The 142,500-nt window shown below is 37.9% G+C and overlaps 2 protein-coding genes across 4 annotated transcripts; both read left to right on the top strand.

Moving 5' to 3' along the window:
- Positions 1 to 2,986: 2,986 nt before the first annotated feature.
- Positions 2,987 to 11,379, top strand: FOXB2 (forkhead box B2). The gene has a single exon (XM_039388845.1). The coding sequence runs from the start codon at positions 3,594 to 3,596 to the stop codon at positions 4,617 to 4,619; it is 1,026 nt and encodes a 341-aa protein (XP_039244779.1). The 5' UTR covers positions 2,987 to 3,593; the 3' UTR covers positions 4,620 to 11,379.
- Positions 11,380 to 49,217: 37,838 nt separating this feature from the next.
- VPS13A (vacuolar protein sorting 13 homolog A) lies at positions 49,218 to 142,480 on the top strand. 3 transcript variants are annotated; one of them, XM_039388795.1, is made up of 69 exons: positions 49,218 to 49,389; positions 59,575 to 59,618; positions 60,130 to 60,172; positions 61,105 to 61,200; positions 61,488 to 61,589; positions 62,244 to 62,353; positions 62,624 to 62,683; positions 63,688 to 63,747; positions 63,965 to 64,045; positions 64,468 to 64,525; positions 65,985 to 66,112; positions 66,326 to 66,432; positions 67,093 to 67,264; positions 67,622 to 67,684; positions 71,423 to 71,558; positions 72,226 to 72,320; positions 73,138 to 73,280; positions 74,536 to 74,737; positions 74,823 to 74,937; positions 77,616 to 77,752; positions 81,509 to 81,641; positions 82,421 to 82,538; positions 86,723 to 86,861; positions 91,157 to 91,241; positions 92,936 to 93,111; positions 93,762 to 93,918; positions 94,258 to 94,337; positions 94,598 to 94,657; positions 94,736 to 94,886; positions 95,336 to 95,452; positions 95,535 to 95,638; positions 96,098 to 96,265; positions 96,570 to 96,868; positions 97,664 to 97,811; positions 98,628 to 98,778; positions 101,197 to 101,321; positions 102,165 to 102,334; positions 102,923 to 103,143; positions 104,315 to 104,547; positions 107,088 to 107,180; positions 107,673 to 108,029; positions 108,771 to 108,872; positions 110,206 to 110,364; positions 110,483 to 110,744; positions 112,232 to 112,392; positions 113,483 to 113,586; positions 114,882 to 115,176; positions 116,342 to 116,737; positions 117,528 to 117,632; positions 117,730 to 117,876; positions 121,115 to 121,150; positions 122,153 to 122,281; positions 128,412 to 128,545; positions 130,003 to 130,132; positions 130,479 to 130,714; positions 132,721 to 132,874; positions 133,617 to 133,763; positions 134,340 to 134,421; positions 135,812 to 135,881; positions 136,439 to 136,544; positions 136,911 to 137,024; positions 138,286 to 138,431; positions 138,547 to 138,628; positions 139,574 to 139,687; positions 140,124 to 140,199; positions 140,301 to 140,464; positions 140,833 to 140,878; positions 141,138 to 141,261; positions 142,208 to 142,480. In XM_039388795.1, exons 1-69 carry the CDS (start codon positions 49,290 to 49,292, stop codon positions 142,335 to 142,337), a joined length of 9,288 nt encoding a protein of 3,095 aa, XP_039244729.1. In that variant the 5' UTR covers positions 49,218 to 49,289; the 3' UTR covers positions 142,338 to 142,480. The 3 variants fall into 3 exon arrangements, with proteins under 3 accessions (XP_039244729.1, XP_039244728.1, XP_039244730.1); XM_039388794.1 differs by having other exon boundaries at positions 121,112 to 121,150; XM_039388796.1 differs by lacking the exon at positions 121,115 to 121,150.
- Positions 142,481 to 142,500: the final 20 nt, after the last annotated feature.

The following is a 142,500-nucleotide window of genomic DNA, read 5'->3' as shown; positions in this document are numbered from 1 at the left end:
TGTCTCAATGCAAGAGCAGAGCCAATCCTCCAATGAAACCCGTGGACCTTGAGCTAAAGGCTTGAAGGAGGAGGCTGGAGGTGAAGGCATTTTCCCTGCCCGAAGATACCTCTCCCGTCAAGGAGAGAGCATAGCTTGACTCTTACCAAACGCTGTTTTGAAGCTGGCCGTCCACCAAATGCAGCTCGACTAATTTTTCCTCAGTGGTGCAGCCCTTGACAAATGAAGCTTTTTTTTACCCTATGTCAACAAAACCCTCTTTAACTTAACCTTACTAAGGCAGGGAGACTGCGGCAAAACTAGAAGTCAGGTATGCCTAATGTAGCGCCAGACATGCGAAGCAAGACAGATAAAGGTGATAGTCACTCCACCAACGTCACGGCCATCTTCCAAGGGTAGAGCTTTGCCCGTGAATTGAAGGCGTCTGAGGAGTGGGAAGAGAAGTAACTTCCCGAGAGCAAAACTTTATAGTGACTTCCTGATTGGAAAAAAAAAAAAAAAAAAAAAAAAAAGCCCGAGAAACCATGTTTCCACGTCGGGAGGGTTGTAGAGATAACTGGAGTAACCCAGGGTGACTACCAGCAGTGTATCATTTGTACAACGTTACCCCCTTGAAATCTGAACTGGCCTGGTTGATGTCAGACCGAATACCCTGAGGTGTTTTCTTTTGATGAATTGTCTCAGAGGCTTCAAGAAATAGGTCTCGCTTTCGCAAATAGCTGGGTGGACCGCAGCCCCGCAGTGTCGTTGCCCCATAAAAGCGCATACTAACTGACCAGCAACTAGCCCGTGCATGAAAGCACTTTTCTGATAGCTTGGGAAGGGCTCCCGTTAATCGCGGGCTTGCCTCGACATCCTCTTGCTTAGCAGAAGTCCCACCTTGGAGGCTGACGGGAGCGCAGAGCTGGAGGCACGCAGCCTCGGGTTTCCCGCAGCGGTGCCCGCCGGAGGATGGTGCCCAGGTAGCTCCGGGCGACACTGGTCCTTCCTTCCCAGCCTCCACTATACCTTCCCGGCGAAAGAGAGAGTCACCACTGCCCCTGAGAGCGGCCGCGTTTGGGAAGGGTTGGGAGAAGAAAAAATGTAAACAGTGCATTTCGGGTCTCACCGGTCTTCTGGTCTAGGTCGGTTCTCCCGTGAAAAATAAAATCCGGGTGCACAGCGATGTTAATGTGCGAAAGGACCAGGCTAAACCCTCACACTTGCCGTACGGGGGTAAAACGCCGGATTACTAACTGGTGAGGTGAGGCAGACAATGACTTTAAGATCCAGGACTTAGACTCTGAGGATAGAAGCAGGGGTTTTAATCAGTTAGGATAGGATTAATCGGTAAAACACGAGTAAAACATTTTTGGGGAAATGTACAGATGCATCAGGTAAGATGTCGGAATGTCGGCTCTCGCCGTTCTGGCAATACGGGAGACGCATCCCAAGGTGCTAGAGGTAAATGTTGCTGCCAGCGTGTCTCCTAGTTTCTCAGAGGGACAGTGAATGCTTTGAACAATAATCTGAAACGTTTTTTTAAGCACTTGCTTTCAGGCAAAACTTGGTTTTCAAAATCGCGGCTACTTATTCTGATCCTTTACCTTTGATTACGCTCTTCATTTGACTGACCTTGATCAGGTATAATACTGCTAAATACACATTATTTGAAGGAGGGTTTTAAATTAATGTTTTCCTTCGACCCCCTAGCAGAGAGTATAAGCAGACATTCAAACGCGTTTTCTTTTTGGTTTCTCTCACTCTTCCTCTTCGCTACCTGCAACGCCTCACTCGGAGACAGACAACCAAGTCTGATGCTCAAACCAACTCCCCCGACGGCGAGAGCGGAGCGCAGGCGGCACGACCGGCTGGGTTCTGCCCCAGCGCTGCTGCAGCCGCCTCTACCTGCGCGGGACAGACACCCGTGGAGTCTGACCCGCTGCACCAGTCTGGAAGGGTGGGCTCAAAAAAGCTCTTACATATATATACATACATACATATATACATATATACATACACACACACACACACACACATATAGGTTGAAAGAGCCTTCAACCTATTTGTTTATTTAGCCAATAAAAGTGGGACTAATAATTTAAACGCAGGTAACTCTTCCAGCATCTCGCTAATTGAGCTCTGGTAGGTGCTTACGTTGAGCAGGGTCTCTTTCAACTCTAGCAGCAGCTAAGAGAGTAGGCTTTCCTATTTCTCTCTCAAATCTACAGCCTACCTCTATAATGCAGTACGTTTGTTGCACTGTCGTTGATTCCTACTAATGAGCCGATCTGGCGCTAAGTAGCCCGTCTCGAAGCATGCAGATGATGCTTCGGCTGGTTCTTTCCACGTTTTCTATGAGCCGCGTCGCGGCGAGTAGCAGGAGTTGACCTTAACGACTCGGAGAGGACAGAGTAGGATTTTTTTGCATTTCTCTTGTTTATCTGCAAGTCTCTGAGTAACTTCTTAAACATAATGACAGGAATGATAAAAGATTACTCCAAGGGGCCTGTATTTCCCGCTTGCTGTCACGCGGGGCTAGCTCGAGGGCCGCTTCCCTGGGGTGCTTGGCACGCTAGCCCCAGGGAGGAGGAAAGACCTCTTACCGTTTTCCACCTCCTGGTGGTGCGGTGCTCTTGAAGGCCCTTCACGCCTACTGCTGGAAGCCGGGCTGTGCGGGAGCGAGGGGCCAAAAGGAGGAAAGTGGATAATAGGGGGGCTGCGAAAGGGGCAGTAGTGGGGAAGCTGAGGTGGCAGAGGGGGGAGGAGGAATCTTCCCTGCCTGGGCCGCTGTTCCCTGCCCTGTGTTTTGAAAGCAGATCTCGGTCTCACATGGAGTTTTTCTCTTCCCCTGGGCTCCACCTCGCCCTGCTGAGAAGGTGTGAGTGAAGGGGGAGCCGGGAGCCTCTTCTCGCTCCTCTTCCATGAGACGCCAAGTCCCCGTGCGTCTGTCATGTGATAGCAAGAGAGCAGGAGCTGCGAGGGTCTCCCGTCTCGGGCACCATTACAAAACTGCGCTGGAGCGCGCAAGCCCCGCCACAGCCACGGCCGCCGCCTCGCTCGCCTCCTCTCCCTGACGGCTCCTGGCGCTGGCCTCCGCCGCAAACTTTTCACCGGACTGAGCGGTGAGAGGGACATTTATATTTCCTTCCTCCGCATCTCTGTAGAGGTCCGGGGTAATTTCATGCTCATGTCTGAGGAGCACCAACTCCAGTAGAGTGTGTCAGGCAGCAGTGGGGAAGTCCAGGAGGCTCAGTGGCCTCCAGGAGGAAAGCGGGGACGCCAGCGGGGGCAGGGACCGGGCTCGGCCCCGTAGCCCCTGAGACTCCGCGGCCTGGGCAGCAGCTGTGTCTCCCGCAGGCAGCGGCGCGGCGAGGCAAGCGCATCCCGCGGGGTGAGGCTGCTGGAAGGAGCCGTGTGCGAGCCCGCCGGCCGGCTGCGAGGCGGTCACGATCGCCTGTGGCCCGTGGAGGTGGCGCCCAGGATGTAGAAACGGTGACTGGGCAGAGCAGCGCCGTTCCCCGCATCCCGAGTCCGCCGTGCACGACACTTAGTGGTACCCGCCTTGGCGCGGTGGGATCGTGCGGCCGCGGGAGGACTGTGGCGGGGCGGCGATGCCCAGGCCGGGGAAGAGTTCGTACAGCGACCAAAAGCCGCCTTACTCTTACATCTCCCTGACGGCCATGGCCATCCAGCACTCGGCCGAGAAGATGCTGCCCCTGAGCGACATCTACAAGTTCATAATGGAGCGATTCCCCTACTACCGGGAGCATACCCAGCGCTGGCAGAACTCCCTCCGTCACAACCTCTCCTTCAACGACTGCTTCATCAAGATCCCGCGGCGACCCGACCAGCCGGGCAAGGGCAGCTTCTGGGCGCTGCATCCGGACTGTGGGGACATGTTTGAGAACGGCAGCTTCCTCCGCCGCCGCAAGCGCTTCAAGGTCCTGCGCCCCGAGCACCACCTGCCTGGCGGCGGCGGCAGCGGGACGGGCAGCGGCGGTCCCGGCAAGCCCCCGGCGCCCACCCCGCACATGGTGCACTACTTCCATCCGCACCCGCCGCCACCGCCGCCTCCCTCGGGCAAGGTACCGGGGCTGGCAAGCTCCGAGGCGGCCGTGGCCGCAGCCGCGGCAGCTGCAGCGGTGGGGAGGCTACCGCAGTTTTCGCCCTACGGGAGCAGCCAGCCCTCGGGCTTCAAGCATCCCTTCGCCATCGAGAATATCATCGGCAGAGATTACAAGGGTGTACTGCAGGCCGGTGGGCTGCCGCTGGCCTCGGTGATGCACCACCTGGGCTACCCGGTGCCCAGCCAGCTCAGCGGCGTGGTGAGCTCCGTGTGGCCACACGTGGGGGTGATGGACTCCGTGACCAGTGTACCCGTGTCCCCTGACTACGGACCCTTCGGCGTGCCCATGAAGGCGCTCTGCCACCCGCCGGCACAGACCATGCCGGCTGTCCCGGTGCCCATCAAGCCGGCGCCGGCAATGTCCACTGCCTCGGCCATCCCTGCTCTGACGGTCTCTGCCTCGCAGATCTGCCCTGCTGCTTCCCCGGCCGCTGCTTCGTTGTTGGAACAGGCCGCGAGCAACAACCCCGAGGGCAAGGGCTCCCTCCACTCCGTCCTGGTGCACTCCTAAAGAGCAGGGGGTCGAGGGGGAGAGAGGTCCCCAGGCTCCCAGAGGAAAGGACGCGGGGCTTCAGAGCATGCATGCGGCACGGAAACCCGATCGATCTTATGACTATACCCCTGCTGGTGTCTGTATTTTTACCGTGTACAATCAGATTATTTGAGAGCTAGATCGCAGGTAAGAGCTTTTATCGTCAATCGCTAAATGTCATTAGTAGCGGAGAGGTGGCGTGAAAAATCATAGCTGGGGTCAAAGGGGCTGGCTTCGAGGAAAGGACAGAGAGGGAAGGTCTCCTCGACACCCCATCAGCCTGAAGCCATGCAGCCTGGGCTACCCGCTGAGCCCCTCTCCCGGGGCGGCCATCCCGGAAGTCCCACAAAAGCCGTGCTCGGGGGGAGAGGGGCTGCAATCTGCCGGCGGCTGGGGGGAGCAGAAGGATAAAGCCCCTGCTGAAATCTGCTTCTCCCTCTTCCACGACGGACGGGAAAACTCTGCCCCGCCGTCCCGTAGATCTTGCTCCGAAAGAGGTGGGCAAAGCCTTGGACCCTGGAGAGCTGCAGGGTCCCAGGTCATGTAATGCTCGCTGTTTAAAGAATAAGCTTTAAATAGCTCGACTAAGAAGCGAGAATTTAAGTGACAATGGCACTGACGGCGAAGAGTTCCTTTAACTAACGACCACCTACCCTTCCCCTTCACACTGTCATAGTCTGTTCTATAGTACCTTAGGAGGGACTGAAGCGTGACCCGGCCTCTCAAGCCGTGTGTGAGTGTCCGAGTTCCCTAGTTTCTCATTAAAATAAAACCAGCCCGGCGATTCGTAGATTGTGCTTTTCAGATCACCTTTCACCTCTCACGGACACCACTATTTTATATGTGTTGCTTGACGTTTCTTCCTCGTGAATCTGAACACAAAAACCTGCGGGTGGAGGTGGGGGCGGAGAGTGAAAGAGGTGGGGGAAAGTGGAGGAAGACAATGGAAAAATGGTTAAAAATTATTTGGGCAAAGCAGTTTAATGAAAGCAACCTTCCAACACACGAGAGGTCTGTGTAAGCAGAGGCATCAGAAGTCAGAGAGGGATGCGCTAGCTGATGAGTCCCGACTGATTTGTGAGTGATTGCTGCCGTACCCTGTCTGCCCTGCTGTACACCAATGCTCATTAAAGCCAATTGCTGGTACTGTTATTTTAAATGCTGGCCTTTCACATTGGTTAAGTATGTGCTGTGTTCGTAGCACAAGTCTGCGCTCCGTCACCACAAACTAACAGAAGCACCCACAAGTTTTCTCCGCGGCAAGGCAAGGGGAGGAAAGGGAAAGAAAACTTTTACAGGTAAATCACCTGCTACAGAGGCACTTTGACTCGCCGCTGCCCGCAGCTCACAGGCAAAGCACCGGCGCTCGGGATGAGGACAGGGCACCGGCTCGGATCTCGATAGCAGGATCGGGAAGGCAGGTTAGTTTTGTCACTGGTTTCAGTGGGTGCTGGATCCGACCTGCTTTCTCGGTATTATCCCCTCATGCCTCGCACCTACTGTGGTCCGAGACTCCAGGTCGCTGTCCTCACCCTTGGGAAAAGGTATCACGTGACAGATCGGCCGTTCTTAGTGGACCTCTAGACAGAGAAACTTGCTATGAAAAGCAAACCTGTTTGGCCTCAAGTACCGGCTGTCAAAGGTTTCCCCCACGCACATTCGTGGGGTCTGTTTGACCACTTGAAATTCAACAACTATTGAATTTCCAGTTGTGCTCTCTGCTCTGGCAGGGGTATGGAGGGGTGAGGGGACGTCTTTTCACCTGAATTTCAAAAATTATAGAATTCCTAGCGCTGAAAAAATATTACTAATGAGACACGGATCGGTATCACGATTTGTGAATCTGTCTGGAAGGTGAATTGCCTCCAAAGTATTGCAACCAGATATATTAAGCCAAAACAAATTATTAAAAAAATAAGACAAAGGAAAAAGAAAAGGTACTTCACATTTTCTTTCTGTCTTTCATCTTAGGCAGGAATCCAAGTAGATATTTCTGCTGCTAAAAGCAAGTTGCTTATAGAGAAAGCAACCCTCCAAAAAATCGTGAATAACACTACTACATTAGTTCTATATGTATTTAAGCATATTCCACTGCTTTTGATGTGACTGTTGTGTAGTGCTCCAAGGAAGGAATCTGCATTTTCCCCTCACATTGGTCTAATGGGCAAAATTGATGAGGAACCCGAAGCAGAAGAAGTAATCTTCCTGGGAATTAGTCAGAGGATTCTGGTTAGTTTTAAGGTTCTGAATCGTCTAAATTTCATCGCGGCAAAACTTTTTTTGGCGTGAGGAGGCCAGTCCGGGTATCTGGGTACCGCGGCGGGCGGTAAGCAGGAGGTCCCCGCCGCTTTTTGGCCCCGGTTAGGGGCGGGCGGCGGCAGGGCAATAGGGGCAGGTGTCACGATAACAACCCCTGGCGCAGGGGCTATCGCAACGGGAGAAGGTCTCTGGTTGGAGGCGAGACGGGGTTGAGGGTCGAGCCCTCGCCCATCGCCCGGAGGGACGCACGGGGACGGTGAAGTACCCAGCGATTTTGTGAGATTCCCAGCGATTTGCCTACACGGGCTCTGTGTGCAGCAGGTTTTCCTCACCATAAGGTCTTTGGGGAATGGGAGTTTAGGCCACAGGTGACTCGCCCAGAGGGTTTAGTGTGACTCCCGAGTTAGTGGCCTACACTCCGCATGACCGAAAGACGGTGCTATTTTCTGCAGCTAGTACGATGAAGATTACAGAGGGTTAGAACCTGCTAATTTGAGACTGTCAGAGGGGAAGGGAAACTTAACTATTTGACTAGAATTTTCTAACTTGTTTATATGCCTATTTTTCTTTATTCTTACGTATTTCATCTCTAAACATAGCCTTTGCAATGCTACACAAATTTTGCACCAGTAACCAAAAATCCCAATATACAAACAAAGCCAATCCCAATGCTGTTTAAAACCAGATGATGGTACAGGATGTAGAGAAATTAAATAGTACTCTTTCCTCCAATTTGAAAAGCAGGTGTAAACCGGTGAAGGGTAACATTTTTCACTTGTCAAATGAAACAGGGCAACATTCTTGTGATAACTATTAGATTTTGTCTATCTGCTGTACTGAAACACCTCATGCAGAAACAGGTTGCCTTCAGATTAAACTGCTCATGTGTTCTGCACAGAAAACACAGCTCAGTCTTTCCTGAGGGGGTGCAGTCAGGGTGATTGTAAACAGAAGAAATGGATGGAAGTTTACTCTTCATATCATCACACTACCAAAGATAGTGAAGCAAAAGTTAGTGTTAGAGGAATGGAGGCTTAGAAAAGGCATAGATCTCCCCCTCGTATGCTTCTGGTTTATTTTGACTAGGTAATATAGTGATTGTTATTTCTACTTATGGGAAACCATCCCTAAACAAGGCATTGCTTTGTGTATTTTAAGCTTATGGAGTGTGCAACTCAAGATAGAAAAGCAAATGCTGTAAGGATCTTAAGATTAGTGTGGTTTATGGTCTAAATGTGACAGCAATGTTTCAGTGGCTATGTTCTGATCTCAGTGGTACCTGCTATAATATAACAACCAGTCTCATAACTGAAAATCTGGACTCCATTGATCCAATCCTGAAGTCTCTCTGGATAGAAATTCATACGGTAAATCTGCTTGGAATTTTGCTGCTGCTCTCGTGGGATCAGATTTTCCTCTTTATTTTAAGATTTTATTTTAAAATATCCCTGCAAGTGCTTGAAATCTATAATAGTTTTGGTTTTGGAAAGCAAAGTTTCACTTTGGCTTCTGGAGTTTTGTGGGACATATGATTAGATTAACCAGCTTTAGTTAGATAAACCAGGTTTAATTTTAGACATTTCACACTAAAGACAAAACAATTACTGACTACAGGCCCCTATCCTGGACATATTTAAGTATGTAACTCTTTTGTTTAAAGAATTGGTGCTTATATGATGTTGTCACTGGCACTAGCCATGGAGGAAAGTACTCTTCTCAGAACCTCTGAAGGAAACCTAAGTTCAAGATCACTTCAGCTCAAAAGGATTCAAAGTCACCAAAATGGGTCAACTGCAAAATGGCACATGGAGTAAGTTATGCTTTTTGGTTCTATAGAAAGCTATGTAGCAACAGCAAATGCAGGGTTTATGAAGTGTCAAATAAGCCACAGGCTTTGTTTTTCTACAAAGGCAGAGTCCAAGAGTCATTGGAGAAAACACATCATGAATGGAGAGAGGGAAGGAAGGATAGGAATAAATGGCAAATTTTCACACCAGAGAGCCATATGGACAGTTGTTGGGTGTCCCAGAAATTCATAATTGTGGTGTGCAAATGGTGAGTTACAGTCGTGAAAATGACAAATGTTTGCTAATATTAAGTTGTTCATACTAACAAAAAAGAATAGCCAACAAATTGGGAATTTCTGAAAGATATCCACACTGAGCTACAGGATAATAAAATGGAAACTGAAATCCACTGTTGATGTATGCAAACTGATATGCATGGGGAAAACATTTCTTGTTTTATATCATAACAATGGGTCCTGAACTTTGGATGCTTATTAAATTATGGCAAATATCTCTAAGAAAATGTTGGCTTATTAGTCATTATCTGTGGAAAAAAAAAAAAGAAAAGAACTGTGGGGAAAAAAAGAACATAACAGAAAATACTATGTCCCTATTTAAACCCAAAGGAATCTGGAATGCATCAGGAAGACCTGCAAGTTCTTCACACCTGAAAGGAGATATATTAAAACTGTCAGAATACAGAGAGTATTATGTGGGATGATCAAGCGTACATCTTCTGTACAAGTAGCAATTCAATAGTCTGAGACTCCTCAGCATGGAAAGCAAGTATATAGAGAGATGTATGACACAAATTTACAAAACTGGGAGAATTCTGGAGAAGGAGGTTAAGGCACACTTGCTCATTCTTTTTCTTAATACCGAAACTGGCAGTCATCAAAAACATTCAAAGGAAAAAGGGGATACTTCACACAACATGTAATTAAATACTGAATTCGTTGTTTCAGGATGTTGAGGGTGTTAAAATTTTACACGCGTTTTAAGAACAAGTGGAAAATTCATGTAAGATAAATCCACTCATGCTTGTTCCATAAAAAGGTGCTATCTCTTGCTCAGATTTGCTATGCTAGTAATATATTTCTGAAAGTATCATGACATATTTTTCCTGTCCTACTCTTTCTAGAGCATCCATTGTTTGCTTACTGGGCTAGGAGACATATGACAGTTGTTCATGATTAGGGTTTGTGACTTTCATTTGTAGCCAATTGTCCTGAATGAAAGCAATTCTTTAATGTTATTTCAGTGTACAATATATGAAGTAGACATCATGGATGTTTGTAGGGATGCAGTTGAAAAGAATAAAGACTCCAAAGGCTAACTGCATATGTTTTATATGAAAAATACTTTAAATGGTCCAGGAATGAACCAGTTCCTCATTTCAAAGACAGTGCCACGTTGATTGGAATAACTTGCTTATTTTCTGATGAAATCAATTTTAACAGTTAGAAAGTTTATGCATGAGAGACTAGCCCCTTTTTTATATTATGACTGCATAACTGATGAAGTTAACTGAATATGGGTACAGATTTGAATTCTCTCTAGTATGGACAAGGAACTCAGACTTCTGTGTCTTGGTACTATAATACTGGGCAAGTCTGTGCCATGCATATCTGAAGCATCCATGATGTTCTAGGCACTGGCAGAGGTGTCAATGTATTACTGTTGTCTATACCTCCTTCTCTGGTTGCAGGACCAGTGAAAAGAAACTGCTTTTTGAAGGAGAAAATAAACAAGTTCTGACACATGGAAAAAAACAGCTCTAGTGCTGAGGTTCACAGAGCTTTGGAAGATAAATTCTACTGCATTTGACATCCAGAATGTAACACAGTATCTTATATTTCCCTAGATTTCACACGGATGCTTAGTCTACAGCGGGAGAGGTAGTCATTCAAATTTGTTTTTAAGGCAAAAGACCTGGGAGAAACCTATAAATTCACACTGCATGAACTGCTTTATTATGCATTACTCATTAAAGTAATCATTGAACAATAGAAAGTAACAGCCCTTAGAACAACCATAGAGACCAATGATGCCCCAGATTTTTAAGCCCGAGAGTTATCTTAAAGCAGGCATTTGAAAAATTAAAACCAACTTGATATTCCTTATCAACTAATCATGCCTATTGTTAAAAGGTAGGTTTTGGGCTGAATATCATATTACCCAGTGAATAGATCAATAGGCAAAGAGTTCTTACACTGGTAAGGGCTGCTAATTTTTACTATCTTCAATTTAACAAAATATAGGCTTTTAATTCTGTGAACTGTACAACAAACTCCCGGCGTGGATCAGGTCTTCCTTTCATGATGGTCTGAATAACCTGAAGTTCAATCAATGATTAATACTGGATAGAATTGCATAGAGAAAGAATGAAAATGCATTTTCATGTACTGCTCACACCATAGAACTGCTACTGAAAAATGATCATTTGCTGAACAAGTGTAAAAGAAACTTCGTAACATGATTGTAGAAGATATTCGTGTTTTATTAAGCTGTTATTTTATGTGGTACGTGTGATTTGGATTTATCCTCTCTTAAGTCTTGAAATTAGGTTTTTCTTAATCCCTCTGTGATCTTTTGACTGTGGTTGGTATGAATTTGTACCATAACAGATTAGTAAATATGCAAATTACTGTGATACTTCATATGCTTAATAAAATATATGGTTGTCACTGGTAGGTGCCTACATCTTGTTTAACTGATTATTACTGACTGCTTATGAAATGCTTTCCTGCTACACAAGACTTTGGAAGAAAATGCAACGTAACATCCTACATTGCTAGTTGATTATTACAATATACAATTTTTAAAGCGGAGTGGGACTGTTGGGATGAGACTAGAAAGAGAATCAATTAATTTCTTCTTCAACTATTTGCAGCAGAGATAAAGAAAAAAACATAAAAGGATGAATATGATACATCTTAAAAATGAAATGGCACCAGTTACACCAGTGAAACAGATAAAAAGTGAATTGAGATCCTTACTGAGCCTCTGTATCTTTACATTGTATCTGTTTATAAGATTTCTTAAAAATGGGAAATGCCTTAATTTATTTAACAACATTCAACTTTGTTGAAAACAAACAAACAAACATGGTGAAAACATGGGTTTAAATTTGACAGATACAAGAAGCTCAGAAGATTCCCTTTACTAATAAATTGTAAGACCGCAGGTTTGAGCTACAAGCTCATTGAAAGGGTTTTACTTAAAAAAATATACAAGGCTCCAAAAATCCACCCATCAGATTATTAAAAGAGTCTTCAGTTTTTTATATACTTTCGTAGGACGCAAGGGAGAAGACATGATGCACATTTCTCAGGAGATCAAATAACACACTTTTATTCACAAACTAGAAAATAAGTGAACTTGGCAAAAGTTTAAAGGGCGATATTCAACCGAAATAAAGCATTTCACAAAGCATTGACTCAGCACGTACTAACCTATACAACTCAGCAAAATCCAACCCATTCAGCTTTAAGTTACCCAAATATCAAGAAAAGAGATTAGGAGAGGAAGAAATAAAGAAAGAGCAAGAAAAAGAGGGAATTACGGCATATCCAGCATAGATGCAGCTACAAGGAGCCCAGGAAATGGCAGGACCACAACCACGCATGTCCTTGTTTTTATCTACTCTGGCTCCCTGTGGCCACCCTGCCAGCATGACTTCTGGCCCACTGACCACTCCGGGGCTGGACTGCGGCTCTGGGGTGAGGTGAGGGGCAGTGCTCCCAGTGTGCCAGTGACAGCTGCTCTGGGACTGCGTAAAGAGGCTTGAAAGGGTTGGGGTATGGTGCAGGGCACTATTTCACCTTCATGAAATTCAACTGTCCCTTCCTCCACACACACACACTTGAGTTGGTCTGAGTCAATAATTAATATAATAAGCCAGTGCCTTACACAAATAAGTAGAAAAGTCATTGAATATGCAGGACTATGAATGAAAGTCAAGAAAAAAATAGGAATTCCTCATAATTCACAATACCTTCAGCATACATACAGTACTCTTACTGTCACCTTCATTCATTCCTTCCTTGCATAGTACTTTTTACCACGCTGAGTTTTGTTCATTTCTGATTGTGATTTCAGCTCCATAGTACCAAATTCAAAAGTGTTTACTCTACAATCCATGTTCTTCCAATTTGACAATGAATTCCTCCTAAGTTCTTCTGGAGTATGAATTTTCATGATCAAATCCCTATTTTTTGTGAGATGTTATGATTTTATGTAATTTTTTCAGCTACTGACACTACAATTCCTTAATGTGAAGAATTTCTCTAGGGAAGTTAAGTATGCTGTCAATAGATTTAGTTTTCCTAATTTCCTAATTTCCTAATTCTGCCTGAGAAGCATCACAAACACACATTTCTCCCAGGCAGGAATCAGAAAACTGTTGAACTCAACCTCACTCCTCTGATTTGCTGAAAATTAAAATTGTCACTGGAACTGTTCTCTATTTAGGTGGCCAGTGAGAAGAATGCGATCACACTAGTGAGTTGTCATCAGAGAGGCAGCTTGTGACTCTCAGCAGTTTTCTGGAAGTCCTGAAAGTGGTGAATGAGGATTTTTTTTGACTTCGTGTCAGAAGACGGCAGGAAGGCATTCGTCACTACTGGCTTTTAAGAGCATATCTTTCTAACACTAGCTGTTTGGTGAAGAAGATAGCTGCAAGACCTCTACCAAGGTTTACTCTCTTCTGCAGGAAATTGCCTCTTTTGAACAACAGTCTGAACTTTTTCATTCTGATGTCAACAATCCCTTCCTTGGGAAGACTAAGAGGAAAAGTAGATTCACATCTTGCTGGTGGATATAATGAAAGGAAGGATTCAATTACTGTGTCCCAATACAGCTAGGACATTCAGAAACTTCTCTATGGGTACCAAAACTTGTTAATACTGCTGCTATGTGTTTAGAAACACTACTTTCTGGCCCACCAGACCAAATGATGAAAACAGTTCGGGATCTCCTTAGTGAAAGGCATCACTGTAACAAAAGAAGAGATAAACAAAACCCAACCAAACAAATAAAACCAAAACAAAAAAACCCCCAAAAATAAAAAAAAAAATTCTCGGGAACTTGCAAGTTAGAGGAGAAGTGAAGTTTTACACACTCAAAGAATCAGCAGGTCCAGTAAAGATTGAGTTGGATTTTTTTTCATGCTAGATATAGACGCAGAATATAAAAAGCCACTACTGCCATATTATACAGACAGAGAATATAAAGAAAACCTAGCTTCACTTAGTTAGCTGGTAATAGAGACAGGGGATGTATCTAAACCTCACAAATATTGGTTCAAGTCTCACCTTGCAAGCTCCTCTTCTCTTTCATGGGAACAGCTTTTCATTTTGATACTTTCCTTTAAATTCAGTTCCCAGAAAGGGATAGGTGGAAACAATAAATGGCTTTTGAAATACCACATTGTGTTCATAAAACTCTAGTGTAGCTGCTGGTATCTGTCCTGCTTGGAAGAAAGCAATAATAAATATCCACCTGCATTCTCATGCAAATAAGCTTTGGTTCCAGCACTGCCTCAGAGACAGTCTGAATGCAGATTTCCTCTTTACTTTGAGTCTTATCTGAGCCAAATATTTTCATTTTCTTACTGAGATAAGCTATCTAATCAAGTTTCCTTATCCCTTTGAGCTCTGTGGTTTCTGATTAGCATTATCCCTTTTCCAAGCGCTATGGAGCGTCGTCTCCTTGGAAGAATTGCCTTGCTCTGCCTCAATGTCCTGATGCTGACAGATGGCAGAGTCCAGACCCAAATATGGATAGATGGATGGACGTCATGTTTTTGTTGCTTTGCACTTAACCAATTAGGCAGCTGCTTTCATCTCCAGCATGGACACTACCCAGTTCTTGGTTATGCAACTACTTATTCTCAATATTTTTGCTTACCAAATGTTTCCTGCTGTCCTATCTAGCAGTGACAAAATACTGGAAAATGGGCAGATGAAAGTTTCACAGAAGCAGCAAAGGATGCTGAGAGCTTGTTAAATATTCTAGCAGGTCCTCATCCTAGGAATTTCCATGAACTGCATTGTCATCCAAATGCTTTGGGAGGCCTTAATGATCACAAAGGTTTCAGCTGGACCACCCAGAGCTGTAAATGGGAAAAGAAGCCTCAAGGGCCTCTTGTAGGATTAAAGTTGCTCCCACTTTAACATCTTGAAAGTATTCTATGAGGGCCTTCCCACTATCATCAAGTAATGAAAACCTATCTTTGTTCTTATCCAATCACTTTAGTATCACTGTCCTGCCTGAAAGCTAGACAGGAAGAAAATAGTCACCTGTAAGACTGACCTGAGAGAACTGTTATGTCGTAGCAGTAAGACCACTGGAAAACAAATCGTAATGATTTATGTATCCTGATACAATCTAATTAATATGCTACCCGCCTATAGAATTAGCACTAATTTTTGTGTCCTGCATCATGAAGAAATGTTCCTTGTCTGCCAGAAACTAAACTAACAAAGATGCTACTGATGGCCCCTCTATGAATCTTGCATTAATAAAGCTTCCATTCAAGAAGAGTATCCAATTTTAAAGCTTTTACAAATGAAAAGGGTAGGATGCATTTAATGACTTAAACTCAGCAGGAGAAAGGAGAAATGACCTTACAAAGTAACAGATACAGTTAGGCAGGGAGTTGCAAAATTGGCAATATGTGTACGTTAATACAATTATAAAAGAAACAAATTAAACTACATTATAGCCATCAAAATATGTAGCTACATGGACTATATATATAAAACTAGTATAAAACCAGATTTTTGAACCATAGTATTCTATTTTCTATCATAATTCAAATTGAGTGAAATATATTTATTCCACCACTTCTATAATAACATAGCTACTTGTCTGGAAACAGGTACATAATGTAAATAAACAGGAATAATATAATAGATACATTATTTTAAAGCCATTGTAAATACACCACTGAGAAATCTTCCCCCAACACTGGAGCAGAATAGAATATAATCAAACTATTGCAAATTGTTCAATGCTGGAATTGAGGCTGTAGTGAATATCCGACATATGATCTATTAATACTTTATTTTTCACGTGGGTGGGTGCATCTGCTTGTCCATAGTTATGAACTGAAAACCTGCTACCTATGTACGTCTTCTGCTAGTGAATATGTGTAATAAGCAGAAAAATCAAGGCAAAGAGACAACCATATGGCAAGATCATAGATTGTACAAAAGACAAATATTCTCACTAGTATCTGATGTTTATAAAAACTTACAGCCATTGGCTTGTATTTTAAGTGGGACAGTAGCACTTACTTTGGCCTGTTGAGAGACTGTCCAAGCACATGATAGTTGTTTCGCTGTTCTAAGAGCAAGAACTTTTAAGAGCATGTTTTTGAGATACTAACATTAAAACAAAAGTCTTCTTTGTGAAGCACTGAAGCTGTACATTTTATGAGGTGAAAGTTTCCACCGGTCTCTGACAATTTTTAGAGACTCAGAGAAGATAATTTAATCACATGAGAGAATATTTTAATGTAAGAAGACTCCCTCATTGAGAAGAACATGTTTCAAAGTACAAAAATGTCATCATTTTGCCTTACCTTCTAAATCCTTCTGTAAATTGTAGACAGTGTATCAAATATATCAGAAATGGAATGTTATGTGCACAGACATTAACAACATATGATCACAGTGTACTCTTAGATGACCCTGTGTTTTAGCATTCCTTTCTTGATTCCTCATATATCATGATGTAGAATTGCCTATAAGTGAAACAGCTTGAATTGTCATTAAAGGCCGATAGAGCCACATGCATAATAGCATTCTTCAATTAAAAAAAAGACTTAATAAACTAATTGACAGAACAAAGCTTCCAAATTTAGGAAGATTATGGCTTAATGTGTAACTCTTTGGCTTTTCCCAAATATCCTCAGTGCCTTGCTGGAACCTTCCCCCCTGCACCTGGACCCTAGCTCATTGTGCTATAAGGACGGTTATTTTGGCTTGGAGAGAAGAGGACTTTCATGACTTCAAACATGGACGTTAGATCAAGTTTTTTTGCCTCACATAATCCTGTCTTTGATGTCACCAGACTGAGGCCTCTCAGAATAGAAAGAGAAAGCTGTGAAAAGAGGCGCATTTAATTTATACATTTGAGTGCTGCTGTTCTAATTCACCAGTGTAGCATTTTTATTGTTTTCTGCTTCGCATCCTAAAGGAAGGCTTACACCAGGCAATTACAAATAGCTCTTCTGAACAAATAATTGAAATTCACTAATTGTGGATAGGTTAAAAAATGTCAGAATTGGAGGTGCGAGATCAAATATATTTCTATTGGTACTGCTGAAGTTACAGGCTACCCTTTTCACTTGCCTTAAAGGATGAGTACTCGTAACTGCTTGTTTTAACAGCAGCTAATCAGGTAAGATGCGTGAGACAAAAATTTAACATGAAAATTATATTTTGCATTTGCCTTCAATCCAGAACAGTTGTCCTGAGTTGTCCTGAGTTAAAACAACAAATCTTTAGAAGGTGGTATGGAAGATTGCTTTGCAGTATGGAGAGAATCAATGTACAACATTCTAATGAGAATTAATGTACAACATTTACAAAACCCTCCTCTTGTAACTGCAGCAAGGAGCCAGTTGTAAAAATGGGGATTGAGTCTATGTGCAAACACCTGTGTGTGAATAATTCCACCAAGGTATTGGTGGAGCAACAGCTCTGCAATCAATTATCTTTCCTTTACCTAAAAAAGTTAGTGAAACATCTGAGGGATTGTGAGACATAATTTCTGCATAGTTTACCTTACAAAACCAAGAATTTAGTCTTTCACAAAACAATTAGCCTCAAATTATCCACAAAGAAATTACCCACATTATTTTCTAGTGAATTTTGTAACATAGGAATTTTGTGCCAAAGTTCATAAAAACAGTAGAACTTTGTGCTTATCATAGACAAAGCAGAACTCTTTTTGTGTTTGTGCATGTGGACAATGGAAGTGTGCTGCAGAAACAGAAATATGACATAAAACATTCTGTCAGAGAGGTCTTTTTGTTTCATGGATTTGCTAAATTAATGCACTCAATAAAAGAAAACTGGAGTATCCAAAAGTAAAATTATACATGCCTTCCTGATTCAGAAACCTTTATGCATAGTGATCATTCCCATGAACCAAAACCAATTTCTTCTTTCACTTTCACCAACATATAATAAACAGGATAAAATTTACATTTTTGTCTGTTGCCTTACCAAAGGCATTGTGCCTATTTCACTAAATACAGTTGGTCCAAGGCAAAGTCCTGCTGACTTGAGCCATTCAAAACTTACAAACTCTGTCTTCCCCACAACCACAAATTTTTTTCTTTGTCTTTTGAAAGTATGAACTGCCGAAGTGCAAAGTCCTTCTTTATAATAACGAAACTAAAACTTATTTCTCCTCGAAACACAATCTGATATGCATCATATTTATAATCTCATTAACTTGAGAGAACAAGAGTTCATAAATGTACCCATTGCCATTATTGGAATTTTTATATTCTTGCTCCTACTACCATTTCTCACCATTCCACTACCTGTGGCTGTTTGGATTTTGCTCTGCACCAAGTCCCTGAACACAGTGAACGTCTTCCTCTGCCCCGCCATTGGATAAAGGAGAGGGAAGGGAAAAGAAAAAAAACCAAAGGACCCAAAATAAACTGAACTAAAGCAATATAAATATATTTACATGTATATACAATTACAGAACTATATACATATAAGAAAAGACAACCCCAACACCCCAAAACTAAAACAGAAAAACACAGATATATGCAGATATACGCAGCTAATAGGGAGCTAGCAAACAAAGAGAATCTTAATACTTTCCTTGAGAAAGCAGAAAGCCACTCCACCAAAATCTCTCCTCCCGGATTCGGGAAAACAACAGGCCACAGCAGGCCTCACTCCTAGGTAAGCGAGACCAGCCTCAGGGACCTGCTGTCTTCAAGTCCAGCAGAAGAGAAGAGGGGAGAAACCTTCTCTCTCCTTCTTATTTATACTCTTGCTTACGTAAAAAATCACGTGGAATACTGGGAAATGGCAACTTCCCTAGTTTTGACCTGGTTACCAAGGAAGGCCTATATCAAACCATCACACTATCAAAACTCAGTTTTAATTATATGTTTTATCACTATGTAGACTAAAGTTTCACACTGACAGTTAATGAGTTGAAGCAGAAAATCTAATTTTTCCATACAACATTTTTCTCTCCAGTGCTTAACATTCATTTTATATCACCAGCACAAATCAGTGTTATCCATAGGCTCTCATCCATGACACAATTACACATTATTTCCCCTTTTACAGTGCTTTTTATGGCTACTAAAGTTTATTTTAAGAGATGTATTCTCTAGGGGTTTTTTTCCTGCTTTCTAGTGTGAGGTTAACACGAGTTATACCCTAATTTGTATTTATTAGTAGGTTATGGTTCTGACTTCATCATCATGAGAAACATTACTGACTTCCACAACTACCTTTCTGATGATCATAAAACCAATATTAAACAATGAGGGAAACTTTAAAAAAAAACCCCAACAACAACAAAAAGCCGTACCAAAAAACCCTGTCTAAAATTGAGGCATGGGTGCCTAAACGCGATCTAGATTCTGTGCTTTGTTACTTTCTGTAGTCTTCTTTGCCACTGTGGATTTAGAAGTAAAAATTTATATTGGAGCACTGTCCCACCTGTGCCAGTTTACCCCACTGATTCCATGATTTTTGGAACAGAAGGTTAAAAAAACTCCTTACAATAGTCAGAATATATAAAGCTCTAGGCAAGGAAATGTCATAGCCCTGCTATTGTTCCTATCAACATCAGTCCAACTGACATTGCCAGGGGTTGGATCAGTCTCCTGTTTTGGCGAAGAACAGAATTGATCTGCCAATTCTCCATGTAGAATTACTAATATGTTCTGCATTTCTGGCACACAGTCACAATTGCCTAAGGATCAATCAGATTTAAGTAGACTAGCCACTCAGAATGAGGAGTAGAACTACTCCTTCCCGATAGGTATAGGAAAACAAGAGCATCAGCATTATATTAATCCATTAGACTATCCAAGACCCTGTCAAGAAATAAGTATTCTATATAGAGATATAGTTTATTTAATTGTAATTTATAGTATATGTGATTTCGTGAGAGAATTTGAAAATTTCATGAGAGGAATAAAAAAAATCAAAAATTCTGCAGATACTGTCAGACTACAATACTTGTACTGCTAGTGGTTGGGGATCATTTCAGAGTGGTCCAGAGGCTGCTCTCTGGCACAAAAGGGATGGCAGTTCAGGAAATGGAAGAGGGAATGGCAGAGAGCTTCCCCTGCTCCATTTTCCTCTGGGCAGAGCAGCACAACTGGGAACCAGTAATGCCTCCACAGACTGCCTCCTTTCCCATTTAGATGGGTGAAACAGCCATTTTTTTCTGTTTCTGCCACATACCTTGGCTGCCAGGAGGTGTTGTTAACAATATGACTGAGTTTGGAAATCTTTTGTCTAGTGGGGAAAGGGGTTTGGGCTATGCCTTTATTCACATAAAAAAAGGAGCAAAGTCATGAAAGATGGCAGGGGTTAGGATTGAGCACTTTGCCATCTTCCTCCATCTGTCTGGCCTAATTCATAGCCAAGAGAATTTTAGTCACCTAGGGAACAGCTTAATGCTGTATGTGGCATGGGACACTTAAATAACAGCATGTTCCAGGAAGATTGGACATTTTACTTGCCTTTAACAGGTATCAAACTATGTCTCATGCAGCTGGAGTGAATGCTGTATCACAGCTGCTGGAAACCAGGAAGCATGACACCTCCAGCCATAGAATAAAGAAATGTTGTTTGACGCTCAGTCAACATTGGCTACGTTAGGCTATCTCATCGAAGGAGTTTGGTGTATCCCATTCTGAAGCAAGTATTTTCTATGGGGCTGCCACACAGCTTAATCCAGGGCTCAGGATTCTGCTACCTGACCCAGGCATACATGTTTTTCTGTGAAGACAATCCTATCAACGTGTATTTAAGAAATACTTAAATACTCATACCTTGTTATACTTCACTCCCTGCTCCTTTTCTCTCAGCACACATAGAAACCAATATAGAGATGCAGAGATAAGTAGTATAAGTGAGTAAATATTGTGCAGACAATCGGTGGTCCTATTTTGGTGAGGACTGAAAAGTTAGACTGCAGTTATCCAGCCATATTTATCATTGTCACTTTGTGCTACTGATTTATGAGATGAAAAACCATCTATGTTCAAGTATGACTCCATCAGTGAATTACCACTTCCAATAGTTCTGCCACTACAATAAATCTCACTTCTGTAGCTGTAGTTGTAGGAGCTTCCCTTTAGACTCCTTTGTCTCTGTTCTTTTGCTCACTTACAGCGTAGGTTGGTACTAGATCTTTACGGGTAATCTAGACTTTTCAGGGCATTGATTCACAACCTTTCAAGGCCATCTATTTTAGGACAAAATATAGTACAAATGGTCATTAGTGAAAGTGAATGCAGATCTTTGATGGTAGTGCATGCTTATCTGACACAATTTTAAGTGGATAAAGTAAATGTTATCAAGGGAGAATTTGACCCCAGGAAATGATTTCTTTTTGACTTGCAGTCACCCTTAGGCCTGTATATTTTCTGAACTGTCAATGACTAACATTGGAGTCAGAATTTTTTTATATAAGCCATTATAGAGATCTTACATTTTACAAGCAGAATAAATGATGCTTGTTTATCTTTTGAAAATGCTTCTTAGGATAATGTTCTTCATATTTCCATAATAGTAGAGTGACGATAATGTGATTAGATAGTTAAGTTATTTTCATTAAAATGATTCTATGAGTAGGATGAATAATGACAACTGGATACCTGAGATAGCCTGGATCTGAAGAGTCTGTTACCTACATACAGAGATCAGAAGGGGAATAATAATAGATAAATTGTATAGCAATTATACAAATGAAAGGATATCTGTATAATTATTTAAAAATGTAAAATTAAAACTGAATAAAAATTGTCATAAACCAAGTAGCCAAAATGAGTTTTAGAGGTAACTGGAATGTGGATAACCTTACCTGTGAGAATTCTCACAGACTGTAGCAGGGAGATACATTTGTGACTAGGAAATGTGATGTCAAAAGATGAAGGTAGGCAGGCAGACAAGAAGAAAAAAAAAAGAAAGAAAGAAGGAAGAAGAAAGAAAGAAAGAAAGAAAGAAAGAAAGAAAGAAAGAAGGAAAGAAAGAAAGAAAGAAAGAAAGAAAGAAGGAAAGAAAGAAAGAAGGAAGGAAGGAAAGAAAGAAGGAAGGAAGGAAAGAAAGAAAGAAGGAAGGAAAGAAAGAAAGAAAGAAAAGAAAGAAAGAAAGAAAGCTGTGGGATTCACTGTGTGGGATTCACTGCTGGGACAGTCACAGGAGTACCATCAAGCCTTCAGTACCCATTTTAAGTAAGATAACATCATAAACATGATAGAGGGTGCTTTTTAAAAGGGCAGACTTATGAAGTCAGTAATGGAGACTGCTGAAAGACATAATGTTTATGCACATCACATGCTTTTAAACATATGACCCCAAATACCTATGGGAAATCATAAATAAAATGCTAGTTGCACTAGGGATCTGAAATGGAATGAGACGGTTTTCAAAGGTCAGGAAAATTAAAATTCTTCACTTTTAGGAAAAAGAAATGCACAAGAGTGAATGATTTGACGGAATTCATAAGATTTTGGCCTCAAACACAGTTGAGACAAGTTGAACAGAACTCACAATGTTTTGGTGTTGAAGAGCCCATCACAAACCCATGAAGAATGGCATCAATATTTATGCCTGAAAAGAATTCTCCAGAAGTAGGTAAATTTATGTAGTTTTCAGTTAGACAGGTTAAATCCCTTTTCTGAAATACTGACATCAAAAGGGTTAAGGAGAATGGGTAGTAGCTATTCATTATTTTCATTTTGGTGACATTTTAAGAGTGATTAGAAGTTACAGGAAAATGAAGTTGCGGATCCCACTTCCCCTTACAGTTAGAGTCTGGCTCTTTCAAGGGTTCTAGAAGACTGTATTTTTATCTTCATATTATTGTTGGCTTATGTTTGTATGTGTGAGAATTAGATGAAAATGTTTCATTTTAGTTTCCAAATCATCCCATAAGTTCTCAGTTGACTCAAATTCCAACAAAAGTTTCAGTAAGCACCTCAAATATGAGGAACCCTTAATGAATGGCTGTAAATGAAGAAGCTGGCTTAGTGGTTTTATCTAGTGTCATCTCAGAGGCTCCAGTAAAGAGAACAGGACGGAATTTAGTCCTCTGTCCTGGAAATCTTCCCTCACCTAGAAATGACCTCTAAGTGGTTGCTAGTGTAACAACATTGGCATTTTCAGAAACTTTAATCAAGAATCACCTCTACTCTAATAAACATTATATTAAATTCCTTAATAGAGATAAAACATATTTTGCTTGGGTCAGTTTCTTAGAAATATCAAAACAATTTTTTTTGAAATTCAAAAAAAGGGAAAAAGAATTACAGATGGAGAGTCTGACCACACAAAGTTTTTAGATATTTTGTTAAGGAAATTAGAGAAAAAAATAATAATATTAATGTAACCAGTACCACACAGCCAAAGACAATGTAAGAACCATTTCATACTGAACTATTAATGTGGACAAGACTCAACTGATTTGATATGATCAAATATTGGAAACTGTGGGCCAATGATTACACTTAGAAACACAAAACATACTCCTCATTCATAAATTCATGGGCTCACACACAGAAAAAACCTCCATAGAACTAACAGAATAAACTTTGATTACAGCTGAAGTGCAATTTGCATTGATGTTTATGAGATTTTTGGCTAAAAAAAAATCACTTTAAATTACATAGTCTAGCAAGTCTTATTTGGAGTAAATCCTAGAGGCTTAGACATTCATTCTCCTTATTTAAATTTCTATAAAATAGTAGTTACTGCATTTGAAAAAGGGTAATAAAGCTGTTGAGATATTTAGTCTTGAACATAGGCTCTGCTTCTAAGAACAAGAGGTTGTATAACATATAATGAATAAATGTGTTTTTTTAAAATATTGTAAGATTGACATTAGTTCTTATAAAAACTGATAAATATGAATGTGAAAATGAATAAAATATAAGGCCATCAGCAGCTTACCCTATCTTATGAACTTTGATCATGTAATAAGGATTGCATTTGTTTCTCAGATATGAATGGAGATGGAATTCAAGATAAGATATTAATCATAATTAAATTGACTAAAACAGGTCTATGCTGGCAAATTCTTAATGACAACAAAGAATGCTTAGCCATAATGAACTGCTTCATTCATTAATTTCCTCATTAAGAGGCCCTCCACTTAATAAGTTCAGTAAAAAAGTTGATATAATATTGTATTTGTAGTCTCTTTTTTATCAATTTCCACTTCAGTAGTATATTATTTGGAAAATGAAATAAGTAATTTAAAACATATAATTACTTGTATATTCATATAGTAATTCCCTAAGTGATGCTGTGTTTATAAGTTGTCAGTATGCATATTAATTTGTCATACCCACCAATCTCGTGTTCAATTACTTACCACTAGCCATTGAAAAGCAGATTAAAAAGGACATGCTGCCCCTTCTTTGAAAGTTTTAATAAGGCCAAGTAGGCCAAACATTATATTCCAATTGAACCGTACTGGTTGTCGGGACTTGAAAATTACTCATTACTGTTCTAAGTGACTTAATATGTATGATTATTTACGGATACAAGTTAAGTACCATATAAAATAACAACTTTTGTCATTTCAGTATTAAAATGTTTTAATTGTTCAGTATGTACAGGTTTGTATGAACTTGTTGAATACCATTAATTTACTGAAATGTGTGTAATATTGATAAAAACTTGTGTTGAATAAACAAACAATGAACTAAAAATATATCTTTTTCCTTGTTCTTCTTCTTTTCCCTCCTTCTCACCACCAAACTAGACCCTCATAAATACCTATATCACTACCAGCCAGAGAATTTACTAGCTAAGCTTGTTTTCCAAAACAGTAGAGGTACACAGTCCTTGCACATAAACAAGGAAAACGGTATATTCTTCCTGCCTTTTCCAGAAACTACTAGAATCAAAGAATCATTGAGGCAGAAAACGACTTCTTGGGATCATCTTGTGGAACTTACTGCTCAAGTAAAGTCACCTAGAGCTGGTTGTCCAGTACCGTGTCCAGTTGTGTTTTGAATATCTTCACAGAAGAAAATTCCACAGCCTCTCAGGTCAACCTCTGCCAGTGTTTGGCCACCCGCACAGTATAAAAGTATTTTTATGTTCATATTTTTATGTTTCATATGAAGAAATGTCATATTTTTTTGGTTTTTGCCCATATCCTCTTGCTGTGTCAGTAAGCACCAGTAAGAAGAGTTTAGCTCCCTCTTCTTCATTCCCTCCTGTATGGCATTTACACATTTGTTTAAGATCTCCATGAGCCATCTTGCCGGGTTGGTCAGTCCTAGCTCTCTCAGCTTTCCTCATATGAAAGATGCTCCAGTCCATTTATGACTTTTGAAGTCCTGCACCTGACCCACTCCAGGATATCTGTATCTTTTCTTAGCTGGGGAGCCCAGCACTGCACCCAGAACTTCAGATGTACCTCACCAGTGCTGAGTAGAGAGGAAGGACCACCTCGCTCAATCGAATGGCAGCACTCTGCATATTGCAGCTCCAGAAGCTGTTTGATCATGTTCAACCATCCCTCAGGTCTTTTTCTGCAAAGACGTTTTCCAGCTGAGCAGCCCCCAGCATGTACTGGTGCATGAAGTGCATTCCTCCCAAAGGGTAAATCATTCTATTTTCTTCTGCCCTTCATGAGATTATTCCCAGTTCAATTCCCCAGCATAGCAAGGTCACTCTGGTGTATCTGCTATTCTTCCCCGTTTTCCATCCTCTACTAACTTGCTGAAGGTGCACTCTGTTTCACTGTCTAGGCCATTGCTGACACATTAAACAGTACTGGCCCCAGAATTTTTCACTGAGGTAACCCACCAGTGATCACAATCCTTTGAGCCTGGTCATTTACCCAGTTTTCAATCCATCTCACTGTCCACTTAACTAGCTGGTACTTTGCCAGCTTGTTTATGAGGATGCTACAAGACATACTGTCAAATGCCTAAAGTCAACGTAAATAACCTTCACTGCTCTCACCTTGTCCACCAAGGTAGTCACCTCATTGCAGAAGGCTCTCAGGTTTCACTGGAAGTTGAAAGGGTTATCAAGAAATGAGATAACCTTCTGCTGTTTTTTGCAATAGCAACAGAAAAAACCTGATAGCACAAAACCAGTGTTATTGCAATCCTTGCATATGTCCTTTGTTTACAAAAGACATATGTGTCTAAGCCTAAGGAATAAGAATTGAGGATTTAATTGCAAAACTGTGTACTTTAAATGATGCTCTCAAAAGATAAGTTGTCCTACAACAAATTTTCACTGTAAATCTAAAATCTAGACCTAAATCCATATGTTCATGGAAATATGATTCTAGTGTACAGTGGAAAGCAGAGAAAATTAATCTCCTGGACCCATTTAAGACCTTCATTACCAGCTCTCTTGCTGAGAAACCATTAATTACTAAAAGGCCTAAGTACAATTTTCTATTCGCCAAAAGTCCCACTGCTGGGAAGGACGCATTTCTGGGAACTGAAAAGGAAGGTAGTATACACCTAGTAGCTGTCTGAGAGTGGAAAATGCTATAAAGCAGTGGACATTAAGTAGTTGAAGGAGTTGAAAGAAAAATATATTGAATTGATGTTTGAATCTGAAATGTCTTTATGAATATTACTTACACTGTACCTGTGAAGAGTGGAGCAAAGGAGCTTTGGCCCAGCACAGCCTCTGATGAAAGAACCTCAATGCATCCAGTGACATTAATACTTCACAACATTCAAGAATAGCAATACATGTTAATTCTGTATGAATGTCCTTATGATCTGTGTTAAGTTGCCTCTTCTTGGCAACTTCCCATATTTCTTTTTCAGAATAGTAAGTGTAGACATGAAACAAAACAGTAATAATGTTTATAAAGCAAGGTCTTACTATTAAAAGAGGAGGGATCTCAAAATACAACCTTTGCAGAAATTACTGGTTTTGTTGCCCTGAAGATAAATTACCAGTCTTAACTGCTTGTCCAGAAAATATCTGACAGAGATTCCCACTCAAAATCTGTTTAAAATACTTTTATATAATTGAAAGAAAAATTTAGCAAACCAGTTCAGCATATTCAACAGACAACTACTCACATCTTCTCCAGATAAATAATAATAAGGTTTGTCCTGCAGTAACAAATAAAAACACACAGATTATAAATATTTGGATTTTTTTTCTCTAAATTAGAGGTAGCTGCAAAAAGATGTTAAGACAATAAATATACTGAATAAACATATTCTCCTGGCACTCAGCAGGGGCTAGCTTGGGATCATTTATCTCCAGTTCATTATCTTGTCTGCATTATTCAGCAGCCTGGTTCATGCTCCATGGGCTTCAAACAACTTTTAACAGCTGAAGTCTTCTTCAGCTTTGACTCACTTTCTCACTTTTTAATACAAATCTGAAAGTTGCTCAAATCGCTACGGTGAATTAATGTCATTAATGCCATAATGGAGTGTTCCTTATTCATATGATACTGTGCATGTTCAGCTTGGAATTTGCTAGCATACATGGCAAGTTTCCATTTAAGCAGTTAGATTCAGCTAGATATATGAATAACAGCTGTTAATTCAAAAGGCTTGTGCTGCATCCTCTAGACAGATAGATAGACAGACTGACTGACTTGTGGAATTATTATTGTCTTAAAATTATAAAATACTTACTATTATATTTTAGAAATATTTATTTTATATACGAAGATCAAGAAAACATGTTGGAATAAAACTCCGAACAACTAAATATTTATTTTCATATATTTATGATTTACTGATATGTCATCATCATCATCATCATCATCATCATCATCATCATCATCATCATCATCATGGCTAGGCTTCGCAAAGATTTGAGAAGGACTCCACCCACGTTTGCTGCAAACACGCTGATGGCTAAAAAGGCCAATGTGAAATAGACAAGTCTGGTTGCAAAAGGCACAGCAGAAGTCTCCTTAGGTGGCATTGGCAAGACATGGTTCTTTCTGCATTGTCTTTTCTCCTCAAGAATGATTCTATGTGTGTTCTCAAAAATAGCTGCAGTGTTGTAGATAGTGTGTCTCCATGTTTCCCAATTGGAGGCCAGAGTAGACCAACGACGATGATCAATATGGCCAAAGCTGAAATATTGTTTCAAGGAGTCCTTGTATCTCCTCTTTGGGGCTCCTGTCTTGCAGCAGCCAGTGGCAAGTTCACCATAGAGCACAATCTTAGGGAGGCAGTGGTCCTCCATCCTGGAGATGTGCCCTGCCCAGTGCAGCTGCATTCTCAGCAACATGGCCTCAATACTTGTGACTGCTGCCCGTTCAAGAACAGACGCATTAGTCATGTAATCAGTCCAGTGGATGTTTAGGATTGTACGGAGGTAGCGCTGATGGAAATGTTCTAAGAGTCGCAGGTGGTGATGGTAAATGACTCATGATTCAGATCCATATAAAAGAGTAGACAGCACAATGGCTCTGTAAACACTAACCTTTGTACTTTTCTTCAAGTGTTTATTACACCAAACTCTTTTATGGAGTTTTCTGAAAGCTCTATATGCCTTTGCTAACCTGTTGTCTATCTCTTTGTCAATCTTACTATCCAAGGAGATGATGCTTCCCAGATAATTAAACTGCTGGACTGACTTGAGCTCTGATTCGCCAATGATGATATAGGGATGATGAAAGACTTCCTGAGGAGCAGGTTGGTAGAAAGCTTCTGTCTTCTTCAAGCTGACTTCCAGCCCAAAAAGCTCAGCACCGTCTGCAACGCTGCAGAGCTCCTCCTGTGTGGGCAACAAGGCCAGTAAAAAGCAGCTGTGGTGGTTTGAAACTCCCAAGAATCTAATTTTCTAAGTTCAGGCCCCCCTCCCACAGTTTGCCTCTGTGAGAAGGTTTAGTGATGGCATGGACTTGATATCTTCCTCACCTCATGTGGAGAGTTTTCAGACAAAACACAACCATTCGTTATTGGGGGAAGGGGAAAATATTTACAAAGGTTTATTTACACACACATATATATATTTACATTGAATTAAATTCCTCTTTTCCTTCAATAAAAGTCTAAGAAGAAAAAAGTCTTTCTGTCACTCCTCAGGCCACAGTTCCTTCATTTCAATTTTTTGTGGAACTGGTTAGTGTCTTTCATTTTTCTGAGGCAGTAGATTTAAGTATGGCAGTCAGGATTTTTGTTCTTACTTTGTGGAAATTCCAACCCCGAGCCCGAGCCCGAGCCCGAGCCTTCGGGGGATTTTCCTTGGAGACCTTCACTTCTCTTGCGTTAGAGCATTTAAGGCAGCTTTCAGTTCAGTCTTACCAGAGCTCCTCTGCTCTGTCTCAGCTCACCAGCATGGTGGTAGCAGCAGCAGCAGCAGAGGGCACGGCCACCTCCTCCGCATTCCGTCCTGGTTCAGCTCTCAGGATGACTCTGAGTTTTTCAGCTCCTTTCTCTCTCTCTCTCTCTCTAGCTGCTGCTGCATTTTGGGACTCCCTAAGGGTTTGGAAGTCCACCCCTCCTCTTCAGGAGGTCTCTGGGTTTTGGGAAAGTGATACAATCTTACCCCAAAACAGCCCTGTTGAGTTTTCCTCTGTTTTGTTGCCAGCTTTCCCTCCTGCAGGAACATCTCTGTGTCTTTCAGCCGGCTTCACGTTATCTCGCTGCTACTGGCTATCTTTTGGCTTTTAGCCATCGCTGTCTCTGTTCAGGACTGCTCCGCTGCCGCTTTCAGTGTCTTCTGCTGCTGCTGCCAGTAAGGAAACTCTTCCAGCTCTAGGGGACCCGGTCCAGCTTCGACACTATACCGGGTCTCCCGTAGCCTCAGCTGGGGGCTGGGGGCCCTTGGCCCCCAGAGGGGCTCACTGGCCCCCTGCTTCCTCCTGGCTCAGATCATGGCTACCTACCTTTTAAACTATCTTCACCCCCTTCTCTTCCGTTTCTGTGGGTATGTAATTTCCATAGGGCGCATGTGGACTTTTGATTGGTCCAGTATTATCAGTGGGGCAAACCATTACTACCTCAGAGAAAAGGTTTTTCAAACCACCAAAGCAGCTCACGGACAAGATGATTTAAAGTCTTAGTATGGGCCTTCAGTTGCCTTAGGTGGAATAGGCTTCCATCAGTACGATATCGGATGTAGATACCGTCTTCTTCATCGAGGTCTGCCGTGGCCCTTTGGAGCATCATGCTGAAAAAGATTGTGAATAGAGTTGGTGCCAGAACGCAGCCTTGTTTCGCACCATTGGTTATTAGAAAGGGCTCAGAAAGTGCATCGCCATGTCTGACTTGGTCACATTGATCCTCATGAAGCAAAATTATCATTTTGAGGAACTTGGGGGGACATCCTAATCATTCCAAAATCTGCCACAGACCTTTTCTGCTCACAGTATCAAAAGTTTTGGCGAAATCAATAAAAGTTACATAGAGTCCTTTGTTCTGTATGTAAGTATCTCTTACTGATATGTAAGAGAACTGAAAAATGCACAGAATTATATATTCCTAAAATACTGGGACACATTTCATTCTAACAGTGTCAAAGGCATTTCTAATACTGTTTATTGGGTTTGCATGGCAAGGTTCTGATAGCATGGGGCTGCACAGGTGGCTTCTGTGAGAAGGTGTCAGAATGTTCCCCCGTGTCCCACAGAGCCAGTGGCAAGAAGCTCCAAGGTGGACCTGCCACTGTTCAAGGTCAACCCCATTACCAATGATAATAGTCCCTCTGGGACAACTTATTTAAGAAAGAAAAAAGAAACCTGCTGCACAAAAAGCAGCTGAAAGAGAGGAGTAAGAATATGTGAGAGAAACAGACCTGCAGACACCAAGGCCAGTGAAGGAGGAAGGTGGAGGAAGTCCTTCAGGTGCCAGAGCTGAGGTTCCCTAGCAGCCCGTGGTGCAGACCATGGTGAGGTAGCTGTGCCCCTGCAGGCATGGAGGTCTATGGTGGAGCAGATATCCATCTGCAGCCCATGGAGAACCCCATGATGGAGCAGGAAGATGTCTGAAGGAGGCTGTGACCCCATGGGAAGTCTGCACGGAAACAGGCTCCTGGCAGGACCTCTGGCCTCTTGGAGACAGAAGCCCATGATGGAGCAGATTTTCTGGAAGGACTTTGAGGGACCCATGCTGGAACAGCCTGTTCCTAAAAGATTTCACCCTGGGAAAGGAACACACACTAGAGTAATTTGTGAAAAACTGCAGCCCATGGGAAGGAGAAGAACCCATGCCAGAGAAGTTTGTTGAGGACTGCCTCCTCAGGGAGGGACCCCATGCTGGAAGAGAGGAAAAGTGTGAGGAAGAAGGAGCAGCAGAGATAGCTTGTGATGGGGTGTACATAGAGGGTCCACAACCCTCATTCATTGTGCCCCTGTGCAACCAGGAGGGTGGAGGTAGAGGAAATCAGGAGTGAAGTTTAGCCTGTGAAGAAGGGAGGAGTGGTTGGAAGGTGTTTTAAGATTTGGTTTTACTTCTCATTACCCTACTTTGCTTTGTTTGGTAACAAAGCAATTTCCTCAAATTAAGTCTGTTTTCCTTGTGGCAGTAATTGGTGAGTGATCTCTCCCTGTTCTTATCTTGTCCTACAATCCTTTCATTGTATTTTTCTCCCCCTGCCAAGCAGTAGAGGGGGAATGATAGAGCAGCTTCATGGGCACCTGGTGAAGAGACATGTGGCCAACTCACCACTTGCTGGTTTTCTCATCCTTGCAGTTCCACAAACAGCTTCTTGACAATTGTGGGGTCATATTTTCAATTTCAGCATTAATTTGTGAAAGGGTTATGTCTGCTAAGTGAAAGCTTGTCGCAGGAAGGAAAGTAGGGGACTGTCATTACCTTCAGGCTAGAAGGTCCAGGTACCTGTTTTGATTTTGAATTTTTGAAAACATATCCTCCCCCTTTTTTTTTCTGTCCTAGAGAAAATAAATTTAAGTAAATCTGAATTTTTTTTTAACTGGAAATGCAACAAAATACATTCTTGCATTCGACACAGCTGGCATCCACATAGAGGAAACTCATACTTAAATACTTCCGAAGTAAATAACATTTCATGCATTTAGCACTAAAGTTGTGTCAAGAAAAAAACCAAAACAACAAAAAAACAAACTACAAATTCAAGTTTCTTTTTAATATGTTTGTCACAGGTCTTAAAACAGGGAAGAGTTGTGTCAGACAACAATCACGTCTCTCCACATTTTTTGGCAGTTCTATCTATTGCCAGAACAAGCGTCAATCTGAGTCTTGGTGATATGATTTGATAGGTACACAAAAGCAGTAGAGATTACATAACCTCCATAAGCCAAATAGCCATGCTACATGGATGACCATACACCAGTGTAAAAAAATAATCTTTTTTTCCTCTATCAGATTAGATTATACAGTAACGCAACAGTTGAAACTTAGGCAAACTGAAGGGGTAATATATATCCTTCCATATCTACATTAAATTTATTACATGCTTATCTCTGCATGCTAATTTGTAAGGTTTCACCACTGGGGAAGAACACTTTCTGCAGTCTAAAGGCCATGCCAGCAAACGTATTTCAGCACCAATTGCTGCCAAGTTCATTAACTAGAGGTTATAATTGAACATTAAAAAGCCTCAAAATTCTTTTATAAGCAAAGTCATTGCAGGAACTGTCAAGAATGCAGGTAATCACAGAATGGGGGCGAAAAATTATTGCAGAGAAGAGCTAATAAAAGCAGCTGAGGGACTTAGCAAATTGCAATTATTTCACACTATCAGTTTTTTGTAATTAAACAAGAACAAAATACCTAACAACAATGCTGGGACAACAGTGCTGACAAGTCTGAGAAATAAAAGTGATGTGAAAAAGAAAGGATGTTCAAAGAATCAGGCCCTTACCCTTTTTCATTACGAATTTTCCATCAGTGTAACTTCTCTGACATTCAGAAATCTGACCACACCATGATCCTCCTACAAAATTAATAGCTGAACCCTCCACTTTCATGTCCTTGCTAAAAAATATGTGAAAATGAATGATCTAAAATAGTCAAAAGACTTTTGCTTTGGAAAGCAAGAAGAGTCATAGCATTGTTTTTAACTTGGTCTCACATCTATCTGAAGATCAGTTACTGCAATTTGTAAGCTGTGCACTGGCACAGCACTCCTCTGCTTTCAAAACCTTTACTGTTTAATAGCATACCAAGAGGCAACAACATCAACAAGATAAACAAAGACAGATACTTGAAGAAGACACAAAGAGAGTGGAGGAAAACTGTGGGGAACCTGTAGCTGTATAAGAGTTTTGTTGAGATGTGGGCAACCAAAATGTACTTAAAATGAAAAATGTGCATTATCAAAGAGATGAAAAAAAAAAAGCCTGGCTTTAAAACACATTTAAGCTGCACACTTAAGATTTCTTCTGGCACTTGGCATGCTGGGAAAAAAACAGAAGCTAAAAAATGTAAATATACATACAGTGGTACTGTTTCTTAAAGTGTACCTCCTCACTGAGATAAATTTGGTATCAGGAAAATACAGAGGAGGTTTACTATTGGCCAAAGGGGCTCTCTAGGTTTTTGATACTTCTTTAGGCTCTGTGAAGACAAAAATCTTTTATTGCTTTTGTAGTAGTGCAGCTAGAGATGATTGATTTATTTCAATATGACTGACGTATTTTTAATGGCACATCAGCATCTTAAAACATCTTTAAAATTTATTTTCATATGTATAATATTCTCAGGCGGTAAAGCCAGTTTACTGTGTAGACATCTTTGGATAACAGAATCTGTGATGCATTGCCTTGTATCATTATCCCCCTACTGATTAAGTAATCCAGCAAGAAATTGTGATACTACAACAGTGAATCATTCTCCAGAGGCTTTATATTCCACTGCGTACTAAAAATTAATTTGAATGGGAATAGGAAAGACTGTGTAGGAGAGTACTAATGGTAATGATAGATATGGTAAACCAAAAATAGAAGAGATAGAAACTATGAAATATTACTAGACATGAGAATTCATCACTCATATAGCTAGAAATCAATCCAGATATTCTCATGCTTCACTGATTTGAATGTATTATGTTTTTTTTTCTTGTCAGAAAAAAATATGCCTTCAAAATCAAGGTCTAACTTTATTTTTTTCATTTCTGTAATTTTGCAGAGTTGCTCAGAAGCAAATACAACAGTGTTAGTGTAGCTGTGGTATTTGTTGAGTCCTATCACTACATGCCCTTATGAAGAGTCCCTCTCCAGCTTTCTTGTATGCCCCCTTTAGGTACTGTAAGTATGCTCTAAGATCTCCCTGGAGCCTTCTCTTCTCCAGGCATACCCAACTATTTCAGCTTGTCTTCATGAGAGAGGTGTTACAGCCCTGTGATCAAGTTAATGTGGAATTGTTCCAACAGATCCATAACTTTCTTGTGTTGGGGTCCCACAGCTGGATGGAGTACTTAAGGTGGGGTCTCATAAGTGCAGAGTGGAGGGGCAGAATCAACTCCCTCACCTTGCTGCCCATGCTTCTTTTGATGCAGCCCAGGATGTAGCTGGTTTCCTGGGCATTGCTGGTTCATATCGAGCTTTTTTAACACAAATGCCCCCAAGTCTTTCTCCTTGGGCTGGTCTCAACCCATTTTCCACCCAGCCTGTACTTGTGCTTGGAACACCGGCTCAAGTGCAAGACCTTGCACTTTAGTTTGTTGAACTTCAAGAGATTTGCACGGGCCCACCTCTCAAGCCTGTCAAGGTCCCTCTGGATGGCATCTCTTCCCTTCAGTGTGTTGACCACACCGCACAGCTTAGTGTTGGCAAACTTGCTGAGGGTGCACTCAATACAAGTGTCCATGTTGCCAAGAAAGATGTTAAACAGCACCAGTCACAATACATGTTATCGAAGAACATATTCTTAGACCTGCATATTTATTTGGGGTATTTTATATGGGTTTATTTTATAATCATCAAAGCTTAGCCATGATGATGATGATGATGATTTTATAATCATAGTTATAGTACCGTTATATTAGGGAACTAGAGAAGTTTCTCATGGATTCACCAATCACTCAGTGAATGAGAGAACCAAACCAATTGATTCGATTGATCAAACTAATTAACTGATCTAGCAGCAAAAATATATATAATTACTTCCTGTCTAAATCTGATTTCTATCTAACTTGTCTTTAAACCATAAAGGTGTTTAGAATCTTGAAGGATCAATTGAAAAGGTTACGCTACTTCCTGTACCGAATTTAATTTTGGAAATAAATCATACCCAATTTTCAGTAGTGTTCAATGACTTATCTGTTATACCAGATAGGCATAAAAATTCATATTCTTTGCTGTTCAATCTTATAATATTGATGGGTGATATTTTCATTTAAGATACTTGGATATCTGCACTTTTCAAAGCGCTAATATTTTATTCTGTTCTTCTGCTAAGCTGGATGGCATTCAGCCCTCAATGACTCTTACCAATATTCCCCCAACCAGCGAAACACAGAATCTTTCTTACAGAAGCCTATCCAACAAATATGGTCTTTTTCCTTCTTATTCTTGTAAATTTATTACAGTCATCTACTTTACCTTGGAATTCACAAGCTTTTTCTATTTTTTTTCTCTATCCATTGGACAGAGGAAAAATAATAAAGTTTCACAGCTCATCCATTTAGAAGTGAAATGGTTTCCTGAACGTGCTGTTGCAACACACATACACACAAAATACTGTTATTTGTTCAACTTTTGTATTTTGGTTTCATTTCCTTCCCTCACTGTGCGGCTGTTGGATTACCAGCAGGTACATAAGCAAGTCAAATGTTATGATTTAATAGGAAAAGAGTATCAGGCAATATCATTATGTGACTGAATAAATCTCAATATACCACTGTATAAAACCCATGGTTCACCTGCATCTTGAACAGGTAACGTGGAAGAAAAAAATCAAGACAATAGGGATAATCAAAGTTATAGGATGATTTGTCTGAGAAGAAACTAAATAAGTTAAGATTCTTCAGGCTTATGAAGGCTCAGATAAAACAAGAGATACAGTAGGCTTTTCAAATAATGCGTGGCTTCCGGGTCCCTTTTGATGATATGTAAACCTTACATTGAAATAGTTACACTAAAATTCATTAGATTTAAACACTTCAAAGGATGTTTATATCCCAAAACTACTATTTACTGATGTGTGAGGTTCATTATATTTTTCCCAGTTCTTCTCTGATTCACTGTAATTTTCATTAAGATGAGAGGACTTTTCTTCTCTTGAACTGTTGAGCTATCTACTCAAAGTTAGCTTCAGTGTGTGGCCCAGTATGTGATTTCCAGAAAGAATTTAAAATTATGTCAATGAATTGCTCTGTATTATGTATTATGTATTATTCTAATAAAACTGTGCAGAGAGTATAGTCTGTGTTTATTCCCAACTTTCCACAAACTAAAGTTATATACAATACTCAAATTAAAATCCAGAAACAAATCTATAAACCTACTGTACCTCTATCTGCTGGTTCATTCCCATCTATCCCACCAAACTAGAAACAGGATGATACACTGAGAAGAATTAGACCTCAGTTTTACCTGTTCCCACCGAACTCCATAGAAGCACTACCCTGATTCTGAATTACCCTGGAATCAACATTTAAGATATCTTCTATCACCATTAATACTTTCAACTGTTGATACCTATTCAGAAACAGCATCTGTCTTCCAAACATACGCTGCAAAAAGTTTCAGATTGCAGTGTGAAGGGAAAACCATCACTATGCATGTAGGTTTGTATTATCAGGGAATACGTTGGACAGATCATTGCATTATTTCTTTGGTATGTGCACACTCACTGCCTCTCACAGCATTAGTCTTTTCAAATGGATAAACCTGTTTGAAATGGATTAGCCCTCTTACTTCCCTGTGCAAGAATAACGGTACTGATGCAAATGTAAATCAGCTCTTTTCTGTTACACGTCACATTCAAAGCAAATGCTTGCATTACAAAGGATATTGATTTGCTCTGAAGGTGTGAAGGGGTTTAGTGGCACAAAATTTGAATCAACACTTGCTGCCATCTTCTGGTTTTGTAAAAATCCACAAATGTATTTTAAAAGTACTTCTCTTCAAACCAAAATACTTCTTTGGGACCACTCTTGAAAAAATCTACTATCCAATTCTATAGCAATTTTCCAGGTGCAATTCTACAAAAACACATATGAAGTACTGAGTTTTGACTACATAAAACAAAAACAATTAGGGCAAAACAGTGATAATGTAGTTATGTTTTACAGATGCTAAAAATAAGACATTTTATGACTGTTAATTTCTCAGTGACAGATATGCTTTATATGCTTTACTACATAATGCCAATTATGATACACGTGTATAGTCTTACTGATATCTATAGAAATTTTAAATTTGTATAAAAACTAAATGATTCAGCAACTACAACAAAAAAGTAAACCACAAAAAGTAAAGCACATTTCGGGCTTAAGCCCTTTTGACACTTAGAGTACATTATGCTTTGGGACACTGCAGGTCAACCTTAATGCAGTACTAGGATAAGTGAAAGGGGAACTGGAGAATTATAGACAAACTTCCAAAGCTCAGGTGAACAAGAATTTAACAGAGGTTTGAAGGGGGAGACAAGGCCCTAAATTCTGAGGATCAAAACACCAGAAGATGTGAGTTCAAAGCAATGGCACAAGGGCTTGCAAGCTCACAAATGGACTGCAAATGGACTAGGGCCCTCATTTCTAGGAAAGAGGTTAATTAGCCTGGACATACAACCAAGGTAATGGTTTGGTAATCCAAAATGCATGTACAGTACCATACCAGAGTTTACGAACATAAAATTTTCTTTGGTGATCACTTCAAGCCTACCCTGTTTAGTTTGAAAACATTATTTTCAATAAATCATTTCTATGGTGGGATAAGTCTTGTGATAGGAGTGCCCCATTGGATGGTTTCAGGCTCTTCAGGAGGGATAGGTAAGGCAGAAGGGAGGGAGGTGGCACTGTATGTAATGGAAGGAGAAGAATATATGGAGCTCACAGTTGACAATGGCACAGTTGAAGCCTCTGGGTAAGAATCAAGGGGCAAACAAATAATGTGGATGTCATTGTGGCAGTCTACTATAAACCCAGCCAGGACAATGATGCCAATGAATTATCTGTTGAAGAACTAAGGAACACTTCCACGTCAACTACCCTTGTCCTTACAGGGGACTTCAACTTGCCAGAAGTTAACTGGGATCATCACACAGCTGGTACAACGCACACCAGAAAATTCCTAAAACACATGGATGACAACTTTATGGAATAGGTCCTAAGGGAGCCAAGTTGGAAAGATACCCTCCTTGATCTGCTGCTTGTTAGCAGAGTGGATCTCAGGAGCGAAGAGGAGAATGGTGGCTGTCTTGGCCACAGTGACCATGAAGTTATAGGGTTTAAAATCTCTGTTGACAGGAGGAAAAGTGCCAACAAAACCTGAACTCTGGACATGAGGAGAGAAGATTTTAGGCTGCTAAGGGAACTAGTGAGTAAATTCCTCTGGGAAAATGTTTTTTGCACATGCTGGGGTCCATCAGTATTGGTAACTTTTCAAACATCACTTCCTAAGGGCACAGAAGCAGGTAATTCCCAAATGTCAGAAGTCGAGCAGGCAGAAGGCTGGTTTGGCTCAACAGGGATCTTCTCTTGGAGATAAGGCAAAAAAGGAGGGTGTACACCCAGTGGAAGCAAGGACAGGTGAAATGGGAAGAATACAAGAAGAATACGTACCACTGCAGGGAGAAAACTTGTGCAGCCAAATCTCAACTGAGTTGAAGTTGGGCAGAAATCTGGGGGACAATAGGAAGAGTTTTTTTAAAAATGGCAATAGGCAGTATAGAAACATTATTGCCCAATACAGAATGAGGATGGTCACCTAACAAACAGGGACAGACACAGGCAGAGGTCTTTGCCCCTGTCTTCAACATGGATGATGGACCAAGAGGGTCCCAGTACCCTGAGCTGAAGGATCATGACTGTGAGAATAATCAACTCCCCTTGACCCCGAACTTGAATGGGATCTGCTGCTCCAGATGGATCCCTACAAATCTATGAGATTAATCCTAGACCACTCAAAGAGCTGGCTGATGTCATTACAAAACCTCTCTTGATGATTTTTGAGTGGTCTTGGGAATCTAGAGAGGTACCAACTGACTGGAAGCTGGTGAACATTGTCCCAATTTTCAAGAAGGCCAAGAAGGAGGACCCTGGAAACTACAGGCCTGTCAGTCTCACTTCAGTGCCTGGTAAAATCATGGATTATTCTTGGAAGCATTGAAAAACACCATCCAATAGTGGTGTTCTGCAGGGCTCCATTGTTGGCCCAGTTCTCTTTAACATCTTGGACATAAATGACTTGGACACAGGACTCAAAGGAATGCTAAGTAAGTTTGCTTAGTGGGAGGAGCTGTCAAATCCCTCAAGGGCAGAAAGGCCCTGCAGAGAGACCTTGACAAATTAGAGGACTGGGCAATCACCAACCATATGAAGTTCAAAATAGGCAAGTGCTGGATTCTGCACCTGGGACATGGCAAGCTTGGTTCTGGGGAATGAGAGGCTGGAGAGAAGCACTGCTGAAAGGACCTGGGAGTCCCGGTCGATGGCAAGTAGAATATGAGTCAGTAGTACCCTGGCAGCCAGAAGGGCCAACCGTGTCCTGGGGGGCATCAGGCAAAGCATCACCAGCTGGTCGAGGGAGGGGATTCTCCTGCTCTGCTCCGCACTGGGGCAGCCTCATCTTGAACATTGTGTGCAGTTTTGGGCACCACAATATAAGAAAGATATTAAGGTCTTAGAGAGTGTCCAATGGAGGGCAACGAAGATGGTGAAGGGCCTTGAGGAGAAGCTGTATGAGGAGTGGTTGAGGTCACTTGGTGTGTTCAGTCTGGAGGAGACTGAGGGAAGATCTCATTGCAGTCACAACTTCCTCGTGAGAGGATAGTAGGTACTGATCTATTCACTCTTGTGACCTGTGGGGGGAAGCGGCAGGCCCGCTAAGCCCCTAGAACTTGACGAATATAATGTATTGGACGGTATAAGACCATTCCTGTGAGAGTAGAGAAGTTAATTAACCGTTCCCATGGACAGAGCAGCCTTGAGAATCTGGGAGTTAGCTAGAAAGGTGATAAGCAGGATAAAATGTACAAGGACAAAGATGTTGGCTGTGTTCATGGTGCAGGTGTTAGTGCTCTGGTGTTTTGTAAAAATTATATTTACAGAAAGTGTGGGGGAAAATGTGGGCTAGCTGCCTCAATAAAGGATGCTGCTGCGCTGACACGGCAGACAACTCTCGTCTCAATTCTCTGTGTGTGTGTGTGCTTCTTCTATTGACCAAACCTAACCAATATGATAGATATCCCGCGACAGTGACCAGTGACAGGACTCGAGGAAATGGCATGAAGCTGAGTTGGGGGAGTTTAGGTTAGATTTTTGGAAAAATGTTCTTCACCCAGAGGGTGTTTGAGCAGTAGAACACGCTCCTCAGGGAGTTGATCACAGCACCAAGCCTGTCTGAGTTCAGGAAGCATTTGGACAATGCTCTCAGGCATAAGGTGTGATTCTTGGGGGGTCCTGTGTAGGGCCAGGAATTGGACTTGATGATCCTGATGGATCTGTTACAACTTGGCATATTCTGTGATTCTATGATTTGGCTCAATGCTTAAAGACTGTTAAGTCACCTCACCTACCTGTTCAGAGACCTAAATGCTACTGAAATTCACAAAGTGATTCTTATCCCCTTGTCTTAGCCTTTAAAACTCTATGAATTCCCCACTGCAATGCAAGAAATTCCCCAATGTAGAAGTGGTTTAAATGTATTTCACTGGGAAGGCTCTGAAGCATGACAGAGCTTGCTGCCTAGAGCAAGCTGCCTTCAGCCAGCTTATTTATATGGTAAAACCCCAATGTACACTTAAGTACCTGCCCTAGTACTTCAGTTCAATTCCTATGTATCCCTTCCTTATTGCTACCCTTCTCCAAATAATGTATGGCCAGCTTGTTGCCACGTCTTCATAAGGAGGGCTTCACAGGCATCAAGGCATGTAAATTAAGACTCAAAAATTGTAGCTTAGCAACTTCAGGTACCTATGACAATCTAAACCTTAGGCATTTTTAAGCCTTATTCTTCCGACTCTAGAGGATTTTCCGGTGGAAGCGAAACCGAGAAGAGCTGTCAAAGAAGTTTATCTACCCTAGGTAGGAAATGTAGCAGAGCATTTGAGTAGTAGAACAGTAGAAACAGCTGTGCGCCTCCGGTAAGGAACCCAGAACAAAGATAGCCCTGGGCCTTTATACTCTTACAACCTATGCAATCATTCTTCATGCATTTTTCACACAACATTTGGTCTAATGGTGATTTTTGGTTTGGAGTCTTATTTGTTCCTTATCTGATTTTTTTCTCTGTCTCCTTGGGGGTCATTTGTTTCTTATCTGCATGGGTTACTTCTGTTGAAAGTCATGGTTATTTTCCAGTTTGCATTGGCCTCAGCATATCTAAGCAATAGTTCAAGTTGAGTGGGAGTTCGCAGCTTGTGGTCTAAGGCTTCAGCAACTTTACCTACTCGTGCAAAGCAAAACTACTCAGACAAAAGGATACAGTTGAAAAAGGTAAGTTATCTAAAACTTCACAATCAGATGAGCATTATTTGAGTTCTGGTCCTCATAGCAGATATTTCATCCTCACTGAAAAAAACTAATCTGTTTCAGGGTTCTGTAGATAAATAACTCCAATTCAGTACGAGGAAAAATAAGTGAAGAAATTGCTAGACAGGATTTGCATCATAGTATCAGGGAGAAACCTAGAAATGTTGTGAATCATTAGCCTGTTCTGTGAAGAATTTAAACAGATCTCTTTGAACAGTTTAAACAGATCTCTTTAAAAACTTAAAACAGAGAATGTTATTATCTGTTTAGATAATAACATTTTCCACTATTTTGACAGTCTGACAGTTCTTGACAAATTCTCTTACAAGAAGGTCCTTAGTCGGCCATGTGACGAATATTGTCAGAATCTTAGAAAAGAGAGTAAGAGACATAAAATAATAATTGTTCAATATATGAAAAGTTGAAAGAAGTGATTCAGATGCACACGGTGTTGATGAATCTACTGTTACTACTGATCAAGTAAACAGTGCACTTATATTTTTCACATAATCATGCTATAGTTAGAACTACACAATATTAGAAAGAATTTTAGAATTACCTAAACAAACAGTGTTACCAACTTTACATTCATCATTTCATAGGGAAAAAGAAGTCATCATTCTGAGTTTTCACTGTGATAACTAAATTGTTTCACGGTACAAATCAAGGGGGGAAATTATGCTAACAATACATAATGACTTATCATAATCATACAGAAAATTCACCATACATAAAGTTAAAGGACAACCTTAAACTGGCTAACACCAGGCACCGCTTTGCAGGGGGCAAGTGGTTTTGGCTATAGTATCAAGTAGTAAGGGACAATGCTCAAACAATATGTACACGCAAAATTTGTGCTTTGAAGGTGAGTAGGTATCTGCTTTTCCACGTTTCTTCCTATATTCCCCACATGGGCCTTCTATTTCTCTTCAGCGATGACTTCAGGCCTCATTAACTGTTACCTGCCACAAGTTGCCAGTAGCTTTTGCATAAGTTTTCACTCTAGTCTTTTTCTCACATGGTGATGAAAGTAACCATGGACTTTAATTAGACTAGCTTGGCTAGGTGTTTTAAAATTAATTGAGCTCTAGTGCTATGTAGATTTTATACAGTGTCATATGGATTTTAACTACAGCGGTCCATTACTCCTGTAACTGAAGTACAAGTGCCCATAAACCCATTTCCTATGAAAAAGTTCATACAGGGGAGCTGCTAGATTCAGATTTGCCATTTGAGCCATGGAGTCCGAGTGTCTTCATTTAGAACTGCAGAGTGAGTAACAGTGCAGAAAGATCAGGAAGCAAGACATAGTACTGATGGCTCCAGTCTCTCTAGACTGAGCAGAAATTGCTAAGCTGACACCCCATTTCAGCAGGGGTAGTCATGGTTCACATCCAAATAGTACTCCACAGACTATACAGTAACAATGTCTTTTTAAAAGGGGACACAAATGTGAAATTAATCCTTAAGACTTCTGGAAATTATTTTTAGTATCTACAGTGTCCTCCTTACCCTGTAGACAGTGATAAAACCTGCAAGAATGTCTTTGTAGTAAGTTCTGTCTTCTCTTCTTGGCCCTTTACCTATGGTACTTAAGAATAAACAATACAGGAAGATCACATAGTCTTGTCCTATGTAATTTCACATAGTATACATCTATTCATTGCTAAATGATTGCTGCGCTGCCAAGGGTGCTTTCCAAAGGCCAATTCAACTGCAACTATCCAAAGCCAACTCCAAATCCAACTATCTTTGTTTCGCGAGAATTTACATTTTCCCTGTTCACTTAATTTAAAAAGGGACATAAAATAGCTTCGAATTATTCATCTCAACTGTAATTATCTGTTGAATTTGTTGTAAACTACCAGAAAATGCATGAGCCCATCAATCCAATACTATGCTCAGAAATCAGTGTGAAGCCACCAGATGGTGCCATCTCCATCACTCAACAAAGACAGGTCTCTCACTCCAAGTGTCCTTCACATTACTGGCTATATCACTCATTCGCTCTGACTCCTGCAATCTTGTGAGAAAAAAAGTGAGTTAAGAATGGGAAGAAGTTAGGGAAGACTCCATCATAACTTCTGGGATCAGCTGATGGGCTGTCTCAGTTTAAGGAGACTGAAGTGTTTTGCTAAGGAGGATGAGTTATGAGGTAGACCAAACTCCTCTCTCTCAGCAATCGTAAATCTGAAATTAAGAGGCTCCAACCGAAGAAGTATGGAAAAAGGAAGAAATAACAACCCTTTATTAGAGGATATATGTATATTGACAAAACCAGCAAAAGAACACAAAAACAACTAAACAGTAATCCTGAACCCAAAAGTCCCCTTCGAGTAAAGGAAACAGTTGGATACTTCTCTGTCCTCTAGCGCGACTCTAACCACGGCCGGCAGGGGGCGCTGTTGGGTCACTGGAGGAGCAGAGCCCGCAGTTGCTCAGCGTTGGTCGGCAGGGGGCGCTGTTGGGCGCTGGCAGTCGCTGTGTGAGGCCCTGGAGCGGGAGAAGCCGAAAATGGAGATTTCCCCCTCCACCGAGGAGGGGGAGGGGAAAAAGGGGAAAGGAGGGCAGTTTCTTTCCCATGAAACTCACGCTGTCTGCGGCTGGCTGTGGTTGGGACTCCCCCCCCTCCTCGATGAGCACAAAATGCTGCCAAAACATGGGACTGGAGGAGGGAAAAAGAAAAAACGACCCCCTCCCCAAAAGGTTCCTCTGCAGGATACGCCAAACCTCTCCGATGAAATCTGAGCAGGTCCAGCTGGCGACAGAGCAGATTGCAGGCAAGCCGAGGCTGCAGAACAGCCAGATGACCAGGTCGACAGCAAAACGGCCAACACACATCTTGCCACTGTTAAGGCAAAAAGTGAAGTGCCTCTTTCCAAAGAGAGGAGGGGAGAAAAACTCCCCTCCCCTCCCTCCCCCACACCCCAGCCTTAGAGAAGGCTATCAGCCTGGAACACAGGTCTGCCAGCTAGTTCTTTTGTATAGTCAATTACCCCTTCCCCCTCCCCCGTTCAACACCTTCCTTTACAGCGAGACAGGAAAAAGGAAAATTTCTGCTTGGATTTTTAGAACAAGTAAACCTATGACAGGGCTGAACCTGCCTCTTCCCCCATAGGGAAGCCTACTGGGTAAAATCTGTACTCTATGTGTGCTGAATTATCTTGAACTAGCTTTTGTTAGGGATTAGAACTTGTTAGTATTTTGCTTTGAATTAGTATATTGCTTTGAATGTTTTTCCAGTCAGATATTATCACTGGAAATCCTCAAACCTTAACCTGTCCCAATTATATTAATAAAGACTGCCATTCTGTAAACTGTTAATTTGAGTCCTTCAAGGGCACAGATAGACTAATCAAACATTAAGGGTTTGAGAAAATCTCCTGTTTTCATGTGACAGCTTGAACTAATTTTTTTTCCCAGAGAAGTGGGTAAAGATAAAATTCAAGTCATTTCAATATAATAACTTGTTTAAATGGAAAAAAAAAAAAGGTTTTAAACTTTTTCAACATAGTAGGCATAAAGAATCATAGAAATAAAAAACACTTTAATGTCAACAAGTCTATACTGATTTTAAAACCAACACAAGATCCCATAATGTAGGATATAAACAAATATTTGCAACCTAGCTAGGCATGTAACATATCTTCAGCTGTGTTTATCTACTTTTCACACTACTATCAATACGAATGACATACTACATGTGTATAGTTTATAAACCCCTATTTAACTGCAAGACATATATGCAGGTTTCATCCTAATACCCCTGTCCAAAATAAATCAGAACTGGGCCTACCAGAAACGTACATAATCTACTTTACTTTACATTCTGCTCAAAAGGAAGACAGTGTCCTTTTACCAAGACTACATTTTTCCATCAACACTAATTTCTCAGACAAGTCAATTGATTTTGACTGAAATCCAGGTTTTATTTGTAATGCCTTGTGTTTCCTGACAACTACTTTTATGAGTCAAGAAAAAGGCAAGGATATGTAACAAAATATGTTCAGTGTCAGACTTTAAATTTATCCTGCAACAGTACTTCCAGACGGTAAGATAAGTTTGTATTACTTTGCACATGCAAAGTATAGTATCTCCAATTCTGTTTTTCTTTATATGTCATGTTGTTTTTCAGTGCTTATGAGTGACTTAACAAATTTAAAATGAAATGCAAATTCATAAATCTGGTGTAAATTATATTTATAGATACGAAGTATAAATGAAGTATTTATAATGTTAAGTATAGTACTTCATAACTTCTTTTAAAAAACGAGAAGATCTGTCAATATACCAGAGAGACCTCTTTTGTCTATTGATATGTTAGACTACAATTTTGAATAAACTTTGAAGATCAGGGTCTTCTCAGTTGAAAGTGTTCAGGTGGTTGTTGGACTCCTAAAGTTTCTGTTTTGCCAAACTACTGAATGCATTTCTTTGACAATGGCAGGAAGAATATAATTATTCTCTAGTTTGTACCTTGAACTACAAGAACTGTCTTTCAAGTTTAGTTGAAATGTTTTATTGATAAAAAGACCTCGGACTTTTTATTGCACAGCAAGAACGGATGGAAAATTCTGGAGTGGTTTTGTCTTTGGGTTTCAACATGTTTAAGCAGTTCAGGCTCAGTACTATGGACTTACTAGGATTACTACACTTTTGACCAGTTACTACACTGCTGCATGTATAATTGAAGTAGTTTAGCACTTACACATATTTCACCTTGTCCTGAGGAAAAATTTGTGTGAGCAAACATTTCACCATGATTCAGCTGATTCTGAAGGAAATTAAAAACCGTGTGTCTCTGAAAGATTTAGAAATAAGGCATCCCTGCACTGTGTGTTTTGCTGCAGTTATATTCTCAAATACTCCAAGAAATAATTCAAAAAATTTGATAGACCTATAAGATTGATATAATTTTGTTTTGGGGGACATATTAATGAGTTCATCCTGCTTTATTTACTGTACTTCATTCTTTTGAGTCAAAGCCATTTTGAAAGCACTGCCTGCCACACGGAAGAGACAAGGATAAGAATTTTCAGTGCTCCAGTGTGGGTCCCCCATGGGCCACAGATCATGACACAAAAGCTGCTCCTGTGTGGGCATTCCATGGGCTGCAGCCTCTTTAAGGGCACAGCCACTTGCTGTGGTGTGGGGTCTTCCTCAGGCTGCAGGTGAGTATCTGTTCCACTGTGGTCATCCATAGGCTGCAGAGGAACAGCCTGCTCCAGCATGGTCTTCTCGGGCTCCAGGAGAATCTTGTGCTGTTTCTCCCACATTGTTCTCACTTCTTTCACAGCTGCTCTACAGCCTGTTTTACCCTTTTTTAAATAGGGTGTTGCCGTGAAATTTTGGTGCTGAAAAAATCTCCAGAGCAGTTAATTAGGGGTGAGATAAGAAAGGGTTTATTTTGCCAAGGCAGTAGATGTTACACGATGTGCACGCCGGCCATGCCTGAGATGTTACATTTTATAATACCATCCATCCAATCCCAGATGTGTCCACCCTGTGGCCGTTACTCTGGTCCGCCCCGGGGTCCACCCCCTGAGAAATGGGTCTGGGGGTTTTGGGACCCCGTGTTCATCCCACCTTCCTCTTCATCAGAGCACAAAGGGTACATAGTTAACTAATTCTTGACCATATTCTGTGGTTTAGGCCCTGATATGCTGTTCTGCCAACAATCTAGGCCTTGCCTTGACAACAGACTAAACATTTCTGCTATATTCAGGGGTAGGATTGATATAGGGAGCATAGAATGGGGTAAGAGGGTTAAGGAATGTGTAAACAAGGGTGCTAGAGAAAGGGAAAGGGACAAGGGACAAAGGAGGGGGGGGGGTTGCTGCTTTTAAAACCTACTTATAAAACTTACAAGTCTTACAAATATTAGAAAAATAAAAAACCATTAGGGGCTTAAGGGATCAAGGGTCTCAAGAGGTGACTGGATTACTGTTGAAGAGTTCAGCTGTGCCCTGTTGTGGCTCAGTTTGAAGCAGATAGAACTGGCTGTGCCCAGCACAGGGCAGCCCTTTGTCTCTTAGGGAGGCAGCCCTCCATCCCCACAAACCTGCCATGGAAATCTAATACCCCGTGCTATAGAAAACAATATAGAAAATAATAAAATATAAAATACTTAATGTTAATTTCAAACCTAATTATTGCAGTTCCAGGAACAAGTTGGAGGGTAATTCTATTCTTCCTGCTATCAGCAGAGAAAGCCTTGTGGCAGTGTGGCAGAGGAACCTGTGGAGAAATACATCTGGTACAGGTAGCTCAGTTAGCAAGCTGCAGATTGAGTTCTGGGTGGGAGCCTGAGGCAAGAGGCAGTGAACTGTCAACACTTTGGTTAACAAAGGGCACGAAGTCGAGTGTTGCCAGCCAGGTGGATGGACACTGCGAGACACAGCAGGAGCTGAAGACTTAGGAGGAGGAAGACTTGTGTGCAGCTTGGACTGTGAGGATATAAAAGCCCAGGGGTTCCTTGGCTGGGAGTCTCTCCTTAGAGGCACTCGGCTCAAGCTGTTTCTGTGTTACTGCATGGGGAACAAACTGGTTTGTGGAATGGGACATCTGAGACTCTGGTATGGGAAACCTGGGGTCAAATCTCTAGGGAAAACTGGTCTGACTGTGTGAGTATATGTGTATAGAGAGTCAAGCGAGAGCCGTCTGCTGGGAAGGGCCTTCAGTCCCAGCAGTGAAGGTCTCTGGTGTGGGGGTCTGCCAAGGACTCTTGTGAATGGTCAGACCAGGAAGTTTCCTGAACAAACCTTCTGAGCACAGAGGGCTTCGGTACAACCACTCAGGGTAAATATGGCCCAGTGTGATTCAGCATTACCCAAGTCGAAAAACAGCCTGAGAGTTAAGCTCTTTGGAGACAGAAATTCAGTTCAACTTGCTTTAGCCATTATGCCAGTAATAGTTCAGCCATTTTTGAACAGCTTAGTAATTTCTACACTTGCCTAGTCTGAGGGAGAAAAGTATCCAAAAAATCTTTATAGCTATCTCACTTTTAAATCCCTTGGACAAACTGAGGGGTCCAGCCGAAGACAAAAAGATGACTGAGGGACTGGAGTATCTCTCTTATGAAGGCTGAGGAAGCTGGGACTGTTCAGCTCGGAGAAGAGACGACTGAAAGGGGACTTCATCAGTGTCTGTAAGTATCTGAAGGGAGGCTGTCAGGAGGGTGGAGCCAGGCTCTTTTCAGTGGTGCTGAGAAATAGGACAAGAAGCCACACGCAGAAACTGACACACAAGAAGTTCCACCTGAACAGGAAGAACTTCCTTACTGTGTGGGTGGGTGACTGTGCACTGGAACAGATTGTCCACAGAGGTTGTGGAGTCTCCCTAACTGGAGATATTCAAGAACCGTTTGGACGCAATCCTGTGCCACGTGCTCTAGGACGACCTTGCTTGAGCAGGGAGGTTGGACCAGATGACTTCTCTGATAGTCCCTTCCAACCTGACAAATTCTGTGTTAACTCACACCTTACAAGCAAACAAGAGTAGCTAGCGCGAAACCCCTGCATTTCCCATCAGAATCTCTGTACGTACGGAGAGGCCACGAGAAAGATCGGACAGAAGCGGACTGAAGCGGGCTGAAGCAGGCCGAAGTGCGCGGCCCCCACCGGCTCCCGTAGCCTGGGCCAAGCCGCGCCTCTTCATCCCCGGCGCGCAGGGGAGGCGGAGGGGCGGGGGCAGCCTGGAGCCGCCCCCCGGGCCGCGGGGCGGTGCGATCGGCCGCGCAGCTGCAGGAGCCGGGGCGGCGGCGCTGCTGCTGGTGCAGGGGCGGCGGCAGGATGGTGTTTGAGTCGCTGGTCGTGGACGTTCTGAACCGTTTCCTCGGCGACTACGTGGTGAACTTGGACAGCTCCCAGCTGAAGCTGGGCATTTGGGGAGGTATGGGCCTGTCTGCCTTCCCCTGCTGCCGCTGCGTCCCTTCCTGCCCGTCCGGGCTCGCCCTGCCGCCCGCAGCGGGGAGAGGCTGGGGCGGTGTCCCCGGGCGGGGTCCCCGGGCGGGGAGCCGAGCCGGGCCGGGCCGGGCCGGGCCGGGCCGGGCCGGGCCTGCCGAGCCAAGCAGGGCCGTGCTGAGCCGTGCTGGACCGCCTGCCCGACAGCTTAGCCGCCGCTCCACCTGCCTGCAGCTTAAAAATAGCCGTGGGGGCGGGCGGGCTGGAGGCGGTGTCCGCGGCGGGCGCGGGACCGCCGCCTGCGACAGCAGGGAGCGGCCGGGCGGGAGGAGCTGTGGGGAAACAGCTGGCGGGGGGCAAAGAGAAACCCAGGCGAAGTGCTAGGGAGTCATGGACAGCCCGTGGTCTCTGCTGATGGGGCGGACCTTCGCTGGCCGCGGTGCTTCTGACGGTCGCGTAAAGTTTGGAAGGACTGCGCGGGCAGCTTGGAGCTTGGAGCCTGACCCGGCTCTGCGGGAATGTGAAACTGGCGTACGGGCGGTTTCCCCGCCCGGAAATGAACTGAGCATAAACGCCAGGGGCTTGGATGGTATTCGAGTGTCAGGGTCGTGCTCGCGGGAGTGAGTGGCCTCTCTGCGAACGGCGGTGACGTCCCGTCTCTTCTTGGTGCTGTCCTCTGTAGGTCTAGAATATTTGTCACTTTTAGCCTTAAAAACCCAGGAGTAAAGCCTACCTTGATGTTTGCAGAGGTGATGACCAGCTGTACTAGGCGAAGTAGGCAGTGGTCTATAGAATTAAATTAACATGCCAGTTGTGAAGGCAGGAGTGTTCTGTTTGAGTGTACTTTCTTGAGGTCCCTTTAGTAGGTACAAGAAAACAGTATCAAAGGTCTGTCAGGCACAGATGTGTGCAGCGACAAAGCGACCACTTCCAGGGTGCATTCCAGGTGTCTGTAGCGTCAGCAAAAGCAAACACAGAGATTCAGGGTTTTTTTACAGGTATGTTTTTACATCTGTAGGTGTGAAGCACTCTCGAGGTATTCCCTACGTGCAAATCTATTCTTAGGTACTCATATACATTAATCAGATTTTGTAAGCTTCTCCTGGAGCTTTTTGCATCGTGGACATTTTTGTTTTCATGCTTCTGTTTTCCGAAATGACATCCTTATTTGGTTTCATATCTGCAGTAATTTTCTGTCAGTCAAAGTATTTGTAGCATCTTCGTGAAGTTCAGTCTCTATATGGAGTCTTAAACACTGCAACATGATAGGTAAGTGCTGGAGAGAAGGTAGTAGTCCTTGATCTATAGCAGTAAGGCTCAATATAGCATATCCATTACTGATTAAGAGAGGCTTATTTGAAAGGTTTGAGTTAGCGTATCTTTCAGCAAAACTGTGTCATCCTAATTATTTGATTTGTGTACTGAAGTTCTGAAGTTGTCATAGTTTCTTTCAGTTGAGGGAAGGCAGGTAGAATATTTAATGTAAGATATGGAACAATGTGTAAATCTTTTGGGCAATATTTATACATTACAAAAAAGGAAAAGTTTATTTTTCTTGCTCTGTAGATTGCTGGTGGTTACTCATGGCAGTTTATGCCTCTGTGAGGCAACTCTTATGAAATTAGATGCACTTTAACTGTCTTGCTTATTTTTTTTAATTAAATCTCAATAAATTTTACTTTGGAGTTTTGATATTCAGTTGTTTTTTTTTTAATGTACATGTAACTTGGTTTTGTTTTTATTATTTCCTTTTCAAGTAGTTCTTATTTTTTAGAGGCTTTAGTATATTTTTATTCAAATGAAATTTCTCATTTCTCAGAACGGTGCTTGTGTACTACAGCAAAACAATTTTTTTCTCTACACAGCCTGTTTACTTGCTTATTGTGAAAATGGGTATATAAAACTACCTGTATCTTGCTCTAAGAGGCCCAGAACTGCTGTGTAGCATTGGTGAAGCATCATCTTAGGAGTTTATTTTTTTCCTGGTCTACTGCATCATGCTTTTTTGCAGTTTAAACTGTGTTAAATGGTCTGTGCATCTGCAACATTTCTTTCATTCCGAATATCTCAAAGGACCTAGAAATTGCATTCTGCTAGCCAAAAGGCAGTAACTATTAGTAGTAATAGCAGTAGAGTACTGTTTTTATATGGAGTGCATCATTGATTAGCAGATTCCAACACTCACAGTGTATCTGAAGTCTACTGATAATTTTTTTGGCTGGCTGTTTACTAAAATTCTGGAACTAAGGTCTTTTAAAAAAAAACACCACTATTTTTTGTCTTCGTATTTTGTGTAAACTTAATAGTTTTTTGTGTTTGCTTGCATGCTCCCAAAGCAATTCCATTACAGCTGTGTGTTTCCGTGCAGTGTTTGTCTTTGTGTGTCGTGATAAAACTGTTAAATTTTACATAAATCATGTAGTATTGAAATTAAATTTTCCTAAATCTATTAAATGTTCTAGTAGTGATTAAAAAAGAAAAAAAAAGGCAAGTTGTGTGTTTGGGGTTTTTGGTTTGTTTGTTTTTTTGTTTTCCTTCTAACAAATGGCCACTGCTTTTTGAGTGCTAGAGCATTGCACAAGTGCTATATATGTGTCTTAAATTTTTAAAGGCATGCATTTTTTTGCCTCTGAATGATTTAATACCCAAGGGAATTTATTTTTTTTTAAATGCTGTAGGGAGCAAGTTGTGATCTTGTGGTATTTTATAGCTGGCCTGTTTAAATTAAGACTGATAACCTGTTGATAGGCTCTTAATATATGTATAACGCCTAATTTTACAGGGGTTTCAGCTTCTGTAAATTTGAGAGCTTAATTAATGAGTTTTTAATGAGCATGCTTAACATTAACTTTGGTTTTTCATAAATGAGAGAATTCATCATATCATATTAAAGCTATCCAAATTCAATCTGTGTAGTAAAGTTGTGTGATGATGCTGCTCAAACAAAATACATGAACACAGAAATAATTACAGAAATTTTTTTCTTGTTAAAAAGCTCTCAGATTGAATGGTAAAAATGTAGACCGTCTCAATACTAAAGGAAGATGTGATATGTGGAAACACTCATGGCTCAGATTGTTGCAAGAAATGAATGACCTGAAATATAAAAGGCAGTGCAGAAAGGAGAAGGAAGGACAACCTATACAAGTGAAAACAAATGTAATTTGAACATATAAGGCCAGTATTGGAAAGGCCAAGATTCAGAAAAGAACATAACAGGGAAGAAAATCGTATTCCTAAGTAACTCCATTAGTATGAATCGGGGTAAAAGACTACTTTGTTAGGCAGCCATCACAGAAAGCAATGTGATGGGAAGGACTGTGCTTTAATCCCCTTCTTGTTCTGGCCTTCACTTAGTTTCAATGAGCTGTGTTAACAAGTGTGCAAGTACTTGGCTTAGATAAAAGGTTAGATAAGTATTTAGGTAAGTTAGGTATTTTTGAATGCTCTAGACCTAGTAAAGTTACACTTCAATACCTGAAAAAATGCTTGCAGCAATGTGAGATGTATACAGTTATCTTTGACAGGAAGTGCCAGTGAGGTTTCCAAACAGTACAGAGATCAAACACTTTCATCCACGTTCACGATGCAACTGTTTTCTTTTGACTGTGTCTAAGTAACTTTTCATTCAGTGTCTTGGCCAGACCCTCTGTACTGCCCTTTAAAATACTTAATTCTCTATTGACTTGGAACACCTGCTTATTAGGTAATGTCTCAAGCATATTTTTCTTCACTTTTTGTTTGAATATCTGGTATCTCTTGTCAGGGCGGTTCTGTTATTAAGATGCTATAGGCACATAATTGACACATTTGTAACATTTGTAAAAACATTTTTTACTTTTTCTTTTGATTACAGCTACTGTTATAGTAAAGGATAACTAGTTTTGCATACCTTACCTTGTCTAGGTATAGGAGGTGCAAGCATATAGCAGATGCAACCTCCCTCCCTCTCCTTACGTAATGGTAATTTGAATTCACTTGGGGGATGAATAGTATCTAATAGTTTTTGCTGCCTTGAATGACCTGTTTAAACAGGAATAATTATCAGCATAAACATAAGTAGGAAAAGCCTGGCAAAGGCAGTTTGAAGTGGTTAGGAGGGTTCACAAGCTGACAGTGCTGTTGGTAAATAGTAGAAATGCTGTTGAAATATGTGAGCAGGACTGTTGGGTATTGATCAGATTCCAGCTGAGGTGTTTTCAGTTTCTGATCTTCCATCTCTGTTTCTCTCATCTGCCTTCCCTCTCCCCGCCCCTTATTTACAAGACAGCACAGATTAATTAGGTAAAATCTGCGGATTTTTATGTGGATTAATTTTCTTTGCCCTCTTTAACTTCTGTTTACAACCATAACAAAATTTCAGTTAGGCCTCTTTGGTGAAATGGTTTACTGAGTGTTACTGTGTTTACTGAGTGTTACTTCTTGCAAGCTAAATCCTTGGTAGTTGACATTGGTTCATGCACTCAAATCCATGAAATTATTTTGAGTATCTAAAATTAAAACTATAAACCTATTTATTCCAGTATTTTGACAACTGTTTGCTATTGTTGAATTGTTTACAATGTCTAGAGATCAGTAAACGTAAGAATTTGCTTTATAGTGTAGCCTAAGTAAATCCTAGACTGTGCTATAAGTATTTATAAATGTTCTGGCTTTTATTATTGTTTTGGCTGCTAACCTGCTTGTTTAAACCTAGATATTTATACAAACTCCAATTAGTTGTATATACAGTTTTCAAGGTTGCTTAATTGAGTAATTTTTAACCATACACTGGATGCGTTTCTCTCATCGAAACATCCAATTGCTCCCAACAGGGGTACACCACCCCTACCAAAAAAACCCCAACCAACCAACAACAGAAACAAACAATCAAATCCTGATGTATTTTTGTATTCTTGCAATTAGAGTCTCTTGTGAGTGCTCCAAGATAGTAAATTCATTAGCTGTGTTATGTCCTGTAACAAGCCTCCTTGATTTTTCTGTTTCTGTTTATGAGGGCTTTTGGTTTTTTTGCCTCCTACCCCCAACAGAGCAGTCAGGGTTCAGTACAGTTGCGCTCGAATCTATATTTCATAGCAAGTGAAATGGCTGAGTGTGATAAAGACTAAATTTTGGCAATCAAAGAGAATACTGACAGGGTCAGTAGCTGCATTTTAGATTGTGAGTGTGAGTGCAAGCTTTCCAAGGTGTGGTGGCTTTGGAAATAGGAATGTTTAGTCAATCTCTTATGTTCTCTCTCAAGTGTAGGAAAAAGAAAAGTTGCCTAAATATACAAAACACAGCACCTCTTTTGTTAGCCTTTTCTTTGCTTTGATAGTATATTTACTGTGGTCAGACCCTCAATCAAGGTTTTTGTAAGTAAACTGTTATATTTTAATAAATGTGTTTCATTAATTTTGTACTAAAAGTGAGATATTTTGAGTTTTACTAATAGCTATCTTTTCTAATGATTTTAACTAAAACCTTGAACTTTTTAACTGTAAAATCGTAAGTATAGGAAAAACAGTGAAGAATTATGTACCACACTTCCAAATCCCAGCATTTGATGTAGAATTGTCAAAGTCTTTGTGTTTGAAACATTACCGATACCATGTTTATTCTCTGCCATTATGATGTGCTCAGGTAAAATGAGAAATAATTATGCCATCACAAAGTATTGTTTGTAAATTGCTTAAGATAATCCTTACTTTGCAGTACTTTGGTTTTGGAAGCATCAGGGCCCCCAAATTATTTTAACTTAAGTAATTGTGCCTCAGCTGAAATGTGTCATGTGTCAGACCCTTGATAAAAGAGAGGGCATGTTGACTTAGCAATCAGTGAAGAAACTCAACCTAGTTAAACTGCTTCATGTGTTGTATAGTCTTAAGGTTTCCATGTCAGTGTTTTCAACGTGGCTCAACCGACATGCAGAAATTGCATGTTGTGGCCTGTTGCGCCTGGTAATTTGGTTACAAACCTGAACCTTTGCTCTGGATACCATTAGGATTACTTGCTATGAATATAATTAAAATTAGTGATGTCTTCTTGGAGAAGAAAATAGGGTTTTTTTAGTGTTATAATAGTCTCTGCAGAGTAAGCTTTATCAGGGAATAAGTTTAGAATAGAATTGAACCCAGTGATATATAAAACTGTCACCTTATTGTTACCCACAAAGACTATGTAGTTACAGTTACTGGAGTAGTTATAGACTATTGTTGGGAATGCTGTCTTTGCCTGTATATTTTTTTTTCTCTTTTCTATTCTTCCTGGCAAGATGTATGTATCGTAAGGCTTAAAAGTAGAGTCACCAGATATCAAAAAACATCCTTCTGCATGTAGTATTTCTCTGGAAAGGCTGATGTCAGCATTGGTCATTGGTCACAGCCAGCATAGCTTCATGAGAGGGAAGTCCTGCTTATCCAACCTGATTTCCTTTTATATAACCCACCTAGTTGATCAAGGGAAGCCAGTTGATGTAATCTTTTTGGATTTCATTAAAGCTTTCAATAATGTCTTTCACAAGATTCTGCTGGACAAAAGGTCCAGCACACAACTGGGTAAACACATCATGTGGTGGGTGAGCAGTGGGCTCATGGATCAAGCACAGAGGGTAACAGTGAATGGGGTGACATCAGACTGGTAACCTGTCACTAGTGGGGTTCCACAGGGCTCCATCTTGGGCCCTGTGCTCTTCAAACATCTTTATAAATGATAGAATGCAGGACTAGAACGGTTGCTAAGTAAGTCTGCAGATGACACAAAAGTGGGAGGAGCTGTTGAAGGCAGGGAGGCCCTGCAGAGAGATCTCGACAAATGAGAGGACTGGGCAATCACCAACCATATGAAGTTCAACAAGGGCAAGTGCCAGATTCTGCACTTGAGGCAACCCTGAATGTTTGTATAGACTAGGGAATGAGATGCTGAAAAGCAGTGCTGTGGAAAGGGACCTGGGGGTCCTGGTCGACAGCAAGTTGAATATGAGTCAGCAGTGCCCTGGCAGCCAGGAGGGCCAACCGTGTCCTGGGGGGCATCAGGCAAAGCATCGCCAGCCGGTCGAGGGAGGGGATTGTCCTGCTCTGCTCTGCACTGAGGTGGCCTCACCTTGAATAGTTTGCAGTTTTGGGCACCACAACATGGGAAAGATATTAAGCTCTTAGAGAGTGTCCAAAGGAGGGCAATGAAGATGGTGAAGGCCTTGAGGGGAAGCTGTATGAGAAGCAGCTGAGGTCACTTGGTGTGTTCAGCCTGGAGAGGAGGACACTGAAGGGAAACCTCATGGCAGTCTAGAACTTCCTCATGAGGGGCAGAGGAGGGGCAGGCACTGATCTCTTATCTGTGGTGGTCAGTGACAGGACTCGAGGGAATGGCCTGAAGTTGTGCCAGTGGAGGTTTAGATTGGATACTAGAAAAATGTTCTTTACTCAGAGGATGGCTGGGAACTGGAACAGGCTCCCCATGGAAGTGGTCACAGCACCAAGCTAGACAAAGGTCAAGAAGCATTTGGATGAAACTTTCAGGCACATGATGTGACTCTTGGGCATGTTCCTGTGTAGGGTCAAGAGTTGGACTTGATGATCCTGATGGATTGTCCTAGTTAGAACAGCTGGGACCAATTCATCACTGGATGGGTGTAACCCAAAACTGTGTATTCTATAGCCTTCCATGCCATTTCCCAGAAACTGTTATCAATAGAGCATTTACACCCTCTGCCCAGAGCAGCCTGACTCCTCAGGCTATAAACTAGGCGTTATGAGGCCTGCGAGATAGGAAGATGTTCCTGTCCTCACACCCTTTTATGGAATTCCCTGCTCTGAGGGAAGGACTGAGCATTCCTGCCTGAACTGGAGAACATATAAACTTGGAGTTTTGGAACCTTTTTACCACTTGTGGGATCCAGAGGAAGACTGCAGCTCACCGCTCTCAACCGGACTGGGACCACCACCCTCAACTGGACTGCAGTCACCACTTTTGACCAGACTGCAACAGCTCTCCCACCAGCAGATTTTTCCCCTCTCCCTTTACTTTGGACTCGGGGGGTGGGGGGCAAGGAACACCACTTTGTTCATGCCCTAGGGTGCTGGGTTATACATTTGGGTTTTGTGGGTTAAGACCAATTGTTTGTCTGTATAATCATACTTATTGTATTATTTTATTAAATTGTTATTCTGACTTATAATCTCTCTTTTGAGTTGAGTTCATTTCCCCTGCTGGTTAACTTTTAAACCAGCACATGGGTCCCTTCCAACTCAACATGTTTTGTGATTCAATGATATGTCAGATGTATAGAATTCTACTGGAAAGTGATTATAAATCATTGCAATGAAAAAATTAAAAACATTAAAAAATTCATAGTATTTTGTGAATGCTACAAGATGGATGATTTAGTTTACCTGATCAGCTCCTCTGGAACTGTTCAACAGCTTGACCCAACTCTTCTAATGTATTAATTTTTGAGATTTGGGTCCAATTTCTCAAAATTGGTGGTACTTTGAGCAGTTGTTTAATGCCATTAGTACTACATAACTGCAAGAATATTTCTTGCAGTTAGACCTCCCATTTCCCCCTATGTTTTGCCATTTCTAACATGCGTCCCAAAAGAAAAACATTTTAGGTCAATTAAATCTTTATTTGTAATCTCAAATTGTATTCCTTTCCAGGCCTGTAATCTGCTTCTGGTTTACTGAATCTCATTGATGTCCCTGCTCAGTTGTATCAGGTGTCTGTTCCATGTGCATGCATTAACACTATACAATTAATTTTAAAGTAACCGTTTCAGAAGCTCCATCCGTCTTGTAGAATTTGAAGACGACATTGCTTCAGATTACATGCATGTTTTTTAAATTGTGAGTTTTCAGGTCCCTTCCAGTGTTTCTTTGTTATGGCAAGTGTCTGATGTAAAGTATATGGTAAAAACCGATCTTGCAATTCAAATTTTCTTCATTCACAGTGTACTGAAGTTAATTTTTGTCCTAAGACATTTAAATGTTAGATTACTGAAATGCTTCCTGTGAACTTTTGTAAGCTTATAAATAAAACTTGCAAATGTAAAATTTTTGAGAGCTAAAAATTCACTAACAGTTAATTTTGCTGGATTTCTACAAGCATGGGAAGCAGATGGTTGAGGAAAAAGAAGCAAACTTTTAATTTCAAGATGGGTCTTTACAAAAATGTTTAATTTCCAACATTTTTACTTTGCAGAATCTCAGGTTCTTTTTCATGGGTGTACAAGCTCCATGAGAAAATCTCAGGTATTATTTTGTAGCATAAATGAACAGTCTAGTCTTAATCATCTTTCATGAATATTTGAGGTGTAGGTTATGGATATCTTCCACAGCAAAGAGTCTGAGACCACAGGTTGTGGACCACTGTGGCACCCCACCGTAAAGGGGAAGGGAACACCCAAGATTCGTAGTTGCCCATGGTCAAAAAAGAACAACAGAAGTCAGTGTCTGTAAAAACTTACAAAGTTTTATTATTAAACTATACACACAGCATGGAAATTGTTATAAGTTAGTCCTTTATAATATAAACACATGATGGTATATTTTTAATAAGGGATAGGGTGAAAGAGAACAAAGATTAAAAGAGAGGGTAAAAGAAAGAAAGGAGAAAGATCACCAGTCCTGGCTCCAGTGTCAATGCGGCTGATGTGATGTCCAGGGTCCTGGGGCACATGTGTGCCTGAGCTTTGGGGGAGTACCATTTTATAGTAAAGGTTTCCTCACCCTTGAGTTAGGTTTCTTGTTTTCTATGCAAATGAGTTATCATGTGCAGTATGTTCTTCCAGACCTTTCTGGAATGGATCAGAGGGCTTTGGGGATCTTTGGTGGTCCCTACTTACTGATCTTTGGCCAGCAGTCCATGCCCACATCTTGACCTCATTTCTACACTTGTGCTGTACTGTGTTGTGCTCATCTCCAGGAACCAGAACATGGACCTTTATCCCAGAAGAGTTCTACCTCACCTCTGTATGGCCCCCTTTTCCTTTCACATCATGTTTTTTCTCATGGTATGTTCTTACCAACAATTCCTGATTGGCTCCACAGCTATCTGGCTATTGATATTTAAGACATACACATTAGCCCCTGTATTTTCTGGACTTCTGTAACCCACTGATTCAGACTTTGGGATGTTTAGTATGCACCACTACTACTTTTCTTATTGCAGTTTTACTTATTGACTTCTTTTCTTTTAGGAGCTGTAGCACTGAACAATCTGGAAATAAAAGAAAATGCCTTGGTAAGCTAGTGAAAATAAAAATATAACATGAAAAAATTATTCATGATCAATGTTTTGGGTTTGGTGGGCATTTTTTAGTTCTTATTTTAGGATACACTGTCTTTTAAGTGGAAGCTTACTGGTTTGTTTTCTGTATACCTGTGTGGATTATCTGATTAATTTTAGATTAAATTTAGAGGTGAAAGTATATGCCTTTTTTTTTTTTTTTTTACATGAGAGAACTCTCTGCAATTGCTAAAAGAATATGTTTAGGTCAAAAGGAATACTGAAAGATCTTTTTTTTCCTATAGCTTGTGAACCTAGAAACTTGCTCTTGGGAATGTGTTTAGCCTAGCATGACTCAACAGTCTAAATGGGTAGCCTAATGTTTGCTTATCTATTATATTGAATTTTTTTTTCAGTGGTCGAAAGGTTAAATTTGTTGTTAAGGTTATCATAATGTCTTTTCCTGCATGACAACATTTCACAAGTTGCTGAATTGACTTAAATTTTCTGAACTATTTTCTTTCAGAGTCAGATGGATGTGCCATTTAAAGTTAAAGTAGGACATATTGGTAAGTTACATTTTATCATGTACCCATGCGGGAGTTTCTAAACATACTGCTTTTCCTTGCAAGTCACTCAGGCATCTTAAGCAAGTTATTTCCTTACTTTCCTTGAATTGCATACTTTGTGTGCTCTGAAGTTTGTCTCTTCTGGAAAAAAACCCTGTTTGATGGCTCCTTTTCTGAGATGGTAAAGTTAAAATATACTGGAGTCTTGTTTAATCACTTCAATGTTAGTGAGAAAAGAGCCCAACACAGCAAAAATTAGCAATTGGGCAGGACTGGATCTCATTCCTTGTCTTAGCAAGACTCCACAACTGATTTTTGCCTTTCACTTCACTTTCCCCCCTCCTTCCTTGTTTTTGCTAAAATGAAAAGTTTTCTCATTCTAAGTTGATTGTCTTGTAAAAGTTAGTGGCTCCTTAAAGCAAACTAAGTGTGAAACCGTTATACTTCCTTCAAATCTACCCTGGAAATATGTATTTCCCAGTGACTGATTTAATATTTTATTAAAATTGGTGCTTGGATGAAGAATGAGAGACACTGTAACCTCAGGATCCCTGTCTTCACAAAACATAGCATTTAAATGACTGATGATGTATGATCTGCCCATGTGCTTTTCTTGTTCCTGAGGGTGGTGCAGTGGATTTGCAAGGAGAGAGAGGTTGCTGTTATGAAGAGGGAATATAATTCTTGGGAGTAAGGAGAGGATCTAGAGACTTGAGAGTTCTGCTCCTGGAAAAACTTGTCTCATGTTTATTTGTGTGTTGTGTAAAAAATAATACAACCTGAAGGACATTGGCCTCAGATGCACTGTTTCTTTTTCTGTCCAGTGTAATAATTGTTCAAAGATTTTGTGTTTAATGTCAATTATATTTCTAATTTTTTTCCCAGTCAACTATTTAACTGTATACCTCAACCTTTTTCTTCTGTGTTTTTAGGTAAACTTAACCTACAGATTCCATGGCAAAACCTTTATACTCAACCTGTTGAAGCAGTTCTTGATGGAGTTTATTTGCTTATTGTGCCCACAGCCAGTAAGTTAATGTAGAGAAAGAAGTGGATATAGATTGCTGGGATTTCATAAATATCTGGAATAGGTTGATGATATTTGAATGAGCTTGATTCCTAGTAGATACTTCTAGCAAATCCAATCAGATAGTGGAATGGATGCCTTTAATTAATTTGCATTTCATCACCTAACTTTTTGCTGTTATGTAACTGTTATGAAAATGTAAAAATTACTGCTTTTGAAACAGAAAGAAACAGAAAGAAAATGTGTTAGGTTTTTTTGGTATTATACTTTTTTACATTGTGCATTTAGGCATAAAATATGATGCTGAAAAAGAAGCCAGGCAGTTCTTGGAAGCAAGACAAAGGGAATTGCAAAGGATAGAGGAAGCAAAGCAGAAGATAGCTAACCAAGGTAAGAGTGGGAAAAGTTAAGAAAGTGATGCTATTTCTTTCTTTATTTTAATCCAGAAAGATGCAGACTTTGTCCAAGTCTTCTAGATTCCTGTTTGGATACTTAAAAAGTTGTTAGTTACAGTTTAGCTGTAACTGCCATTGTTACTGCAGAACTGGGATCCTGAAAATAAAAGGGTTCAGGTCTTGACAAGGTCTAAGAAGAGCTTTTGGAATACTGCTTATTTGTGTCAGATGTTGCCTGACATTTTGTTTCCTCTTCTTTCATAAGAAAAAATTTAACTTTGTTTCCAGTAGCAAAAATTGTTACAATTACAACCTTTTAAACGTTCTGTTTATTTTGGTTTTTGATAAGTCTGCTCTTTAAATTTGACTTTTGGTACTTTTAGGAAATTTTTATTGGCCACCTTGAATATTGGTGGGTGCAAGTCATACTTTTGAACTACCTGGTTCTTCATGCAGCAAGTAATAAAGCTGTGAAACCTTTTAGTCTGAGGATATAAATATTTCAGATTATGCTGAGCAAACATGTTTTTATACAACTAGAGTACAATGGAATAGAAAATCAGACATTTATCATGCAAACTTTATTATGTTATTGTTTTGTCTAGTTCTAAAAATAATGTAAATAAAATATCAAATTATTTTCTTTTAGATAAAGTAAAAGAGGAGACACAAGACACTTTTGTAGAAAAACTAGTTACTCAGGTCATCAAAAATCTTCAGCTGAAAATTTCCAACATCCATATTCGCTATGAAGATGATGTAAGTACTTTTGTATATCTTAGCATAAAGGGTTGTGCAGTCTAACATGAAATTAGGAACCTGTCTGATTTCTTTTCTCCTAGTTGTTTTCCATGTTGAGAGAATCCTAGTAAAGCTGTGGCATTTTCATAGTCTAAAAAAAAAGAAAAAGAAAAAGAAAAACTGATAAAAAGCTCATAACAAAACGTAAAGATACTTAAATTGTTAGTCAACTGTATCTTATAGACTATGAAATAATCCTTTTTTTGTATTTTCCCCCCGCTCCATTAGATCACAAATCGGAATAACCCTTTGTCATTTGGGATTTCACTTCAGAATCTAAGTTTGCAGGTAATTTTATTTTTCATTGTTTATCTAAAAAGCATGTTGATATATACCAGTAGATTAAGTTACATTTTTGTGTGTTATGCGTTCTGGTAACATGCTGTCTAATGAAAGTATACCTATAATCATCAGCAATGCACAATGGTAACTACTTGGCTTATTAAATTCAACATAAATATTGTGGAAGGGGTGCCATTAAAGATAAAGTGCTATCATTACAATAGATGTTCAGGAGGAAATTCTTCTGCCTGCTGCACTTTGTGGTTGCCAATCCACTTTGTTGGATTTGGGCTATTTGGAATCTCTGAATATTTTACTGAAACTGCCTTGAACTTCAAGAAAGGAAGTTAATTCTTGATAACAGGGAGCAGGGGAAAAAAAGAAAAAAAAAAAGTATGACATCTTTTTTTCAAACTGGAGCTCAATTTTCAAACTGCAAGCTCCACTTTGAAATGCTAAGAATAGTCATCACAGACCGTATAAATTTTTTTTTCTGGAAGATTATGTAGTGGAAGCAGTATGCTAATTGTCCTGAGTTGCTCTGATTCAGTAGTTTTTGCTGAGTAACTGATAATCTTAAAGAAAATGTGTCTAAGTAAACGATGGTTGTCTCGTGAATGCTTGTTCCTAGCACATTTAAGGGTTTTCTTTGGGCTCAAGCTAAAATTAATTACTTCAAGAATTATAAAGGCATTCAGTCCCTTGTTTAGCTCTGTCCAAAGAGCATGCCTAAAAATGATATTGGTGTAAAGGAAAACAGTTTGAAGTACTGAAAACAGAATTTTATCGTATCTTTGATTCTTGTGTGCAGCCTGCACATGCACATATTTATTTTTTGTCAGTAGCCTTACAAAGTTTACACTTAAAATAATAGATGAATCACCTTAAATCAGAAGATGGTGTCCCATTATTTTCCATGGGGTTTAATTATGATGATGGTTTGTTTCAGTTATGATAAGATGTTGGTGAATTATAGATATTGGAGTAACTTTGTATAATTTGCATTTCAGACCTCAGATAAGAATTGGAATCCATGTTTACATGATGAAACTGCCAAGTTGTTCTACAAGGTATAGTATAAACTGTATGCTAGAGAAAGAAATGTTTATACAACTAGCTGCATTGGAGTTTCTTCCACAGAATGTAAGACCAAGAAAACATGTAACTGTATAGGCTCTAAAATAAAAGTAACGTTCTGAATATTTTTATTCATCCAGACTTTGTGAAATCCAAATTACTAATCAAGAATTTGTAAGTGTTAATACATATGTCCTGTTGTATTTTCAGCTTGTACGACTGGATAACCTTTTCGCTTACTGGAATGTGCAATCAGAGATGTTTTACCATGGTGGTTTTGATGAATCATTGGTAAGTAAAGCATGAGATAGTGTATCTGGTATTCTGGTTGAATCTGGGAAACACAGGACATGCTTCACATTTAGTTCTGCTTCCATTTGTCAGTATTGTTTGTAAGTAGAAGCATTTTTAGGATAGTACATGCTAAGGCTTTTATGTGATGGAAGTATAACACCTATCTAAGGAAGTTTGAAAAGAGAAAGTCTTTTGCCAGTTACAAAATTTACACAATTTACGGTCATCTTACTACTATTCAGAGATTTTTGTTAACTGAAATTAGACATTCTGTTTAAAACATAGATATACATATTTTGAACTTTATGGTGTGTTGGAAGGATTATCTGAGACCTGTAATAAATTGCTAACACTTTATATTTTAAAACTTTATCTGGAAATAAAAATGCAACTTATTTTTAACTCCATTGTGTGTGTAGGTTAACTTAAAACAGGGAGTTTCCAGCCACAGTGTGATTCCAGAAGGTTATGATTTTGGTAAGTGGTATTTTATTTGTGATACAGGTGCCTAATTCAGAGGTTGCTACTTTGGCTGTTACTCAAAAATCTTAGTAAAGAGTTCAGTTTAGTCCTGTAAGGGTAACAGTCTTTCTGACAGTGAATACTGTACCACATCTGTAGCCTTAAAAAGGCCTTGATAAAAATGAGTCTTGAGTTATGTATTATTCAAGTGGAATGTCATACAAAACCCTTCCATTGATTAATTCCTTTGCTTAAGAAGTTTAGCAATAATATGTATACCATGTAAGTTTTGTGAATCAGATTGGTTTGAGTATGTTTTTGAGGTCACCTGCTTTATGCGAAGTATCTTTTTTCATGAGAGGTGAATATGGTAATCACACAAGTTTGAAACTGTGGTGAATGGCAATTCTACCTCTTTTAGAACAACTCTTTAGTTTGAGACTTTTATAGAAAGATAATGATCACTGAGTCTGATTCTGTCACTTGATGTAAATCAAACATAATACTTACCTATAAGAAGCATAAAAAATGAAGTTTAGGGAGCAAAATACAGAAAGAAAATTAGTAGAAATGCTACCACACACAGTGTTTAGATAAAAGTAGGATAATCCAGGATTTAAAAAAAGCAAAGGTAAATTGGTGTAAATATGGTTTCATCTTGCAAAAATGCATCTTTGAATTGTATGAACCTTTCAGGGAATTTGGAATATTTGTTATGTAGATAGCCTATCATTATCTCTGTTCTTTGAAACAAAGAACATTATCTCTATTCTTTGAAAACAAAGAATTCTGTTTGATAAAAATATGATTTACACAAATGCAAGTAATATGCAAATTCTTATTGTTGGATCAATTGCTGAAACAGATGAAAATATTGAAATAAACATGGCTTTGAATGGCTGATATTGCCAAAATGTGGAACTGATAAAACAATTCTGCTCTGAATACTTTAATATTGTGATGTCTTATTTTGTGTAGGATCCATATTGATTTTTTTCCATGCTTATTTAGGCTTGGATTTAGAAATATGGAATGTTTGGTTTTATCCACTATTGTGAGTATAATTTATCAAACAGAAAATCATTAGTACACAAAAAAAATAATTCTTACAGAATATGAGTTATATATAGTGAAATAAATGCTATGTTTGAAACTGTCTTGTACTATAAATATATCATAGCCAAAAAAATTAGGTTTTTTACAAATATAAACTAGTAATTGAAACATCTTCACGTAATACTGCATACAGAAAAATTTGTGGTAATGTTTTGTAAACATTTGTTTCACAAATGTTGCCAGAGTGAGACTGAAAAATGAGCATAAATTGTATTATATTTTAAGTTATTTTGGACTCCTTCATGTTTTGTAGTCTGGCATTTTATAATTAATAATCTGGCATAATTTAAGATATGTATAATTTATGATGGTTTTAAATAATTTAATTGCACTTTTTATCTCAACTTGTATTTTTTAGTATTCCGCCCAATTTCAGCTAGAGCCAAACTGCTTATGAATCCTCGATCTGATGTTGACTTTTCATCACCAAAAATGGATTTAGATGTAAACTTACAGAATATAACTGTTGAATTCAACAAGCCACAGGTATAAACTATTTTTCTGAAGTTTTATGTAGTGTGGTAAAGAAGTTAGTTTGTGAGAATAAGAAAAGCAGTCTGAAATTTTACAGTGGACATACAGAATCTATTAACTTCTTAGTCTTGTTTTTCTTTGTAACTGATTTGCTCTTGAAAGGGAATCTTGATACATGTTGTTCTCATAAAGATAATAACTCTCAGTTTGAATTTGTTTGCTTAGTACTTCAGTGTTATGGAGCTTCTTGAGTCTATTGATATGATGACTCGAAATCTGCCATACAGAAAATACAGACCTGATGTTCCATTGCACAACAACGCCAAGACATGGTATGCAGTCTCAGACTTAGAAAATAATTTGTTAGTTATTAATTTGAAATTATTACCAAGGAGTTTTTTCTTACTTAAGGGGGTTAGAAGTAATTTCCTTCTGAAATGAAGTCTTCGAAAGGAAGTCTTCACTTTTGTTTTCACTTGTTTTTCTTAAGCTAGTACTATAAAAAATTGATGAGGACCTCAAACCAAAGCTGAGGACACAATACTTGAAAGCCTATGGTTGCTATCTTAAAGGCTGTTATCAGGAACTTGCATCTTACAGTATTTTATACCGTTAACACTATTTTAATGAATGCCCCCCCATTATATGTTAGGTACTATTACAAGAAAATAAATGTAAAAATAGGCCAACTTTTTCAACCTAGATGACAAAAATTTGATTTTAGAAGATTCCTTACAAATATATTTTTATTATTTTCACACATACATGCATAGATTTATGAGTATTTTTCATACACAGTTACCTTTTAATTTTAGAAAAGAGTAACCTGTAAAATCCTTAAGTTCCTCCACTGATCAGAAGTGCAATATTAGACATGAGATTCCACTCTTCACAGCTTGGAGTTGTATTCATTAATAGTCTGCAAAGCTTTGGAAGTCTTTTCTGTATACTCAAAGAAATGTAAGCTATACTTCATTTGTCTTTGCTTTCAGGTGGCAGTATGTTATTTATGGCGTCCTTGAAGTAAATGTTCAACCTAAGCTCCAAATGTGGTCATGGGAACATATTCGACACCACAGGAAGCAAGTGAAAAACTATAAAGAGATGTATAAAACAAAGATAACATCAAGAAAACCTGATGAAGAAATCTTGAAATTGTTGGAGGTTAGTAATTTTCTGTTGAAGGATTTAATAGTGTTCATCTTGATATTTATTTAGAGTTAAATGTTTACATATTTTTAAGTCAGTTCTAATTTAAAACAAAATTTTCAGTGGCCATACTTGTACCTACATCACTACCTTTTTCTGTTAGTGGTATTAACAAACATAGGAGGTAATTTTTTAAATTAGAAACTTCAGGAAAGAAAAACTTGAAGTGATGTGCTTTTCTTTTCCAGGTTTAAGTTTTCAGATTGAGCAAAATAACTTAGGTTGCATAAATTGAATTGTTCACTGTAAAACTGAGCTGTGACATGTAACAAAAGGAAGTTGTCAAAAAATAATTTCTCACCTCTTTTCCAGGAATTAGAAAAGGCCTTGGATATTTTTAACATCACTCTAGCAAGGCAACAAGCAGAAGTTGAGGTAAAATTCCATAATTTAAATTATCCAAGAGTAACTGAAACATGAGGTTTTGGAGATTTCCAGCAGATGGATTTTAGATCTAGTAATTGAGTTGTGTATCATACAGTCTTTCAATTTTCCTAATATTTCATGGTTTCTACTATAAGGCATAGTTACTTTCAGCTTGTAATTATGCAAAAATTAAGTAACTCCATATACTACTTCTTCAGAGTGACTGATCTGGGATAAATTTCCACATGTGATGAGGAAGATCTGCTGTGGAAAATATGGTCAAAATGTGACAGAGGTCAAGTTGGAAGCAATTATATCCAAAGCTCCGTGGTCCCTCCATCCCCCAACAGTAGACTACTAGTTTATTCCTTTCCTTCATGATACCTTATTATGTAGACTGAACATCTGTTGTGTGTTGACTCTTTGCAGTGTTACTATTCAGAATACCACAAATGCAGAAAACATTTAAGTAGATTATCACAATTAGGCAAGATAATGTGACTTGGGTAGTTACACTTAATTTGTTAGCCTCAGTTTTCCTAGGTTAACATACTGCCTAGTTTTCAGTAGTGGCTGAGTATCATTCTAGGACACTGAAGTGAAATCTTTATAAATTTTCTGAAATCTTTCTACATTAATAATCAAGGTAACTAAAAGTAAGTAGACTATGAAGTTTTCAATCTGAAAGTAATAATAGTTAAACTTCACGAATTTCAGTGACTGTTTATGGCAGTGCTTGAAAGCAATTTGATTTTTTTTTGAAGGGTGTGGAGTATATTAAATATGGTGTGAATGCAATTGCTGCAGTAATAGATATTGCGCTTCTAACCCAAAACTCTGAAGACGAATCTGTACATGTGATTTTTCCTTCTGGTGTCATCATTATCCAGACTTTTACAGAAGACATATTCATGACCCTCTCCTTCAGTTGTTTGGCTGAATTGGACTGCTTTTCACAAGGAGGGTTTTTTTCTCTTCTTGTAGTTCTCATTTGATTTTGGAATATTTTTATCCTATACTTTATAGTTTCTTTTGGTTTATCTCTCTCCTCAAACTTTTTGCAAGGTGAGGGAAATCCTGAAGTATTTCCTATCTAGTTTTATTCTTCTTTTCCCCAGTGTGACTATGCTGCTTACGAAAGGTTATGTCATATCGCATTCCTGACTACCTTCAAATCCTGAGATTTAAGATAGGTTTCTGTAATGCTTAGAAGTAGATTGCAAGTGAATGAATTTTCAGTTGTTTGGGCTTTAAGGATTGCATTTGAGAAGCGTTAAAGAGCATCTTAAAAGATCTGCTAGCTGATTATCTAAATATATTTGAAAGTTTTGAAAATCAGGTCATGGTGATTCTACTGTGTTCTGTCTTCACCTATCTGTCAGCACCCATCTGTGTTACTATTATCAGGTCGTACCTCTGAAAAAGGATTCGAAGTACTTAAAAGAGGAAAATCTACTATTAGCTAGGTATCCTGACAGGTTGCCTTGAGTCTGCTAAGTATTTCAAGGAGCACCCTTTAGATATGTGTTGAGTAAAGCCGGATAAATGATCCTGCTGTTTATGAAGCTTTTCTGTTTTTTAAAACCATATCTAAAAGTTGAATTTCAAGGGCTTATTTTCACCTAGATCTTGAAATCAAGCTCACCAGAAATCATATTCGTGATCACAATGCTATCTGATTTTCTGGCAACTTTGTAGCAAGAACTTTATATTGCAAACCTCAAGCCACTTTTTGTTCTTAGCACTAGTGTGCTAAGTACCAGACACTAGCACACCAGTGCTTGCTTTAGTGAGCCAAGCATCAAGTCTCTGTATCAGGTAGCTTGAGATATTTTATGCTTTCAGTCTAGGGAAAACTTTGTAGGTGATTCACCTAAGTAAGAATATAGGATAGAATCATGGAATCATTTAGGTTGGAAAAGACCTTCAACTGTTAACCACGCACTGCCAAGTCCACCAGTAAACCATGTGCCTAAGCACCACATCTGCGTGTCTTTCAAATACCTCCAGAGATGGTGACTCAGCCATCTGTTCCTGTTCCTGTCCTTGGGAACCCTTTCAGTGAAAAAATTTTTCATAATATCCAATCTGAATCTCCCCTGGCACAACTTAAGGCTCTTTCCGCATGTTCTGAATCTCCCCTGGCACAACTTGAGGCTCTTTCCGCATGTTCATCACTTGTTACTGGGGAGAAGAGACTGACCCCCACCTGGCTACACCCTCCTTTCAGATAGTTCTCTCAGTTAGTCAAAATAGTTTACCTTGCTGATTAAACTTGCCACAATCTGCGACTGCATTCATTACTAAACCATTGTAAATGGACAATGGGGAACATCCAAGAGGAGTTCTTCAACAAATCTGTGTAGTTCCCATACTGCACAGATTTTTTTCTTCATCTTTGCAGAAATACAGTTCCCCTGGCTTCTGCCTGTAGTCTTACTTACCCTGGACTCCAGTGCCTGCTGCTGCCTGCTTATGTGGAGCATCACAGCTTTAAACATTATTTCTTTTTCACTGTCGCAGTTGTCCTTCAATACCAACCCCTTGATGTCCCAGAAACCTGTAATTTCACAGGTTCAACAGCCTAAGGCTCTTTTCAGTTTTTCCTTGGACTGTTCACTCTGTAACATCTACTTGATAACTTGGTGACCTTTACAAAGAGGACTTTTGAGGACTTTGTTCAAACTTTTTGAGACTTGATGTTTAACTGACATTCTGCATCATCTCTCTGAGGTGAATCAGTAGTATCAATTGAGAAGCCTCTGTGTTTTTGTGGTGAGTCCTACTTTCTACTGGCCTATAGGTGTATAGATGTGACAGGTCCCTACATAGTTCTGATTTATAGTCGGCTGTTTTCCCTAATTGTGTTGCACAGATCTTGGGGTTTTGAATGCTGAGAAGAGATCCCTGTCTCACTCACTTTAGGTATTGCTTTCACTAGAGTACCTCTAAATTTAGGGCTTATCTGCAACTGTTTGTATCTTTTTGGATCGTATTAGTCATGAAGAAAGTAAGTTTATGTGGTCCAGTACAGTTCTGAGAACCCCTCTGTCTCTTAGATCACTTGATAGTTGTTTGCCATTCCCATGCCAAACTTTTAGTGGATGTAGTTTGCACTTTCTGTGAGGACCAGTATTAGAATCATTGCTGGTATCAGACAGGGCATCCCCTAGTTATGGCAATATTGAATATGGGAGAATGGAGATCTTCCTTACTGTTATACCTGTATGTATCAGATCCAGGAATAGTTTTCTATTTTTCTTAGAGTAAATGCTGTATTACAAGAGTAATTTTTTTTAATTACTTTGCACATCTATCTTGAAATGAAAAATATAGGGCTGATTTAAATTTTGGCCTGTGCTGGCTATTTAATTGCTTATGTATGTATTTTAAATGATTGTTTATAATGCCATTATTGTAATGTAAAGCACTGTATAATGTTGTGGATTTTTTTATGGTGAAAGCTAGAGAGAAAATCTGCTATGTAAAAAAAATTAATTGACCTTTTACATACCCTTTTCATTCTTAAAGGTGTTTGTTATTATGCAAAGTAGGATTGGTCTGATATTACAGTGTATACTTGAAAAAGTTACTAGAAGGAAAACTAAGGAATAACATGTTGCCTTTTTAATTGTTGTCTAATGATGTTTTGATGTGTTAGAGATGTCTTGGGTCTATATTTTCTTTAAGAAAATGAAGAAAAAAGCATGAAGAAAATTACTTACCTGAGTATTTTTTAAATTTAAGGCAACTAAGGCTGGATTAAAAATCTACAGACCAGGAGTAAAACAAGCTGATGAAAATTCTGGTGGCTGGTTTAGTTGGATATGGAACTGGTCAGGTGAAAAAAAGGATGAAAAAAAGCAAGAAATCAAGGGTTCAAGTATGATAATTTATTTGTATTTTTTCTGTTGTTAGAAATGATTTATTAGAATAATAGATCCCTAGCAGTGGAATAGAACTTTGTTTTTATTATCAAATTATTACCTTTTACATTTTCTCTTAGCCTTTTTTTGCTCATGAAGTTCTTAGTTGCATGTAACAGAGGTATCGTACAATTCCTTCAATAATTCTTTCTGAACTGTCTTCAGTATGTGATTTCTTCTGCCACAGTTTTTGTATTTGCATGCACAATGTATGTGTATGGGTATTTGAAGAAAGTGCTAGAAAACAGTAGAACTTAATGGAATGAAAATTGTTTTACTTCCATTCATTTTAAAATTTGTCTATTTCATGCAACGTATTAGACTTTGATTTACTGAAGTGTAGGGCTCCTAGTAATGGTTATGGAACATGGAAAGTAAATCAGAAAGGTTACTTCTGTTGTTAGCAACTTAGTAAATAGAACAGAATAAAAGTATTTTAAAGCATGCTTTAGGATACTCAAGACTTGGCTTTAAACCTCAGTATATTTGCTTTTACTAATTCAGGACAATGTTGACAGTATCTACTGTACATTGTAGAGCTACCAAGGCCTGTAAAGTGCATAACAGTATTTGCATTTTTTAGATACCTGTATTGAGTTTAACTAACCTCTTGAAATGTGACAGGTCTTGAAGAACTGATGACACAGGAAGAAAAGGCTAAACTTTATGCAGCAATTGGATATAGTGAAACAGCTGTGGATCCAACTCTTCCAAAATCAGTAAGTCATGATTGACTATGATGCCAAACAGTTGGTAGTTTTATCTACTAATAAAAACCTAAACGTAGGAAATCACTTTTCAAATTACTTGAAGCTCTGTCTCTACATTTGAATACTCTTCTGATGCTTTTTAATTAAGTTGCTGCATGCTGGCTTTATGCAGAAGACAGCATCATTAGATGCAGTTTCAGGATACTACTTGCATAGCTTACTTTGGATATTCTGAAATACTTCACAGTTAAATTTTGCTTGCCCTAGATAGCATAAAATCATGTATGTAGTGTATTCTTCTTTAAATATTGAAGTGCTTTATAGATCACCTTTAAATATTCAGAAGCTTCTTCACAGAATGTGCTAAGGGATCTTAATAAGGGATAAGAAAATACACTGGAATCTAAAGTATGAGTGATAGTAGAAGAGGTAGAATAAATGATTATATAAGGAAAGAGGTGATTCAAGGACTGTAATGGGGAATAGCAACATTTTGAACCTTTCAGAAATAGTCTGATGTCATCTTAATGTGGGATACCAAGGACAATACAATTGACTGGTTTTTGGCTCTACATCAGAGAGTGTTTATCACAAAATGTTGTGTAGAGACATCAGACATACTTTTGTAAGTCTACTTGTTAGTCTAGCCCTATCTCTTCCTAGTAGCTGTTTGGGAATGACTTTTACACCAGCTATGATACAGACTATTCATAGCATGAGAAAAATAGTTTTGAACTGTTATTTGTAGCTTTCATCTCTTCATAAACTCTATCGAAATGTGTATTAATGTATTTTGTAATCCTATATTGTTTTTTGGCATATATAGTATGAAGCCATGAAGTTCTCTGTGAAGTTACTAAGCATGTCTGTATCCATAAGAGAAAACAGGCAAACTCCTGAGCTGGTAGAATTTGCATTAACTGGCTTGAGTACAGTATTTACCCAACGACCAGGTGCACAAGCAGTAAGGTGAGCTTTCTGTCAAACTGTACTTGTTCCTCATGAAATGCTGATGATGGCTAATAAGCATTTTTAGACTGTTACAGTATTTAAGCTCCATTTTTCACTGTAATTTCTTGTGCAATTTGGGAGTGGAATAATTTTACAATTGATGGATGAATCATGGATACTGTTTCCATGATAGAGTTCTCTGCATCTTCAGAGGTTTTTGTGCCAATATGGATTTACTCCTGTTTTTTCAGTTTGTTATGTGCAAACAATCCAGGTGCCAACTTGTTACTTGCTTTTAAAAGCAACTGTTACTCCTTTTGAAACTTAATCTGAGCAGGGTGATCTTGCAAATGCTTGTGTGTGGGCATTTAACATTACTGAAAAGTTCTTGAATTCTCAATTCACTTTCAGATTAGATTTTAGAAGAAGGCTGTAACTGATGATTTTTGCTTTGTTTTGTGTTCTTACACTGGCAGATGAAACGTATCTACTGAAATATTTTAATTTCATTTCAAATGTAATGACTTAAATATTCTGGGGGAAAGTAGCCTTCCTGTTTTAAATCTTGTGCCCTCTACTTTGAGGCATATTAGTATAATGTATGTATAATATTAAGATACTATTGATCTTTTTTTATAAGTTTTGCATGTGGCTTTTCTGTTTGTACTCTTGTGCATCTAAATGGCCCAAATAAAGTTATTATACTAAGAAAAAGGAAGAAAATATTACATTTTTACAGCGAAACATTTTTCTTTGAGTGTTTGGAGATAAACATCTTCAACTGAGAGCTATTAAAGGGGTGGACAAGGTATTGAAAAAATAAAAAATCCAAGATCTAAAATATACTTCTTGAGAGTAATGAGACTATTTATCTTTGTTTCTTCTATTTCTCTGCACTAGAACTCTTTCGTTTCTGATGTATATCTGTTTTCTAGTATCAATTATACCATGTAATTCTTGAGCTCATACTGCAGAATTCCCATTTTGCCTGTCTCCTTCCTGCCCTGACACCTGTCCTCATGAAAAGTGTATGAAGGGAATAACTTGGACCTCGTTTCTTGTTTAGTCAAGGCTAACAGACAAAAAAGATAATGAAATGGGAAACAGTTAACGCACAGATGTGTGTTTACTCCTTCAACTATTTGTGTTGAAGTTTGGGTAGAGATGTATTGTATTGGGTTTTTTTCAAGCTCATTTCCTATACTCTTACTACCTAATTGTGCCTAGCCAGATGGATATTACATCTAAACAGTCTGTCTACCTTTCTTTACAGATTTGAATCAAAAATTACCTCACTTGAAGTTACAGGCATGTCCCGAGAAAAGTGTACGCCCTGTCTCCTATCTTCTCGAACGGCCTATTCGGATGAGAGTACCTCACTTTTAAGCATAATGTTTGAGACTAATCCTCTGGATGAGAAAGCGGATCAGAAGCTTAGAATAGAATCACAGCCACTGGAAATAGTGTATGATGCAGTAAGTAAATATTGGAATAAGGTATAAATCTTGGAAAATCTTAATAGTAAACTTGCCATGATTTATTTTTCCTTTATTTTAACAGATGACAGTAAATAACTTAGTGGATTTCTTCAGGCCTCCAAAAGATGTAAGCTTAGAGCAACTGACATCAGCAACTCTGATGAAACTTGAAGAGTTCCGTGAAAAAACATCAACAGGCAAGTGCTACACGCTTTCTAGTGACACACTCAGACAAATTTTTCATTCTAGGAGTAAGACAACATTGTATTCTTCCGTATGGAGATGCATGTACCCAAGTTATAGCTTTCTAACACAACACCTAAATAAGTTGAATTATTCAATCTCATTGCAAAGCATTTATTCTAGGTATTGGATATTTTGTGTGTATCTTATTTTAGATTCAACTGTTTCTACTTTGTAAGATATGCTGCATGCCCATAAGACAGTATTTCAGTATTTGTAGTCCATACACAGTTTGTTACTTCTTCAGTTTTGTTCATCTGGTATCTAAGTGTCCTTAATTATTTCCTACTCCTTAAAAACTGATACTAAGATATTAGTCCTCTAAAGTAACCCCTAAATAATTTTCAGAGTTCTTGCTTTTCAGGGCACTATCTACCTTTATATGGTTGTTTTCCATTTTCTGTATTCCTTGATGAATATTGATTTTGATTTGGATTAACTCAGTTCAAGTCACATAAACTATATTTATCTGCCTTCCAGTTGCTCGGCATTAAAGCCATCCCCCTAGTTTTCATTTTATCTCTGGAGAACTTGCATTTTAACACATTAATTAAAAAGTTGAATACTTTGGAAACTAACACTGAGATGTGTAGAATTAATGTGTTCCAGTAAGGATGTGTGAGGCTTTCTAGATCAGAGATATGTCCAGCAGTGTCCTGTCTGTGTGGATGGGAGTGGATGCTAAGGGGAGATTTCATATATAAATTATTTTTTGAAAGAAAAAAAGGCCAAGCAACAAATGCTTTTTTTTAAACCTCATTTAAATTTGTAATGTATTAATATTTGAATTGTAAGTTTAAAAAAATCTGAGTAGTCAAGTGATAAAGAATTTACAGAAAATTCAAGCATAATGTATATTTAATTGATTGCTTTTATCAAGCTGATGTTGGGAGGGAAATTAGGTGTCAGTTGTATTTTTATTCATTAGCTCTTCTTTAACTGAACTGTTTAATTAAGGACTAAAATCGGATTAACCAGTCAAAGTTTTGTGGATCAACTTACTTCTCTTTCAGAAACTTCTTCAGCAATACTAAATATAATGATACCACAATGCATTGCTCTTTCCTGAGATGAATTTGTAAATTTGCTGGATTTAATATGCTTGGTTCTCTGCTCATTACCACCAAATACACTGGTGTTGATCATAATGAAATTTTTTGTGGAAATATGGAATCATGCTCTGTGTTTATTACAGTTTCAGCATATCATTACTTTAGAGGTATACCAAATACTGTTCACACCCTCACAAGAATGCTGATTTGCCTGTGGTAATTTAAAGGCTTGATCCAGTCAAGAAATTTGATGGAATGTCTAAAAATATGTGGCACATTTCTTGTAAAATCTTGTCTGAGACTTAAATATTTCCAGGGCACGAAGATTTGATCTGCAGAATCTTCTGTTGTGGGGTAGACTACACTAGTTGCAGAGGTAGAATAAGAAGAATGGGAATGTATCAACATAGTTAATATGGTCAGACTTGCAATCCTCAGGAATTAATTTTTAACACTTTTCTTTGAGTGGTAGAAGGTAGCTGAAAAATACAGGGGAACTGTGAACTGCAGAAGTGAAGGAACTTGCTACGCCAAAGTAGTTATGATTTTCAGCATTAAAAGATATTATGAAAGTTTGGTTTACCAGAGGTCAATATATGGACTCCACTATATTGTCTTCCCAAGTGAAGGAAAAAAGAAAGTATTTGCTTGAACTTTCTACATCACTCAAATCCAGTTAGGCAGTATCCCAAGTTGTTTTACCTTGCAAATCCTGAAATGTGGTTGTCACCCAGTTCTTCCTTGATTAACCTAAATCTCCTGTGGCAAGATGACCTTTGATAATGTAACAGTTTTAATTGTTTTCTTACCAGTGGATGTGCTGAGTGTCATGTTGTTATCTTCATAATTTATTATCTTTACTGCGATTATCAGCTTGTTGCACATGGTAAATATTTAATGGGTTGTGGCTGCATCATAAGGCAATTTTCAGTACTAACTTGAAGCAAGACCATTAATTCCTCTACAGACAAGCAGAAAAGCAGAATTTGATCTCAAATGTTCTGACAGTCTTAATTTCCCAACTAATTGCATGATTTTTAAGCATAATTTTTGGAAGATAATGTATTATCATTACAAATGATAATAAGATCATTTGTAATGATCTTCAGTGTCTGAAGATGCTTGTCATCATAGTGTTAACTTCTGTATGTCAATAGTAACAACACTAGGAGTTTGACCAGTGCAGCTGGATACTCCCAGTAAGAATTTCTAGAACAATAAAATTTATGAATCTACAGAGCACAGTGGGTTAACTCAGTAATTACAGAGTTGCAGTTCACATTCCAGTTCTTATTTCATCTCTGCTGATTATGGAACTTTTTTGAATTTGTGTATGTTGTGTTGCTTTCTATACTTGTCAGTTAGCATTGTTTGCTAACCATTTCATTTACTTGGTGCTTCTTTAAGGACTGCCTGTAATTATTGGTTCAGAAGAAATCTGAAGATCATCTGTACCTTAGTTATCTAGCATTCATGATTAATTTCAAGTTAGACTTGATTTGCTTTTTATAGCTTTTTTAAATGCTATAGCTTCTGTAGGGATTACTTTGTTTATGTTTACTAATCATACTATTTTTCAGGTTTGATGTATATTATTGAAACCCAGAAAGTTCTTGACCTCAAAATTAACCTCATGGCTTCATACATCATTGTTCCACAGAGAGGATTCTATGATAATACATCAAATTTACTACTTCTGGATCTTGGTAGTGTTAAAGTATGTATTTACCTAATGCGATAATTTACTGAAAATTATAATTCAGCTTTTACATTTGTATTTTATGGTACCAATTAAGTAAAAGTGCCACTTGCTGTTTATGTATTAGTTATTTATTTTAAACTGCTTTCCAGTCAAGGCAGAAATTACTGAACTCTCTTCTGTGCATTCTTTCAACGCAAAAGAATTGTTAGAAAGTGATCATCCTGTAATATGAAACTACTGTTGATGCTTTGAACTGTTACGTGGAAAATATCTAACATTTTTTTGCCTTAGAATATAAAATAGTGAACTTCTTACTTACATGATTAAATGGTATTCTTATTAAATTATTGTTATTATTATTTACCTTTGGTCATTGAGTTTACTTTAAAATGAGAAAAGTAAACATACTGACAATTTTTAAAATAATTTGAGTAAAATTAGAGGTACGTTTGAGATTTCATGCAAGCGAAAAGTCAAAAAGCTAATGATTTATGTAGAATTTATCACTATAACTGTATTTTTAGCAATCTTCTCACTGCTGAATTTGTGTTCTTTCAAGATAAATGATATTGTATGTATGCGGCAATTTCTTTTTTTTTACTTGTAGTCTGGGTAAGACTGATTCTGCTACTTAATACCTGTTTGTATTGCCTTATCTGCTGCTTAAGTAAGAATTTGTTTCAAATCTTAAAATCTTGCTAAAAAGAGTAAATTGGCTCTATCTTTCCAACAGACTGACTTTTGGAGCATGTGGTTTCACTTAGTCATAAAATCATTTGGGTTGGAAGGGACTTTTAAAAGTCGTCTACTCCAACCACCCTGCAATGAGCAGGGACATCGTCAACTAGATTGGGTTCCTCAGAGCCCTGTCCAGTCTGACCTTGAATGTGCCCAGAGATGGGGCATCCACCACCTCTCTGGCCAACTTGTGGCAGTGTATCATCACTCTCATTGTAAGAAAATCCTTCCTTACAGCTAGCCTAAATGTGCCCTCTTTTAGTTTTAAAGCGTTACCCCTCGTCCTATCAGAACAGGTTCTGCTAAAAAGTCTGTCCACATCTTTCTTATAGACCTACTTTGAGTACTGAAAGGCTGCTGTAGGGTCTCATCAGAACCTGCTCTTCCTCAGGCTGAAAAACCACAGCTCTTTCAGCCTTTTTTACACAGGAGAGGTATTCTGTCCCTCTGATCATTTTTGTAGTCCTTCTCTGGACCTGCTTCTGCAGGTTGCAGTACACAGGCAGGGGCTCACAAGAGCAGAGTAGAGGGGCAGAATCACCTCCCTCATCCTGTTGCCCATGCTTCTTTTGATGCAGCCCAGGATGTGATTGGCTTTCTGGGCTGCAAGTGCGCATTGCTGAGTCATGTTGAGCTTTTCATCTGTGAGTACAGCAGGGCAACTCTTGATCCCATCATCACTAGCCTGCATTGATTATAGAACTATAGAATCACTTAGGTTGGAAAAGACCTTTAAGATCCTTGAGTCCAACCATTAGCCCAGCATTGCGAAGTCCACCGCTAATCTGTGTCCCTAAGTGCCATGTCTATGTGGCTTTGAAATACTTCCAAGGATGGTGACTCAGCCACATCCCTGGGCAGCCTCTTGCAATGCTTGCAAGCCTTTCAATGAAGAGATTTTTCTTAAACCTCCCCCAGCACAACTTGAGGCTGTTTCCACATGTTCAGTCATTTATTACTTGGGAAAAGAGGCTGACCCCCACCTGGCTACACTCTCCTTTCAGGTAGTTTTAGGGATAAGGTGTTCCCTCAGCCTCCTTTTCTTCAGACTGAACACCCCCACCTGCCTCAGCCACTTCTCATAGGACTTGTACTCCAGACCTTCCCCAGCTCTACTGCCCCTCTCTGAACACACTTCAACCCCTCAATGTCTTTCTTGCCATAAGGAGCCCAAAATTGAACATAGTATTCAAGGTGCGGCCTCACTAGTGCTGAGTGTAAGGTGATGATCCCTTTTCTAGTCGTGCTGGCCATGCTATTTCTGATACAAGCCACTGACATAGCCACATACGTGCCACTGACTTTCTTGGCTACCTGGGCACACTGCTGGCTCATATTCAGATGGCTTCTGACCAGCTCCACCTACTCACCTCCTCCTGCAGCTGTGTCACTAAGCAGAGGAGTTCCTCTACCTGGGCACAGCTCCCACAGGTGTGCTCACTGCTGCTGTCTGGTGTTGGTGTAAGAGTCGGCACATCCTGGAGGCTGGCACCTGTGAGGCAGCATGTTCCCACTGGAGCTCTGCCTGGTCATCCTGCACCTGTCATGGTGGTGCCATGCATTGATACCAGGGGTCACTCCAACCCAAGTTCAGGACCTTGCAGTAGGCCGTGTTTAGAAAGAACTGTTTCAGAAAGTGGAATTAGCAAAAAACATTGCTGTGTAGATACTAAAAATAAGTGGTCTGGTTGTAAATCCAAGTTATTTCAGTGATTTATAATTTTACCAGCTCTTCTGAATGCTGGTCATTTGTAGGCACTTTGTAGAGGTGGCACTTTGTAGTTACCTGGGTGCTTGAGACAGCCCCCTAGATCTAATAGTCCACCTCCTATTCCACCCATAGAAACTACTCTTTGAATAACACATAGAAGAACATGTTTCAAAATCAGACTTCAGTAAGTGTGTCTGCGATTTTTTTTCTGAAATAGATGAGTAATTTTTGTAGTGAATGTGACTCCTGGATTGGCTGCTGTCCTTTAATAGAAATTAGAAAGCAAGATGAGGGAATTTGGCAATACCATAAGAGAAAATTTAATTACCTCTCAGGATATGATTAGTAATTACGTATTCACTATGAGTGACATATGCTTAAGTGAGACGTGGGTCATTTGTTGAATGATTATGTCTGATACAAAGCCAACAGTCTTTTCCCTTCAGTTGTGTACTGGATGAAATCAAACCCAGGGGGAAATGGCATATAAAATTAAAACTGTTTCTTAATGCAGATACGTAAGATTATTAATCTAGTAATTCTGAATTTTCAATCTGCAAATCATTTTTAGTGTAAAAGTAGTCATAGTTCAGCAGCACTGGAAAAAAATGCTATGTCCTAGATGCTAGTATTTAAACCTGTTTCAATTATCTTGAATATTACCTGGGTCTGACAGAACCAAGTATGAATCCAAAATCATTAGACATTTAAGGTTGAGGACAACCATCAGAGATGAACAGCAGAGAGGGCACATACAAGTGTGAAATACCCAGGAAGTATGGGCATCCCTATGCTGAGTCAAAGGAATATTGATTGATAATAAAGGCAAGACTGATGATGAACAGTCCAAATGCCCTTTTTTTCTGTTTAACTAGTATGCCGCAACTGAATTCAACAGAACTCAGAAATTGATTTCATATTTCAGAATTGATTAATGCAGTAATATTTTTATATATAACAATACTGAACGATTATTCTACTGATTACAGAGGGTTTGAGACTTTACACTTTGGAGTATGAGTCACTTGTTAAAGAAAATGATTTAATGCAAAATATATTGTCTAAAGCTTCACATATTTTAATTCACTTTTTATTTTGTTTCTTTCCTTGAAGAAGAGATAGGGTTTTATGCTCTCTATTTTTCATTTTGATGCAGAATTAGAACTACTAATTCTAGTTCTCCTGTGCTGTGATAGTTGTAAGAGTCTGTGCCCTTGTAGTGAGGAATTAAATTTAATCTTTTATCATGGTAGGAACAAGTGGTTTTAGAATTAGTGCTTTGAATATTTTTGAAATTGATTTATTCTTTTTTTTGTCTTAAGATGACAAGCAAAAATCGTTCTGATTTGTCAGAACTCAAAGTAGGACAAAGCACTATTGAAGATATAATGTCAAGAGCTTATGACAGTTTTGACATCCAACTCAGCAGTATACACTTACTGTACAGCAAACATGGTAAGTATTCATGAAAGTAATCTTTCTTTATATGAATTCTATGGTTGTTGTTGAGCCTCTTGTATTTTTAACTGAAGCAGTGGAGAATCTTTGAAACATGTCTTCCAATGTGTTCTAAACTCAATACTATGAACATGTTATGAATTTCCAAAACATACCTTTAGGGACTCGATTACAATCTTAGCTTTTGCTAAATAAACAGATTTATAATAACATCCTTTATATTTGAAGACATCTAATTTATTTATTGCATAATAAATATAGGACTAATTAGTTTGTCTATGGTATTTTCCTTCAATGCCTTTTCTTTTCTTCCCTAAATTTAGAGCAGAATCCACAAGTAGTTGTAGGTTTGATCATTTTGTAAAGGTAAAGAAAGAATCAGAATCAATTTACTTTGATCAGGTGTCGAAGGAAACTTTGACTAATAGTTTGACAACTAGCAATATAGAGTCAGTTATAATCAGAGAAGTCATAAGCATTTAATTCTTAATCCTTTGGTTCCAGAGTCTCAACTTTCAGTACCATGCATGTTAAGAATCAGACTCTTAGATGGCTGCAGCATAGATGGGGTAACTGTTTAGATGTGAATGGGAGAAATTATTCAGTAGCGTTCTGTGTCTATAATATATATCTGTTGATATATAGACCTGTAAAAGAGATCATGTCACCTGAATTTTTAGCAGTATATACTAATATTAGATACTTTAATTCTGTGCTATGTGTAATGAGAAGATCTTTTCCAATGTTTAAAGTGTAGGTTTCCTTTGTTCTTGTAGATGAGAACTGGCAAGAAGCTCGGAAGCTAAAAAATTCATCTCAATGTATCTTGCAGCCCTTGGATGTAAATATGGAATTTAGCAGGGCTATGGTTGTTACAGATGCAAGAATGCCCAAGTATGTGTTTTTCCCAATTTTGAAATTTTATAGTAAATTACTTTTTTGGGGGGAGGTGAGGGGGAGGGAAAAGTAACAATGTAGTTTTACCTGTGCTATTTAAAATTGGCTAGGTGTGACTCTTGGAAGTAAAATACATGTATGTAGAAAAATGATAATAAAATGAAGACATTTTAATATGTTGAAAAGGTCATAGAATGTTATATTGTTATAAAAGTAAAATGTATAATATATTTAAAGATTTTTATTAAAGATAGTATTGCTTGTTCTAATTGAGTCTTTCGAAGAGCTGCATTTCAGTTCTCATTGGAAATACTGAGGAGCTAAAAATCCCAACTTAGAGTCTCTTTTATAAACATCAAAAAATATTTTGAAAAATAATACTGCCATACTCCCTCTCTTTGACTTGGATTATTCTTCTTGTTTGTTTACATACTAGGGATCACTTCTCAGGGAAACAGCTCTTAATGCATTGAGTTTGCACTTAAACTTACTTAGCAAAATTCTGTTGGTTATGGAAATGTACTCAATTGGAATAAAATGTATAGTACTCTTAATAGTGGTCAATGATTGCGTCGTGTAATGGTGCCATCTTCTGGAAACCTGGGAGGCCACAGTTTTGATGCTTGACTTTACAAAAGATATACTTTCCCTCCTTACTTTTTGTCTGTTTGGTGAAGAAACTCAAATAAGGGAAATGCAATTCACAGGAATCTTTTTATGTTAGAAAATTAGATTTCATTTCTATAGTCATAACAGAATGGCTTTATTTTAATTTTAATGTAGGTTTGTAATCGACATCTATCAAAGTTATGCCAGTGTAACCTGGATTAAGGAGTGTCTGCTCTTAATAAGAACACTGGTTGCCATACTGTAATACTGCCTGTCTGTCTTGGCTACCAGGTGTGCTACTCCTTTTGGCAGTTCCTGTGTCTATACAGATTCTTGGAAATTCTTCCCTGGTGGATATTATTTCTGTATTCCAAACTCTCATACAGCCACTCAATTAACAATAAATAGTTTCTACTTGTGTCTAGAAATTACAAATTTTTCTTCCCCTGGGATAGTTCTATTTCTTGGAGATAAGCTGTTGTTCTTCCTGTACTCTCCACAACTACTAGGAATGCTACAAATAGCAGTTTGGTACAGATAAGTGTATACCATAGTGAGTTAGTAATAAAAGATAATGCTTTAACTTACACCAAGAGCAAGTAGCCATTTCAAATCTAGCATGTTGATACCATGACTCAACAATAGCAGAACATTTTGTACCTAGTCTCCAAATGCTTTCAGAATGTGTTCTGCAGATGGTATTAAAATATTCCAGAGTCATCTATCAGTCTTGAAATGATATGCAGCTTTTTACCTGATGGTGGGAATTAGACCTTTTTTTATATCTCCCAAATCAATTAAAACTAGAAATGTTCCATTTTTTGTTCTAGCTTTGACTACTCAACCCCCCCAAACTTATCAGTATCTGCGTAACTTCAAATGCCAGATCTCTTTTTATCACTGCATGATCTCTTTTTGTTTTTAAGAAAGTTCTGTTGGTGACTGTTTATGTACAGATACTTACGATATTTATGATTCTATGGTTTAGCCCATGTGATCTCTAAATGACATTGTGCACAAATAATAAAAGTTAACTGATAGCTTTTGTTTCAGCAAGAATCACCTAAATTGTAAATTTTAGTATTTGTAATTGAATAAAGTATTATGCATCAGTATTGCTCACATCAATTATGTATATGTAAATGTATTTTTAGTACATGTAGCTATTCCTTTATATTTCAATTTTTACAAGTATACTCTCTTATAAAGCCAGCATTATATTTTTCCAGAGGTTTTTTTATTGATATTTGGAACTATCTGCATAGAACAGCATAGTTCTGTTGAGAAAACTGAGTGGAAAGATATTAGTTCTACAAAAAAAACTAGTACCAGAATTATTTTGTTTAATGTCGTAGATTTTTATGAACGAGTCTTTTAGTTTGGAGGGCACCTGTTTTACATTTAATTATCTAAAAAGAAGGTGATTGGGTAGCTGTATTTTTTTATTCTTTAATGTTTGCACATCCTTGGGTGACCATTGAATTTAGTTGAATTTTTTGTGATATTACTGTTTAAAACAGTAATGAATTTACTGGGGCTTTGTGCTGGCTTTCTTTAGGAAGGCACATTTCTATATTGCTGCCTTGAAGAGAATATTAATTTAGGTAATTCTAATTTAGTAATGACCACTGTATCAAGGGCCTTTCACTGTTAACCTGTGTTTTCATCTACTTTGATCCTTAAAATGGACTTTCACTCTTTGGTTGGATATGAATATCTGACTTTATTTAATTTCTGGTAATAGAAATTACCAAAAGTAATTTCCTTATAGTATCTGTCACTTCACATTTGGAAGCACCAATATGATTCTGTGGTTTTCTAGCCTGTGTCAGGCTTTATTTTTTTTATGTTCATTTTATCATGTCATATGTTTCCCCTGTTTTCTAAAGGAGGTGTCTGAGAGTCTGTCATATAGTTTGAAGGCGTATGAAGCCAGTATTGTGATAGCACTATTAAGAGCATCCTTTCATATAATAGGATTCATTAAAAACACAATAAAAATTCCAATATGAAGGAATGTACCTATTTGCCGCTTTGGCAGTGGCATTAAGATTTCCTTCTCTCTAAATACAACCACACTGAACTGGAAAGAAGTTTCTCAGATTTCCTCATCAATTGAAACACTTAACCTCCTCCATGCCTCAGTCTCTAAAGATGGGGAATAATTTTATTCCAATTCTGGATGTTTTCTGAACCTTAAAAGCTTTTGTTTCAAGAGCAGTGTAGTGAATTGGGATTATTTGCAATTATCTACCTGGTATCTGCTAAGTGCATTCTGTATAACTGCATGGGCTGTCGAAATGCAAAACTTTGTCAAAATGCCTGCACAATATACATGAATTTTTGTAGGGAGATTTAAGTGTGATATAGGTGAGAATTGCTAAGTGTCCTCAGTTGCTGAAGCACTTGAGCAGTAGATGGAGAGGTCATTTCAAACATGGTAGCTACTCATTTACCCCAATCTTCTCTGTTATAAAAAAAAAAAAAAAAAAGGATAATTTTCTCTGACAGAATTGGAATTAAGAATAAAAGTCAAAACTAGTTGCGAATTAATCCTGTAAGAATTTAAGGATGTGAAGAAATTCATAAATTGGAGAAAACTATTTACTTACTGTTGCAGTTTAACGTGTACAAGTTTGGGCTTCGCTTGCTCAAGTATCAGGAGCTGTTTTTTCAGTTACTCTCATAGTCCCAAAATTAGCTGAGGATGATTGAAAATGTGGGGGTTTTTTGTCCTCACATCTTCACCGGTCATATATTATATGTCCCTTTGAAGACAGAGTTATGAGTTAAGCACATCAAAAGTGGGAGGTGTTCCTTACACCCTGTGTGTTAAGCATCTGCTGCTACCTGTGGTTGGAGAAAGTTGATCTGTTAAACCAACCTCTTTATCTCTTCTAACTGGAAGTTGTAATAGAAGCATAAGAATATTATTCGAGCCATTTCTCTGCTTTCTGTTAAACTCACTTGTATGAGAAACTGAATTGGGCTTTAGGTCTTTAAAAAGTTAGTGTCTGTGTTTGAGGTGATTCTTTTTGGCCAAAAGCCTATTCAAATGGGCTTAAAATTTGTTTTACTGTTTTTAAAGACTTATTTTATTCTTTTATATCCTACTTTGCTCTACCATTTAGACTACTGCTAGAGTCAGCTTAAATATACATTTCTTCTGGGAAGTCACTTTTTTTGACATTTGGGCCCTAAACATTCATATACAAAAAAACTCCTCAACCTTCTCTTCTATAAAATACTGTGTAAAGGCTCAGTAATGTAATTTATTGCAAGTACTTAGATTAAATACATAAACAAGAGGCAAAAATTTCAGATTGTGAGGGAAATATGCTTATGTGGCCAAATCACAAGTGGTTATTAGTACTATTTATGTGTGTGTATATGTATATATATATATGTATGTATGTATGTATGTATTATGTGCAATGGTTAGATGAGTGATTTTCTGACCAGGAAGACTTTTGTGTTTCTCGGAAGAAAATTAACATGAAGTTTGAATGAAATAGATTTAAGATTGATTGTTTTAACTTTGAAAGTTTTGACTTTGATTCTTTACAAAACAGGTTCAAACTCTCTGGACAGATGCCTTTACTTTCTATCCAAGTATCAGATCAGAAGCTGACAAGTATCTTGGAGCTAATTGATAGCATTCCTAAACCAAAAAGTGTGCCTGCTACCAGTTCTCCTCCAAAACCAGCTGAGGTAAGGTTTTTAAAAGATATTTCATAAAAAATGATTAGCAAAACACCTTCTTGGTATTTGCAATGCAATTTTGAAAGGAGCACAGGAAAGTGAAGAACAAGCATTTGCTTAGTGCCTCTTGGAAAAGTTAGCTCATTCTTTAGCCAGTTACTATGAAATAGCTGTCCAGTGGCTGGATTTGAAATAAACCCTCCCAGAGTTTTACTGCTGTGGGAATTAATTTGTAGTTCATATTAATCTTGATTAACAAATGTGCTCACTTTTGCTGAGGATTAGCTTAATGGTACCTTCAAATTTACACATGTATCAGAGTGCCGCAGAGTTTGGGTTCAACAAAGAAAACGTTGAAATGTCAGAATTTTTAAAAGTTCAAGTAATAGATGAGAGTTGAAGTTTCAAAAACAAACAAACAAAACATTCACTATCTGCGGCTAGGCAGGCACTGTTTTATAAACAGTGTCTGCCTAGCAAAAGTGGCAGCTTTTTTTCAGCTGACTTCAGTGCTTTTCTCATCTTTCTTTTTTTTTCAGTTACACAACATAACTTAGTGGGTAGAAGTTCTGCCTTGCATTTGTAATGTTTAGGAGTTTGGAGTGTGCTCTCCTTCCTTCCCAACCCCTTTCCCTTAGTGAAAATGATTTGGGTCACTGTTTTATGCTTTCTTCAGAACAGAAGTTTACCCCTTTCGTATTATTCCTGAAAAGTATGTTTTACCTTTTGAGCTGTTTTTAGCAAAACTAGGAAATGAACTTCCAGTTCCTAATTTTTATCATAAATCTAGTCTGTGTGATCTGGTTATATTTTATGTATGTTTAAAGCAGTTCTATCATTAGAAAATATGTCAAATCTCAAGGTCAAAGACAAAATTTGGCTGTCCATTTTTTTGTCATTTGTAAATATTTCCAACATTCTGTTATTTAATCTTCTGTGTACTTGGTTCTAAAGGACTACTGGTCATCTTTGTGTTGGCTTTTTTTTAAGATTATTTGATAATTTGTCTTTCCATCTTTGTAGAAGTTATTCTGCCCTGTTCATGAAGGCAGTCGATGCAGTTTGGCATTTTCTGTGGGTTATGTTAGCATAATATTCAGTAACTGTAAACACAACAACTAGACATGCATATCTATTGAAAGTATATATACAGTGAAGACTGTTTCACTTCGACATGTGGTTCTTGCCATCTTTTCAGTGGTGCCGTTAAAATTTTAGCTAATTCTGACCTGCTCTTTCACCCTTCATATACTACTAGTATACTCAGCCAAAAGCTGCCCTAGTCTCTGTTGTTTTGTGCAACTAATCACAGACAAACTTTGTTTGAGGTAAGTAATGGGACTTTACATAGTTTTTATACATAGACAGAATCTACACATATAAGATGATTATCTTTTGCTTTATAACATTTACTATATTGAATTTAATTATAGAATTCAACTATTAGATCTGAAACATTTTAAGTGATCTTGATGTGGTTAGTATTACCTGTACATTAGTTGTGATTTACAAGATGAGGTGAGGAAAGACTGTGGAGCAAGCATGAATATATTTGCATTGTATGTCAGTCATTGTCAGCTTTGCAAATGCGGGTAAGGCCTTCGAGCCTGCGCAGTGGATTTTTTAGGTGAGACGCAGTGTGTGCTGAACTGAGCCCACCCTTTAATCCTGAGGGTCATCTGCCAGGGCCGAGCGAGCTCGGATGGTGGCAGCGAGGTCCTCAGGACATAGGTTTGATTAGAGTGACCTTCTCTTAGATGGATGGCCTTACAGGGCTAAGTGAGCTCCATCTGCCTGGGTTTAGAGTTGTCCTCCTCTGTGTGCTCTGAGGCTCCCCCTCTTATCTCCTGTGAGGGCACAGACCACGCAGGCGAAGCTCCCTCTGTGCTTAAATATGTCTGCTCAGTCTTCCATCTACCACAGAGCTTGGCAGACTTTAATTGATGGTATTAAGTTCGGTTGAATTGAGTGGATTTTCTGCTTTGGTGGTAGCTTTCATCCCTACAGTTGAAATTCTTCTGAACTTTGTTAGCATCACACCACTTCTGAACTGAAAAGGATGTATCCTTTTTTAGAGTGCTGCATGTGAACTTTGTTCTTTACATTTTGAATTAGTGGTGGAAGTGTTCTTGGGCTGTGACAACAGAAGACTTTTTGAAGTCTGCACTTGTACTTTAGCATGAGACCAGCATGGAAGACTTTATTTTTCATTTTTTGGTATTATGAAGTCAAATGCTACATTTTCTTCTTGTCTTCTTAGAATGTGGAAGCGTTACAGATGAGCAGCTTTCACAAGTTACAAGACTCTTATGTAGTTGATATATTTATTACTTGTGGACATGGGTATATTCAGAAAGGTCAAATTAAGTAGGTTGGAGACTATGAATGAGGCTGTTGAAATGTTATGAGGGAGATGAAAAATGTAACCTTGGGAAGTGTTCAAAGATTAATGTTTCTTGTTGCCATAATGTTTATATTTCTGTAAAATACTGTAATTCTGTGAATAGTTGTCTGACACTAAGCTTTGAAAGGTGCAGTAATAAGGGTGGAGGGAGGGTGATAGTGCAGGGAAAGAGCTGTTGACTGTGCAGTCCAGAGCCAAAGGCACTCCAGAAAAAGGGCACACAGACAGTGCACAGCTCTCTTCTTACTTTAGTATTGTGTGCAAGGCACATGTACGCTACATATGCAGCTGGAACTTGCAGATGAGAATGCTTTATGAACTCAGATCACCAAGACTGCTTCCTGAGACTTGATGGTGAATAAACCATTTGGTTACCCTTACTAAGAGAACTTAATTCTATCATGTATGAAACCAGGTGGAGTGGAGGATTCCTGTACTTTTGTGCACTCTAGTGGCATTTCACATATTGTCAGTTGCTTCGCTGGGTTATGCATAACTGCATCTCACAATTCAAGACTCTTAGAATCATAGAATATGCTGAGTTGGAAAGAACCCACAAGGATCATCAGAGTCCAACTCCTTGCCCTGCATAGGAACACCCCAAGAGTCACCCATGTGCCTGAGAGCATTGTGCAAATGCTCGAACTCTTGAACTTCTTGAACTCTGTCAGACTTAGTGCTTTGACTACTTCCCTGAGAAGCCTGCTTCAATACCCAACCACCCTCTGGATGATAATACCCAACCTAAACTTCCTCTGACCCAGCTTAAGGCTGTTCCCTTGGGTCCTGTCACTGGTCACCAGAGAAAAGAGGTCAGTGGTTGCCCCTCTGCTTCCCTTTGTGAGGAAGTTGTAGACTGCTGTGAGATCTCCCCTCAGTTTCTCTACTAGTGTTTGATTTTTCAGATGTGTGAAGAAGTGAGATTAAAGACAGCAAAATGCTGGGTCCTAAGTTTGGCCATAACAACCCCGTGCAGTGCTACAGACTTGGGGCAGACTGACTGGAAAGTTGTCCATCAGAAAAGGACCTGGGTGTGCTGATCAACAGCAGCTGAACGTGAGCCAGCAGTGTGCCCAGGTGGCATCCTGGCCTGTATCAGAAATAGTGTGGCCAGCAGGACCAGGGCAGTGATCTTCCACCTGTCCTTGACACTGGTGAGGCCACACCTAGAATCCTGTGTTCAGTTTTAGGTCCCTCACTCCCAGAAAGACTGTCTGTCTTTCCTCCCAAGGAAAAAGCGATGGGACAAGAGTAAGTAGACTCAAGTTGCTCCAGGGGAGGCTTAGGTTGGATATTAGGAGAAGTTTCTTTACCAAAAGTATTGTCAAACATTGGAACAGCCTGCCCAGGGATGTGGATGAGTCACCACTCCTGAGCTATTTAAAAGACTTGTAGATGTGGCACTTAATTCTGCCACTAAACCATGTCCCTGGCAGTGCTAGGTTTAATGCTAGTTGGACTTGGTGATCTTGAAGGGTCTTTTCCAACCTAAATGTATCTACGATTCTGTGAAATCAAGAAAGTTTTGTCTGCTCTAATGTTTTGTCTAGCTCTTTTTTCTTTTTTTTCCACCTGGCACTTGTATTGTGTGATTTTTCATATGATGTGCCACTTCTGTCCCTCTTTTGATCTGTGAAGTTGTATGTTTGAACCTCTTCACTGTCTTTCCTGTGTTCTCTCTGTAACTAGATGACAGTGCAATACCTGCTGCTTCTGTCTAATTTAGGTCTCATTTCTCCCCATGTTGGTAATTTCAGTAATGTAAGTGTTTAACTGTAATGATTTGCATTTAAACTTAGACAAGTTTCCCTAAGTGGTAAAACTTTCACAGAGCATATGTGCATGCAATAGCATGACCAATAAATTCAAGCAAAAAATTTTATGGTACCTCCTGTTTCAGGCTGGAATATCCCCTGTGCTTTCAGCACCACATTTATCACAAGGCATGTTTCCTGCTCTGGATCTTCATTCATTTCCTGAGTCAGGTAATATAATCTAATTTAAAGTTTTGCTTAAGAAATAGGTCAAGTCAAGAAGTTTTGGAGCTCATTGAATGAATTTATTACTCTTACTGTAAGCAACCACTTTTGGCTTTGTTTCAAATTCTTGAGGGTTGAATAATGTTATATTGTGTGTAGCTTATTATAATTCACACTATACAAACTATTTGTGTATTTTCTCACAGCAGTAAAATTTTGTATGCTTGTTGTTGTCATTTTCTTTCTGAAGGTAAAACGGTAACATGTTTGTTTGGTATGGTTTGTATGTTTTTGTATTAGCATATGTTGTTGCAAGTCTCTGTTCAGAGCATCTGAAGTAATATTTATGACATTTAGTATGTACTTAGTCCTGTGATGACAGTTTAGATTATTTTCTTCTTATGAAGGAGTTATCTCCTATTTAGTTGGATTTATTTAAATTATAAAATCCTGAAACGATGATTGTTAGAAACTACTACCGTGTTTTAATAAGCAAGCATTTTGAATGAATTTTTCGATTCAAAATAGAAGATTGGCTGTGGAGAAACCACTTGTATTTAGTACTGTTTTGCTGTTCAAAGAGCTTAGCTAGATCCTAACATTTCATCTAGTAGTTACATTTGAAAATAAGCAAATATATCAGTATTATTTCAGTATCAATTATTTTTGTGATGCCAAAACACTCAGCTGGAGAAAAGAGAACAGTACTTCTTCTCCTTTCTCAAGGTAATGATATATGTGGTTTGCAAACACTAGTGAAATTATTAGCAAAGTTAATTTTTATATCTACTTTATAGCTTTAAACTCAGTGTATGTGCAGTATATATAGAAATATGTATTTGTGCATCTTCATTTATTTTTTGTATGAGTTCCTTTGTGTCCAAAGGAAGTGTCTTTCAACTCTTAAAAATGAGGATGAAAGGAGGATGAATGCTGGCAACAAGTAATTTGAGAAAGTAATAACTAGATTTAGATTGAATAAAGTCTGATTTTTAATCTATACTGTACATACAGCTGTACGATCTTTTTAAGTGATTCATGTTATTTCTTGATCTTCACCCTCCAAATTCAGGGATGCTTTCAAGCCTTAGAAAATAGCTCTTCATATAATTTCTTGAGAAGGATACTTTTTCCACAGTTACCTCAAACTTCAGTCTTCATGATTTTTAGGTGACTGACAAGAGCTTTACAGAACAGTGCAATGTATTTGTCTTGTTTATATTTCCATAGTAATGTCAAGTGGATTAAAAGCTTGATAGTCCTTAGGAGTCTCTCCTGAAATGGGAGATCTATAGCAGGGAGAGATCCAAAGTAGTGCCCCTGATATTGAAGCAGAGGCTGCAGCCCTCAGCAGCAGTCAGGCCAGCAGGGGAGATAATCTATTAATATGCACCAAAGGCAAGATGAGCCACAGTTTGTGCTGTCTGTTACACATCCAATAGTGAGAGAATGTTGATAAGGGAATTAGCTGATGAGAACTGAAATTTAAGATGACATGATAGCTGTAGGTGTGGTGTAAAGTTGTGATAGCAGGAGTGGAGGTAATTATAGAAACAGACTTTATTGGTTGCTAATTATGAGCTAGATACTTGGATATTTAAGCTTTTATAGATGTAGGCATAAAAATTCTAAGTCACAGTAATACAAAAATTTTAGGTGTCTAAACTGTGTATGTAATGTTGTTGTAAATTAATCCATAGAATCAGAAGAAGAATTTTATGATGCACTAAGCAGTCCTATGGAAGAAGTGACATTTTTTGAAGCCCCGTCTGGTTCCCTCAAGCAAGCTGGCAGTAGTGCAAGGCAAAAAAGACTACGGAAACAAGAATCTTTGAAAAATATGACAGAATTCCAGCTCAGGTTTGAAGTTGCTGAGGTAAAGTTACTTGTTTTTTTAAAAATCTCTCTGAAGCACATCAGGACTGTAATTTCCCCTATTTGTTGTGTTCATAAATCCATGCCTGCAGAAGTATTCATTCCCCATTTTTTTGCCAAAACTATTGTGCAGAGTTTTTCCCAAGCCACAGTTGTGCTTCTACATCATTTCCATCACTGAAATACTTTGCTTTATCCAGTTTTATCACTGAATTTTCTTTACCTATCACTCAAAAATCACATTATGTATTTGTTTTAGGTAAATATTTAGTTTTTGACATGTTTTTTCTAGATACTGCTGTGTTCACTGGGAAAACTTCATTAATGTTTCCTCTTGTAACAAAAACCATATTTTTCTGCTCCAGTTTTTCCCAGATCCTGTTGTCTGCACAGTTTGTGTAACTGTTACTTTGGTATTACAAGTGTGCATGTTTGAAGTTTTTGTTAAAATAGCGGCAAACAAATTGAGCAATGTTACTTGATGAATTGTTTATTTTTTCCAAGGTGTTTGCTGTATGTATTAATGTATTAATGTGTTAAATGGTCAATACACAAATACACATTAACTGGTAGAATGTATGTAAATATTTTATCCTATATAAAAACTAAGAGAATAATCCCCTACTGGTTTTGGGGGTGTGTTTTTTTTAGGTCTTAGTTAAATTATGCCGTTGTACTGATAATACTGAGATACCTGTGCTACAGCTTGATATTTTGGGCTTGGGCACAGAACTTAAATTAAGAACATTCGACATGACTGCAAATGCTTTCCTTCGTGAAGTTTGTCTGCTGTGCCCAGAGTATATGGGTAAGTGTTTATAGTCTGATCAAAAAATTACTCACAAATAACATTTTGAATTTGTCTTCAAAAAGTCTTGTAGGACTTTTGTCAACTAAGGAAGATTTGCTTTCTAAATTAAATATTGGGGGGGGAAGTAGGAGCTCATTCTCTTATTAGTGCTTTGGTAAATACGTTCTGGTGCTGATGATTTGAGAGACATCTAAGTAGTTTAGGTCTGCAAAAGAGGTTTTGTGATTAAACAGTAATGACAGTTAGTAGCCTAGTTTGTAGTATATAGATTAAGAAAGTTGTAGATTTTTTTTCTTTTAAAAAAAGTAATCTTATTATTTTGTGGTTTTTTTTAAGATGATAACGACAAGCCAGTTTACATAATTACTACATTGGATAATGTAGAAGATGATCTTCTCACTCTAGAGTACATAAAGGTGAGAAAAGAGCAGACTTTGCTTTTGAATTGTAAACCTATCATAAATAGTACAATATTATGGAGTAATTGTTGAAGTTTCTTCTCACTTATTTATGCCTTTAGCATCTTGAGTGTCATGTGCAAAGTTTGTCTGCTTCCTAAACAGAATAACTTGTACATCTTAAGTTGTAGTGGTTTTGAATATAAGTTCTCTCTAATGAAATTTCCAAACTTCTCCTGTTTTCTTTATTTGTTTTGTGTGCACTTTTGATGGAATAGACTGATATTAACGGACCAGAACTCAAAACTACCTATCAGAATGTTCTACAAAAAATAAAGGTATGATGTCTTTTTTTAACATAGTTTTCTCAGAGTGGGGAGACAGGCATATTGAATAAACAAAAGTTGTTCTTCTAGGTGAACTTTTCATCTTTAGATGTTCATTTGCATACTGAAGCTCTGCTGAATGCTATGAACTATCTGAATAATCTTCTACCCAAACAAGAAACTAAAGTTGCAGGAGTCCCTGAAAAAATAGAGGAGAAGAAGGATGTTCTTAAGAAATTAAGTAAGTTTCTTTATTATATTTTTCCTCTTTTCATTCCTTTCTCTTCACTTAAGCAAGAAGAAAATGAATGTATTTTCTAGTTTAGTAAACCTGTTAGTGACTTGATATGAGAAATTTTGCTTGGGATTTATATGCTTATCCATGTGTAGTTTTCTGACACAGAGATTGAGACGTACCTTTGCTGTGTATTCAAGGCACTGAGTAGATGCAAATAAAAAATTCATAAATTGTCATTTTAAAATTTTTTTTCCTGGTATGAATTAAGGCTTTTGGTGGCATTACAGTTGTTTACAGTTGTTTACAGTTGTTTACAGTTGTTTACAGTTGTTACCTTATACTTGAGGAGCATCAGTCTCCTCTTTTGCTTACTGTGCAGTTCAAAGAGACACTAAAATATTAAATCTCCTCTTGGAAAAACTGTAACTTTTATTATTTTGTGTTTCCCACAGCATCAAAAAAATTGAAGTATGAAGATGTTATTGACCTCAATATCTGTGCAGATTTATCGTGTTTGAGTATCTTTATTAGAGAGAAAAAACATAGAATAGCTGAAATTCACATTGAAGGTAGGAGAAAAACTTTAGTCACGAAGATACAGAACTTTGTAACCAGAACAGTCTATAGATTTTGTATATCTTGTTTTTTGAGGTCTGGATAGCCAAGTGATCATGAGGAAAACAGCAACCGAAGTGACTGCAAAATTGAAGAACATCGTTATTTTGGATTCTGATGAGACAGCATTGTATAAAAAGGTATGCATTTGCATTTATTATTGACTTTTTTGAGTGGAATATTGATGCTAAATTGAACTTACTTATGGACTCATCTCTCTGCTGTGACTTTTTTCAATCATGTTTTATGTATTTGGTGGGAGCAGCATTCTCTAGAGACACACTGATTTTGCTCCCACAACCAGTAATTATTAGGCTGACATTAATTTGTGCAACTGTGATACCCAGTAATACCCAGCTGCTCATTACATCTCTTGTTCTGCTGACTTTAATGAACAGAATTATTCAAGCTGAGATTCTAACTGAATATTTTCAGCTATTTCAATAAATTTTTTAAATTTGATTTTTTTTTTCATTTCTTGTTGAGATATTTGAGGTAAAAATGTCATAGGAGTGTGAGGTATTATGTTTATTTCAGAGTTAAGTTTCTTCAGCATGTAAGTTTTTAGAGTAGAGATACTGTATTTTTGTCTTCCTAAGGCTCTGTACATCACAGAAAAAGAAGTCTTCAACTTCAGAATGATATCATATGTGAATGCTACAGATGACATTGCATATTCAAATATGGATGTTGTTGACAATCGTGTTTATCTAACTGTTGGGTGTATTCAAGTACTTTTTGTCAACAAGTTTGTTTCATCTATTTTGGTAAGTTAAATTTCCCAGATACTGTTTCTTAGCATTCAAGTAATATTGTCAGAACCAGAAAAGGATTCTGTATGGAGTGATCACTGCTCTTACCAAATATAATTATAATTTTCCAAATATTTAGTATGTAAATATATATATATATATGCATAGTTTATCATATTTGAGGAAAGATTATCCTATTAAAGGATTTGGAAAAAATGTGTAGGAAAAATAGTCTCTTAAGAATAACTATGATTCTTAGTGGTTTTGAAGTAGTGCAGTTCTTAGTAATTAATTTCCAAGATCTGTATTCTTTTCCTAGGCTTTTATAAATAACTTTCAAGCTGCGAAGGAAGCTCTTACTGAAGCAACTGTTCAAGCAGCAGAGAAAGCAGCTACAGGTGTAAAAGAACGTAGTTCCCGTTTGGCACTAGATATTAACATTAAAGCGCCTGTTGTAATAATTCCACAATCAGCAATGTCTGAGAATGTTCTGGTGGCTGATCTTGGTCTAATCACCGTGAAGAACCAATTCTTTATCGCTGAAACAAGAATGTCTTATAATCTTCCACCTGTTATTGACTCTATGACGGTGAAATTGAGTGAACTAAAGTTATACAGGTAATGTAATGTCAATATTTTTAAAATTCGTTAAATGCTTCTGGGATTCTTCTTCAGACAGAGAGCTTTGAGGAGTTGCTAAATAGTTAGTTAAAGGTTGGTGGTTGACAGATACACTATTATCTTGAAATATAACGGCAAACTAACATTTTTTAAAAGCAATAAAATTGTATGGTTTAGGAAGAATAGCAATCTACATATCTTTAAATAGAAGCAAATGTTTTTATAGGCAAAATTGTTTAGTAGCAATGTGGATAGAGCCTTCCTAAATCTTCGTTCGTGAAGCCTAGCCATGATATGATGTTTAGTAGCATAGACTTATGTATCATTCATTACTTTGGGACAGGTTATACCCATTTGTAACTGGCTATTTCAATGGGATTTTCAGGCTGTGCAGAGCAGGAAAGGTACTAAGTCAGATAGCCATAAAAATCTGTTTGAAAATGGTTGTTGGTGCAGGGATTGGTGAGTGGAGAGGGAAGGGCGAAGGGGCTTTTCAAACACGGTTTGAAGAGTACTGAAGAAAGAAAAAATTGCTCTCCACTGGAGATCAGGTAAGATGTCCTAAATTGCAAGAGTTTATATGCTGTGTGCCTGGTATAGGTGCCTGATGTCTCCTCCCTGACAAAGAAAGATGCCTAGCTGGTGGAGTAAGATATTAACTAGAGCTACTAAGAGTGGTATAAAGACAGTTTCATAGCACTGTTTAAAAACATTAAGGAAGTACAGAAATGTGTTTGTTAGAATGTGTAAGCAAAATATGTAAAGCAGGGAGTATTTTGTTTCTGTTCACAGATCCTGCTATGAGCAAGGTTCTTTGCAAACAGAAGTACAGTTGCTGCAGCCAATCAATCTGGAAGTAGCTGTTGAACGAAATTTAGCTGCCGCGTGGTATAATGAAGTTCCTGATATTGAAATATCTGGCCGACTCAAGGCTATGAATGTAAGCACTCATTTCTGAAGTCAACTGTTATAATGTTTGAGGAAAATGGATTTATTTTTCTCTCCGTTAAAGTCCAAGCTCATTTGTTAGGTTGTTGTTTGATTTCAAGACGTAGATGTAGAGTGGATTTTGTTGCTTGATAGGGGAAAAGGAAGCGAATAGCTTTCTTTTCTAATCTGAGTTCTGTTTCATCTGTGATACTGCAGGGAGACTTTGTACTATAAATTACTATTATTAGTTAAAACATATTTGTGCTGTTATAGCCTTCTTTTACCTGTCAGTATCTTTCAAAGAAGGATTGGAAAAAGTTGGGGTTTATTGGTTTGTTTAATAGCAGCATGAATTCATACCCATGACAAACCTGAATATGAGTTAGTGCATGTGTTCATTTAAATTTAACATTAAAAAATATAAAGGTTGTCAGGTGTATGAGGAAAGCCATTTTACCAGATTTTGAAATAGAACTCATAACTATTAATGTAAACTACTTTGTGACTAAATGCACATAACAGTTTTGGGTGACTGGAAGTCCAACTGCATGTGTACATCTAATGTTCTAGTTTCTAAACTATAGGTTGGTAAAGAAATTTTTTGGATGAAAACAAAATAATGTGTGACTGACTTCTGATTTCTAGAAATTACCATGAAGGTTTTGTGAATTTGAGAAAAACGTTTTACTTGGTCTTTAGTGTCCTAAACAGAGACTCATATGAGATTAATTTAATTTATCTGTTTACTTGTAAACTCACATTTTAGTTATGGAAAGCTACGTGAACTGAGTTGTAATTGTGATTTTAATTCCAATTGTTTTTAAAGCTAATTCTCAGTCAGGAAGATATTACCACAATACTGAGGACACTAAATGAAAATACAGGGGAAAGCTCTGGTGCATCAACATCTTTTCCAGAAGCAAAAGAATCAACTAGATATTGTAGTGATATGCATAGTACTTCACAGCACTCTGCAGGTAATATTTTCTAAAATGACATAGTCTGGCATTTTTAGGTATTATTATCAGTTTATTACTTTTGTTGGAATTGCATTTATATATAAAAGGATGGCAGATTCAGTTGTGTTTAACAATACTGTAGAATCAGTCATTAAAGTTGGAAAAGACCTCCAAGATCATCGAATCCAACCTTTGAGTGAACACCACCACATCAACTAAACCTCAGCACTAAGTGCCAGATCCATGTAATTTCTTGAACACTTCCAGGAATAGTGATTCCACCACCTTCCAGTGAGCAGAAATTCTTCCTGATGTCCAACCTGAACCTCCCCTGGCTCACCTTGAGGCCTGTGTCGTCTTGTCCTATCACTAGTTGCCTGTCAAAAGAGACCAACCCTTGCTACAACTTCCTTTCAAGTAGTTGTAGGGAGTGACAAAACCCGCGAGTTTCCTGTTCTCCAGATTAAACAACCCCAGCTATCTCAACTGCTTCTCATAAGACTTGCGCTCCAGACCCTTCCTTCACCAAGTCTGTTGCCCTTCTCTGGACATGCTGGGGCACCTCAATGTCTTTCTTGTTGTTAAGGGCCGGAACTCGACACAGGATTCAAAGTACAGCCTCTCCTCAAGTGCTGGCTGAGTATCACTTCCCTGGTCCTGCTGACTGTATTATTTTTGATCAAAGCCGCGATGCCACTGGCCTTCATGGACACACTGCTGGCTTATGTTCAGCCACTGTCCACCAGCACTCCCACATCCTTTTCCACTGGGCAGCTTTCCAGTCACTCTTCCCCCCAACCTGTAGCATGGCATGTGGTTGCTGTGACCCAGGGTCAGGACCCACCACGTGGATTTGTTGAACCTCATGCTGTTGGCCTTGATTAATCAATTCAGCTATCCAGATCCTTCTGGAGAGCCTTCCTACTCTCCAGCAGATCATCAAGTCCCACCCAACTTAGTGTCATCTGTGAACTGACTTGATCACCTTGTCCAAATCATCAGTAAAGCTGTTGAAGAGAACTGGTCCTAATACTGAGCCCTGGGGAACTCCACTGGTGACCGGCCACCAATTGGATATAATTCCATATCTGAGGATACCATGGCATTTATGACCACCAGGGCACACTGCTGGCTCATAGGCAGCTCACAGTCCACCAGGATCCCCATGTCCTTCTCCACAGAGCTGCTTTCCAGCATGTTGGCCCCCAACCTGTACTGGTGCCTGCGGTTGTTCCCCAGGAGCAGGACCCTGCACTTGTCTTTACTGAACTTCAGGCAGTTCTCTCCCATTTGTTCAGCTTGTTGAGGTTCTCCTTAAGGACTGCATAGCACTCTGGGGTATCAACCACTCTTCACAGCTTTGTGTCGCCAGTGAACTCACTGAGGAGGCATCTGCCCCTCCAGGTCACTGATGGAGAAATTAAACAATACTGGGCCCAGTATTGAACCTTGGAGAACACCACTAGTGACAGGCCTCCAACTAGATCCTGTGCCACTGATTATGACCCTCTGGGATCTGCTGTTCACCCAGTTCTCAGTCCACCTCACTGTCCACTCATCCAGGCCTCACTTCCCGAGTTTGCCTGTGAGAATCTCGTGAGAGACAGGGTCAAAGGCCTTGCTGAAGTTGAGGTAGACAATATCCACTGCTCTCCCCTCATCCATCAAGGTAGTTGTTTTATCATAGAAGGCAATCAGGTTGGTCAAGTATGATTTCCCTTTAGTGAATCCATGCTGACGACTCCTGATCACTTCCCTGTCATTCATGCAGACAGAGATGGCCTCCAGAATGCAACTCTCCATCACCTGGCCATAATGTGAGGCAGCACTTACAAGTCTGTTGGTTGAATGTGGTAACATCCCAACTTTAGGAAGCTGCCATGGTACTCTTTTTCTTATGTGTGCTGGTTCCATTGCTGTTCAGATTTAGATCTATTTGTCTTGTCATAGTTATGGCACCCCTAAAAGTTCGATACGTCATTGCACATAGACTGTTCAGCACATACTAAATAAAAAGGCAAAGTTAAGAAAAGCAGCTTTCGTTGAATTCCTGTATTAAATGTGAAAAACAGCAAAAATGTGGCAGATGAACAAATAAAGATGAAAGTAAGTTTGTATTCTTTGTAACATTCTGGCAAGGAGTACCATACTACACTAAGGGAAATTGTATATTTATGTCTTAAAGATGGTAAAAATCACATGTAGAATATATAAGGGGAGTGTTTTATATTCTCAAATGCTGTGTGATTTTGTGAAAAGTAATTACAGAAAGCATGATAAACAAATCCTAAGTGAGGATGGATTTACATGTGGAAGAAAAGGGAAATTGTTGTCTTCATGGTCATTAGTGAGGATGTTTTGTTTTGTTTTGCTTTTCTCCTTGTTTGCAGCCAGGTAATTTTCTTTAGTGTTAACTGTTTTTCTGATTTCTGAAAGGTGTAACTGTTGTGACATCAGCTGTTGTGGAATTGCATTCACCTGTACAAATAAAAACAACACTAAAACTGGACTTCAAATTCGACTCTCTGACTTTAGTGTTGTATAGTCCAAATTCAAAACAGGTAAATATTATTTTGGTTACTAAGAGAAAGCAACAGCTTTAAGGTTGCCTGGAGTCCTGGAAATTCTGAACAAGAATAGTTTAATTTATGAGGAGAGAAGGTGTTTTCTAGCAATAGTAACAAATGTGATGGAAATGATAAACAGCTATTTTAGCTAAATCACTTCGCAGATACTACAGGAAAGAGAATAACCAGCATAATACCTGGCATCTTCTGTGACCTGAGTAAAAATTTGATGGAAATTTATCTTAGTTTAAAATACAGTTTGGGAAGAAAAAAATGCAGAGGAACACAGCCTATGCATTAGTTACACATACACATGTGAACACAAACACAAAAATAATTTTTGGGTTTTTTTGTGGAGAGAAATTTTGAATTTGTATTTACAGTAGGAATGCATTTATATTGATCTTGGTTTAAATTTACAGCAGATTTCTGACAAAAGGTAATATTTTATTGTAGACTTATTGGATATTATTTTAGATTATGAACAATTTTCCAGTGTCTGGTTAAACACTGCATAGTCATAAGAGACAAAATTTAATTCTTAATTGATATCTTTGCATACACTATGTGTTTTTACATACAAAGAAACCAAAATTGCATTACTTTCTTGTAAACATTGTCTCTCACTGATGTAAGCTTGCTTTAGAAAGATGGTAGGAGGATAAAGCTTTCTTTAAGTTTTCTCTGTATTTTATTTGTTGTGGTTGTCTTTTGAATGAGTAGTGGACTCATTTAATATATTATTTTTGGAAATTTTATTAGAATAAAACTGTATATCACACCAGTATATTATTTTCCCTACCTGTAATGAAGTCTACAAACATTTGATTTAAACAGGCTACCAGTTTGGATCAGAGAGATGACCTTTTGAAGCTTGCAGAGCTTAAATTAGTTTTGATGTCAGCTGCTCTGAAAATGTTATCAGATGGCTCAATGAATGCTTCAGTCAAACTGACAAATTGTACATTAGATGATAAAAGACAGTCAATCCAGAAGGCTACACCAAGGTCTGTGATTTGACATGAATTACTGTTTACTGGAGTTTGACAAATAGTTAAAAATGTTCCATTTTATTAGTATTCTGTTAAAACTGCTGTTGTTTTAGCGTACCTGTTACTGTAGACTTACATGTGTTACTAGGATTTTGTTCCACATATCTTTATGAGAGACCAATATAAATGCTAATAAATGAATAAATGAAATAAATCGAACTATAAATATGAAATGAATAAATATACATTGAAAAATTTTTGCTTTCTGCTCTAATGAACTTTTAAGTAAGACTAGGATTATTTTTCATGAGTAGTAACAAATGTCAGTGTAGTACTTTTGATATGTGAACAAGGAATTATGATGATTTGATTTGCTAAAGCTATCAACACCCTTAGTTATCAGTGTATGAGAGTCCAGTTAGTTTTAAAATTATATAAAATTTATGTTAATGCTTTAATTGGTCATGTTTTAAAATTACTGGTATTACTTTTTAAATTCACTCTTGTTAATGTATTGAAGCTAGATGAGAATCTTGCATGTTTTTCAGTATTTGTGGCTGTTTTTTTATTATCTCATTAAATGCCACCTTAATTGTCTTTCAGAATGGTGGAAATGAAACATGGATTTGAAAAGAAAGTTATGGTGGATATAAGCTACAAACAGGGGAGAGATGGCACTGTTCTTGATGTGATTGTTCAAGAGATATACCTTTGTGCAAGCATGGAGTTTCTACTTACTGTAGCAGATATATTTCTAAAGGCTAATGCAGAAAGTGCTGCTGCACAGAGAAATCTCAAACAGACATTACCTTTAAAGGACCAAGGTATATACTGGGAATAGTTTAAAATCTGAATTTAAATATCCACGTAATTTTGGCATTGTAATACTATTTAAAAAATACAATACTCATTTTATGTTATTTCCTGTGTTTATGTGTATGGAACAGCTTCTTGTAACTGTGTTGCTTTCTTTGCCTCATGGAAATAGGTTCATGACCTTTGGTCTTTATTTCCAAATGAAACCTTGTCTTACCAGACAAAGGACTACTTAAAGATGCATGTTTAAAATGAAATAAAATAAAATGGAAAAGGACAGTTACAGCTGGCATTCTTTAGGCTTGTTTTCTTTTGTTTATAAGGATGATTATCGCTGTCATCATTTTCATCCTTCTGAAGAGTGATGGACCATATTATATTAGGCTTACACATGAAATCAGCCTGCCTGATACTGCTGCCTAGAAATGTCATTTCACTTGTCCACTGATGCACATTTCTCCCTACATCAGAAGACAGGCTTTTAGGTTGAGTATCTGATATCAAAAATTAGAGCGTAAGAGGAGGAAGTAGGCTTTTTATGCTTCCAGGCCTCAGGTAGTTTGCATCAGGTGGACCAAGCAAGTCCCTGTTTATTTTGGTTTTGTTTTACTGTGCCCTAAATATCTTGGTTGTGTCCACCTCAGCCAGGGCTGTTGTGATTATTTTGATGATGATGAAAATCTAAACAGGTAAGGAAGTTTTATATGAAAGTATATTGTTATTGCAAATGGTTACATCAAACATCAGTAAGTGCTGCATTATTATCCCATGGAAAATGTGGTTTTCCTACTCCAGAGAGTAAAAAATGTGCCCAACACTTTCATAGTTGGCTGATGTAGGTATTGAATAAAACTGATATTCAATATCAACTAATTGTCAGCTGATTATTGTCAGAGACTTTAACAGTGCTGATACTGTCAAAGTCCTTTTGATTTTGACAAAGACGTTTTGTGGAGTCTTTTTTTTTATCTGAAAGTAATTAGGTCTTTAATGGTTTTGTGCCTCCAGCAAAGATCTTAGAAATCCCAGCCAGTTGCAGGGATCTACAGATTTGCTGACACCAGTTATGTTAGATCTTATCACTAAATCTTTAAAACTTCCATGTAAGTTAAAAAGAGATGCAAATGATTAAAATTTAATCTTTGAACAATTAAACTAATGTAATTTATGTTTTTGAAGCACCTGTGCAGCCTGTATCTACCATGGAGATGAACATTGTTATTAAAAATCCAGAGATTGTGTTTGTGGCTGATTTAACAAGAAGTGATGCTCCTGCATTGGTAGCTACAACACAGTGTGAGGTCTTCATTAAAAGTAGCCCTGGAAGGTACAACATGACAGCTGCTGTTAAAGACATACAAATGAAAGCATGCCCATTTATTCCAGAAAAAAGGAATGGGAACATTACTACGGTGAGTTTGCAAACATCCAGTGTGTATCTAAAAGATGCTGTGTAACTTATACAAGCTAAAATACAAGTTATTTCTGAAACTTTCGTTGTTAAAATGTATACCACGGATAGATGAGTAAAATTTTGTGGCTAGCATTTTGTTGATTTTATTCTGTTTTTTTTCTGATATGCCTAAAACATCATCTTTGTCTTGTGGTGTTGATGTTTGCTTTGTATGACAAGCTAAATTGAAGAGCCTCAAGGAGTAAAATGTAAATTATATCTCATATCCTGTGTAAGCCAAATAAATAGAATTTTATAAGTTTACACTATTTCAAATGCAGTATAGTAAATCTGGAATACTTTCAGTCTTTCAGTCTGAAAGTTTGCATCAAGTAGTTATGAAAGAGAATGACAGGGTCACAGAGAGAATGGGAAGTACCTATTATGAAATAGTTTAATTGTGATATGCTGTTCATAAATTCCTTTGTATTAAGGAATTATCTGCTATAGTTGAAGCTGCGTGTTTACATTTTGGCAACAGAATCAGTTACAGGTCAGTTACTGACCAGGTGGAATTGCATTGACTCCTGGAGCTTCTTACAGCTTTTCTGCCTGTACAGCGGAATGTACCTCAGTTAACTCTGTGATGATATTGTTGCATCAGAGAAAAAATTAAAATTGACAGTATATCCAACTGTTAGCCATTACTCAGACCACTGATGAATTTGTGAGTCTTTTTCAGCTTTCTGTTAATGCTTGCTTACTTATGGAGTTAACACTGAAAAGACTAAAGCTATAAGTACAGAGGACTGGGACTCATTTTCAGGTAGAATCGTAGCAGCTGAGTTAACTCCCTAGGTAGAAGTCTTTAATTGCACTGATATGTTAATCTAGTCATTGAGAAAGCGATGCACTTCCATTGATAGCAACAGCACAATGCCACATCACTTGATTTCCATTTCCATAGCTGGCAAATGTGGCATAAATATGGCTTTCTTTTTACAAAGCAATTGGAAGGCTTCACACCAAGCTTTCCCTCTTACAGGAATATCTTCTGCCAGAACCTCATCTCAGACTGTAGAAACAGAGAAAAAGACCTGTATCTGACAGGATGCTTGTGCTATAGATAGGGAAAAAACTTCAGAGGACACTAGTTTAAATACTTAAACAGTACCTTCCTTGAAAGATTCAGAATGTTCTTGAGTGGAATACTTAAAAGAAAAAAAAAAAAAAAGACTTTTGCTGCAGGTAGCCACATAACCACCGTTTTGAAAACATGCATGTAAGCAAACTTAAGAACTCAGGTTTTCTGTAAACAATCCAGTCTGGGAAAGTAATCAGAGGATTAGAGATTCCATGGCTGCCTTTGGTCAAGAAAGGAAAGAAACTAAGTGATATTAGGTTATGTGAAGATTACAAGATTGCTGAAGGGTGGTGTTGATAGTAAGATTTTATATTGCCTATACTTAAGGAAAACATCAGATTGGATGAATTCATCCTTCTGATAACAGAATCATCAAGGTTGGAAGAGACCTTCAAGATTATCTAGTCCAACCATCAAGCCAGCACCACCACAGTCACCCTTAAACCATATCCCTTAGTGCCACATCCAGATGCCAAATAGGTTTCCCCAGATAGACAGGAAACTAGCTTTTGGATATAGAATAGCACAAGTGATGAGATTGTTTCTATGCATTTCTTACATGTGCATTGCTTTAAAGAGGAATATGTTATTTTTCATTCCTGTCTGTAACAAAGAATAAGAAAAAATGTAATTAAAAAATGTAATTTGAGCAAGAGAGTATAAAATAATATTATGGACAACAAATTCTGTTAGCTCAAACTCACTTGGGAAAAGTGTGGTTGAACTGATTCAGGGTGTTTCTACGCCACCGGCGCCTGATTCAGATACAGACTGATGTCATGGAAGACTGCAAAAATCAGTATGGTTTGAAATTACAGTTTTTGAAAGACTTACCTTCTCAGGTAGGGATTCGAGAGCAAATTTTCATGTCAATACAGTGTCAGTAGAGTCTAACTATATCTAAGTGCTCTGTTAATCACATAGCACTGTGATTTTGCTTATAGAGTTACCTTAGATTTGGTAAACTTCGGCAAGTAAAAGCATGCAGGGACTGATTGCAAATAAAGCTGGAACTGGGATTCAAACAGTTATATGTTTATCCAGGAATACTGTATCTGTGTTGTTGATGTGTTGCCCTTAACTGAAAATCTGATTTTCCTCAAAACTCAAAGGCATGATGGTGCAGTGTATTTGAAGACATCTGCAGACTTTACCAAGGAGTGGAGTTACTGAAGTGTAATGCATTTTCCTGTAGCTGACATTTGAATCTTTAATGATTGAGAATGGCTGAGGTGATGCGTCTGGATACTTCTTTTTTTTTTTCTTCATGTTGTTAGTGTTCAGATTGCTCTTAATTTTGAAGAACCAAATAATGGTAACTTTTCCTTTCAGTACTTATATGTATTACTTTAAAGTATATGTTTTTTCAGGTTTTTTTTTCACTATTTAACATGTGTTTTTACTCTTTTGTATAGGTATTACAGCCTTGTGACTTCTTCTTTGAAATGAAACAGTCAGGTACTAATCCACAGACAGCTGATCTAATGATTAAATCTCTAACGTTAAAAGTAGGTAGACCTTAATTGTGATTTTAGTTTTCTGCTATTTCCTGCTCAGCAGCCTATGAAGTTGCTTTTGGCACATGTTTCTTAAAAAAAATAAAATCAGGAGTGACTGATGTGGGGAATTATTTCTGTTCTTCATCAGGTCACCTACCTGTTTAGCATGCCAAAACAAATAAAATTGAAATTGAATAATTGTGTCACTGTGCTTCGCAGCTGGAATCTGTGTTTTATAAAATGGCCTGATGTGGAGATACAAGTTTTGAAGTGTTCAGATAGATCATTGGATGACGCAGTTTAAAAAGGTTCCATCTGGAAATAAGGCAGGGGTTGACAATCTGAACTATATAGCTTGTGGAAGGGAATGCATTTTCAAACAAGAGCCATGTAGAAAATAGAAGTGTTTTGTTAGTGTAACATATTCATTATACTTTTGTGTCTGGAAGCAGCTGTTTCTGTACTAGCTTCTCATTTCCAATTACTCCAATTTTTTTGTAGGTTTCACCAATAATCATAAACACAGTAATTACTATTACATCAGCCCTTTATCAAACTGCAGAAACAACAGAAGAAGAGATTAGTCAAATTCCTCCAGACTTGTGGAATAAGAAAGATATAAAAAGTCTAAACATGTGGTTTCTTGAAGAGACAAATGAAAATGAAGATAAAAACACAACCACTGAACTAGTTCCCACAGGAGAGTCATTGAAAATTAAAATAGAATCTGTTTTTCTAACACTTGAAGCTGGAGTTGGGCACAGAACTGTACCAATGCTTCTTGCCAAATCCTCATTTGTTGGAGAAGTCAAGAACTGGAGTACTCTAATCAACCTACGTTCTTGTCTTGAGCTAGAGGTGAGGAATTCTACAATAAAAAAAAGTTTTCTGAACATGCTAGCCCTATTATCTAAGTGCTATATACATGTTATTTAGACAAGAAAAGTAAAATAACCCATATATTTAATGACTAAATTCCTGCAGATAAGTGTTGTGGGACCATGATGGGAATGATGTTTTAAGATAGTTAAATTAAAATGAAAATCTAATGCATTAGCTGTAATGCATTAATGGAACAGTAAGTGGTGTTATACCATCTCACATTTACAGTTTATACAAGTTCTCAAAAATCTGTTGCATCAGTACTAAATGTTGGAGTAACAACTGGCTAAAACTCTCTGATAATCTTCACTTAAGATTACAGTAGAATATATTCTTATGTAGTTTTTATAGTGGTACCAGTATTCTTCATAAAACATCCAAACTGGCTCATATTTGGAAATTAGTGACGTAAAGTCCAGTGATTGTTGTAGGTAGATTCTTCCTTATTTACAGTGCTTTTGACTTCCAGTGCCTACAGTTTAGGCCAACATTATACTGAAAGTGACGCACCTTTTATTTGGAACTGGGTTTTTGCAGTAGAGACTTATCTGCCTCATTTATTTCTCTAATGCATTTGTTTCAGCTTATGGTGGGAGCTGAAAGTGCACTCTGATTATGAATCTTGTATGTTACCAAAATAATTAATATACTTCTAAATGAGAATTTCTAATTAAACATTTGTATGTAAATTCCTAATTGACTTCTGCATTTTGATAGGTACACTATTTTAATGAGATGTTTGGGGTGTGGGAACCTTTGCTTGAACCGTTAGAAGTTGAGAAGACTGATTTATTCAAGCCATGGATTCTTGAAATCAAGGTATAGTTTCCAAAGCTGAACTCGAATCTTCCATTTCAATCCCTTAGAAAAAACAAATGCTCTGTGCCTTTCATTGCTGAGACTAATCTAACAATTTTATTCCTTCTTGTTGGTTACTTAGACTTTTTTTCCTGATTGGTGAATGAAACCAGCTCTTGTACAAAGGAAGATCCAGACTCACATATCTGTTAAATATTGTCTTTCAGGTGGTGAGATCTGATTCCAGTTGCACTAGATAATCATAATGGCTGGTTTGTCTGTTAGGCCTTATGCAAATGGTGCATTCAGGGACCTTGGAAAGACAAACCATTCCTCTTGTTCCACAGTCGTATGTGTAGCAGAAATGTATTTGAAGAATTGATACCTGTTGACTAGCACAAAGTGTATTATGGGGGTAGTGCACTTACCACTTCATTTTCGTCTTTAATGGAAATAGTTTCTGGATTCAAAATAGATAAGACTTTATCTAAGGACAGAAGGTATCTTTTGTTTTAATTCCTTCTGTCTTAACTGTTTTATTTCATTGTTTTCTGATTTTTTTCAAAACCTTTCAAGTATTTTTAACCTGAGAGATTGCTTAGGATGGAAAACCCACCCTTTCCCTAGGACTGTCATCATCAAACAAATTTCTACAATAATGGCCTCAGAAGGATAAAGGTTATGGACTGAGATGTTGCAGTTAAGAAATTGCTATTAAAAATATTCCCAAGAATTTTCCAGGAAGATATGAGACCTAGTGCAGGAGAAAGGTAGAAGCTAGTGACTCAAACCTCATGTCTTCTTGCCCAGATGTGAAATACAACATTTGAAAACACATAATTTCCAAAAGCGTTGAAGGCTAGAAAAATGTATTCCATTAGATTTTTATTTTTTCCTTCAACCAAATGAAAACGTACAAAATAGGTATTTGATTTGGAAACATATAAAGACTAAATTTGGGGTTATTGTTTTAAGATGAGGAAATAAATTGTGTAAGGTTTTACACTGTGTTATTCGATATGTTAAGTTGAATGTTATCACACAGTATTTACTGGATACATTAGTAGTTAGTATTTAAGTGTATTTTCTTTAATTTTAAATAATCATAAATGTAGCTACTATTACTGAAATTTCATTGACATCCAGAATATATCTTTTGTCTCTTGTCTTATTTATTCTCCCCCTCTTTTACTTTTATTTACAAAAAAAAAAAAAAAAAAAAAAAAAAAAAAAAAAAAGAGAGAACCGTGGCAGGACATAGTAATGGGAAAGGGAGAGATAGAGAGACTTGACGTGAAACTTGCTTATATAGAATGAGTGGTTAGATAAGAATTATTTAAAAATATCCTTTCAGATGAAAAAGGCAAAAAAAGTGCTGCTTGAATCAGATGATGAAGACGAAGAAAACTACAAAGTTCCAGAATATAAAACTGTAATAAATGTTTCCTCAAAAGACCAGCTCAACATTACACTATCCAAGTGTGGACTGCAAATGTTGAGTAACTTGGGCACGGTAAGAAAGATTTCTTAACTATGCCATGTTAGAATTGCTAAATGAATGTTTTCAGAGATCATCTTGATGAAGTCTTATTCAGTGTGTTTATGTTTTGTATTTCTTTTTTGCTTCCTAGGCATTTGCTGAAGCAGCTAGTCAAACTTCAGACATCTTCAAAAAAGACCGAGCACCGTTTGTAATAATAAATTCTTTAGGACTTCCCATAATGGTCTTGCCTAGTGATGCCTTTAGTGTCCTTGATGTTGAATTTGGAGCAAAAATATTTCATTTAAAAGATGGAGAGAATTTAAATATGGAATTTGTTAGAACTAAGAATGAAAGTGACCAGTTCACAGCGATGACAACACTCAGTAGCAAGAGATTTTACATTCAAATCTGTAAGTTACAAAGTTCATACATCTTCTGTTTTTGTAAACACTACATCATGCCTAATACTGTGTCTTATACAGGTCAATAAATATTGGAGGACTCCATAACGTGAAAGGAGTGTTTCTTTGGGTTCTAGATGTGTGGCAGTATTTGAAATCTTACTTTAGTCTTTGCGGCTAGAAGTTATATGTATCATGCTCGTTAATTTTTGCAGCATAAGTTTTCTACCATGATAAATTATTTAGGTAACTAAGTGATATAGTTTGAAGCTGGCTCCTTGCCAAGTTTCCAAACCTTACCACAAGAAGTCTCCCCCCCGCCCCCCCAAACCTCAGGGAGAAGAGGGAGAAAACAACTAAGAAAACCCGAAACGAGAGACAGCTAAAGTGATATATATAAATATATATAAATATATTTACACTTATGTTACAGTTATATACAATTGAAATATATACAATTTCACAAGGGAAAGGGAAGGGGGAAGGGAAAAAGGAACAAAACCAAAATAAAATATATATATATCCCGATTAGTAGCCCAATATCTAACAACTAAAAGAGTTAGCAAAGAAATATCTCACTGCTCTCCTTGGGACAACCGAGAGTCGCTCTGGAATGCTCGCTGGCAACCTCTGTCTCCCAAGGTCGGCAAGGCCTCACCAGGCCTCCCTCTCCAACCCGACAGACTCAACAGCAGGGAACCTGCACCTCCAAAGCTGCCGGAAGGAAAGAGAGGGCGAAGGCCTCTCCTCCTTTCTTCTTATAGCCTGGCTTACGTAAAAATCATAGGGAATACTGGGTAAATCTGGGCACTTCCTTGGTTACAAACTGGTCACCAAGGAAGGCATAGGCCAAACTACCACACTAACCTTTATTGCAATCAAATATTTTTGTTTGCATTTATTTATTATTGCAGAATTAAGCTGCTCAAAATATTTTTTTTTTTTTTGTAGAATTCTGAGCCCTGTATATTTACGTGCTTATAGAAGTTACTCTTAAGGGCGATGTTCTTAAGAAAAGATTGTTTTAAATAGTTTTAAGCAAACCAGAGTTAAAGCTAAAATTAAAATTTAGCTATTTTTAATGGTGTATGTGTTAACAATTTAAATTGATTTATTTTAACAATTTTTCAAACTTGACCATACAATGTGTTAGTTGAATTGTTTTTGCAATATAAGAACTGTACCTTTGTAATAAGCCATTACATCTTGTAAACATTTCTTATGAAGCACTAGCTTTATTTGCAGTAGCAAAACCCACTTAAATATTTGAGTGATGGAGTCATTTACTCCTTCTGTTGTAAAAAAAGAATCTTTGCTGTTTCTGTAGTAACACTGCAAGATCAGCATATTAAGAGTGGTGATTTTACTTTTTCATCTGATTTTTTTTCTTGTTAGATCAAGTGACACAGAGAATTCTGTTGAATGCACATTTTTGTCCTTCAAGTGTATTTTTATGCTCCTTTTGAGTGTTTCATGTCTCATCTTGTAAATCCTAGGTCCACATAATCATTCTACCGTGGAAAAGATTCCATTGACAAAAGTGGGTCGATGTATTTACAGAGTGAGACACGAGGAATCAGGTGTTGAAAGGTCCATTGTCTGCCAAATTGACACTGTTGAAGGAAGCAAGATGATAACTATACGTTCTCCTATTCAGGTTGTTATATATCCATACATTTTAAATTCACACTTACTTTAATTTTTTAATGAATGAAAATGGTCCTGTAGTCTTTAAATAAAAATTAACAGAAGCTGTTTTAAAAATGTACCTGGATGGTTCATATAACTTTGGTTTGTGTATTATAAAGTAGTTTAGAAGAGATTTTCAAGGAAAAAAGCTTTTTCAAAGTGACAGACAGGGGTTGAATGGTGGTGGAAATCAAGCAGATTTTCGATCAGGGTAATTAATCAGTAATGTTTCCTAATACTGGCACTAATTTCAGTCTTGTATAAGTGATCAACTTCTTTTAACCTTATTGTGGTTCCACAAGCTTATCCTTCAATCAGATTATTTTGTTTTCTTCATCCTGTACCATTGATACATTAATTTTAAATTTAGTACGTTGTCAACTGAAAAGCAAGATCTCTGAGTATATTGAGTAGTATTTTTTGATAGACATTATATGGCTTACAGATACAGGGATGATTCAGGTATTAGTGTTCTATAGTGATGGTGTTCCTGTTATATTTCAGTTGCTTTTTTTGCTTGAAGTGGTTTATAGCTTAATTCATGACCAGATTCACTGTTTGATTCTTCTCTAGTTTTTTTTCCAAGAGCTAATAATGTCATTAAATTAACTCTGAAATAAATAAATAATAATGTTTGCAAAGAAGAGAATTACATGCCCTCAAATGATAATTGACATTGATGATTTAACCTTAAACATTTGGCTTCCCATGTGTTTTCTGCCATATGGATTTTTTTAACCCACATACCTTTGTATCTATTACATTTTTAGGAGACTGTTCTTTGGAAACTTATCATAGAGTTCAGATTTACTTGTCTTTGGTTTTTCAGGGTCTTGTGTTTCTCCTTGAAAAGCATTTTACACTTAATATATTTATTTCATAAATAAAATAGAGCATTAAAATGCACAATTAGATAATTTAAAAAGATTTGCTGTTTTCAGAGACAGTTCTTCTGAAATGTGACCTTGAATGGTAGATGGGTAAGATGAAAAAATGAGAGAGCTCTCAAAATACTGCATCTTTCCTAATATATGTTGCTGGATATTTATTTCACACAGATAAGGAATCATTTTTCAATCCCCTTTAATGTTTTTGAGGAAGGAAGATACTTAGGGACTGCTTCACCAGGAAATGAATTCAACATACCCTTTTCCTCTTACAGGTACCTTATTACATTGTTCCTTTATCGGCAAATATGTTTATACATTGTGAATTATTGAATCCATAGAATATGCTAAAAAAATTTTTCTCTTTGCTACCTAATACTGGAATAATACTGTGCTATCATTATTGGGGTAGGATCTTCTCAGGGCATCTAGTCTGAGTTAAACAGAATATTATTTCATTGTTGAATTGGAAATATTTGAAATCCATTTTTCTGAACAAGTTAAATTAGCTAAGTTACTTTAAAAATCTGAGCTCAGGTGCTTCTGGATTGAATAATTTTGTGATTGTTATCCACACAGGACAGATTTTCTTCTTAGTCAGGTGATGTCTAAAGAAGTAGTACAGCTTTTTTTGTTTGTTTTTCTGAAAAGTCTTCTTTTGATTTTGTGATTCTGAAGTAAAATATTGAAACTAATACACTTAAACTCTATTAAAGATGTAGATATTTGTCAACCTTAGAAAAACGTGGCTTACAGCATAGCTATACTATTAGCACATCCATTAACAACTTAAAACAGCAGTGAGTTTTCGTTTACATTTTAACTGAACTGTCACCAAGTTTTAGGTAGGTAGGTTTACTTTGAGGCAGATTTTTTTTATGATAACAGAGACTTTTCCCTTCTGTTTTCCTGCACATATTCTCCTTATTTTTTTCACAACTAAAACCATGTATATTTTTCAGTACTTAAGTTACACTTTACTTAGATTCATTGATTTGTGAATATTTCTAACTATCTATATTTCTTTTAATAAGTTTTAGTGACATTCTGATTCATTGGACAGATGAGTTCCACTAGGCAGTAAGGAAATGTGTCCTAACAAAAAATCTTCAGTCAAGGAGCAGCTGTATTAGATTAAAGCTGTTGCCTTAAAAAAACCACGTGTGTAAATAATCCATAAACTTGATGCTTTATGTGACTGAAAAGAAAGGCACTTTCTGCACATCTGTTATAAGAGTAAGTTGTTTATCCAGACCTTTTGCTTGGAACAGGAATAGAGAAGCACTTGTAAGGATATTCAGTAGCTTCTTCATAAGAATCTCCAACATGCCTTTCTTTTTAAAAGAAGAATTTGGTTGTATGGAACAAAAAAACCTGTAGTGTTACAATAACATGAACTTTTGCGATCCAGTCCACCTTTTGATTCCTCCTTTAATCAAGATAAAGGCAGGGAAAGAATTACTGCTAGAAATTTTCCAAATAATACTAAAATGTTCCTGTTTCATAGTACTTTTTTATAATTGAAAAATTCAATCTCATATTGAGTATCTAAAAATGTTTTCATTTACAGATCCATATTGAGTTTGCAACCACTAACCAATGAAAATGCAGTGAATGGAGAATATGATATGTGTGAAGGAATTACATTTGATGACATTATAAAAAACGTTGACAGTTTGTTACAAAGGAAATGCCAGTCTGTGGGGTCAACTAACCACTCTCTTATCATCAATATTGTTCCTGTAAAAGATTCATTGACATCTTCATGTGCGGAAGATCAGTGGGATTTTCCATATGTTGTTCATTTATGGCCTTCTGTTCTTCTCCACAATCTTCTTCCTTATCTAATAACTTTTTCTGTAGAGGTAATTACTTAATGCTTGAATTTTTTGTTATGTTTTCCACCTATGATATGAAAGTTTACCAGCTGGGTGAAATGGTGAAATGGAGATTAAAAGAGAGGGATTCTGTTAGAGTATTTGTGAACCAAGTTCAGAGATCTTATATGGGCAAGTCTTTCTGCAGAAAGGAAATATTACAGGAGTGTGAAATGTGGTGGTATTAAGTCATACTTCAGTTATATATGCAAAGTAAAACTTAACATTGTATAGGTTTGGGTCTGTGAAAGAGTCACACTGGGTCTGTGAGAGAGTTGCGTAAGTGCAAGTTAAGCCTAATTAAACAGTGTAATTCTTCCTGTGAATTATGACTGCCTCAAGTGACATAAGTGGATCAGCCTATTGGTAGCATTTTATGTGTTGTCACTGACTTTCAGCAGTAGTGTGCTTTTAACAAGTTCTCACACCCCTGCCTTTTTGCCAGGTTTTGGCTAATGCCATACTTTAAATTCTTTCTAGATGAAATTGAACAGTTAGGTGCACTCTGACTCCTGGTAGGCATTCATTCCAGTGCCAGATGAGAGCCAGTCTCAAGTAAAATACTTAAAACATGCAGTGTAGACATTGATTCCTCAGCACTAAACATTTCATTTTGTGAATCTGCTATGAGTATGTCCCACTCCTTACTGATCAGGGTAATAGAAATATTGTTGGGAGACACAGATTTTTTTCAGATGGTATTAATATTTAGTATTTGGACTCAAATAATAGAAACTAATAATAAAACTTTGTCACAAATACACAATTACTAGAACTAGAGACTTTACCCTATTCCAAATGTATGGAAGTAACAGGTTCTTATTTGAATGTCTCTTAAAACTTTAAATTTAGTGAAGGAAATACTGTGTTGAGGAAACTGTCATTTAGGCATATTTGTGTGTTTGAATTTAGTGACAGATGGTGTTAAATATGATGACCATGATGTACTGGAGTTCCCTTTGCAAAATGTTGTATTAAGGTAGTTGTTTAAGAAAGTAACAGTTAAATAGCATAAAAAGTATTTTAAAATTGTGCCTAAATAACTTGTATCTGAATTTTTAAAGCTAACTAGAAAATAGAAGTTGATATGAATTTTACATGTGATTCCTTTAAGTGTACATTGCTCCATTGCTCAGTTTCTTTATTTTTAAAGGGTAATGGGAACAAATATGACACTCTACAAGAAGGAAGTTCAGCACAGATTCATAATGCAGTCTTGGATCAAACAAAACTAGATTTGCAGTTGCTTAACTATCTTGATCAAAATTGGAAGAGTGAGTACCATATAAAAAGCGATCTGCCTGATATCAGCTTCACGACATTTTACTGCATCACGGAGCTGGATAAGACTGAACTGGATATTGCTGTTCATGTGACCTACAGAACTGGGCAGATGGTTATAGCAATTCACAGTCCATACTGGATGGTTAATAAAACTGGTCGAATGTTGCAATACAAAGCTGATGGTATTCACCGCAAGCATCCTCCAGATTACAAAAAACCACTCCTTTTTTCTTTCCAGCCTAAGAACTTCCTCCAAAATAACAAGGTATTGTGTTTTGCAAAACCTGGCAGCTCTGTACTACCTCATGTTGTTGTATGAAAGTATTTTTATACTTTGAAATTTATCTACACTATACTGTGCTCTGTAGAGGGCATGAAACCTACATGATACTTCTGTCTAAAGAGAGTATTTTAAATGAGTGTCTTGTCAGTTATGGTTAAGAAGTTTACATCATCAAAGGTGTTGTTAAGAAAGAGATTTTCACCTTTGAGAGAAATAAAATTCACTGAGAAGTGTTTCCTAAATAAAAGAATTTCTTTTATCCATTTAAACTGCATCAGTAAAGGTCCTTATTCCAAGTAAGACATAGGCCTTGTGTAGGAAGTGTAACGGTGTGGTACTTGAAAAATGAATGCTTGCAGTGGTGGTTGGTAGATTAGTTCTGGGTTTGTAGAATGCTGAGTTATAGATTCATTCACTATTTGCACTTGCTGTGAATTTTTGGATGCTGAAGATCACTGATGGATGAATGATATGAGAGAGATTACAAGAGTGTGTTGATTTGCCTTTGAAGTTTTAGTTGTGGAAAGGATCCTTATGTGGTTGCTTTCACTGGAATGCTGTACACTTATAATGCTTATTCCACATGGCTTATAACTAAGCATGGTAGAAAATACATTTGTGAGATGACACTGGCACTTATGTCTACACTTATCAATAGAAACACCAGTATTTCCAGTATGCACTTATATTTATGTTTATCCATACTTTATATATAATTTTAAATGTTTCAGTGACTGTAAATTGAAAATAAATTCAGGGTTCTTCTTCACAGGTGCAGCTTAGGGTAACGGACAGTGAACTGTCTGATCATTTTTCACTGGACACTGTTGGAAGTCATGGTTCTGTGAAATGCAAGAGTCATAAAAAGGAATATCAAGTATGTTAGATTTATCTTTCAAATTCATAATTTCCAGGAGACATGAATGAAGTAAGAAAAGAACAGTGTACTTCTAACAGTGTCTTTCTTTCCACAGGTTGGTGTCACCATAAACAACAGCAGTTTTAATATTACTAGAATTGTAACTTTCACTCCATTTTTTATGATCTCAAATAGAAGTAAATATACTTTGGAAGTAGCTGAAGAAGGCAAGGAAAAGTGGATTCCCCTTGTTTTACAACAGGTAAACTTATAATGGAAGCTATTCCCAATTTTGTCTCTAAGGAAAAAAAATTGGTTTGAACACTCACTGATAAAAAACATGAACTATTATGCATTCGGTGATAATGTCTGAATATATCATGCTTTTTTCAATAAATTATCCTTGTTCTGTTACCATTTCTTAGTCTTGCATTGGGACATACTGTAAACCTGGTTTGTGTTGTAATTGGAATTTTTTCTCTGTCACCTTGCATCATAAACAATGTCAGAAAAATACCAGTACTATTACTGTATTGTATCTCTGCAGTGGCACTGAAACCTCTGTTCAGTTTAGCAGTGGTATGTGGTAGAGTATTTTGGCTGATCTGGTATACATCAAGCAACTTTATATGGGAAGAAATTCCCTCACGTGAATCAGTTCAGATAGCTCAAAATTCTTCTTCTGGAACTAGTCTCACTGCTGGTTTTTAGTGCTCAGTATGTAGTTTCTAGAGAGGGATCCCTGGCCTCAAGGCCAAGTGTCATGAAAATTAGGTATAGACTGTTGCAGACTGGGTGTGCAGCTTGGCTGTTTGCACTACAGTATCACACAATTATGTTTTGTATGTGTGTTGAGTCTTGGAGCCATCATGCCTTCCTCCAGAATGTGTAGGAAAGGCACTACCTGTTTGGGGTGGCGTTGGAGGTCTCTGAAAGCTGAAAGTGACCAGTACTGCTTTCTGGAAAAGAGTGACCTCTCCCTTCTTCCCAGCACCACCATGTTCACCACTAAACTATGTCCCCAAGTGCCACACCCACAGCACTTCCTGTGATGGTGATTCCACCACTTCCTGAGCAGCCTGTTCCAATGCCAAACCACCCTTTCAGTGAAGAAATTTTTCCTGATATCCGATATAAACTTCCCCTAGTGTAATTTTGAGACTGATTCCTCTGGTCCTGTTGCTTGGAAACCAACCCCCACCTTGCTACAACCTCCTTTCAGGTAGTTGAAGAGAGTGGTAAGGTCCCCTCTGAGCCTTCTTTTCTCCAGACTAAACAATCCCAGCTCCCTCATCTGTTTCTTAAAGGACTGGTGTTCCAGACCCTTCACCAGATCCATTGCCTTTCTTTGGACACGCTCAAGCACCTCAATGTCACCATTGCAAATACTCCAGGTGGTTACTAAAAATGTTTGCAAACCAAAATGCAGAAGTTAAAAGAGCGTTTTCAATCAAAATCTTAAGCAGATATTTTTGTTACATTTTTGGTACCTTCAACACACACTCCTTAAGTATGCCTCTTATCTTTGATGACATGGTCCTTAGAGATGTACCATTTAAATATCATTATTTCAGTTAATGAAATTGTTACATTGTTGTGATTTTTGTTGAATGTACATAAAGATGTTTAGATCTTTAAATGTTGAAGACCATTCAACTTCCCATAACATTTATCATTTTTTTCAAAAATAATGCTCTTACTCAAGAATGGACTGTTTGCCATAAGCCATTTTTTCTATTTCCTAATATTCTTATGTTCCTCTGAGCCAAGTGTTTGTTTGACCTTACATAGTTTTTGTGTTCTTTACGTGCATGATTCCTCATCTAGTTCATTGACAGAGCTCTGAAATTGCAGTAGGTTCATGTGTAGTGGCATGGGCAACATGCCACTATATTCTTACTTATATTTTTTACTCTTAGAAAATATAGTCAGATGGTATTATTTATTGGTGTTTTGTGGTTTGTAGTTGATATAGAGTTGTTATTTGATTAAGCTGAATTATTTATAGGAACTTTTGGAATTTCTGCAAATACTATTCAAAGGTAATAGTTCTGAAAGTTGAAATACATTGCTACTTACATAACCTGTGTGTTTCTCGTGTCGACCCTTTTATTCATATGCCTATAGGATTTTCTAGTTTGTCTCACAAATTTCACTGTTTCTCAGGTGTTTCGTAATTGTACTAATTAATCATAATCTCCTTTCTGTTATAAAGTATCAAGGATAGGCTGTCAATTTTAGGATCACTCCTAATAACTTTTGAAAGATTAGATGTGGCAGTTTACCTAATGGAGCAGTAGAGGTCAATAGAAGAATCTGTATTCCCTTCTAAATCCTCTTTTCATATTGTGTTGATATTTTTCCCTTTGATAGGTAGTCTCTAGAAGTCCATGTTGTGACAAATAGGTCTGCCAGGGTTGTTCATTTGTAACTCAGTGCTCAATCTAATGTCTCTTATTTCTTCTAAATCTAGGTAGCGTAAAGCCATTATTGTTCTATCTTTGGGCATCCAGAACAGATTTCTAGGAACAGGTTTCCATCTGATCCTGAGATAGGGAACTCTGCAATTTTGCTAACCCGAATTATTCTTTTAACTAATGCCTGTGATTTGTTTGAGTATTTCTCACATTACTCTTTTACACTAGGTTGATCTTCAAAAAACCAAGCAGCTTGTTGAAATGTTAATTCATATTTTGGTTTGCTCTTGTTCTTGCTCCCCCTATTCTATTTTTTGTCATTTTAAGTTAAGCAGAGTCCTTCGTGCTGCTTTTCTTTTTTTGTACACTTGTCTTTCTTAGTGACAGATTACCTGTCTTCTCAGAGGAAAAAGCAATCCTTTTGTAGAACCAGTCTTCTCTGGGACATGTTCCCTGTCTGGAAAACAGTAAATCTATCTGAAACTTCAGTCATTATTTTCAGAAAAATCCATTTGTTCTTCAAAAATTGCAGTAGAATTTGTTGGACAGCGATTAGTGTGCAATGGCTTGCCAAGGACTGTCCTTTGAATTAGGTATAATGCAAGACAATTGATAAGCATATATCCTTAAAGAAAGAAAGAAGACATTGCTGAAGACTGTCATAACACCACTACTAAATATAAAGATCCTGTTGTAAAATTGAGATTGTTGAATAAATATAATGTCTAGTGAAGCACTTATCATGTGTGTGGTAAAAGGCTTGAAAACAATATCATTGTGTCATGTTCTGTAGCTAATTAATTTTTCAGTTCTCTGTGGTTGATTCTATAACATCTTGTTTAGCCAATCCTTTATATGTATTTTGGTTTTGATTTTAAACTTTTATTTGCTTTTGGTGGATTCTCCTTGAATTTCCTCTGGGCTTCCTTAATTCCATGTTGAGACTTACTTGCTGTGTTTTATGCTAGGTTTACAACACAATTTAAATTTCCTTTGTCTGTGGGATACATGTTGATGTAAATAAAACACCATTGATCTTACCATTTAACTATATTTTTTCCTTTGTCTTTCTGCTTCCTGTGGTGTGAGAAACAATGGGAAAGGGAACTTAGTGGCATGGTAAGTTGGTGAACTAGTCTTTCACCACTGAAGATTTAGGTCTAGGATTCAGATGCAATTGAATATGAACATCTCATTTCCTAAGCTACGTTGGAGAAAGATGCTTCTGAAATTTTGGATGCTGCACGTCAATGTTTGAAATACAGGAAAACTGGTCTATCTAAACAGACTTTGGCTCTTGCCAGTTGAGAGTTACTGTTAGTCATGTCTTCTTCCCTTGGCATGACTCTATTAATTAGTTGGAAACTTTGCATTAGTTATAATTAAAACTTTTGTGTTCTCTGTCTCATGGTCTCTTCTCCATTTAATGAGTAAACTATTGAAGAGAGATTATCTGTGAGATTGTTAAATCCATAATTGCAGCGATTTCAGTTGTGAATGTGAATAGCAAAACATGCTCTCTGATTTAGCTACTTAATGCTTCATATTTTATTTATACATATTGTATACCCACATATATATGTCTGTATATGCACTTTTAAATATATGTGAAACATTTTTAAAAGAACTGCTAGTAACTGATGTCCTGAGGAGAGTATTTATAGCCCTTTTTGTCATTCATTGTCACTGGAAGATTGATTTGTAATTTATACTTATTTGGAAACAGGTCTGTTAATGGACAAACAGTTTTACAGTTTTGTCTTTTTTTTTTTTTTTTTTGGATGAGCTTGGTATTTTCACTGTTGTAGCTATTTTATACTCTGGATTTTATATACTCTGTCCATTTTAAATGTACTTCTTCATGTGATTATGAAGTCTTACTGTTTCCACTTTTAGCTCCTTAACTCATCACTTTCTTCACTGTAGTTTGAATTATTTCTTGACTTCCTTTTAATTTATTGTGTTCAGATAAGTAATTACTTTTAGGGGTTTTAGTATAGTTTCTGATCCAAATCAATACACTTTCGGGTAAAATTTTAGTAGATGAACTTCGGCCTAAAGTGAATGCCATTTAACATGTAATTTGTTTTCTCACTTTAAAATTTCTGGGTTTTTTTCTAGTGCATTCCTTTTTGGCCTGAAAATGATGCCAACAAACTGCTTGTTAGAGTTGAAAATTCTGATCTCCCCCCAAAGAAGATAAATTTTGATCAGCAAGAAAACTGTCTCCTACTGCATTTAGACAACAAGGTAAAAATGGTTACCTTTGCAAATTAGGTAAAACAGTATAAATCACTGTTTCATTTCCATTCTCAAAACTTTGTTTTCCCATACAATCAAGTATTGCAAAACCTTATCTGAGAAAAAGATTATGTTTACGTAAATGTATTCTTATGCTCTCTTTCCTGTGTGTGTACACACAGATATAAATAGGTATTCTGTTTAAGTGCTTCTCTGGGAAGCAGTTCTATAGAAGCTGAAACACAGATTGTTTTGCAAGTATTGTCACTCTAGAAGTATTGTATAAGTTACTCTGAAAAGTAACTGACTCCACTAAATTTACTTTTATGTTGCAGGTAGTCTCATCTAGTAGTAGTTTTTAAATATGTGAGTGATTTTAGTAGTAGAATGTTTTTGAGGGCATTAATGTGGCAGGAAGAATGTAGCAATGAACCATGGGAGTTGTGGTCTCCCGGGTTCTCAGACAATATTTGATTGTCATTGGTTAGAGGGTCACGTGACATGTTCAGGTGTGGTATTTAAACCTTGGCAGTTTGAATAAACGGTAATTCTGCTCTGGCACCTGTTCGTGTCTGAGTGGGGTTCGTGCCTTGAACAGCACCTCAAATGGCCGTCCGATAAGGGACTTCAGCAGGTTACCGGCAACCAGGAGCAGCAGCTCTGGGGAACCTGTCCGGGGGTGTCCATATCGCCAAAACCAAAAGGAAGAAAAGAAAGAATTCAGCGCGCTGGGTTACCTCTGCAAAAAGGAACAAAAAAGGAAGAAAAAAGGACCAGAAGAAAGGACAACAGAGCTTCAGCACAGAGGTAACCAAAAATTGGCGAATATGGGAGGGTGGTTTACCCGTCAGGAGGGAAATACTCCAAAAATCAAACAAACAGCTGAAGCTATCTCTCAACTTTTACAAGAACAGAGTATAACCATAGAAGAAAGTAAGTTATGGGACTTGTTATATTGGATTTCGTTGCATGAACCTGCACTACCTCTGACTGGACCTTGTCAAGTGTCATCTTGGAGGAAAATAGGGAACAAAATTATTGAAAAAGCCAGTGAGGGAAAAACAGATGCCCTCAAGAATTTGGCTACATGGAAGGACATTATGATAGCCTTGAATAAGCACTACAGAAAGGCAAATGCACCCGGGAGAGTGGACTTCCCCCCCCCTCACTCTTTTCCCCTCAACCCCCCCCTTCAACCCCAGCCCCCCCTTCGACCGAGTGGGGCAGGGGGAGAATGCACGTTGGTCAGGGGGGATGGGGGGGAGGAGGAGCCCTTGGGGGGAACAGTGCAGTGGCAGCGTGTGGTGTGGAGGAGCATGGCCTGGGGGCTGGCAGCATGAGCATGGCAGCGGGGGGCGATGCTGGCTTTATGCCAGCGCCCATGGCTGCAGTTGAGACCATGCCATACAGAGCAGCAAGTGGTGCTGCTGGAGCCGGGGACCGTTACAGAGCAGCGCCTACCCCTGGACCGTTACGGGGCGACCGTTACACAGCAGTTGCACAGTCAACGTGCAGAAGGAGAGTGGCACCGGAGGCACCGCCATGTTGCCCCTCCCGCGCAGCGGAAGTGAGGCCGCCTCCCCCAGGTTCAAGTGTTTCGCCGGGAAGGGGGGAGAATGACTATGATGGACAAATGGACAGCGAGTCTATAGAGGACACAGAAGAGAATCTCCTAGCTCCCTTTAGCCAGGGCGGTCCACTAACACCCTTTGGCTGCGCAGCAGCCATGAGACCACTGCAGAACAACCACGCAGCAACATGGACACAGCAAGCTTACTCTGACCGTGAGGCGGAAGTGAAAGTGCCTCTTCCGTCACCACCAGTTCAACCAACTCACAACAAATGCACAACAGTTAAAGCATCACTGTGGCTCTCCTACCCAGAAACCAACCCACAGCCCTCACCAGCCTCAAAACAGCTTCTATACCGAAGATGGCCTGATGGAGGAGGAAGAAGAGATATTGACTCCCTAGAAAGTTTAGCTGATCTGTGGCAAACTGAACTCAGCGAGACAAGAGAACCAGAAAAAGGACAAGCAGTTTTGAATCCTGCAAAAGAGGAAGAACAGCAAACATGGCTACAGCTACTATTTCAGCTCGAGGAAGAAGATGCAGACTGGGAAAGCACACAGAACATCTGCCTACCCAAGCCCAGACCATCAGCAAAGTCAAAGCTACCGACATTGAAGTGGACTGCACGTGTACTGACTGTGTTGCTGGCGATTACAGCTGTTGGTTTTGTACTGCGAGAATTTCAGCTGGGAGAACACCATCCACCTCCTGACAGAACCAACAACCTAGAGGTAACATTGCAAAACACAGCAGACATACAGCTCTCAACTACCATGTTTGATTTTCTAAGTCACAAAAGGACAACTTTACTAATTGACAGATTATCTGCTATTATAAAAAGTTCTTTTGTGTTCCAGGGGGTAAGAATAATAATAAGAGGGGCCCCAAATCAAGTATTTACTTCTCACTATTTTAAAATGCTGTTGGACAATATGCCATACACAACATGGAAAGCCAAACTTAAACAAGTAGCAAACAGACAACCAGTTACAATTTCAACTGCAGAAACACATAACTCTTTATACACAGTCACTGCAAGAGCCTTGAGAAAGTAAAACAAACAAAACCCTCATACAACACAAGCCCAAAGATGCTCCACAAAGTTGCAACATACAACAATACACACCTCTAAATCCACTCAAAATACAAACATGCAAAGATACCACTGGACAGTACTGCCTCAGGGCATGAAAAACAGCCCGATGATTTGTCAAACAGTGGTAGCCAACATCATACACCCTGTTCGAAAACTCCACCCTTCAGCCATCATCTATCATTATATAGATGACATCCTGATAGCAGCAAAACACGGGACCGAACTACAATCCACCTTGACTGCCTTAACTGACGCCATCCAAAAAGCAGGTCTGCAGCTTGCCCCAGAAAAAATTCAACGCACCCAACCTTGGACCTACCTCGGATGGAGGATCACTCAACAGGAAATCATGCCACAACCACTGACTTTCAAAGTAACGGACACTATGACCCTGAATGATTTGCAATGGCTTTTAGGAGCCATTAACTGGCTGAGGCCTGTCTTGGGGATCACAACAGAGGAATTGCACCCCCTCTTCGAGCTACTTAAAGGTGACCCAACTCTCACATCTATTCGATCCCTAACCCCAGAAGCAAGACAAGCTCTGGAAGTATGCTCCCAAGCTGTTGAAAACAGGCAAAGCAGACGACGACACCCTGACCTGTACATTCGCCTCGCCATCATATCCAGCAAGTTCCAACCTTTTGCCGTCCTTTTCCAATGGGATCAGGCAGAATCCGACCCTTTGAGAATTCTAGAATGGTTATTTCTTCCCCACTCTCCACCTAAGACTGTTTGGACCATTAATGACATGCTTGCTAAGCTCATCATGAAGGGTAGAGGACGTCTGCAGGAGATGGATGGAAGGGATCCTGAGACGATCTACATTCCAGCCACAAAAGACAACTTAGACTGGCTTCTTGCAGAGGATGCTGGGTTTCAGACTGCATTAGCGGACTTCCACGGTAATATTTCCATTCGCTTCCCAAAACATAAACTCTGGGCAGAAATAGGAAATCTACCCCTGATGGCCACGCGTCGCTGCAAACTACGACCAGTAAATGGAATCACAGTCTTCACTGACGCGTCTAGACGATCGAAAAAAGCCGTCGTGACATGGAAGAACCCTGCCACAGGACAATGGGACAATAAGGTACAAACCTTGGACCAAGGTTCTGTACAGGTTTTAGAACTAGCAGCTATCCGCATGGCATTTGAATTGTTCCATGATCAACCTATGAATGTTGTCACAGATTCTCACTATGCAGCAGGGTTGGTCTCACATCTCGAAGCCTCCTTCCTTCGAGATGTCACTAATCCTCACTTATTCACAGAAATTCGTACCATATGGTTTCTTATCAACCACAGAAAATTTGATTTTTACATAATGCGCACTCGGTCACCCACAGAACTTCCAGGACCCATAGCAGAGGGCAATCAAAAAGCTGATGCAACTGCTATGGTAACTACAGTTCCCAAAATTCTGGAACAGGCTAAACTCTCACACCAGTTCTTCCACCAAAATGCACGTTCATTAAAGAGACAATTCCAAATTACAATAAACCAGGCCAGAGACATAATTATGTCATGCTCTGACTGCCAGCGAATTACCCCAATGCCAGCTAAGGAAGGGGTTAATCCCAGAGGCATAACAGCCAATGAAATCTGGCAGACAGACGTTACACATATAGCTGAATTCGGTAAACTAAAATATGTCCATGTTACAGTAGACACACATTCCAGATACATTAATGCAACAGCACACACGGGAGAAAAAACCAAAGACGTTATCATACACTGGCTCAGTTGTTTTGCAATCCTAGGAATTCCAAAAACCATAAAAACTGACAATGGCCCTGCTTATTGTTCTGAAAAAATCAAAACATTTCTCACAGATTGGGGGGTAGTTCATTCCATAGGTATACCGCACTCACCCACAGGACAAGCGATTGTAGAAAGAGCTCACCGTACACTAAAAGAAATGCTTCAAAGACAAAAAAGAGGGGAGTCGGTATATAGCCCCCAGGAACGCTTGTGGAAAGCGTCATATGTTCTAAATTTCTTAAACTGTGATGATACAGACCATAGCAGGTATGAAAGCCAACATAAAACTCAAATACTTTCATCTTCCAAACCACCAGTTATGATCAAAGATCTAATATCTGGGCAATGGTCAGGACCGGTAGATCTCATAACATGGGGAAGGGGATATGCCTGTGTATCCAAGGGTACCAAATTGCAATGGGTCCCTTCTAGATGTGTCAGGCCTTATATTAGCCCTCCACCACAACAGGAACAACCACCAGAAGAAATAAGTGAAGGATTTGGATTAGAAGAAACATGACCAACAAGAGTAAAGACATCACACAGTGGGGAAAAAGAAAAAAAAAAAAAGGGGGGGAAAGAGATATGGGTCTGTTCCCTATGTGTGTAAATCTACATTAACATTTCCTTAAAACAGGGATAATCACAAAGAAGCAATAAATGATACAACAGAACCAAAAGAAACATATAAACAGTAACCAATGCAGAACCAAAAGAAACACATAAACAGTAACCAATACAAAACCAAAAGAAACATATAAACAGTAACCAATACAGAACCAAACCTCCATGAGTCAAACACAATAAGGGTTTAAGAGTGCGTGTGTAAGGAGAGAATGAAACGGTGGCCACCGGAGTATGAATGAGAAAGTTGAGTGGACGCATGTATGTGTGTGTGAACGCAAGTACACTTTATAGCAAGACGTCTTAAACACTACTTCAAACAACACCACGTCAGACACAACATCTACAACCCAACACATTTCCCTTTTTAAATAAAGATGATGCCATTACACAAAGTCACCCTCAGATAAAAGGTTATCCACACCTACAAACCCTGGGTAATTTGAGATTGTTTGAATATTGCACGAACCAATAAAGTTGTAAACAGTTCAATAAAGGCCTTGTGACGATAGGCCCTGTTTTTTATAATTAGTTGAAATAAGATTGGTTATAATAAGAATGTTAAAAATGTATTGTTTCTCAACTTGTTAATAAAAAGAAGGGGGAGATGTGGCAGGAAGAATGTAGCAATGAACCATGGGAGTTGTGGTCTCCCGGGTTCTCAGACAATATTTGATTGTCATTGGTTAGAGGGTCACGTGACATGTTCAGGTGTGGTATTTAAACCTTGGCAGTTTGAATAAACGGTAATTCTGCTCTGGCACCTGTTCGTGTCTGAGTGGGGTTCGTGCCTTGAACAGCACCTCACATTAATGCATATGATTCTATAAGGAAGGTTCCTCTACTACTAGCCTGAATTTTCACAGTACGGAACTTGTGCAGTTTTGCTTACTAAGTGAAATAATTGTTAACTAGTAGTTAGATCAAGGAAATATTTTGAAGATAAGGTAAAATGGCTTGTTTGTTTTACTATTTGATGGTTTTATCTTACGAGAGTAAAAGTTTTTCAAAACATTTAAATTACATTTGGTTTGCTGGAAATCCATTCCATTGTTACTTACCTAGTAATTTTTACAACTGATAGCTTGGAGGAATTACAGTGGATGTTAACCTGACTGAACATTCTACAGTGATTACCTTTTCTGATTACCATGATGGCGCAGCTCCATTTCTGTTGATAAACCATACTAACGACGAAATTATTGAGTATGGACAAAGGTATGTATGAAGAGTTTTAGTACAGATGTCTGCATAGAGATATGTGAGTTGTAACTTCATGTATTGTAAGCATGCCCATCTCTTAAGAAACCTGTTTTTATCTCTTAAGAAACCTATTTTTTTAAAAAATGGCTGTCTAATTTTGTCAGAGCACCCAAAAATCTCTTGCTTGGTAAGTTGAAGGTAATGTATTGTTAGCAGTGTTATGTTGTGCTAGGTGGTTGTACGAGTAAATAACCTATTTTGTGAGCTAAAGAAGCTCTCTGATGTCTTGTTTGAATTTTGTGGCCTTGCTTTCTACATTCCTGGTGAGGGCAAAGAATTGTGTTTGGCTTTTCTGGACCTGTGTGGGTGCTGACTGTGCAGATTAAGTAAAAAGTGAGCTATGAATGCAGTGCTGACAAGAGTAAGCATACCAACAGGATTCTTGAACTGTTTCTTTTTAAAAGCCAAACAGTCTCTAGCTTTTTTCCCTTTCAGTCAGTCAGGGTAATGTTGTTTAAAGATTTTTACTTGAAAAGTGGAAGACCTGCTGGTCAAATCCTGTTTGTTTCCTGTTTGTCTGAAAAATACAGTTGTTTGCTTTGGCTTTTATCTATAAAGACTAGAAATTTTTATCTTCCTAGCTGAATTTTGGGCATCCTTATCATAAATTTAATGAGAATAGAGTAGCATATTTCAGTTCCAAAAGTAAAAGCATGTTATTAAGGGCTTTGCTGAATGATGGGCTTGGGACATTGACTCTAAAGGAAACCTGTTCTTATGCATTTTACCATTCTTACAGTAAAGAAAAGCTTCCTAATGTCTAGTCTAAACCTCCCGTGGCACAGCTTTGAACCATTCCTATGTGTCCAATCACTGGATCCCAGCAAGAAGAGATCAGCACCCTTCCACTACCTCTCCTGGGGTAGCCCCCTTTTAGACATCAGTAGAAGACAAGTCTGCCAGTTTTTAACTGTATGTGAGGGGAAATGGATTTTAAAATATGTTTGCACGAAAATATCCAGATACTAAACACTGCACTTCTTTCTCTTCAGCAAATCATAGGGGGAAACTTTTCCTAAACAATGAATTTTGAACCCACATTTCTTATCTTGAAATATTAATGGTAGGCGACACAAATCCTGAGTTTTCCTTTCAGTGTTTAAACTCTACTGTCTGGAATTTTTTTCTACTTTATTTTTCCCCGTTAATCAAAGTGGGAAAGAAAATGAGTATTTAAAGTCTACTGTGTATATTTTTAAAATATATGTATGTATTTCGAAGTATAAATGCGTGTTTTTATAACTGTCCTGAGCATGGTTTTGTTCATGTTTTTTCATGCGTAATGCTATTTTTAGTTTTCATTTTTATTATTTGAAAATATAAGTAAAATGTTCTTGTTGAAATGCTAGAATGCGAAAGTCATTAACACAAAATATTTGTTGACATTTGAATTTAAAATTACTTTGTTCTAGCTCCCTTAGTGAATTGGAAGACTGCCTTCAGCCCAATAAGGCAGTACTGTATACTTGGGCAGACCCAGCAGGATCTAGGAAATTGACATGGAAATGTGGAAATAGAACCGAGGAAATTTCTCCAAAAGAGGTATGCTTATTATTGAAATCTCCTTCTAGTGGTGTCTAATTTATTGTCCTGTTCATCAGTGTATGTATGAAACTTCATATTTAATGAGTATGATTAGGAGTCTCATATATGAGTTTCAGACACAGAACAGTACCAACACCGTATTTGCCAGAGCTTGTGCCAGTAAGCGTTGTCTTCAGTTGAAAAGTGTGTGTTTGTGTTAGCCTCTTGTAAAATGTCATAGTTAATTTTTTCCTGCACCTTAAAAATGTCTTCTATTATTTTTTATGTTGCCAAGATGTATGCATTCGTTTGTGGAGTAAAATGATGAATAGAGTTCTAAAAACATTTCCTCTCTTGTTTGTAGGACAAAATGGAAATACTCAGAGTGGATTGCAGAAAAGCTGTCTATTTAATGTCATTTTATGAAGGTTTGCAGCGTATTGTCCTGATCACTGAAGATGAGAATGTGTTTAAATTGACATATGAAAGTGTAAAAGCAGAACTAGCAGAACAAGAAATTATTCTGTCTTTGCAAGATGTTGGAATTTCACTGGTTGATAATTACTTAAAACAAGAGGTGTCCTACATTGGAATTACAAGGTAATTTACTTTGTGTGCTGTGGTTTAAAATGTTTAACTTTGGGTATTTTCACTCTGTGAGTTTTATTTTGGGTTGTGATGGAAGAGGAACAAGAGATTTAGGTTAAGAGTATTTAGAACTAAATCACTCTATTTTCCTGGTCAGGAGAAATGTTTTCACTGTTTTATGTTAATGCATATACTTTCTGTATCTGTGTATTTTTGGAATATATATTTGTAACTCTGTGTGGCAAACTTCCCAGTACACTGAACAGAAGTATTTCCTGTTCATGTAGTTTGGCAAGTGATAATAGAATTTCAAGCTGTAAGGTCTGTGGTTAGTTTGTGTCAGTGGATTTTTCTATCTTCACTACAGGAACAGTTGCTGAATTCTGTGTTGGAAATTTTGACGCAGTAGCAGCTTATAGGTCTCTTTAGTTTTGATTGATAAATTATGGTGATCCAGAGCACTAATACTTAGATTTCCTAAGAAAAAATTTCAGAAGGAAGCAGAAAAGAAATTATATAATGTTTGAATATATGATAGCACACATTTCTTAAACAGAGGCTCTTTAGAATGTTAAGGGACACTTACATATCATTGCCATAATCTACACATTCCTGTATATTCACAGCCACGAGGTTGCAAGAGTGAGGGTTGTTTTTTCTTGATTAATTTTTTTCACTGCACTGTAAAATAAACAAGCAAAAACTTCTTATATACATATACTTCACACAGTCACGTCTGTCATTTACAAAGAAAATTCCAGTCTGTGCCCTCACCTTGAGAAACTGTGCTCTGATGTCTAAACAGTGGAAACACTCCATTAAAAGTGACATCTGATTGCCTAGATTCATAGTAGTGTTGAGATTTTTTTGGTGTTGGTGTTTTTGGAAGAAGTCATCCATAGTCAGTGGTCTAGCAATGCTTATAGTTGGTATTGTTTTCTTGTCAAACCCTGAATGGATATCAAGCTCCGGGGAAATGGATGGCAGTACTGAAATTGAGCTTCCTTTTTTAGGAGGAACAAAAAGAAAAAAAAAGACAAGGAACAAAAAAAAGTGGGGAAAACTCCCTAGCAACTTCAAGGCGTTACTCTGTTTTGTAGCTGTTGTTTTGTGTTTTAGCTCACTTTTTTATTTTGGTGGTTCTGCCATTGATGTGTCTGAACACAGACACAGATGTAGCTAAAAGGGTTTAGTGGACTGTCTCAAAAGCTGCATATCTGTGGAAAGAGTAAACATCCTGCACCTGCCTGGCAGTGTTGATTTCTCCCTTGTTTTATGCCAGACTTGATGATGTCGGAGGTCCTTTCCAACCCAGCTGATTCTGTGATTGAGTGACTGTAAGATGAAATTAGACACAATAGTTTCTCATAGAAGCAGTGGAAAAGAGTCCAATGCCCTTTAAAGTTGGTTAATTATTTGTATTAATAAAACTCAGAGACAAAAGAAAAGAATTGATTTAGAGATAACTTTTAAAAAAAAAGCCCAAACAAGCAACAAAACCAAACCCCCCACCATAAAATCGGTAGAGGAAACATGTGAACCAAAGTCACCATCAATTGATTTAGATGGAATGAGTGAAGAAACAATCTATCAAAAATTAGAGGCAGTTCAGGAGGTGTTTTGTCTTGACTTAAACTTCTCGATTTGTAGTAAATTTAAAGTGCCAAAATACATGCAGGAGTATAAGCAGAAAAATACATTGAGATTGTACAATAATGGATGGCAGTGCTGTTGCAACTGAGCTTCCTTAAATATCATTACATACCTGTCTTCATCGAAGTATGGAATTATACTGACTCATTAACTTTTCTTTTTTGTATCATATTGGAGAGACTGGCTTCTGCTTAGTACCAAGAAGGCAGTGGGTGATTTGGGTCCCTTTTATTTACTACAGTAGTGCTTTATGATGTTGTTTTTCATTCCCCAGTTACAGCCTATTAAAAGTGATGCTACAGTAGCTGAAACGTGTTTTGAAATGGCTAATACATCTCTTTTGGTCCTTTGTTTTGTTTTCAAAGTTCTGATGTGGTTTGGGAGACAAAACCGAAGAAGAAGTCAAGGTGGAGACCAATGAGTGTTAAGCAAATTGAAAAATTAGAACAAGAATTCAAAGACTACAGTGAGCTGAGTCCTTCAGAAAATAAGATTATTGAGTTGGAATCAAATGTTTTGGTATTACTGATAGTTCTCTAATTCTTTTGTTTGTATGTATACGCTAGAAAAAGATCATATATCAATTTGGCTGACTTCCAGTGAAATTTGAGATATATCAATTTACGCAATCCATTTGAATATCCTTCTTCATCTCTGTCTTTAAAAAAATTTGGAAGGAAATCCACAAACATTTGAAAGCTTCCTTTTTGTTGTTAGCCTCTAACTTTGAAATTGAGGTATAACATTTTTGCAGGTCTTGATACTAAATATTCATAAAACTACAGTAAGGAAGCTTTGCACTTGGTTTATGTATTATACCAGTAAATGTATTAGTTTGGGATTAGTTTGTTTGTTTTAGCATAAAATCTTCTATTTTTAAGATGGCTTATTATGGGATAATTCAACTGTCATTCAACCACATATAATTGAAAAATAATTTCAGAAATTATTCTGGAATGTTGAAGCACATTATACTCCAAATGCTCAGTCCTCTTCTATAGAAAAATTCTTAGATGCTCCTCAGAAATGTGTTATCGGAAAATAAACATTGCATAAGTAAAACCAATATTTATCTCAGTCATAGACCATTATACTACTCAGCTTTTCCTCTAGAAAGATGTGTATTAAATGCTAGTAACTCCCAAATAATGTAGGATTTTGTAATTTTATTTCTATTGAAATTTGTGACAAAATTTCTAAGTATATTATAAAAAGCAGTATTTTAAAACAGCATACCAAATTTTCTGTAATATTACAATAGGTATGTTTAACTCCTAATGGAATGGACATGAAAATTCAACAACCAAATGAAATTCCTATCAGAAGGAATTATCTGCCAGCTTTAAAAGTGGAATACAGTTCGTCTGCACATCAGAAGTCTTTCAGAATTCAAATTTACAGGATACAGGTGAGTCTTGTCAGAAAGTAGTGAATTACTTATTCAGAAAAAACAACTTTTATAGAAACTTGGATTCATTTTTAGAATTGTTTGAATTTCTCATGTTTTCAATTTATTTGTAATCATTGGCTTTTACATCAGGTTCTCAATCTTTGGAATACTACTTAAATGCCTCTAGGAAAAAGAAAAAAGATAACTATGACTGTTCAGAAAAAAACATTTGCCATTCATCTTCCGTGCTTTTTCTTGGAGCTTTTCTTTGTAACCAGCAAAAAGATATGTGCGGTTTCTTTTCTTGTTATGCTCAAGTTTTTTAAAACAAATCCTTTGTAAAAATTTTTTGGACCATGTACTTCATTTTGTGGACCACCAACTTACAGAAGCTTTTCTAAACTATTTGAATTGGATTATTAAATTTTTAAAATAGATATATTTGTAAGCACGATAGTAGCTTTCTTTCTGTTTTCAGTTTGGTGGAAGACTGCTGGTAATGTTCATAATTCTTTTGTTTGTCCTGATTTTAAAGTATTTCACTATTGAAAAGCTAACGTGCTGCACCTTGTCCTGTCCTTACCCCTCTAATAGATACAAAACCAGATTCCTGGAGCCATATTTCCCTTTGTGTTCTATCCTATTAAACCTCCAAAGTCCATCACCTTGGATTCAGGTTTGTTGTTCTAGTTTAACATAATCCATTTAAAAAGACAAAATAACTTATTTGTACTGAAGTTAACCATGTCACTTCTATCAGATGAAGTCTGTCTGAGCCTTCTGACTACAGATAACAGCACAAATACTAATGTTGGAGATAAGGAAGCAGTTGTGTCTACAAAGAAGATACACAGAAAACCATTTCAACAGTTAACAGTCAGAAGAAAAAAAAATTTCCTTTATCCATCAATATCTTAGCTTTTAAGCACATTTTTTGGCACGCTAATTCATTGCTTTTGGAGAGCATAAGCATGAAAGTTATGCTCAAATCAGGCTTAAAATGAAGTTTTGGTAGTTGCATTCAGACCACAGCTAAAACTTAATGCTGACTAATATACGAGAAGAGTTGTCTGCTGAAAATAAGAAAAGATAGATTTCTTGTTAATGTTGATGATAGCGAATCTGGTGCACTGTTTCTGTCTTGGTTGCATTTCGAGTTGTGGGGCATTGAGGATTGACTTTAGTGAATCTTTAGTCTTCCATTATTTCCCTATTGCTTCAATATCTTAATCATGCAGTACATGACCTAGTGACCTATCTGAAATAACCTTAACTAATAGGAAAAGAAATGTCTAAACTCAAAATTATTTATAAACTCTGTAGATGGAAAATTATATTTTGTCTGGTTTGTATTTAGCCTTCCGACTTCTCCATTGCTTGGAGCATAGTGACATTGCTTGCAGTGTCTCTCTACTACGTGATGAACTGATGTCTTTCATTAAATTTTTCATACCAAATTCACTTGAAAGATCTGAGGAATATCAAAAGGGATTGTGGATTGAGACAAAAAATAATGCTTTAATTTTTTGCAGAAGCTAATAGGATGTCAGGTGTTCATTCTCAATATGATCAGTTTCAAGCTACAGTGCATAAATCTGCAGAATTTTTTGTTCGGTTCTGGGTTTTTTTGTTTGTTTGGGGTTTTTTGTTGTTTGATTTTTCGTTTTGTTATTTTTTTCTTCTATTTTGGTTTTTGGTTGGTTTTTTTTGTAGTTGTTTAGTGTGTATCTTTGTATCAGCAATTGGAAAATCTTATTCCATAACGAAGGAAATTATATAAATCTAAGATTATATCAGTATTAATTTGCTTTTAAATGAAAATGGTGCATTTTAAGAGGTCAGTGAAATAGCATTTTGATGTTCCATTTCATCTTTGCCTTCCCATTCCTTTTTGTTCCTGCTCTTTTCCCTGACTTAGTTGTTTGCCAGTCATATCCATTATGTAATCCTGCTTTACAGGATTGAAAAAACTCTGAATGTATATGACATTTTCATATTAAAACTATAAAGTTATGTATAACGTATGACAGTCTGTGCTGATCTCTTTTTGTTTTACAACTTCATAGCACCAAAACCATTTACTGACGTCAGTATTGTCATGAGAACTGCAGGACATTCACAAATATCTCATATTAAGTAAGTATTTTGACATGTTACATCTCTTCTGCTATTGATTATGTTTAATCAAGCTTTAAAATTAAAATTATTATAGAGGCAAACATAATGAATGTTAATTTTAGCGCCAACTCATTCTTGGAAAGATCGGAGCACTTTAAGAGAGATAAAAGCTCAATGCCTTTTGCTATCCCCATAATTGCAGAGCAAAGCAAGGATTTTTAGGTGTCTTTTTAATGCAGATTTTAGTCTTCTTTAATTTAGAAAAAAAATCTGTTTAGTGGTGGTATGTAGAGTGTTAAATGCCACTACGTGATTAAGATGGTTCTGTTTACCAGAAATGTGTTTATCTTACACCTCTGTGGGAGGCCTTCTTTTCACCAGTAATGATGAATCCCTCAAAAAAACCCAAACCAAAACAAAAAAGAAAACAACAACAAAATATTACAAAAAAGCCCCACACCAGAAAAAGCCGCTATAAAACCTATACCTGAAATTAATACATAAGTGACCTAAATATCCTGTATTAAGTGTTACACATTTCTGTAGAATCCTTAATATTTTTTTTTATTTTATAGGTATTTTAAGGTCCTGATTCAAGAGATGGATCTCAGATTAGATCTCGGCTTCCTGTATGCACTTGTTGCGTTGTTTACACGGACTGATTTGCCAAGTGACCCAGAGGTAGAGACCTTTTGTTGTTTGAAGAGAAATAGATTTTAAAGTTGTAATTAGTCAAATTGTATTAAAAAAAAAAGGTTTTCTGTGTCCGTAACAATGGTTAATTGCTGTGTGTCTAGGATTGATATGAAGCTGTGAGTTTTTTAATTACTGTTGCCTGAGACAGATAGTAAACTCTTTCCTTTATCTTCATCTTGAATGCTATGGAAAGAAGGCTTCAAAACCTTACAGTACAGGGTAAATGAGAGGAATTTGTACAAAGGAGAGTATAAGCAGTATTAGTCAATGTATTGTGTCTCAGTGACAAATGCATGCTAGTTTAATATATTCCAACTTTTGAAGTAATATTCATTTGAAATGCATTTACAGATACAACATTTCAAAAAGGATGTTGAATGTCTTCAAGAAGAACTGATGAGTGTGTCATCAATGGATACATCACAAATCAGCTTGTATGAATACTTTCATATCTCTCCAATTAAGGTAGTCCTTTTTCACATTACAATGTGTGTTTACTCTCTGAAGATTTGTCTCCTACAGGATAATAGGCACTGGAAATGAAGACATATAGAGGTGATCAAAACAAAAAGTCCCAGGAAAGTGCTTTCATTGTTACCACTACCTTAGTATTTCATTCCTATCCATTACTTCCTTTATAATGAGTAATGATTTTTCTTTTTATTATGTAAGATTTCCCTGAAAAATTCTCTAGTTTGTGTGCAGACAGTGTGTTGTGGATTGGAGATTTAAGTAATTTCTGAATAACATGTACAGCCAGGGTAACAAACACTGTTAAAGCTGTGATAGTATCTTATAGGTTCTATAGCAGTACTTAAGAGAATTTCATCTCCATCTCATAGGAAATAAATAAAGGAATTATTTTAGTTTCACCTCTTTGCAGTATCTGGTGAGATCTTAGAAATTACATTGGACAAGAAAAATTGCATAGAGGAAATAGGATGGAATGAATGGGCTTCAGGTTCTAATAAAGGATTAGTCTTTAATGATTAAAAATTAAATGATGGGCTGTGTATCATTGAAATGAGCTATAGTTAAGCTGTGTTATAACATAAATTAATGAGTGGCACATGATATTGTCTTCAGAGAATCAGCAACAGACATAACTTCTTCTAATCTGATTTGGAACACTGCTGAATACATTTGTGCACTGTAGAGCCATTTGAGCAATTTTCCTGAATGTTTTTGTTTTGAGACTGTCTTAATTTCTGTGAAACAAATAATTTGATTATTTCAGGTGTGCACAGGTGGGATTTTTCTTGTATACATATTCCAGTGTTTATTTAGCACCTGTAAAACTTGTGTTAGTAATTATTTGTTTTCAAGCTTTTGTTTTACACTCTTGCTTGGACATCATGCTATGTTATCATTTTCTATCTGCTTTGATTTTGGGTATAACTTACAGAAACCTAATATTTTGGAAACAAGCTAAAAACCTAAATTAAAGCTAAAAGAATCTGGAGACCTTCTCTGAAAACATGAATAAGCAGTTTCTATTTCCTGTTTTCTTAAAGGTAGTTTGAATTACTCAGTTTGGCTTTTTGTCAGTGGGGTTTTTTTGGCCTACATGGTGTATTTATGTACTCTGTTACAAAGTTACTGCTTTCAGTCAAGACCAGGAATGTCTTAACTCAATTTTTAAATAATCTAAAATATTATAAAGGTAGAAATATAATATTTTTAATAATGAACCTTGTTATTTCCCCATCTCATTTTTATCCTTTAGTTACACTTAAGCTTTTCACTCAGTACGGGTGGAGAAGATAGTAATAAAGAAGAAGGAAAGAATGAACTGATACCACTTCAGTCCTTGAATCTCCTGCTGAAGAGTATAGGGGCCACCCTCACAGATGTACAAGATATTGTTTTTAAGTAGGTTAAAAATGTGATTGTAAAGATCACTCCCAAAGATTATACCAATATTATGTTAGATTTTATTTTGCTCTGCATAATAAGGATTTACTTTTTCTCTTTCCTGTTTTTTTAGGTTGTCGTTCTTTGAACTCAGATATCACTTCTGTACTACACAACAGCTCCAATCAGCAGTTGTAAAACATTATTCGAAACAGGTTAGAATATTCCAGTAAATTTATATTTTGCAAGTGTTACTCTGTGTTTTTGTTCTGTGAAACTGAGTAAAATTACTTATTTCTAAGTACAAAGGTAAAATAAACACATATGAAACAATTACTTATTTAAATTTTACTTCCTTTTTACTGGGGAGAAGTGACATAGACAACAATGCAGCTTGCTGGAATGGGTAGGGGAAGCAAACACAATGCAGCTCTGATAGAACATAATTAGCATGAAAATATTAATGCTTTTTCTTGGACATTAGTAGCATATGAATTTTGCTTCCTTCTTGGCTTTTGTATACTGTTGAAGTCCTGTCATCCAGTGGAGAGAATCCAACACACACACTTGTGCATGAAAGAAGTCATCATCTTGTATCCATCGACCATTGATAATAAGGGATTCTTGGGACATTTTAGTTTAGTGCTCTGTCCATCTTTAAAGGAGAAAAAATCAATACAGTATTTTGACTGGGGAAATGAGTTATCTCTTGTTCTCTTTCCCTTACTTTTCACAGGGGGAAAATTTGGCGTTTAGGAGACGTGCAACCTTTTTTTTTAGAACAAATTACACTTCATATAGATGCAGTTACAACATTTTGCAGCGACTATCAACAAAATTTTCTTAGCATATACAAAGAGACCATAGTTTGTCCTGTTGTATGAGAGAAATCTATGTAACATGTTGGCTTTGTAAAATCTCAGTAACTTTAACAACAGTTACTGCTGAAATGCTTTTAAGTATTATTGTTTCTTTGACTGACTTAGTGTGGTTTACTGACTGATTTTAGTACAACTACTACTTTTCCAAGTAATTTTGTGGTTTTTATATTAAACAAATGTTTCTTTCACTGTTTCTAATCTGTAGTTTTCTAAACTACACTGTTTGCCTTTGTTTCAGTGTAATTTAGGAAATATTTAACTAAAAACTCTTTATTTTAGGCTATTAAACAGATGTATGTTCTTATTCTTGGCCTTGATGTCTTGGGTAATCCCTTCGGATTCATAAGAGGCTTGTCTGAAGGAGTAGAAGCATTCTTCTATGAACCATACCAGGTAAAAATCTCTGCTGCCTTTTTATGAAATGTAGTGTAGAAGTAAATAGATAGGAATTGTATTGAAAATCTATATTAATACCTGTTCAGGTTTTAAATTTAGATTTAGAATTCAACATTTCAAGTGAAAGTGCCTGGAAAACTCAAGTGAGATCAAGAGAGGGAAGTCCATCTAACTTAACTCACAAATGACCGTTCCTTACGGTTCTTACTTTACTTCACCTTAAAATAAGCAGAATTCAGGAAATTAATTAGTATTCTAAAATAGTCTGTCATTCTCTCACAGGGGCTTTTGTGGGCACTTTCACACTTTTTGCTCAGTCTTATCTTCTTGTTCTCTTTGTTGCATATAAATCCCAATAAAAAAGCAAGATTTAAAAATATATAATGCATACTATTTGAAGCTTATCATAAATATGTCACTTTTTTTCTCATAGGGAGCCATCCAGGGTCCTGAGGAATTTATAGAAGGAATGGCACTAGGACTTAAAGCACTAGTAGGGGGAGCTGTTGGTAAGTTTCAGCATTGTGATGGTAGTTTGCTTAATAGTCAGCAATAGAGTTGAGTATTTGTAAATTGCATTGGAATTTTAATTTGATTTGTATTCCAATAGGTGGATTAGCAGGTGCTGCCTCAAGAATCACAGGTGCTATGGCAAAAGGAGTAGCTGCAATAACCATGGATGAGGATTACCAGCAAAAAAGGAGAGAAGCTATGAATAAACAGCCCACTGGTCTGAGAGAGGGTATCACTCGTGGTGGAAAAGGATTAGTTTCTGTAAGGAGGAAAAAAAATACAATTAATTTTATGTGGGCAAAAGTAACAAGGGGCTTGTTGTAGTCACCAGAGTGGTTAGTTTTGAATTTTTTTTAGTTAGTTAGGTTTTTGTTAAGTTTTAATTGTGGTTTTGCAAATACATAGCCTCAATTGAGTCATAGTTTTAAAGAAAAATGTAAGAGGGTAGGAGAGAAGGTAGAAATTGTGAAGCATGTGCCTCTAATTCTATTAGCTCGGAGTGAATTTTAGAATACTCCCAACTCATGTACTTTGAGCCTATTCATCAATGAAATAGAAAGAAAAATGCTAAAAATGAAAAATATTACCTGGAAGCCTTTTGGTAATGTCTCTTTTGTTTATCTTGGTAGGGTTTTGTCAGTGGCATAACAGGAATAGTTACAAAACCAATAAGAGGTAAGTTTGGGTCTTGTTTCATTAACTGTTCACATCATGGTAAATTCTTCATATTTGATGAGATATTATAAGTCTGAGATATAAAACTCAGATTTTATATTCCTGCTGATTTTATATTCCTGTTGTTTATATGAACTCCGGATGGAGACTGTGTAGTTGTGTATCAAATAAGAGTTGTATTTAAATAGTAATAAAGTTTGCTACGATTGTAAGAAAAACTCAGTGTCTTACAATGATTTATTGCTCTTAATGCTTTTAGGAGCTCAGGAAGAAGGAGCAGCTGGTTTTTTCAAAGGTGTCGGAAAAGGCTTAGTGGGAGCAGTAGCTAGGCCTACTGGTGGAATCATAGACATGGCAAGCAGCACATTTCAGGGTATTAAAAAGTAAGTAAAATAAGTCTACAGGATAACATATGGCATGAAACAGACAGTAGTACCAGTAGTACATTGTGTCTTCCTATCACTTCTGTGTTATTTACATAATAAATAGGTGGCTCTTTAACAAAATACACAGTTGACAGCATTTAAAAAATAGCCACAAATCTCAGGTATTTCTCGCATTACTGAAAAACTAGTTTTAAAAGCCTTCATGATTGGATTTCCTTCAATTGCTGATTTTTAACTTCTACCCAAAATAAGGAGATAAAAAAGACTTCTCAGATGAATCTAAAGTTACTTTATATATTATTACTATTGTATGAGATGAGTTCCAAGACCACCAGATTATGCTAGGATCTGTCATGGTCGTTCAGACTGAGAACTGTGTTAAGACTGCATTTGAATACTTGGTATTCTCACTTTAATGAATTCATTGCTGAAGATTATCTCACACTGTAATGTATAAAGAAGTAGGAAACAGTTTTGAGGAGGCATTTAGTAACTTTGTCTGAATACGGCAGTTCAATGGCTCTGTTCTTAGTGAGTTAGGTCACTTTTGCTACCATAAGAGTGCCAGTCTCTTTTGTTTTCCACTTTAAACTCTTTAGCAGAGAAATGCAAGAAACATATCAGAGTGGAAGTTCTGTATTTTACAGTTGTCTTTAATTTTGAAGATTTGAAGTACAATGCTTAGACACTAATTACGTATTACAGGCATGTGCTGTCCTGTGCCATCTAGTTTGCTAATAATGATTCTCTGAAACAGATTTCTGAGTCTGTTACTCTTTCACAGGATGTCTACTTCTTTGCAGAAGTACATATATAGACAATAACAGTTGCTGTACTAGGACTTGAGTTTAATTTGTATATGAAATAATTTAGAGCCTTAGCTAAATATTATAGCTGAGTAGAGATATTGATACATATCTGAAGTAATCTGTTTTATTGTCAGAGTTGCAGATTCATCAGATGATGTGATAAGCCTGCGCCCACCTCGCTTCTTTGGTGAAGATGGAGTTATTAGACCTTACAGATTAAGAGATGGAACTGGAAGTCAAATGTTACAGGTGAAGGAAAAATGAGAGATAGATTGACATACATTTAAACTCATCTTACATTAAAATAAATATTTTAGAATTTCCCATTTCCTAAATTCCCAGTCTGCCCATACCTAGTAACTCAATAGTCAAGAAGTTTCATTTAATTTCTTAGGCGTATGCCCACTTTAGGGATACAACTGTGATA

Source organism: Pipra filicauda, unplaced genomic scaffold (genome assembly GCF_003945595.2).
Source record: "Pipra filicauda isolate LSUMZ 115617 unplaced genomic scaffold, ASM394559v2 scaffold68_size4259465_pilon, whole genome shotgun sequence".
In the NCBI taxonomy this organism is placed as follows: Eukaryota; Metazoa; Chordata; class Aves; order Passeriformes; family Pipridae; genus Pipra; species Pipra filicauda.
The sequence above is the reverse complement of the archived record's forward strand: the minus strand, read 5'-3'. Positions and strand labels throughout refer to the sequence as shown.

Coding starts and splice junctions, on each gene's coding strand:
- VPS13A (XM_039388794.1), top strand. CDS start 49,290: ATGGTGTTTGAGTCGCTGGTCGTGGACGTTCTGAACCGTTTCCTCGGC. Junction 49,390..59,574: donor GAAGCTGGGCATTTGGGGAG/GTATGGGCCTGT, acceptor CTTTTCTTTTAG/GAGCTGTAGCACTGAACAAT. Junction 94,338..94,597: donor TCACTCTAGAGTACATAAAG/GTGAGAAAAGAG, acceptor TTGATGGAATAG/ACTGATATTAACGGACCAGA.
- FOXB2 (XM_039388845.1), top strand. CDS start 3,594: ATGCCCAGGCCGGGGAAGAGTTCGTACAGCGACCAAAAGCCGCCTTAC.